Genomic DNA, 121896 nt, shown 5'->3' on the forward strand with positions numbered 1-121896 from the left:
CAGGCTATAGTGGACTGAAACAACAAGAAATCTGCTATATTCTGCATTCTGATCATTTACATGCATGAGAGAAGTTCAAGCAGGCAGACAAAATCTGCCTGGCAAACCAAACCCTGCTGGTTCCCCAATGCTTCTTTTGAGAAGTTAAACTCTGCCTGACAAAACAAAGTGAGGAAACTTTAGACTTTCCCTTCCAAAACTGAAAAAATGTTATGTCAAATCATTCTTTTGGAACAATCCATACAAGTTAAAAACATCCATTGACCAAAATAATGGATCAGATCTTCAGCTGTTGTAAGTCAGTATAGTCCCATTGGGTATAATACTGATAGACTGAGTTACATCATCTGAGGACCTTACTCAAACTTTGCTTTCATGCATGCTAGAATTAGAAGTTCAGTTCTCCATACCTTGCTTTAGAGTATCACAGAAATCAGAGATGGAAAAGACATTTTAAGTCAGCCTATTGTGGTGTAAGTCTTAGCATTTAACAATAAAAAGACATCTTGTGTACATGCATGTGTGTGTGCGTGTGTGCGTGTGGCTGTGTACAAACATTCAGAGAGGTTGTGGAGCGTTATAGCACATTAAAAATGGCCACCTGATCTAATTTAGTTCACTCAGATCCTTACACTTGGATCTCTAGTTAAGTGTATCTAATTGCAACCTGTACAAAAGTCCCAAGAAGGTTAGATCAGTATAAAAATGGCTGACAAGATCAAAGTTAACCCTATTGCGAGCTACAGTAAACTTTGATTGGGTTGGCCATTTTTTAGACTGATCTAACTGTCCAGAACTTCGGTACATTTCCCAGTGCAGCCCTGGGGCTGGAAAAGCCCAGCTGATCACCCCAGCACTGCCTGCCTCCTTGACATCAGGCCCCTCCCTGGCCCTCACCCAACCCCCAAATGAACAACCGTCCCATACAGACCTGCCAGCCCACCAAACAATCCATCCCTCAAACTGCTTCTGGTGCCGGTTTTGCCAAGCATGAAAGTCAGGGTGAGGGAAAAGGCAGGAGGGATGAGGGGGTAGGTTCACCAGGGTGGGAGTTGTCTGTCTCGGCAGGGGGGGGTGCTCAGGGGACCTAAAAATAGCCCCTGGTCACTGGGGATGGGGAGAGAGTCCTTCATCCCTCCAACCCCCTCCACAGACTATAAGAACCCTCCCTGATCCCACCAAACCCTCCTGTACCCCAGCAACACCCCCCAAAGATGCTGCCTGCCCCACCAATCCCCCCCCAAATCTCTCTGTGGACTCTACCTGCCCTCCTGATTCCCCTAATCCCTCCTGCAGACTCTGGTTGACCTAGTCCCTCCCACAGACTTCTCCTGTACCTCTGATTCCTCCAGTTCCCCAGAGGATCCTGCTTTCTCCTCCAATCCTACCAGTCACCCCTTGGACCCTGCCTGCCATCCCAGTGCCCCGGTGAACCTCCCAATTTCCCCCCACCCCAGAGCCTGCTTGCTCCTTTTCAATTTCCCAACCCCTCTCTCTGCTAGCCCTCCCAATTCCTATTTACCTTTGATCGGGTGGCTATTTTTAATTTGATCTAACCTACCCTACACTCCCCAAGTGTCTGTATGAAGCCCATGTATGTATATATACATACACATATACAGAAACCATAAAAATTGTAAAGTCTTGCTACCTAATGGCATGAGCCTGCAATGAGAAATGCACACATATATAGGTGGATATAAATGAATAAGTTACTAAAAGAAAATACCATATTTTCTTGCACACAACATGCACCTTTTTCCCAAAAACTAGATGCTGGAAATTGGACTGTGCATTAAAATAAAAAAGACTGTGCAAATATAAAAAATACATTAAGTGCAATTTCTGCTGCTTATTGGACAAGCTTGAAAGTAAAGTCTGCATGTGATCCACAGGGAGCAGACAATGAGCAGGCTCTGCTCCCTAGATGCTGCTACTCAGTTACTTGTTACAAGGAAAGATCTCTTTACCTTCCTTCTCTCTTTCAAAAACAAGGTGCATGTCTTATTCTAGGGTACATTGCATATGAGAAAATACAGTAAACCTTAAACTAGCTAAATATTTCAGTTATTCCAGATAAGAAAGGAAAGCATATTTGATTGTTTAAATAATTTCGGTCTTAACACCTAACAAAGAACTTCCAGAAGTGATTTTTTTATTCTGACAATATTATATTACATTTGTATTTCAGCGGTTTTTTCATTATCATTGATGCTTAGGGATCTACTTAAAGCACATGGAAGCAAAGTAAAAATCTCAAGCCACTCACAGTGCCTGCCACCATTTTGAGGGTCTTCTCACAGCAGTGAGCCCCCTCTGCCACTGATTGGCCAAGGGGCCCCTGCAGCCCCACCCCTTGCCACTGACTGGCTTAGGGGGCTGCCTTTCATGTGGCCCTACCCCTTGTCGCTGACTGACAGAGATGGCTGCCCTACATGCAGCCCCACCCCTTGTCACTGATTGCTTGAGAGGGGTAGGGCAGCACATAAAGCATCCCTCCTAGCCAATCAGTGGTGGAGGGAGGTGGCTGCCATCTAGGCTGCTCGCCTTTGTGCCAGCAGATCCCTCCCCTCAGCAGGTTGCAAGACTGGGTCACAGTGGCCACTGACTCCCACTGGACAGCCAGCATTTTATTTTTAGTAAGTTTTCTCAGTGATTCTGTTCAAAATTGCAGGGAACGCCAGTCTTCTCAGTGATCCCAGGAATCGCCTTTTTGTGCAGTTTTCACGAAAATCGTGAAATTGCGAATTGGGAAGATCTCTATTTATGCTATATGAGAGATCTAAGATTTTCACAGAAGACTCCTGATTGCGCATTTCTTATTATCATTGAAATGTTGAAGTTGTTATGTTAGTAGATCATAGGCAGGATTGCCTTTTCCACGGAAAGGACACAGAAGGGAGAAAATAAGAACAAACCAGAGCTAATTTGGCCACCAGTTAGCAAGTGAACCCAGGTCTGTCAAATTATTTTTTAAAAAGTCATACTGAACTGGCAACATCGTACTATGGTTCAAGAGGGTTTGGGCAGGAGGTGGTAAGAGAGGCAGCTAAGCAGCCATGTTCCTTCAAAATGGATAAATTTTGTGGCATCCATAAGGGACTAAAGTGGCATCTATCCTTCCTCCCTGCTCAGAAAGAATGAATTAAAGCACAGCCACAGGCTAGACACCTAGTTTAAGGCCTTCAAGATGACTGGAGGGGGTCCCTTTCTAAAGAGGCTACCTAAGATCTGTTGAAGCTATCCCCCCCTGTCCACCCCCCAGTGGTTAGGAGGTCAGCCACTAACTCATCTGGCCTACTGGGTGCACTGATGAGAATTCAAAGTTCTTCAGCTCGTGTAGAGTTAAGCCAATAGCTCTTTGGAATAAAACTGAGGTCAAACCACAGACCTGGAAATTATGTTTTGGACCCCAACTTCCCAAAGTTCAGGGATGTTCAGAGTCTAAGCGGGGTATTGGGGGTTCGAACCATATCTATTATAGAATTAATGCAGTTTAATGTGTTTAACAATAAAGTATATACAGAACAAGATTTTCCAAACTGACTTAGGAATTGTGTCATTTTCAAAAGTGACTTCAGACTCCAGATTTCATTAAAAGTCAATGGAATTTCAGGCTTAAGTTACCTTTGAAAAAGGACTTAGACTTCTGTATTACATGGGTGGTTTTAATTTTAACTATATAACAGACTTGATTCATTAGCTGTCTATTCAGTTACCAGTCTCAACTGAAAATCTATTTTTTCCTTTACTTTGCATTATCCTTCTTCTGCTGTTACAACTCTGTAATTGCTTTCATTTCACTCTGAAAATCATTTCACAGAAATGATGCATTACTCAATAAAACCACATTGTGTTGCATCACTAGCAGAATTTCAAAGCATTTCCTGAAGAGTGCCTGATTTCTGAATAGATTATATGGGCCAAACACTAGCATACTTACACAAGCAATATGACTGTTGGTGTCACTAGAAGTGTCCCCCTGTTTTTATTGGCGGAAACTTGGCAGCAGGGGAATGGTGGCAGCGTTAACTGTGTTAATTGCTGCTCCCCCACTCCCGAATTATTGGATCCTGCAGGCTGGATAACATGGCCTGTGCACTAGGTAAGGCCAGCATGCAGTTGAGCTAGGCCAACAAGTAGCCAGATCTGCCACACAGGATCAGATCAGCAAAATGGATTGCATACGTGGACATGAGGGACCAACCTTGTGCCACTCATCCGGCCCACGGGGCAGGGAAGTTGGACACACTGGATGAGGGTGAGGTCTTTGATGGTTTTCACAAGCATGACTCATCACATCATGACTTTTGAGCCCTTTTTATTTTTCATAGTTCCTCTGCATCTCACAGCAGTGTAAGCATCTGCATTCTGGAAAGGTAAGAAAAGCGGGTAATTACATATACTTTTTGTGTAAACAATAGGGGAAAAAGTAGAGAAAGAGAAATATAAACACACCTTCTCATTTTTCGCCTAAAGATTGGAATGGTTACAGTAGCTTAATTATGTATTTTAATTATGAGCACATTTGGGGAAAAAATCTATTTATAGACTTTTGTCTTTAAGAAAAGAACAGAAGGGCAGCATTGCTGGTTTTTGCAGCTGCCTGAGTCTCAAACCAGAGGTGTTTAGAAGTCCCTAGTTCCTTTTCTTTTTCTGGGGTAGAACTTTTGTATTGATTTCAGTTTACATACTGATCAGATGATCAGTAGTGAATTGTGCAGAATCCAGAAGTAAACAAAACAAGCAAAAACCAGCAATTAAGTAGCATGTTCTCCACAACCTGTTGTAAGGGTGAATGGGTAAGTCCTAAAAAAGGGAATATCTTGAGCTTAGGGGATGTATTCTCTAAGCCAGCATTTCTCAGTCTGTGGGTTGTGACCCAAAAGTGGGGGGGTCACAAGAATATATGAAAGGGTTCTGAACAAACTTTAAAAATGGATCAACAAACTTTAAAAATGGATTTTCCTTTAAAAGAGAAAAATGTGGGAAACTGTGGCTTTTCCCTTGCAGACTGGCTGATTTCCAGCCTGCAAGGGGCTGCTTGGGCCCCCTATATCCCACACACTGCCCTTCCCCTTTCCCCATACACTGAGGGGGTGAGGTCTGGGAGAGGGAGGCAGAGGGCCAGGGGTGAGAGGCACTGGATTGGGGCTAGCCATTGAAATTACAAATGCGTCCTGGTACAAAAAAGGTTAAGAACCACTGCTTTAAACCCCCATTCCTCATATCTGCAGTCTAGTGGAAATTCCAGTTGCAAAATGTCATGTGGCTGCTATCATTCTCAGGCTATAACTAAGTTTTGGAATAGAGAGAGAGATCTACTGGGCCTGTGACCTTCTGCTTTCAAGAGCTACTGATCTTTCAGTAGAAACCAACTGTTAAAGAATGTTCATGGTGTTTCCAAAAATGTACTAAGATTTATCAGAGTGAAATCACTGTACAAATTAAAGCTTCTTTAGTGTTTTAAAACAGATACAGCAGGAGTTTGATTCATCATTATAGAATCAGGCTATATGAATTTGAGTGGAGCTACACCAGTTGAAGACTGGTAACACAATGATGACCAGGGATTCGGCTTTTCCATTTGCCATGAAAAATCACAGTAAAACCTGGATTTTCTCTTCTTAAGGAGAAAAACGTGGGAAACGGTGGGTTTCCCCTTGCAGGCTGCAAGGGGCTGGGAGGAGCAGGAAGAGGGCATTCAAGCAGGGGGCACATGCACATAGCCACCAGGCAGCCTGGAGAGCAGCCCTCATAGGCAAGTCTGGGAGGCTGGACTACTGAGGCCCCCATAATGAAGGAGGGAACGAGTTAGGCAGGGCTGGAGATGGAGCTACTGCTGCTGCCCGGCCCGGGTGGTAAGTAGGAGTTGGGGCCCAGGGCCAGGACAGGAAAGTGGGGCTCAAGGGCCTGGGCCGGGAGTGGGACGGAGCCATGGGCAGCTCATTCAGGGGTCAGCAGGGGGGGCTGGCTCTCCACCACTGCACGCGTCCCGGGGGGGGCACATGAGGGGCACGTTCCCCCCAGAGTTGTGTGCAGGGTGTGTGTCAGCTGCCTGTTGTGGGCTCAGGCCTCACCACCCTGCTGCCCTCCCCCCAGAGCCTCCGCAGCCCAGCAGGCGAGACCTGGCACGCTAGGGCAGGGCAGGGTTACATGGGGAAGCTCAGTGCCACCACTGCAAGTCCCACGCTGCCATGGCAATGTGTCCCCTGGTTACCCAGTGGCAGCAGGAGGCAAAACTCTGCACCACCACCCCCAATGCTGCCAGGTGGGCAAGGGGCACTTTGCCATGGTGGCACTTGGCTAATAGCAGCAGTATTGATCTTCTCTGCCCAGCTGCACTCTGCCCTGCCAGTCTGGGTCTCCCCTGCTAGGCTGTGGAGGCAGGAGGGCAGGGATCTGCACCCTCCCCACACACACAGGCTCCACTGGCTGTGCCACCCATGCAGGAGGGGCTGTAGACAATACTCTGCGGCAGCAACTGCTGCCTCCCGTGGGTGGCAGCCAGGGCTCGGGCACTGCTGGGGGCAGTCAGGGGACTGTAGACCGGGGGACTGTGGCTGGGGACTAAGGGGACCAGCAGGGGTGGAGGGTGCTGCTGGTGGGGAGTGACAGATTTCGGGGGTTTTAATCAGAAAATTTGCAATTTTTATCAGAGATTTTGCTATTTTTAAACACAGAAAACCAGGATCCCTAGTATTGACCCAGGAGTTGACTACTTTTTAGTTTCATTTACACAGTGGCAAATAAAGGAGAAACTCAGTTAAATTGTTCCAGATATTTACAAATATACCTACAATCTGAATCTGATTTGGCATGCATCTACGTATGCACACACACGTACACACAGGGTGAGGGAGAGAGAGACACAGAGCAGAGACAGAAAAAGAGACGGAGAAAACACAGTTCATATTTTCGCCAGTAGACAACAATTTTAAACTAAAAAAAATTTTAAGAGCACTGTGTATATTTTTTAAGTTATTTTAATTGCTTGCTACTTTATGGGTAGATACAGTTATCATTATACTATAATTGCTTTCCACCCCATTTTCATTAGCTTTGATGTGTCCTGATGATACCTGTGTTTTCTGCCTTAATCATTGCTGTGTCTTGCCAATTCCACATGAAAATATTAAAATGGTCTTTACTTGCACTGAAGATATTTTAGCATCTAAATCCAAAAAACACCTACATTTAGACATGTCTCAGCTGTGTGCAGAAAAGGAAATGGGTAAGATGGTGCATCTCTATGTAGCATACTTGTTTCTTGTTCAGTAGTGCACTGAAAAGTAGAACCAGACCTGCATTTTTCTGCACTGGCCTTCACCCCAAAGGTATGAACCAAATAAACACATAAGCACTGGCGTGGCTTTGAACAAAGGGTAGTATCATGATAAAACCTATAGGGAAAGGAAGAGAAACACAATAGGGTCCATTTTTTCCCAATAAAAAAATATTTTTAAAATTAGGAGCTATATAAAGTGGTGTTTGTTTGATCCTATCTTGCATAAAGTAATTTTTAGAAAATGTACTGCAGGGAACAATCCTGTATTGATAGTGGATGGACAATATGAACAAATAGATCTTTGCCATCACTAACATGTGTTTTCTTCCAGGAGAGAATAGTCTGTCATCTGTCAGAAAATGGAATACATGTTGTCATTCAGTAACTAAAGGTCAGTGTTTAGCTGAGCTAGGAGAATAATTCAGAGCAAATCAACTATTATATAAATGTTCCTCCTTTTTCTTACAAGTTGCAAATAGCTCAGAGTTTTTTCAAGTATATTAATTATTCAGAATTATTTCCTGAACAATTTCTGCTCTTAGTTATTGGTTTATTCAGACACTTTCAATATGACTATTCAATTTTCAAGTTATTTTAAGTGGTCATATGGATCGTGATATGTTTCTATTTCTTAACTGGATAAAGGTAAGGTTTGCAATCCACATTCTGATCTCAAGTCTAATTATGAATTTGAAGGTCAGTTTCTACAAATACTCTGTAATATCCTCAACATGCATTTATCTTGTCCATCAGGAACTCACTGGACCAGAGTCTGATCTCATTTGCATTTATGTAAAATGGGAGTAAATCTACTGAACTCAATAAAGCTATATTTAGATAAACACAGTGAGAATCAGGCCCTTGAAAAATTACATTTGCTTTATAACAATATGTTCCTTATTACCATAACACTAAGGGATAAATCTTTTAAAGAGCTTCTAGAAAAAAATAATTAGTTTTAATTTTTTGTCATCATTCTAAGTTTACAAACTGCTGTTTTAATCACATACTAGACCTTGAATCTTATGGGCTTTATTTGGACTTCACAATATCTTAAATCAATAGGTGGAACTCCTTTCACTTTAATAGGGTTCTTCTTGATTGATACCAGTATCCATGGACATCGACATCCAGCCCAAATGCTTGGCAAATACAGCAACAAATAGTCCACAAATATTCGTTTAGATTTTGAATGTATTTGATTTGCTGGTGTCTGTTGCCTTTGTATTGACTTTCCGCTAATCTTCTAACAAAAGAGCCCAATTCTGATCTTTCACTCACACCAGTGGATATGAGGAATACTTATGTTGAACTCAGTGAAGTTACATAGAGGTATAAAAAGGTAACATCTGGGAACAGAATCAATCCATATCGGGGAAGGGAAACACATATTGAAATAAGAAATGTACAAAACTACAAAAAATAAAAAAAATGTCCTTTGGATGAATTTTTCCATTGTTGGGTTCTTCTCAAATGTGATTTACTTGGCATTTTGGAAATTATAGGCAACATAAACGTTAACCCGATTTAGTTGTCAAAGAGCCAAATTCTGATTTCATTTACATTGGTTTTACATGGTATCACCATTAAAATAATTTATTCTACTGCCATGAACCAGGAAAGCACTTGAGCATATGCATAATTTGATATTAACAGAGTTTAAGGCCAGAAGTGTTCATGAGCTCCTCAAGCCTGAACTCCTGTAGAGCACAGTCTATTTGTTATGATCCAGCACCCCTGTATTGAGCCCAATAACTGGTGTCTAATTTAGGACTTGAGTATCCTTGTTAGAGTTAGTGAGATTACTTACTTGTTTAAAACTGTGCCTGCTTATGTGGCTCTCAGAATCAGGGCCTAAGAGCAATTAAAATTTGCCCCCCAAAGTCCCACCATTTCTTTTTCTTTCAGTTACTTCCATTCAGGATGGTGGATTCTGTGCAGCTGAAATCTCACCATCCTCATAATATCTCCAAACTGGGCATGTCTACATGAGAAACTTACTGTGCAGTAGCCTAATAACAATGTGCAATAGCATGCCAGTCAAAAACCATGCTAATACACAACTGCACAGTGTTATTAGGCTACTGCACAGTGAGCATCACAAAAAATCATGCACCAGAGCTACTGCACATTAACTATAATTACTACACATTTAGTTAGCACTTCATTAAACAAGTAGTAAACTAAACGTGCAGTAACTACTGCATATGAATAACATGTAGAGGTGCTCATTGAGCCTCATTCTCCTTTTCAGATTCACACACACACGTTTTCCCATGAATTTGGTAGGAAGACAGGGTGTGTATCAACAGTTAAATATTGGGGTGGCAGAATATCAGTGTTAAAGCATACTCTTTGGGCCAAGTTCTACTCCCAGCTAATTCAGTAATATTCCTCCATATTTACATAAGCAAAATTGAGTGACCTTTGAACAAAGCACTGAAGCAAACTTAAACCCATGTGACTGCTAGCATGCTTAAAATTAAGCATGTGCTGAAGTACTTTGCTGGACAGGGATCTGAGAGTAGAGTTCAGCTCAATGTCTTCAGAAAAAAAACCCTAGAAACAATCATCTTTATAATATTAAAGCTCTTTGTTATGAAGCATCTTGCATATTTAAAGTATTGCTCCAGTTTGCACTACCTAAGGCTCAAATTCAAGAAGCCATTTAATCATATCCTTAACTTTAAGCATGTACTTAAGTCTCTTAGCCTTATTGGGATTTTAGCACATGCTTAATAGTAAGCAAATGTTTATGAATCCATCTTAAATAGGAAGCCTTTTCCAAATCAAGGCTGAACTGAATCAATAGGAGAATAGCCTATAAGTCTTGTAAACCATATTGATCCTTCAGGCTTTCAGTCCCCCCAAATTTAAAATAAACAGGAAAGACAAGATTTGGAGATCAAGTCAAATGTCCAATTTATTTTTATAACTTGAAACTGGAACAAACGTTGTTTTGAACGAGCGTACAAATGAAATGGTAGACACATGCTGAACTCAACATTGTGACAATAAGGGAAAAAAGAGGCCAAAAATCTTGTACAGAGAATAAAAGGAACAATAAATATTTCACTAAGCCATATTGAAATGACCTCCAGCCATCTCAACATTTTATCCATAATAAAAAAAAAGTGCTCGTTTTTTAAACAGAGCACAAATACCAAGCAATAATAAATAGTTCCAAACTTGTAGTAAAAGACAAAACCTCCAAGTAAACAACAAAAAGCTCATACAATAAGTAATAGAAAAAGGTAATAAAAATATTTTGCCTTGCCGGTACAAATGCAAACAACTTAAATCAACGTTACTTTGCTTTGCAGTTCTAAAATACAAAGAGCACCATAAAAATGAGTTTGCCTGTGATAAACAAAACCTTGGACTGTCTTTTACTCAGGACTGGGATGAAATGCTGATTTTTGACCCTCTTCTATAATAGCAGTATTCCCATTTCTTGGGTGAGATGATGGGCCCAGTCTTTCTGCCATGGAAGCCAGTTCAAGTTTTGACTTCAATGGCAGCCAGATTTGACACACTGGAATTTCAACTTAATATTTCTTTTAACTGGGAAAATAAATATGGCAGCATAATTATATGTCTATGTTACATTGTGCTTATGGCCTAATAAAGTATGTTCTTCTGAGCAGAAAGAAGGGGGTTATTCCATCATCATTAGTCTGTAGTAACACAATCCTTGTGCTTTTTGGGCAACTTACTGTTAGTTTGTCAGTGATTTATATCATGTGACTAGACAATTGCTGGTGTTAACTGCTGGTTAATTAAAAACAATAGGGCTATTGGTGCTCCCAAGCAATTTGCTTTAAAATGAAAGGTGAACTCTATCTTTCAAGGAAGTGGTCTGAAAACGGAGGGTTAAATTGATCTTGATTGCCCCAGTGTATACTCAGTGAATTCCATGAAATTGCTCTAGATTCACACAAGTGTAAAAGCAACAAGAATTTTCACTAAGAAATAGAATATGCCTTTCAGGGACCTTAGTCCGATCTCAATTACACTGGAGTAAATCAGGAAGAAATCAGATGAACCCCTTCTGACTGATTTACACCAGAATACCTGAGCTCAAACCTTTGCCAAAAAATCTTAGGGTAGAGTCGAGCAAGGAGGTGTTTGCAAGACAGCTGAACCAAATTCTGCTTTCATCTACGCACATGCCACCTTAATGGCTTTAGCAGTACTGCACAGACAAAAGTGAAGGAAAAATTTGGCATGGTGTTTCTTACCACCTTTTCCTGAAACCACGTTAACCGTTTTCTTCTGCTTCGCCACTTTAAAATGTAAAACAGACTGTCATAATTGTCATAAAGAGGATGGCAGTTCTCTGTGTCCAGAGAAGTCAGGACAAAATGTCATGGTCTTAATTTGCAATACAGAAGATTTAGGCTGAATATGAGGACAAGATTTTTAACTCTGAGAGTGGTTAAATGCTGGAACAGATTATGTACAGAGGTTGTGGAATCTCCATCACTGGACGTTTTTCATAAAGGTTAGACGGATGTTTTTTGAGGACAAGATAGAGAGGTGATTCTGCCTTGCACAGAAGGCTAGACTAGATGACCTCTGGAGGTCCTGTCCAGCCCAAATTTCCTACGATTTTATGACTATCACTTCTGCTATTTGTCCTTCCCCTTCCAACCAAAAAGAGAGAGACGGCGAGAACTGAAAAGAGAAAAATCAAAAGGTACAGAATTTCATCCCAGTCTTCAAACATTCAGAAATTTATGGAATGTACAATTAAAAGTGAACAGCAGCAAAGCAGATAATAACATGGACTGGCAAGACCTGTACATGGAATAGGTCCTGTTCTGACAGGGAAAAGGAAGGCTGTGCCTGGACCAATTTTATTTCAATCCAATTAAAACTGTACCAACAGCAGATCACTTGACTTGTGTCAAAATGGATGCAACTGCTCTCACTTTTTAAGAGAAAAATCACCTTACTCTAGAGGCCACTGACTCAGGGAGGAAGTGAGTGGGAGGTGGTGATATGATATAAGATGCTCTAAACATCTTATCATTTGTAATGCGGGGAATCTCCTCTCATTCTCTCTCTCTCTCTCTCTTGAAGGGGAAATCTGTGGAATGTTATTTCTAACATTTTTAAAGAAACTGGATTTCATGTAACATAAATAGGCAATAACCAACCAGCCTGGTTCAACCATACCTGATAAAGCCTTGAGGCAAAGGGTCCAGGCAACATCAAAATTATTAGAGCCCTGTGGGAACAGCACTTTTTTGTAGGCTATTTCTGACAAAAAAAATATATACAACGAAAATTATTTGTGAACAAAAAAAAAAATGAAAAACAAAAGAAAATTAAAAAGCACTTAATTCTTTTGTTTTGTTTCTTTTACTCAAAGGTCGTCTAACAACCCCTTTTCTTCCTGTACAATAAGGACTTCACATACAAATTTTTTTTTATTTTTGCAATATTTTATCCTGCCAAATTAAAAAAATATATTATGGCAGCCTGTTTGTTTTGTTTTTATTTTTATTTCCAAATTCACTAACAAAAAGGTACATTAAATCCCTTTAAAAGGACAAGCGTACAGTTAAAAAATTACAAGCTTCAGTAAAAATACAGCAAGTGCCTACATCATATGAATCAACCAATATCAATATCCATTCCAGAAGGGGGGGGGGAAAAAAAGAGAAAAATAGGTACAGGTCAGAAACGTGATTTTTTTTCTGCAAAGCAATAACAATATTAAGCACTTTTTTCTACATACTTTTTCTACATGGTGTAGCAATCACCTTTTAATCCCCAAATACAAGTTTCTATACATTTTTTGAAATAAAAATTCAACACCCAAGGCAGAAAAAAATTTACTAAAACTCAAGACTTTACAGTTACAGTGACAAGAACAAATTTATAGACCCACCATTTAAATTTTACTGCAACATTTTCAAGGAAAAAAGAAAAGTTTTTTTTTTTCTTTCTGGTTTTGTAAAATGCCCAGGCATTCTCCATTATTACAAATACTGGTCCACTTTTACAGTAATCAAGAAATTTTAATATATATAATATATACTAAAACCCCGTCACCAAAAGAAAACAATATACACATGGCCATTATGGCATTTTTAATAACCTATTAAGCAAACTTTGAAAAAAAAAAAAGATTGCTCAAACACACATACACACAATTTTTTTACCCTTGTATGTATTCAATACTGTAAACGTATTTTAAGACAGAGTGCACTAAATTTAACTTTAAAAAAAAATTAGCCGTTGTTCCTGAATTGTTTTTTCTCATTCAATGATAACAACTTGTAATTTGTGTCATTTGAGTTTTAATTCAGCAGTAAATCATTTCCATTCCGTTTCCTAAGCAGCGTTGTCCTGAAAAAAAAAAAAAGGCTGAGAATAATTCAGCTAATGGATGTCCGAAGTTGTGCTGGGTATACATCTTCATTTGATTGGGTCTTATGGCATTTTCATGTCCACTATCTTCAACCAGTAATTTTTAAGTAAATGTGGCTCTTTTTTTCTAAAGAATGTACTTTTCTTGTTTTTACTTTTTTTTTAAAGTCTTTTCATTTCACAAAAATGTTTTGCATTTGTCTCAAGAGACTCAAATAGGAAGATCAGTTTTCAAGGCACTCACGTCAAATTGAATGGCAGTAGAAAAACTGTCCAATAAATTATTTTTATTTTATTTTTCTTTATAGTGCCAGTATTGTGAATGCCATGCTTAGCAACACTGACACTTAATCTCAGCTGTTCCCTTACAGTTTAACCCACCTTTGGGCCAAGTAGAAGATTCTGAGGTAATTTCTTGTTGAGAAGCCATTTTCTCTTAAACACAAACATAAACTTTAAAGTGCGGGTCAACATAATTCAAATATCTAACCTTAATTGTCCACTGTTTGTTATTATTAGTCCTAATAGGCTAAAACATAAAATAATTGGAAAAAAAGAGCAGGTATGGTTTTTTGTTTTTGTATTTTCTTCGCTATAATATGTGGGGCTCCATCCTGTTCCCACCTGAATCAACGGGGAAACGCTCACTGACTTCACTGGGAACAGAATCAGGCCAATGCAGGAACCTGACTATATTTTTCTCTTCCTTACAATAATATTATTGTACATTATAGGAGATATTCCTAATACTTTATATTCACTACCCAAATACCTGACAGACTCTAGTTTCTTGGACTGAGAAAGTACCACTTCACTCTTGCGATCGTTGCCTTAACAACAGCAATTCTAGTAGCGATGGGCTACTTGGCTAAGTAAGAGATATTTACAGATGTCCTGAACTCAATTAGACTTTTGAATGTGTGGTAAACAAAAAGGTTGGCATTTATTTCATCCAAGGTCTGAAAAAAATATCACGATACCTTTAAAGTATTATTACAGCCTGTGGGGGTGGATCGTTCAGATATCTTAATTACTGATCCTAAAACAAGTGACAAAATGGTGGCTTATCCTTAACAACCAGAGGAAACTATCTCCTAATAATGCACAATTAATACAATAGGTTTTCTTATGTAGCTGCCTTCAGAAAATCCCTGCATCCATGTCTTTTAAGTTGACATAACTTTAATGGTGAAATCTACATAGAAAAGGCCTCTATCTTTAGCGACATCGTCAGTGCTACATATCAGATCCAATTCCAAAAGAAAGTGCTAATTTTAAAGATTGTTATTCGCTGTACAATTTTATTTTCCCTAATCTCCAAGGTTGTTTAAAAAGAAGAAGAAAGGAAAAAAAAAGACAGAGCTCAGTTAAAACATTGGCTTCTTCACAAGAAATTACACATGCTTAGCTTAAATTTCAACAAAGCAGCGGCCCAAAAATTATAATTTAAAAAGATATGTTTCTCTCCTACAATGCAAGTAATCTCAGGCTACTACAGGGTAAAATTAAAAAGGGATACCCAACAAAATTTTAAAAGAAATTTAAACAGAAAGAATAAAAAAAAGTACCTGCACATGCCAAAAAATTACAAAAACCCAATAAATACAGAAATTATTGCACAGTTAAAAGGCTCCACAATTTTTACTGCCTTAATCAACCCTCGTGTTTAATAGAACTTTGTAGACACAGGTTATATTTAAGTGCCAAGGTCTGGCACCTACCTTAGTTATGCTAAGTTATGTTTATGGAGGCAAGTTAGGTCAGCTTTTCTCAGTTGGCAAATAGTTAAACTGTACAAATTAAATGTTACCTAGACCCCTGATTTAACCTAATGGGGGCCTTAGCTTCTTTCTGCCTGCTCAATTTTGACGTCATTTGTCAGCAAATGTTCTCCGTGCCACTTTTTCATGTGTTTCTCCAGGGTGCTGTAAACACTGAAGGGCATCTGGCAAATGTCGCAGCGGTAGACCTCTTTCCCTATCTGGCCATGCGTTTTCATATGGCGCGTCAGCTTACTGCTCTGGGCACATGCATAGTTGCAGAGCTCGCATTTGTAAGGCCGCTCTCCAGTGTGGCTCCGACGATGCACTGTTAAATTGCTGCAGTTCTTAAAGACCTTGCCACAGTACTCACATGTATCACTCCGCCGCCCTTCCTTTGAACTGGGTCGACCGGGACCGGGTCCGCTGATGTGGGGAGTGCTGCCTCCGCTTGCTGTCCCACTGCGCCCTGAGAGACCCCCATCCAGCATGTCCCCTGGCGGCGTGGAGAAACGCAGGCTTCCGTTCTCTGAAGAGTGTTCAGAAGAAGTTGCAAAGGGGGATTGTCGGGAGTCTGTGAATCCTAGAAACGGATCCTTCATGAAGTGCCTTGATGCTGCATACCCTACCAGCCACTGGGAGTAAACATTTTCAGAAGGTATTATCGTTGCTGGTGGTAAGTCCAAATCTTTCTCTACCTTTATTCTTTTAGACGAATTGTTTAAACTGGGGCTTGTAATAGGTGTTGGCTTGCGAGGGAACAAGCCTGGGAAGGGCTCGCCTGGGCCAAAGTTTCTTCCATTGACTGTCCCTTCCTCAGTGCGGTCAAGTTCTCCTGCCACTGAGTCTTCATCACCTGTATCTCTCTGACAGAGGTCTCGGGGACACAGATCTCGTTGGTCAGAAGACCTTTTCATGAAGCTACTACCCCTTTTCTGCTTTTCAGCTAGCATGTCATTGTATTGCTGGATGGCACCGAGACTTACATTCTCTATAACTTTTCCAAGGACAAGGGTTTTTTCATCTGGTAGCGACTTGGAACCATTCTCTCGGTTACGACTCAGTTCTGAGTCCATGCTGAAACTTGACTCTGGCCTGCTCTCATTTTCAAGCTCCTCTTCCTCCTCCTCTTCCTCCTCTTCCTCTTCATTGTCATGGCCCAAGGAGGGATCACTCTCATTCCTGAAATCTGTTTCACTGGATTTTAGCCCCTCTCCAGTGAGCTCACTTGTGCCTGGCTCAGGAGAACTTGTGGTGGACAGTCCATCATCTGACCTGCCTGTCATGGAACCAGCTTTGTGCATATGTGTTTTCATATGACGTTTTAGCTTGCTGGCTTGGGAGCAAGCATGGTCACAGAGTTGACATTTGTAGGGCTTCTCTCCTGTATGACTACGTCGGTGTACAATAAGATTACTCTGGAACTTGAATGTTTTTCCACAGAATTCACAGGACTTACTCTTAGCCTGAGGTTGGGGAGGCGTAGTGCTGCTCGGGGGCATTGGTGGTAATGGTGGGGTACTCAAAAAAGGTGATTTAGGGCTTGGCTGGAAAGGATTCAACAAGCGATGCATAGGGTTGGTGCGATTTGGTGAGACTGGAGGAGGAGTGGAATTATTTCCTGCCAGTTCTCGAAGCCTTCTGGAGAAATCCATCGCTGGGGATTCAATTGCCATGGGGTTTAAACGCATAACTCTGTCAAAGGCACTGGGATGCTGGGCGACTAACCCCATTTCTTCGGCACTAAGGCGATGTGGATCCAGATGATGACGAGGCGGTGGGCTGAACAGTGGCGGTGTGTTAGGGAGCCGACCCTCACCAAAGCCAGGATGATCACGCAGGATGGGTCCTGTCATCCTTAAAAGATTAAAAGGGTTGTTGTCTCCAAGGAAATTCATCAGCGGGGACTGTGCAACAGTCTCTGGTCCCAGAGGAGGAGGGATGGTGATGCGTGGAGTAAGGGAACTGTTTGAAGGGCTTGTTTCCAGGTAGATGCGGAATCCATGTGTGTTCTGGGCATGCTGAAGCAAGAACCAAGCGCTATTAAAAGGCTGCTTGCATGTTGTGCAAATATAGCTTGAAGGCTCATCTTTACCTATAAGAGAAAAAAAAGAGAGAACACTCAAAAAACAATACAGTGGAGAATGTTTAAATACCATTAGCATGCACTTTATTTTGTTAATAGATTTACTCCTTGGCATTTCAGGAAGTGGGGGCTTAATTGCAACCTACTGACTAATACAAAATTGAACACTACAGCACATTTCTTCAGCCTGCTTATTCAGTTAACATGTATGATAAACATTACATGTGCACACGTATTTTCTCTATGTATACCTTTATATACTCTGATTATCATATGAAACATTTCGTGGCATATCAGGATCATGCTCCTTTCATATATTTGTTTCTAGGTATTTGTTTCAAAGGATTGAAAGCTATGTGTAAAATTGAAGTAAAATGTTATGCAGTAGGTAAATCTCTTTTCTAGTACCTGAATAAGCTTCAGTATCATTTCACTCTTTAATTTTATATTTTTATATACTTCACGCAGCAGTCTCCCCAGATCTTTGCCGTATTTAATTCATTCATGCTTCAGTCATGCTGTCCCTTACATTTTTCAAACAGTACGTGGGTATTTAGCTGCACAAGTCCCATTAAAGTCAACAGGAGCTTGGAAAACATACCCCTGAATAAACCATTTTTACATTCCCTTTGCCAAAACACCAAGAAGCCACTCAAATGAAATATCCGGTAATCAAAGCCAACAGCACAGTTGCAATTAACAGTAACAAATGCCGGGCAGCGCTTGAACTCAGTCCCAAGAATCTCTGAGCCTGAGCCTGCCCTCCAAAGCAGAAGTGGTAACCAGAGCCAAAAACATGGGCTTGTATTTGCATTTGTAGCCTATTTGAACAACTGTAGAAAGGTAGAAAGCATTCCTTTAACCTTGATTCAGCTTTACAAAAAAGACAGGTGTGGACAAGTCTGTATTACAGTCATAATTTTGCTAGCTAAAGAATTCCGACCCTGTACACAATATACATTATTTCTTAGCTTCATTTTTTTTTCTTATTAGTGGCTCTGTGCAAATCTATCCTTGATAAATTCATAAACACATTTCAGAACCAGGACCCTACCTCCTTTCTGGGCCCTATGTGTATAATGGACTGAACAAAAACCCAAATCCCCACTCTGCTGGGGTGCAGATCTGAAGCTGAACAACCTACCTCTAGTTGTTGGTACTGAGGTTTGCCAAAGCCTGTTGCTCAAGCATTATACTTGGAAACAAAGAGTTTATACATAAATAAACTGTACTATCAAAACTGTGTTTTTAAGGCTAAACAGCTCACAGGAACCAAGAAACCTGAAGTTAAAACAGCACAAAAAGAGTGCTGACTACAGATTTAATTCCACTTTTCTAGTTGCTTATAGAAGTTGCTTACAGCATGTGATGCAGTGAGCTTCACCCCATGCAAGCTTGTGCTATATATATATATGTATATATATATATAATATACTTTGGTTAGTCTGCAAAGTACAAATGTACCCTGCCTTCTATTTGACTTCAGATTAACGTAGCTGTCTACAGAAGTAGCTGCCACTGAAGAAACCTTAGACAGAAGGAAGATGGGAAATGATTAGACACAAATAGATGGGCAATACAGTGATGAGGCTCTCTAACTATCTACCTACCTACCATCATCACCATCATTTGTATATTTATAACGTTGTGTGCAGAAGCCCTCCCACTGATTTAACTGATCTAAGTAGATGTTGCAGAGTATCAGGCCCCTGACCAAAAGCAAAGCCTGAATGCAATGCAGCAAGCTCTTTTTGTTTGACTGACTTATTTTTATTGCATAGGCATGTATTTTGTGTTGTGAAGGGAGGCAACTAAATAGTATGCTCAACTTCTGTGATTAATCTCTAACTACAGCTATGGCAAAAAAAATGAGAAGCCATATTTTCATTGTAATGCCTATCCACTAATGACATTAAGGGACATACACACATACTGAATGGAGGAGGTACTGTATCCCTTAAAATCTACTTAGCACTGAGGCAGTTATTGGGGGTTTTTATTTCAGCTCTGAAACAGAAGCAATAGTAAATGCTCTCATTATTACTTCAAATATTTAAATTTCTGTTTCTTATAGAAATATGATGAAAATGTCTAGACCCTTAATTTTGCTTGCACAGTAACAAGCGCAGTATAAAAAGTGACAGAAATCACTGAAGCAGACTAAAGTATATAACATATTCTGTCAAAAGCTTTTTTTTAACAATATGTTTTACCTCAGCTCACCCTAGAATAGACTTTAATAAAGCCCCTTCTGAAGTATGATCTAATAGCAAATGAAGTGCAGCATCTTACAAGGTCATCTGTCTTCAAATTTGAGAGCGCTTGGCACCCTTCACCTTCATTTTATCCACTCTAATTAATCGATTTATTACCCATAGCTGTTTGATTTCTTCATTTTTAATTACAGCATGTCTTTTGCTATTTTCCCCTTTTTTGCCCAAATGTTTGCAGGGGTAGTCCCAGAAACCTGTTCACCTAGGTCAAAGCATGACCAAAAAAAACAGCTGTGGTTTAAAAAAAGGTTTACTTCAGAGAAGGCACATTCGTAAGAAAAAGAATCCCTGAGCCAGCTAAGGATGAAGACCAATCTAAAACTGAAATGGCTGATTAAAAAAATTAGCCTCAAAATGGCAGCTGGCTAGATGCTTGCTACTACATGTTCTATGAAAATCAGATGTTTTGCTTCATTCTCCAAAACTTCCCATCCACAATCTTCAGATGAGGAAAGTAAACCCCTTTCCCGTTTAGCTTTTTTTAAAGTAAAGAAAGTAAAACTCACCCCTGTTTAGTTTTCTTTTTTAAAAGCAAATTAGTATTTATTACTGACACAAAATTTACGAGCTATCACTCATAACAGGAACAGTATTCTCTCTCTTTTTGTTTTATTTAGCTTTTATGCCCCTAAAGTCTCCTGTTCAAGAGACCCTACACAATGGCAAAATTGACTGCAGGCTACTTGGCTACCAAGGCTCTGACAGCTTCATTTTTTTTTTTTATTTTTTTTTGCTTTCATAACCCTCAAAGACTCTCCCTAGACTCTCCTTTAAAAAAATAAAAAATAAAATAAAATGTTCATTTCCATATTATCACTTCATGGTTATCTTGCCTAGAAGTTGCCCTGAGCAGTGTAGATGCTCACTTTTAAGAACAGAACAATGTCAAAAAGTCTTTGAAGATCCACTCTGAACATTTTTATATTCTAAAACTTGCTAAATATTTTAAACTTGCCCAGAAACAGTCATGTATTGCTCAAAAATGATCCTTATATTTAATAATGCAGTGCACCTGTGCTATAAAACTCTTTGTTATAGGCCACTTTTGATATATAGCTACCATAATCCTTTGCCAGCCACGCAGAAGTCTAACCACTTTATAACAACTAGCTACAGTGGCTATGCCATGTATTCGTTACATAAGCATGTGCTTAACTTTAAGCATGTGAATAATCCCCCCTGAAGCTGGTGAAATTTAATCATGCACCGAAGTGCTTTACTGAACAGTGATGGGATTATTCATGTGCTTAAAAGTAAGCACATGCTGAGTCTTTGCTGAATGGGTTTCAAGTAAAGGATTTTTAAACTAGTTTGTATGAACCCTGGCAGGTTTAAAGAGGCAAAATGCTTGACTTCAATGGCTTCTTCAGGTTGGCGGTTTTATTGGCAGGTATTTATTTGTGTGTTCATTTAAAAGGTGAAACAAAAGTCCAAAATATTGGACTAGTACCTGTAAAATTTAGACTAAATGACAGACCTGGGACAGGTGTGCACAGGATAGATAGATAGATAGATAGATTCATGAATGAATGGATTTTTAAAGCCAAAAGAAACCATCATCACTATCCAGTCTGGCCCATGTACCACACAGGCTATAGATCTCACCCAGTAATTTTTACATCTAGTCCAAAAGCCTGTGGTTGAACTCACTTGCATCTTTTAGATATATACCCAATCTTCATTTAGAGACTCTTAGTGACAGAGAATCCACCTTGCCCCTTGTAGTCTGTTCCAATGGTTGATTATCCACGTTATTAAAAAATTGTGTCCTATTTCAAGTGTGAACTTTGCTGAGTTCAACTTCCAGCCACTGAATCTTGTTATGTCTCTGTCTGCTAGATTAAAGAGCTCCCTGGTATCAGATATCCTTTCCCTCCATAGGTAATTATAAACTGTGAATTTAGTGAACACTTCTGTCTCTTCTGCATATTGTAACAAAAGGTGGTCTTTTCCAGAAATATTAACATTTGCTCCCACTACTGCTATTTGACTGATTATGTTTCATTCTAAATGTCAAAACAATAATAAGCTTTTTTTCTGTTTTAGTAGCTGGTACAAAACACAGCTAAATTCAGCCCTCCCTATTAATTTTGGCTTTATACTGGGGACAAAGCAAGAACAGGTAGGTAAATTCCACCAGCTTCTGCCCAGTACCCAACTCAAACCAAAATTAATTTGGCTTTGTGGCTATTCCTGGCTATTCCACTACATGTCCATAATCATAGATCCCCTGACCTGACTCCTAAAGGCTTGTTTATAGCAATTCTGTGAGTCTGAACCCCTCCCAACTGCAGTCAACCCACACCCTTTCTATATAGACCCACCCTTTGCATCGGGGACAAATTTCCCCCTAAATATCTTAGGTTACTATATGAAATAAAACAGCAATTACAGTGTAATAAGAACTGTAAAAAATTCCCTATTATCTGTTTGGGAAGTGGTATAGTGATATTCTATGCCTTATGGATCCTCTGCTCAGCATGCCTGAATAATTCCATTAACTGTAACAGAGAATAAACTCCCTGCTTTTAATCACCCACCCATAACCCCCACACAGGACTGAAGTGTATACTCAGTTAGGGCCACATAACTTCTGCCATTCTTTACCTCTAGCAATACATTCCAGCTAATGTTTCTGGTTCACTTTACAGAATTACAACAGCCAGAATAAAAATGTAAGGAATTTTGCAGCATTAGAAGTTCAGGAAAAATAGAAACTTGCAAGCTTTAAAGAAAGGACATCTTTTATTGTAACACCCAAGAGCAGACATGTATCAGATTTCCACAATTTTTCCACCAAAGTTACCCCTCCCTCCCACCACCAGTTTTTTTTAATGAGCATTTAAATAATTACTCCTTCTTATTATGTTGGTTACTCTAATAATACCAATAAAGGTACCGTAGATGCTCAATAAAAAACACAACTTTAATTGAATTATTATTAAATTAAAATGCCATAATTGAGATCACTAGTTTAACAAGTCTCCTCATAAGACCAGCTGACATTAAAGAGAAGAGCATTAAATACAAGAAAGATTTAGTGTTTCACAGTGAACAAGATCTATGGGTGTATAGCGTTTTACAGGTCATCTAGACCAGGGCCAAATCATTCTCATGGGTCTGAAGTGTGACTAACCACGTGGCATTCAAAAGAAATATGCAAGATGGGTTGGTCCATTTTGCCCTTATTATCTTTCTACCAGAATGGTTTCAAAACCTGTGTTATCAATTAAAAAGAAACAAAAATATTATCTATTTGCTTTTATGGTCCATCACTATAGTGCTTAAGAAACTCACATGCATTATTAATTTTCTCCTCTCTATATCAGAGTAATGTGGGGAAACAGAGGTATCCCTGTCTCAGAGATGGGGAACTGAGGCACAAAGAAACTGAGCTTCGTGCTCATCGTTAGATGAGTGGCAATTAATAGAGCTTAACTTTGATCAATGCCAGCCTTGTTCTGAAAGGATATAGATCTCTAGTTATTAATAAATAATGCCATCTTCATACCTACACATATGTATGTGTTGAAAAATGGACTGAAACACCCAACTCATTTCATATATGCCACAAAGCAGCCACCAACTGGAAACAAAGTTGTTTTTTATGATCTGCTTGTTTGGCAAAGACTACTTCTTTGAACCATCCAGTTTTCCACTCACTCAGATAAATATCCTCTTCCTCTATTCCTTCTCTTATCCAACCCACTTGCTTTGCTGAAGTCCATCCTGGACTGCATCAGGTTTAACATTCTTCTGGACCAGCAAGCCCAGATCTTGTGAGCACTTGAAGTAGGAGGTGGAGTATATGTATGATAGGAAAGCTTCAACATTTGTGGGGCTTGAATACATCATCCCTCTATATGGTGAAAAGTACCTATTAGTGCGCTCACTCCATGACAAGTAGGGATTCAAACACACTGAGGTGCTTGCTGAAGGCCACAGAAAAGGAATGAGGGAAGGATTCTGAGAGCAAAATTCTGGGAAAGAAAGGGAAGAATGAGGCATGGGAATTGAAAGGATCAAATAGATTTTGAGAAGAGGAAGGGGACATAATACGGGTGGATGGAAAAAGAGAGGAGTGAGTAGAAATAGGCTGCAAATTTATCTCTCTCCTTTGCTTTCATAATTGCTTCCTCAACCTACATTCCTCATCTGCCCACTCATCCTCTTCTTCCCAGCCCTCTCCTCTCACCTCAATATCCCCTGTCCCTTCACCTACCTTCCTATTTTGCTTATTCCCCACTAAATAAATCAGACGAAGAACATGACCATGAAACCTGCATGCTGCCATCATGTTGTTCACATTGGTGGTTAGGTACACCTCCCTCATTGTGTGTCTGTCTTGCTTGAAAAGCTGTAAATTCCTCAGGGTAGAGACCATCCACTACTCCTTGCAACAGTGCCTGGCACAATAGGGCCCCATTCTTCGCAGATCCTTGGACATTACTGTAATAACCAGGATCGTTATTAATAATCAGTATTCTAATATGATTGGAAAAGATTCTGATTTTTTTTTAACCATAAGAATACACAGAAGATAATCTGCTTCTATCAAATGGGAACATTTATAAGAGCCCAAGCTGATTCTATGATGCCTTGTTTTAATTGTACTCTAATCAAATTTCAAATTTGTGCCCAAACCCAGTGCATATTCCAGCTTAATTTAGGCCATCTCATTGTGGCAGAAGGATTCTTTGAAGCATTTCAAAGGGACCAGTGATTTGGGGCTCCTCAGTTTTTGGGCACCCAACTTGTGGCAACTTAAAGAAGCTTGTAGTGTTCAGCACCTATAAGTCTAAGTAACATTCTTACCTTTTTAACATCATGAAAGAAATTAAAAATGCATGGAAAAAAGGGCAACTCGCCATACCAGCTTCTGAACCAGAAGCACTATATACAATAGAAGATGAAAGCCTGTTTGTCAACTCTGAACACATTTTTCTAATTGGTGTTAAACTGTAAAATACAAAGCAATTTATAAAAAAGAGAAAGGAAGAGGTGTGAAAGCTAAGGAGGGAACAGGAAAATCAATATTAAAAGATCAATAGTGAATGAGTTAACTTTTAAATTAGCCCTTTGTGATACAACAGTTTCAACTGACTCCACGTTTAGCATCTCAGTTCTATGAACCTTATGTGCCAGTTAACAGAAGGTGTACGGATGCTTCAGAAATATGGCCTATAAAATAGGCAAAAATCATCAGTAAAAATGGGGACTTAATAGTGGATGGAAAAAATGTACCCATTAGTGAGATGAAAAAGTCATAGGACTACCGATGGTTGGTGGGTTTATATATAGTATCCCATTTATAGCATTCATTGAAAACCACTGTACTTTTCAAGGACATTTTTAGGCCTTTTCTTTGCATAAGGCATTCAAATGCATTTGAAATAATGTCAGTCTTTTCTACAACATATGGAATATGCCAGCAGCTTCCCTTTAAATCTGTTTCCCATACACTAGATTTGTTTGAAAACTGGCAAGTGCTTTTTTTCCAGCAGACTTTTCTGAGGTGCTATTTTCTGATCTTACAGACAGGAACCGTGAGGCCAGTAATCTGAACAGGAACTTTAAGGGGGAGACATAAAGGAAATTGTCCATGTCATTTAATGGAAAAATAAAGAGTAAATTAGAGAACAATAAAAAAAGCCAAAGGGTAAAAACAAATTTTACGTTATTTTTTTTCCTTAGCTACTTCTGCCTGTTTTATTGCATCTATTTCTTGAGGGTATTAGGTGTCTATTCATAGCTAGTAAATGAAATAGCATTTTTGTTTTAATTCATTACTTCTTTAACGAATGCTAACTCCCGTCTCTGCTTCTTTAAATCCACAAAATCTCCACGTTCAAGCCTAAGAAGTATTATAAAGGCTGTAAATCTTGTTTTAATGGAATGTACATTTAGCTATGAGGAGATAATTGACGTTATGGAGGGCCTAGATGCTGAATTATATAGGTTATCTAATACAAAGGGGACTCATTACTGAAGCACTACAAACAAGTAGTAATATATGTATATTGTTCTGAGTGGCGTTATAGCAAAAGTGTTCAGGTCTGCAGGGATTTATAAAACACAAGAAAACAGCAGACATGCACTTGTAAATTTGTCTCATTTGTCTCTGAAGTTAAAGGTTATTCCCTTGATCTGAATTTGTAATAAAAACATGCTAGACTAAGGTTTGTAGAGAATGTTTGAATATGTAAATTGTGTATAATGATAGGCAATTATAGGGTAAAAACTGGACCTTATGAATGTTACAGAATTGCATGGAGCATCAAAGTATTTTCCTTCAGATGAAATATTTATCTTTTATGCATGTTATAAGCACTTTTTCAAAGGTATTCAGCAACCTATTTGAGTGGAGAGTTGACAAAAATCAAACCATTACAACAGAGTAAGACTGTGGGCTTAAGTACAGGAGAAGCTGTGGCTTTTACAAAATATACATAATAAATCTCTTGAACTAATGGTTCCGGAGATGGATCTTCAAGGACAAGTTCCACTGATTTTTCACTCCCTTAGATGAAAGCTGGTCAGATATATCTAGATTTTTTTAGGAGTATGTATATGTATGTGGGGAGGATGGGGGAGGCTGGGAAATAACTAGGTGAGAATTTGAATTTCCTTGGACTGACTCCTCATTTCTTCAGAATGGCTGCTGTATTTTTAAATTTATCCACAAAAAAAAAGATACTGCAACAAGATAAGAAAAAGTAAAGCCAGGAGATGATATTGTAGTTTATGCTGCTGAAGATAACGTTTTCTCCTTCTCTGAGCACGACAGTCTGTTCAGGTTAACCAACTGCAGTGTTAGAATAACTCCAGCCGACTTGTCACAGAGTACAAAAGTCATCAGCAACTGAATGTTCTTTTCTGCACCGCAATTAAGACGAATCAATACGACGTGCCACAAATGGTATTTTACTCTCAATAAGAACTCGGGCTGAGTTTATTCAGAATATTTTAGCGCTTCCCCAGGGGATTTTGGTCCGACGCAGATGGCAAATAAAGTACTCAGCCTAGGGCTAGAGCACATTATGCTAATTCTAATGTCAGATGTACTTTAATATACAGCTCTATTTAATCACCCCATTATTTCACATTTCCATATGAAAAACCTGCGGCACTTCTGCAGAGCTTTCACTCTGCGACAATGCCAGCTTCCTTCAACTAGCTCACTGCAAAACAGAAAAGAAGACTGGTCATTCTCGCTAGTCAAAATGTTACAGTTTCAAAGTTTCAGTATTCCTGAATTTAAAGTGGATCTTCCAGTGTAATTAGCAAATCACTCTGGTAGGATGCTGATATGTACAAAATGCTAAAAAGGTGCTATTTAAAAAAAAAAAAAAACCTCTGTCTACCCCCATCCACATGCATGCACACACACACACAAACACGCTCACCATACTTTTTTGCAAAAGAATAATGATAATACTGTCATAGTACAATTCAAACAATATTCACAACACTGTCACCAACAAAAACACTAACGTTCTCAGCTGCACATCCTCTGTCACTTAAAAAATTGACAAGGCTGGCACAGCGGCCAACCTTACAGATATCAATATTTTTTGCCTATATTAGATTGCCTTTATTGGGATCAGAAGCCACATACCTTCAGCACAGCTCCTTGGCCTAATTCTCCTGTAAAATACTCCAATGACTTAAATGGAGGTATACCTGGGTTCCTAAGAATCTGGTTTTGAAGCTGAAGCAGGTAACTGAAGTCTCTGGATTTACACTGGACAGGATTAGTGCAAACCTTTCTTAAAAGGGTAATTTTTTTTCCAGGTAAAATAGGAATTAGTTCTGTAGGTGGAGAAAATGGGAGGTATAATCCCAGTATCCATCACTCTACTGGAGTACACCAATGCCCATTCCTCCACGCTCAGGTTTTGCCTCCACTGGGACCCTCTCCATGAATGACACACAATTCCACTATGGTTACAAGTGAAATGAGTTTTCTGGTCTCAGCTGTCAACCTCCATCTCTCAGTTAGGCATAACTGGGGCTGTATGCATAAGAGAAACCCAGTACTGGGAAGAGCAGGGCTGGCTGCATCAGGACTGAACTGTACTGACCATCTGCTGGAGAATGCACAATGCTTGCCTCCTTCAGCTTCCTATTGTTGTATTAAACATGTATTTTTTTTCTTTGCTCTTACAACCACCCAATCTGCATGCCTTGAAAATTGTTCAGTAATGCATGCAAAAGCCAGCACCTGAGGCCAGACCTCACCTGGTTTCACTGTTATGAGTCAACGTTTAAAGATGCAGAACACTATAGCTGTGACTTGATATGGCATATGTCACACAAATTAAATGTTCTAATTTGAACGGAGTGGGTTGTATATTCAAGGGTGAAACGATTACTTTTACAAAGCATTTGTATACCTTTATTCTGCTCACGGTAAACAGGGCTGTGCACATAGCAATACCCCTGCAGGAAGGAGTCTGAAAAATTGAGGCACTGGATGGGTACCTCTGTAACCTTCCCCATTATTCTTTCAAATGCAGATTTTGAGCCTGTGGGTTCTGATTCTGTAGTCTAAACTATGCCCATTCACTCCCAAAGAAGTTTTGCCTGTGTAAGGAGCACGGGATCAAGCTGTCTGATTGAGAAGGTTTATTTTATGAGTTTGGATAAACTGACGTTTGTTACAAATACAAAGTAGTGCACTGAATTTATGGAGTTAAATGCAGAGATTAAAAAAATGCAGTGGTCTGATCTCAGGATATCAAAGCCAATGAGAGATTTTCCATTTACCTCTGAAGATTTTGGATTGGGATGTTGTTTCACATTGGGGATTTTTTGGTACCAAGGCCATTGATTTAAATGAAAGGATTTGACCCACTTTATAGGGTCAGAGTATAGGATCCTATTCATCCCTGTTATAAACTGTAGTTATATTAAGGGTTAATTTGGGCCATCTCTGGGAAGTCCTTTTTCTGTCTTCAGTAAATACACAAAGAGAGCTGCAGGGAATGCAATAGCTGAAATTAGTCCTTAACAATTTTGCTCTTTTCTTAATACAATATCAGGTTGTTTTATAGAAAGGGGTGGGGAGAGACGCTTTGCAGATCTATCTTATTTCTCTCTCCCAGTCTAGTTAACTGACTGTATTCTTAAGCTCTATTATTAAGGCTTCTTTGTAGGAACTGTAGCTGAGACTAGCAGAACAGTTTTAAAAAAAAAAGAACACATACATTATTTATTTTTGGCAATAAACAAACTTGTGGAATCCCAGTCAATTTTCATCATTATGGAAATTTTTTGAATGCCAGAATGCCTAGAGTCACATCTTATAGTTAAGTGACTCCTACAGGACTCTGAGTCCTGTAAGGGAAAATCCCAAAGTGAGTGAAAAAAGAAGAAGAATGAGCAGAAATATTAAAAGTGTAATTATTAAGGGAAACATACTATCACAATGCTACAAATTACACAAAAGGTTTAGCTACAGAGGCAAGGATCTCAGGGCTGCTCTAGATTAAGCAGTTAAGATGTGATCTATGCAAGTGCAGCTGCAGAAGATTAATACACAAATATATTTCCTGAAGTGCAAAGATAAAAATACAATTTCTGCTCCTTAAATATAGTGTTTTATGCAGCTATAAGACTGCAGAAAATAATGCCAACATGGGCTAAAAAAAAAGCCCCTGCAAATTTCATATTTTATTTCTATACAATCCAGATTGATCACCTACGAGAAGCATAATTAAGGAATGCTAAGCATCCCAATCCCTTTGAGAATGCGCTGCCTAAAAATATTTTTAGAACAATCACTGTAGTAATTCTTCTTAGTTGTAGAAACACTCCAAATCAGAAAGTCAATTTTTCCTCTATTTGCAGAAGTGTGCTGGTTTTCACTGGAAAGGCGCCTGTGTTTTGTTTGGCTGCTGTTCATATACTGCCTTGGCAGGAATTCCTTGGATAGCTTACAGTGAATATTGCTCTTGCATACAGTAGCACTCCCATTTTAACCATCCCAGCCACACGTTTTCTAATAACACACGGAGAGCTGCAAAATCCCTGTCAGTGCAGGCTCTTTAAAGCAGCAGCAGGGAGGGGGCTGTTCTACCCCTTCAAAACTGTGAGCTGCAAACGGAGGATGGACCTTTTACTAATAACCAATGCGAAATATGTTTGCACAGCAGCTTTCCAAGGGAAAAAAGAGGGTGGGGGAGAGAGAAGTCAGTCAGTAGGCCTGATTCTGCTGATTCACTTAAGTCAACAGAACTGAATGAGCTCAGCATTTCACAGGATCAGGTCCTAAGAACAACGGATTTTTTATTTTTGTTTCTTTCTGGTTCTGAATCCTGAGATGAGATAATGGTACCTAGTCTTCCCTAACCTGTTACCGAGCTGAATCCTCATTCTGCCTTCCTTGCACATCCAGATTTTCCACAACGTCATTGGGAGATCCGAGCGCATTGAGAGAACTCAGCTGCTGAAATCGAACAGGCATGCAACATAAAAGTTGGAGGAATTTGTATCACTGAAATATTAGCAAGACACGTGAGCATAGCTTTTTTACCTTAGATGGAGATAAGGAGATAAACAAAATACTTATTCATGATGTGCTTTGCAAATAGCACTGACTTGATATTGGACAGCTGCAGCCCTGCACCCCCCTGACATTCTCACTTGCTGTCTCTGACTCCCTGCTTTTGGAGATTAACAGCACTTTGCGTCACCCTGCACTCTTTTTTGGTTAGGTTTGTTAGTTGATGAATTTGGGCAAGGGAAGTTATCATTACACAACAAATTTCCAGGTACAAATTTGTGTGACATCTAGGCACTAATGTTATTTCTGCCTTTAAAAACTCCCTCAGCATCAGCACTGTCTCCACTTCACACCTCTCTACCCCTTTCTCTATCCCTCCCTCTTTCTCTCTCTCTCACTCTTTCTCTCCATTGTTTACAAAGGTTTCATTATGTTTTCAACTAATCAGAAAGGCCTGCTAATACACAATTAACATGTGATTATAAAAAAAAATAAAATAGCTTCCAGAAGAAGCAAAAGTAATTAAGTAAAGAATGCTTTTCAATAAGTGCTCGCTTTAACCCATTGTCAGAACACAGTCTAGGTTAGTCCACAATGGATGGAACAGATGCCAAGGGCAAAATGTTAAAAGCAAATAAAAAAGGACATTATTTTCTTTGGGAATAATAACCATCAACTCCACAAAAACGAACATCAGATTGCAGTTGTTTTTATCTGACCTCCTCCTCTTTCCTCCACTTTTCTAAAGTGTCTTTTTTGTTCCATTAAATTAAATAAAAATAAAGGAATTATTTAGCATACCTTGACTTCCAAGGTGACAGAAAACTAAATAACCATCATTGCCATCAAAAGGGCTTAATACACTAGGTTTTTAAAATACATGAGAATTAAAAGATTTAAGCTTAATCCCTGCCCGTTTTTTCACAAGCCAAACTCTCAAAAAAGTCAATGAGTATTTTGTTGCATGAGGACAGGGGGACTGGACCCTCAGTACCTTGTGCGGCATTATAGCAACATCTGCAGTAGTAATGCAATTAAAATGTCTACAGTACAATATTTCTGTTGCTAACCTTGCTTTGCATCTGTCTTCAATGTCCTTAGCTCAAGACATTCCACACAGGTTGACGGCCCTGAGCTACTTTAAAAACATATATATTGAAAAAAATATCTAAATAGGTTCAGCCATTTTTGATCTAGGAATTGTCAAAACATATCTAAATGTGTCCTGTGTTCTTGATGCTTTTTGCCAACCTCCACAGCAAAAATTGTTCCCTTTGGAAAAATATAAATTCCTCTAGATGTTTGTCCTTGAAGTAGAGTATCTGGGGTACTTTTCAGTTCTTCTTTTTCCGTCTCAATGGATTTTGAAATACATGAGAAACTTAATGGTGTCTTTTGAAGCCCAGGTTCTGTGTGCCATCGAGTGTCTCCTGCCTTGTGCTAACCACTCCTCAACTCCCACTGAAATCAAGGGTAACTTGAAGAGCATTCAGTACATCATAGGATCAGGCCCCTTCTTAAGTCACAATTGAATATGTAAAATAGCAACCCCTGTTCCTTAATTTTTTTGGGTGAATTTATATTCCAAACTATATGTCACATCCAGAGTATTTTTACTACCCAAAATCCCATTAGTTTCATTGGTATTTTAGGTAATAAAAGTTGCATGGTAAAAATTCCATTTATATTAGATCAGGTCCATAGGACTCACCAGCCTGATGTGATTGTCAGTGGAAGGGGAAGATCTGGGGGGTTGTCACAATTATAACCAGTTTCATTCACCTGGTTTATCTTACCTAGTGCAAACACTATTTATATTAGCTTAAAATTGTTACATCAGTAGTTTACCCTGTAAATTTACAGGGGGGAAGTTAAGCTAATGAAAGATAGGTTTTTGTCAGTTTTAAGAGGACTCACAGACAAAGCTGCACTGAATTAATGGAACAGGTTGACAATGTCTGTTAATTAAACTGGTACAACGTAATGTATAGGCCAGACCTAAGTGCTTCATCCACTTCCACTGACAGAGCCAAAAAGAATTAAATAGCGTCGTGGAGTCAAATCCTCAGGTCCCTCTCAACACCAGGCTGATATCAATGAGACTTTCACCAGCCTGACCCTTCCCTCCTTGCACACACAGCAGTTTACTACTCACCAACTAAGTTAAGATAGCATAATCAGGTCCACAACAAAAGTCTACCCAGTGTATAGGTGTCAGAATTAGGGTCTCTGTTTTTACCAAGACCTATTCATTCAGAATTCCTGTTGATTATATGGGAGTTTTCTTCAAGTAAGAGCTGACAAAGGACTTAAAGATTTGTCCTATGAAAATTTAATATCGGTGAAAAAAATGCTATATAGGTTGTTCTGTCCAGCCCTTTGGCTGTGAAAGCTACTACATTTCCTAGTCTTTTTTCAAATATCTCAAGCACTGAGGCTTTCATCACTATCTGCTAAAAGTCTTGAAGATAAGATCCTTCTTCACCAGAAGAAAAGGTTGGAATTTGAAACTGTTTGGCCAGGCCTACTTCAGACATTTCTACACAGCAGAGTAAGTTTGGGCTGGGGGTGGAAGAGCAGAGCACCAGTCCCAGCTGATGATTCAGAGAGGGAAACCAGAATGGTAGTCATCAGGGAGCCTACACTGGCACTGTCATAGCAGCAGCCCACGCTTGGGGGCTTGTGCTGAGTCAGCAATATCTCACACCATCACCACAACTGCAGTAGCCCCTGCACAAGAAGGTAAGTACTTGCTCACCCCACCCCCTCTGTGCCACCCAAGGCATCAAGGGTTCCTGTAGATGTGCAGGACGCATACTCCGATGTGCTGGAATTACAGTGCGTTGGAGAGGGCTTAATGAGCCGGGTCTGCTGGAGCATGCTAATTAGCATGATCCAGCAGCCTCAGTGTCTCGTGTATTCAGCATCCCCGCACTTCAAAATGGTGGCAGGGACACTTTAACCACGGTTGAATTACAGGGGAGCTTGGGGAGGCTGAGCCCCACCATAAGAGACAAGCGCCCCCCTATAAGATTTGAAAATCATAACCTGGGGCATCCTCCAATTTTATTAGGGCATCATGATGGGCAGCCTAATTTTTTTTTACAGACCCCCGCCAAAAGTCAAAGTGTAATTTGAACCCTGGTTTTAACTAAAGCTTGTCAAACAAGCTTTAGTTAAAGCAACGTTGCCACCATTTTGAAGCGTGCAACACTGAATACATGAGACGCTGTGCATGCTTTAAATAGAGCAGTTCCCAAGAGCCATTCTAATTAAAGCATTCCCCTCCCTCCCCCCACCCCATGCCTGGAGCATGTGTAAAGATGCCCCAAAATTTTAAGTTATGCCTCTGTTCCTACTACCTATATTTACTCCTGGACTTCAAGCTTTTCTTAACATTCAGCCCAAACTTCCCCTTTCTGAATTATATCCAATTTTTCATCATTAGGGCCTCCATTCACTAAATCTTATTGACACATACATCATTTTAAGCATGTGCTTCAGTCACTCTCATTTCAAATTCCCTCCCTAACAGGGTTGCTTTTCTGAATGGGAGCTTTAGCCCTGATGTACCACCCTCAAATATTCCTTTACTAAAAGATATTTACAGAACAGATCTCAAAGACTTGTATCACATTCATGTCTACCCTCTCCTTAGTCATTTTATAGTGAAGTTTATACACACATAGGTTTTTTTATCTTCCTAGTGAAACAAACCCTCAATTTTTGTTGTTCTTCTTTAAATTACCTCCATTTGCCAACATCTTTCTAATAGCAAGGTGCCCAGAATTATACACTATGCTGGATTATTATTATTTTTTTAAGCTTGAATTAAACAAAACCCAAAGGAAATTAAATGCAGGAAGTAATGTTTAAAGTACCACCGTGGATCAAATTCTGGTCTCAGCAACACCTGAATGAAATGAATTTACAGTGATATAACTGAGAGTAGAATCTGGCTCAAAGTGTATAACTAAAGCTGAAAGAAGCATGTAAACCCCGTTGTTCTAGGATGAAGCAGAGTCCAAGAGCACTCGCTGATTTAAGATCCTTGGAGCAGATAGACGAAACAGGCTGAAGAAAAGATTAAGTGGCAGCTTTGACTCTGGGTCATCTTGCTTTGTCCATCTGAGCCAGTTACTTAGCTAAGAACACATTTTCTCTCTTAATACACTGTAACATACCAGTTTTGCAAAGATAAAACTCAAGTTGGTGGCAGATAGTAGCAAGAAAAACACATTTAAACACAAAAGAAGGCCAAAGTGTGGAATGCCTCTTTTGGACTGCAGAGCTGAGCTGGACAATGAGTGCAGGAGCAATATAAGTGTTTACAAGTGTCTGATGTGTATAGGTAGCAAGGACAGCAATTGGGCCTGTGACAATTGACAAATTTTCCTGATCAACAGAAAAAGTTCCTAACACTAGGCCATGTCTACACAAGATACTGACCACACAGTCATTAAGCACTTGTATAAACAAGTACTAAATGACTGCGCAGTAACTGGAGTTACTGCACAGTCATGTCGAGAAACAGCTCTTTTGTGATGCTGTCTGAGCAGTAGGTTGTGACTACTGCACAGTAGCGTTGCGTCATGCTTCCTAACACACAACACTACTGCACACTAATCACGGGCTACTGTGTAGTCAGTGTCTTGTGTAGGCACAGCCCAAGATTCATAAATCTCCCAAGGGATTTAATGGGAACCCTGCCAATGCACTGTATCATCTGAAAGTGTGTTTATACGTTACCATAAACCATTCTAGCTTAGCAGAGTGTAAGCAGCATAGCTGAATAGGTATCTTCCATTTTTCTTACTCATGGTCCCGATTCACAAAGTTATAAAAGCATGTGCCCAAATAAAGCATAAGAGTCATTTAGATCCTTTGGACTAGGTACAGAGATTCAAAAAGCCTGAGGCACAATAGATCTAAGTAACACAGTTTTCTGTAAGTGGTGTAGTTTAGATTGGTAGCAGGCAGAACGCATATTCACCCTCTGATGTGGGGAGGGGGAATCCTAAACCGGGTTCTGCCATTTTTAAATCAGTCTCTTTGTGCAGAACTTCTCTTCTGTTATGGGTATAGATCAGTTTTGTGTGCTGAACATCTGTTCTGTTACAGCTATAGACCAGTTTCCAATCACTTATACTGCTAAAACTGTAATTTCTGTACCTCACCTTGGAGTCACTGGACCTGCTCATAGACTTACAGTTAGGCTTAAGTACTTCACTGATCTTAGATCACTATGAGCAACAAAGTGCCTTTAAAAAAGCCCAGAGGAAAAGGAAAGCAGAGTCACTTTGCCTTGCAGGGGGATCTCTGAGGTGAAATCCTGACTTCATTTAATCAATGGAAGTTTTGCTTTTGACTTCAACAGAGCCAAGGTTGCACAGCAGCCTTTATGGTGCACAATAGATGATTGTTATCAGTAATAAGCAGTAGGCACTAGGGACATAAATGAAAATAATATATCCTTCTTCTATACTATACCTCTCTTCTCTCCAGAACACACATATGGATACACTGTTTGGATGTTTGGACAATATTTTTTTTTAAACAAAAAAAATCAAATAAACTTTTTCACATCCACTGATTTTCATTAAAAAATCTGAAAATATACCTCCTTATAAGACATAACTAGTTTCACTAAACAACTAGGGGAAATAAGTGTGTGTGTGTGTGTGTGTGTGTGTGTGTGTGTGTAAATCTCCTGATAAATGTTTTTCTCAGGGCAAATGATCTATAACTCAGAGATTTACTGAATTAATTGTACATTCAATTTCATCCCTACAGGCAATGTAATTCCTTACCTGCAACTATGATGCTTTTGATTCATTCATAATGGAGTGGGTAGGGAGAAAAGGGGCAGGAGGAAGGGAAAGGGGGCAGAGGAAGTAAGACACTTGTTCACAAGGCCAAAATTTATCCAGGTATAATTTCACCAGGAGAAATGATGAATGTGTCTGAATGAATCCGGTTCACCATCTACATCTGCTGATCTTTGCACCACTGACTGCTCTGTGCAGTGACTCCATTCTAAATCACTTAAAAGACATATTCTAGCTCCTTCAAGGGCCTGGCCAATGTCAATGAAGATAATGCCATTGACACTTTTACCAGTTCAATAAGCTTTAGAGTGGGCTCCCAATATATAAGGAAATCCAGATTTACAGATAAACTATTACATTTTTGTGTGAAAAATATGAGCTAATATCTGCAGGAAGAAGCAGCATTATTCAACATGCCTAAGGGACAAACACTAAACAAGTTAGGAGTAAAGAACTAAATTACAGGTTGGAAAACACCTTCCTATGAAACCAAGTTCTCTGGCCAAGAAGTGGTCACAATCACCCAGGCTTTTATCCTAAAAAGATAGAAAATCTTGCTGACCTTGTAGGCCTCTTCATGCATGTACAAATAATCTCATTTATACTCAGATCCTCATATTTCAGAGAGGATAACTAGCATCACACAGAAAATGATTTTGTCTTCCTGAAAATTATTGCAGACAATAGCATTAATGATCTCCTAGTTCCCCAGCCCTCAAAGCAGGGATGAAACATGTCTTTTAATTGCTCAAATCAAAGACCACTAAACTCGAAGTGGTCATTCCTGCTTCTGTCAACTGACATGACCTCCCTTCAAGATTCTTGGACTCTTGTCACATTTCTTCCAACGTACTAAGTGCTCTGAAGCATAAAGATCCAACCATTGAAAACGAAAGCTGCATTTCACACAGTTCCATTTCTGCAGATATTTGTCCCTGAGCTGTACTGAGCTGTTGTCCCGACTATTCCAAAATCTGGAGCCAAAAGCTGGTGAAACCAACAAAGTTCTTTTGCATTCTTGCCAAAGAAGACTTTAGTCTATGATGTTCCTTTAGAGGAAGAAAGCTGGGCTGATATGATGTTAAATCACAGCAGCATGGAGAAAAGCCAAGAAATGGTATGAAAATTGTGAAATGTGGCTGGCTGGTTTTGCCTGAGTGTGAAACTAACCACAGGGTGATTAGTGAATCCAAAAGACATGAGGAAAAGATTTTGAAGTTACTCAGGGGAGCTGAACACCAGATTCCCAGTTAAACTAATAGGAGTATAGATCCAAATTTCTCCCAGAATCTATAATAATCACATTCTGTTCAGAGCTTCCTATTGCTTCCAACATCATTTTAAAGAAAAATGCTATTCCCTCCTTTATTTTACCTTCTGTAATCAGGTTCCATCCAGACACTTTTTGTTTATCTTGCTCCCACTGAAGTAGATGTCATGAATACAATGGACCACATTCAGCCCTGATATAAACCCACAATAGGTTTATACTAGAGTAAATTTAGCCTTACTTTTACAATGGGATTTGCAAAACAGTGGCAAAAAGAAAGAATAGTTTTTGATTACAGAAAGGATGCAGATGGCAGAGTTATATGGTAGTTATTATATATTCCACCCCCTTGTTATGGGCAAGCAAAAGTCAAACTTGTGTACTTTAAGTAATAAAAGGTTTACAAATGGGCCTTTTCCACTAATGTAAATAGTCTTCTCTATTTTTAAAGATGTATCTATTGTACAGTGTGCTAAGCTAACAAGAAATCAGCAGTTGCCACCTCGTGTGTCTGTATTGCATAGTACAATTCTTGCTAGATAAATATCCGGAAAGAAGCAGGAAAACAATTAAAACTAGAAGGTAATAAATGATGAAGAAGCCTATGAACAGGGTTCTGGCCCAGTTCCCAGTCTTCATTCATGCATCAAAAAATCCCATAGCTCTGAGTCTTTGAGAGGGCAGCTGGGCAGTAGGGATGTCCACAGTAATATAAATGGGAATTAGATATGATCGAATGTGCTCACTGCATTTTCAAAAGCACATGTAATCTTCTCCCCCACACACACCTCTCGCCCTTCTACCAGAATACATGACAAATGATCCTGTAACCAAGCAACCGGACAGATGAAGAGTTTCAAAGTTCCAGTACATGATAGCTTAGCTTATGATCATTTGGGTGATCAGCATCTGCCTGGAGGGGCCATACCTATTTTCTGAGTTAAATATCCTCCCACATACAAAGCCCCAACTGTTTCTTTCAACCAAATTCTACACTGATAACTTCAAATGGGATGTAAAAGTAGAATTTTGTCCTCTGTCCTTAACACTTATTCATTATCTTTGCTGTACTCAGATATATTCAGAAAACTAACATCCTTTAGAGCTGTGTCCACCTAATAGCCATTAAGGCAGAAATGAATCACACCTTAGAATGGAATCATGCCCTGATGAAATTCCACCAAACAAATTTTACTTCCAGACAGTAGACTCTCATACAGTAAGTCTATTGGATGTTTTGAGTATTTAGCAAAGCATAGTCCTACCACCACCACAATATTTCTTTGTACAGTATATCAACTTTATAAGGATTAAGTCACTTAACGCATTTTTTAATTATTACATCTTTTTCCATGGGTCTATTCTAAATACCTCTTATAACTAGGGGACTGACTGTGAGATAACTAAACTCGATGCCACTGAGTGTGTCCTTGTATTCAGCTGAGGATGCATAACTCACCTGAAGGTCAATTTTCTCCAAGTACAGTCCCCAGTGGGAGGGTCTATTGCTTGAAGAGATCCTATGCTAGTGAAAGTACATAGCTATCATGCATCGTATGTATGTATAACATTTTATTATTGATAAGTTATATATATATAATATATATAGCTATAAAAATATTAACCCCTGAATTTGTTTGTACGCACTGATTTTGTATGTCTACTTCTCTATATTGGTATATCTATGACGCTCATCACTATACTATCTATGTATACCTTTGAAGAGAAATTTAAAACAGGTATTTTTAGCTTCAGTTCTTAAAATAATACAGACATGTCTGATAACCATACAGGATACATCCTTTACTAATCTGGATCAACAAAGCCAGGGTGACAGAATTACTTTTGAAAACAATTACAGTCCAGGGTCTGTTCAACATTTTGAATTCTGAGTTATTTTAAGCATTTAAAAATCCTTATCTACCCATCAAATATTGAGCCAGAAATAACATATTATTTTTAATAGTTAATTGGCCACTGCAGTAGAAAAATGCTAATAACAAAACTAGAGACCGTGAGGTCGAAATTAAGTGAAATTCTGTGGCTGATCAGTGAAAAGCATGGGGATGTCTACTGAATATCTCTAACAATAAGGAACCAACTGTTATCCTAAAGCAAGTCATTCTTCTAGACAAAGGCAACTGGAGTGCCCACATAAAACCTGACAGACTCTTTCAGCTCATAGATCCAAAACCCAAGCTAGTGTTAATGACCCCACTACAGTCTCTAGGCTGCATTTTTTGGTAGTGCACACATTCCATATCAAATAGTCTGGGGATAAAGTGGTTGTAAGTGGCATTTTTTCCTAACAAGCTGGCATTATAGGTTGTGCAAAAGAAGTGCATCTTACAAGTCCACTGCAAAAACAGCAGAGAAAGCAGCTAACTGGAAGATGTCAAATAAATCAGTGCTTTCCTAATATAAGAACTGTATCTTATACCACATTCTCAGTTGCTTTTCCATCTGAGGAGTCTTCTGATCTCCTCTGTGTTTAAATTGCCCCCATTTCTGGCCCCAGTGAATATCAAAACACTTCAGTTATATTATTTTCACTTATGCTCACACTAGGTACTTGCTATCTCACATCCAAAGGAATATCACATCAGAAGGTGGCCCACAGCATTGTAGTAAGAGCATGCCAAATTCCAGCTGCAGTGTAGTCAATTTTAGATTTGGCACTGACTTCAGTAGGCCCAGGACATGGCTCATACTGAAGACAATGATAGAAACTGGGGAAATTATATTGGGAATGCGCATTGCTTGATGTTCTTAAAGCAAATTCACATCCGTCTTTCATTTAAGGGTCAGAATATAACCTCAGTAATATTTCATTAAAGATATATAATAAAAAATGTTAGCACAGCTGAGTTTTAACATGCTGCCTAGAATGGGTTTCATGACCACACTTAGACTGATACAATACCAGTAGTATCTGGCAATCATTGTCTCCTGAATGCCAATTCATTCTTTAAAATATTACCATCCATGTCTGTGGGCATAATTAGTATTAATATTATTAAAATCAGCCTCTCCAGCCACAGGCTGGAGACAGTTCCACTGTTTATCAGCTCTTCAAATAGTGGTCACCCCTGCTATACCTCACTAGCCAATTACACCTCATCATAGCAATTAAACAGATCTTTTTTTAAGTGCAGCAAGCCAGTTCCTTGTGGGCTCTGATTGGATTAATAGCAATGGTAAGAAAACAAACATGACAAGCAAGGTGCTCAGAATTTGCAGGAGCAAACAGAATGTCAACCACACTGCAATTGACAAAATTGTGTCAGTTTTCTTCTCTGCCAAGAATAAAGCCTAGGACAATTTGCTACAATATAGGGCAGGATTTAATGAAACATTATTGCCAGAAGGGATGACATGAGTAGGATGCCCAGTAGATTATGCACATAGCTTTTAGGCTCAGTAAAGGGCAATGTGTAGGCTCCAAAGTGGGGGAGACGGCTAATTTACATTATCACTTTCCACCGCATAGAATAGTTTTCACTCCCACGCACAGCAAGACCTGACCTGTGCCCATAAGAAGCAGAGCTATAACTTCACCTACTCCCTGCTCTCTCCCCACCTCTCCCCACCTAGTAGCTCCCTGGGAAAGCCTTTGAGCTCCCCAAAGCCACTGTAGCTTAGGTAATGTGAACAAAGTAGACAAGAGAGGGTGGAGTCCTTACTGTATCAGCTGAGTACTCAATCAACCCATACATGACCAATTCTTACACTTCAACTGATGCTAAATAATAGTTTACCCCACAAGCAGGCCCACTGATATTATTAATATAACTGTTCACAAAGCAAAATGCTGCTTAACAGGTGCTAAGGTGATGGGATCAGGCCCTACAGGAATTACTCAACATGAATTGCTCAGACTTGTCATACGATAAATTATGTTTAAAAAACTCCCATCTTAGTTTTGCATATATGCAACTTACTCATCTTGTGTTTACTGTTACTTTTCCTGCTCAATTTACAAACAACTCTGTCTCCCTAAGTGTACCATAAAGTCCTGTGCACTGCATACTGAACACTGGCCCATCAATTTAGCATGACACAAATTCTGACAGTGGAATGTCATGCACTGGGCTTTTGTCCACAAACCATTATTTGATGAAAAACAAACAAAAGGAGAACACTGGAGATACTTTTACATGTTACTTTCCTGGTTCCTGAAAATGTAAGATAATGAATAAAAATGTTCATTACAGAATTATTCACTTTTCTCCATGATTCACGTCCTGGTAATTACCGTGACCAGCCTAATAAAAACTGCTACAAAACGAAGGTCAACTAGCAGTTAGAAGTGTTCATTTTCATTTCAATGTATTCATCTCTGGCTCCTAATGGCCTCATTTTCTCCTATGCTCTTTAATAAATACCACTGAATTACAGGTTAAATAGCTAAATTAAATTATTGCAATTACAGCGTGCAGAGCACTGAAACTGGTTTACCTTTCCCAGTTCAATTAGAGGGGTAGTTTCAACAGCCTGAGAATCCTGATTGCTGTCAATATCCTGAATTGGTTGGAATCTACACTAAAGCATGAGATATTTGGTTACGCACCCAGTATTTCTTACAGCCCCCTCCTGCATTTAGAGGAATGACTTGAGCGCTCTCAACTGAAACAAAATCAGACAATCAAAGTGTTTTTTGGAAAGCAACCACAAAGCATAATTGATTCTTTTTGATTGAAAAGAAGGAAGCCTTGAAGTGACTCAGACTGGTTCAGCATATAAGAAAAGACAATCTTCTTCTACGGGGGAAGGAAAGTACATTTTAATAAATATGAATGCTTAACCTGCCATCGGCCTGCAATTATTTTACATGTACAAATTAAAGAAGTTCTTCATTATTTAAATATATTCCAGCATTTGTTGATGTTGCCCCCTCTACAGACTTAATTATTTAACATCTCTTATAAGAATGAATATCTTAATAATAAGGGCTGGTGGAATAGAAATAAAAAAGGTTTTGTTTCCAAAAGATCCCATGGCATGCAGCTATATTTGTTGTGGAACAGCTCCCCCTTACTTCTTCACTCTTGTTTTGAAAAAGCACCAAAAAATATCTCAAGGATGGGGGATCCTTTTTTTGCAGTAACAAAAACACATTTACACTCAAATATAATTAGATCGATGCTGGAATATTGTGACTTCTCAGCACTGCTGTCATTTTAAACACCAGGGGAGAGCGAGTGTTCACCTTGCCCTGAGCCTATCCGAGAGCCAAAATGTTCTGGATTTCACTTTAATGGAGAAATGGGAAAACTATGGAAATGGGCCTCATTGCTCAGTCCCTCACAGCTTTTTGTCGTTCGGTTTCTGATGCCTAAAGTAAGGAAGAGGAAAGTTACTTGTACCATGTTAAAGTGACCCTAAAACCAGAGTGAAAATCATTCCTTGGGGTCCTTGAGAGTGTATACCAAATTCTGGTCTTTTTTTTCTCTCCATCATAATAGAGGTCTCAGTGCAGATGTAAGAAATGGCAGGATATGGCTTCTAGTGTGCAACTGAGTTAAGATTTAATATCTTGCAAGCAGAGGAAACTGGTGAAAGTATAATTGTGGGGCATGTTCCAAGGCAGTGAAAAACGAACAAAATTCTGCATTTCCTGAGACAGAGAGAGAGAGAGAGAGAGAGAGAGAGTGCATGTGTGTAACATCAGAATGATTAACTGATCAAAAAACTGTCACCTATAGACTGTGCTTTAGTTCATTATAGTGCAATTCTTGCTCACTTCCTTTTTATTTTTTCCCATAAATTATTAAATACACCTCCTTCTCATGTGACAGACAGATAGACCAGCCAGCTACCTGTACCCCCCCTCCAAACACAGCAAATCCTGAATTAGGAATCCTAGGGCTCAGTGAGGGACAACCAAAGGGGAAGAAGAGGTCTTAAGATCTATATTTATCAGACTCAAACCTCTAAGCAAACTTGAAGGGTTTGGTTTGCCATCAACCCTCATGAACCTGAGAGCAGGGTTCAGTTCACGAATAGAACAGAGATCTGAACCCTGCAGGGTTTGAACAGTTCTAACCAAAAGTGCAGCAAGAGAAATAAAAGGAGAGTGTATTTTGCGAGAGCTGACAAATTAAGTTACAGCTCTCCAACTGTGAAGTGCATTCACTATAGAAGGTATGTTTCTACTATTTCCCTCCCAGGTCTAAGAGGGCATCTTTAACAGCTCAGGGCTGAATGACCAATGTTCTGGACTTTCAGATCCTATTTGGAATATGACTGGAATATGGAGAAGGTAGGGGAAGTAAATGCCATGTTTTTCTTATTTTCATCATACTAAATAAAAGGTATTTCATGGCAGTTGTGTCACCCAGGTAATATAGTCTGTACAGAATTCTACCTTCTATTATGTTCTATTTTACATGAAAATTTTAACTATATTCAAACTATATGACTTTATTTAAAGGTGAGTCTGAAAGACCCTGTAGACAGAACTAGTTAGAACATTTTTTAACAAAGTTTTGCCTATAGCCAAAACATTACAAGATGTAGCAGTTTTAATGAACTTCTCACCAGGAAGGATTTGTAAGAGACTCTACTGCCTGTGGTTAGATTACCAGTCTGGGATATTAGAGACATGGGTTCCAACTCCTGTGTGGCCTGATTAAGAATAATCTGGGAGAAAAAGCTCTATGCTGAATCAGGTAGAGCAAGGTCTTGAAATGAAGACTTCCACATCCCCAGCCAGGGTCTTACCCATTACATCCTCCCGCCCCCTCTAATTTCTCTGCTGAATCAACATGTTTGGATTTCTATCCAAAAATGGACTTTTTGATGCAATTCCATTTTCACAAAAATGTCTGGTAAATTTTAGTTTAATTTCAAACCAGAATTTTAAAAAACCCTCAAGATTGCAACAAACCAAAACTGTCAATTTCCAGTCCACTCTACTTCTTACCTTTTAGGGCTGAAGTTCCTTAGGCTAGGGACAGAAATTACACATAAACCTGTATAAATGATCAGAAACCAGCTCAAATCTGTAACACAACAAAAATTCAGTGCATATAAACTGCTCTACTGAAGTCAATGAAAAGTCTGTCATTGACTGCAGATAGGCCAGAATTTCACTTCAAACTTCCATGTTTTTCTTGCACATTCAACAACACCTGAAAAAAGTGTGGGAAACTGAATTCCTGCTATACATATTGGGTATGTCTACACATGCATTTAAGTGCACCTAAATTTAATAAATTAATTCACACTGAACAGGTTTAGACAGACATCTGCACATGCAGGCATTAAAGCTCATTAACACTGTGTGTGGACTGACTTGGGACTAAAATTAGTTCCAAGTCAGTCCACACATACAACATTAATGCGCTTTAACGTGTCTACACATTCGTTAATGTGCTTTAATTATTCAGACCTAAATTTCATACCTGTATTTGTGGGTATCAAATTTAGGCATGAATAGCCTAAATTTGCCATTTTTAAAGCACACTAAGAGTGCACACATGTAGATGTGCACCCTAATGTACCTTAAATTTAGGCTAACATGCTATAAAGCATCTTGTGTAAATGCACCCATTGGGAGTAACTACTGCAGCAAGATAAAAGGCAGAACAGACTAAGACCTTAGAGACAAACTAGTTCAAAAATGCAAAAGCTTTTCTAGGCAACAGTCTAGTTTGTCAGCATCTGGCTGTTGCCTACAAAAGCTAATGCATTTTTGAACAAGTTAGTTTCCAAGGTACCACTCTGCCCTGTGATTTGCCTGACTTCAGACTAGCACAGCTAACTATCTCTCTCTACTGCTAGAAGAGAAACACTAAACCTTGAACTCAGGCTTTGTCAAAGAAGGAAGATAGGAAATATATAGCAAATACTTTGCTTTAAAATTTATTTCTTGTTCAGGTCTTCAGCTATCATGTTAATTTATTTAAATAAAAAAAACCTATAAAAAAAAAGAACTTGGATCACCCTTGATTATTTATTTGACAGTACTGAGGATGAAAATAATGAAAGGAACTATTTCTTTTGCTTAAATCACTATTAATGTCTTTATTAGCAGTTACACATGAATTACTTGGGGCAAAATAACTACCACAAGATTTAAAGATCTCAAATGATCAATCAAAGTTCCCTGCCAGTGTCACATAGGTTACAGGGGCCACTATCTATATGCTTTATTTTATTATTGAACAAAGAAATTAACAATCTGTCAAGAGTTATAATGGATTTAAAGAGCTAAAGTCCTGAATTTGGGAATTAAAAATAGCTCCCTGCAACAGTAATGTACTGAAAGAAAAATTCTGATCTCAGATACACTAGAACAGTCCTGCTTGAGTGAACAGAGTAGCTACCACATACTTGGGATTGGCAGAGTAGCTACCACATACTTAGGAACAGAGTAGCTACCGCAGACTTAGGATACTCAGAATTCAATTTTTATTTTTTTATCATTTCAATGGATGTTATAGATGTTTATTTTTAAGCATTTCTTTTTATTTTTATCAATTTAAATTTTCAGAATTGCACAAAATTAGGTGTGTGGGGCAGACAATTTATTAATGATAAACGTAACTACTGTAGGACTGTCACCAGCTGAGCAGCAGAGCTGCCAGTAGTCCCAGCTCCACTCTTCCATAGCTCTCTTGTCTGATTTGTTACTTCCTCTTCCTTTGTTCCCAGTCTGCTGGGGTTTCAGGGAGTTGCAGTCCAAACTACAGTCAGAACAGTTCTATAGGACTGCTTCCCCCCATCATCGCATACTCCATCAGCCATCATTTTTCTTACATCCCCTTTCGATTATTAGCTATGGAAGCATTTTTTCATTAGTCTGAGAGTGTAAGGTGAGATCGACATTTACCAACTTTTACCAATAAAAAAATTAATCCTGGCAAGCATACACATACTGGAAACAGAATTTTGGTCTCATATAACCAAGCCCCAATATTTGTATTAGTACAGGATATGGCTATTTAGGACAGATGAACATCAGGCCTGGAATGCCTGAGGCCACACAGATCCTGATTAGTCCGAGTCAGCCCTTCCTGTTCTAGAAAATAATTTAATTTCAATATCAACTGCACTCATAGGAGATCCCTAGCACTTCTCACAAGGGATGGGGCATGCCCAGATGCCATTACTGAAATTTTTATCTCCTTTTATTACGGTATCAGTGCTGTCGGAGACATTTGCATCTACCCTCCACCCCAGCAGTGACTTTATTTTAGTAGCATGCAATATCTATTTGTTAAAATGTCTTGGAGTAAAGATGCACTGAAAAGATAAATATCACTTTTGTTAATGTATCTTCAAAATGCCAAGATTGAGAACAAGGACTCATTTTTAGGAGCAATTTGCTGCTGTTCTTGTCATTGTGTTTAGAGAGCAAAACTGATTATGATGATGATGATGACAGTTATGATGAGGATAGTAATAACAATAGTAATAATAACAACAAGAACACCTAGGACTTATGTAGCAATTGTCCTCATTAGATCTCAAATGGCTGTTAACCTTTCTTTCTTTGTGCTGAATAAAAAAATGTTCTTCTAACACTTGGATACTGTTGATGAGTTTCATTTTGTTTCTCTATTGCAGTTTTCAGTGAATAAGGTTAAGCAATTATGAATTGTTAAATCACATTGGGTAAAACAAAAGGTGGCAGGAATCTTTACCCAAAACTTTGACTGAAACCTTTTCTTAGGCTAAAATGATTTTTTCTAAACCTCATCAATTCCAGAGTTTGGCCAAGGTGAGAGATAAAAATGTTGAGATTTTGTGAGAGAGAGAAATACCTGATGTTTGGTTGGTACCAGGAGACACGGGGAAGCTCACCTATGATATCTAGCTCAATTTTGCAGAGTTTAGAGTTCAGAAAGTTTGGATAAACGTTATTTGTAAACAGCTCTGTCTTCCTCATGCTGCTTGAACAATGCTCGACACAATGTGGCCCTCACTCTGACAAGGGCCTCTGACTAAAGAAAAAAGCTTTGTGAACTTCTCCAAACTGAACTGTTTTTCTTAGTCATTTGAAGATTTCCCACCATTAAAATGTCCAAGTTCCCTCAGCTGCAAGTCAGGTTGAGGGAATAACAGTACATTAGTGAAAATACATGGTAAAAGGGGGAAAATACCAGTATTTCTAACATTCTGAGAATCTTTCTCATTATAAAGCAGAGCAGCATGAACAGCTTGAAACAACCGCATATGAACCAATGCTAACTTCTCTTATTTCGTTATTATTTTTCTTGGAGCATGGCGTACCCTGCTCCAACCTATTGCTCTCCTGATACTTCTCAATGCAAAGACATCACTATGAGAAATCATTCCTTGCCACTGAGAAATGCTGGGACTCAGTTTAAGGTAAAGGAACTACCTGGACCTAGCTAATGTAATCAAGGTAAATAGTTTTCTCGTACCATCACCACACCACTAGGGATGGTAGCATCCTGTGGAGTGACGGTAGTATCATATCCAGATACCTTTGATTCCACAAACAAAATGGTGAGGTAGCCATTTGTAGCTGGAACAATGTAGCACTGTCTTGACATAAAGCCAGGGCAAGGCTTATATCCACATGTTGGAACTTGGAACTTCCCATATCCTGGGAACTTGTCCCTTCCAGTCCAAAAACACTTAAATCACTTTGTGTTCACACACCTGTGGCTGAATAGTCACTCCCTGTTTTTCAGGACAACAAGAGCAGACAGTCTCAGCAGGCTACAAACCATCCCCTAAGGTAGGGAGAGGGTGAATATTACCTGCACTGCCTGAAGGAGAGGGTGTGATGAAGGCTGGACAGCACCCAAGCTAAATGCCGCATTAGGGCAGTTAGATGCAATCCTAGGTTGGACACACCATGGAAATGAGTGATAGTGACTCGGTCATCGGACCTGAGTGAAGCAAACCTAAATATTAGGACCACAAAGTCAATGGCTAGATTACTAAAGGTGCACAATACACAAAGGGACTGATTCTGCAACTGTTACATGAGACAAGTAACACTTACTCATGCTGACTTCAATGGATTTAATTGCATGAGAAAGTGCTACTCATCATTAGGAAATGTTGTAGAACAGAGTGCTATTTTTTTCCCTCAAAATGGGTGCAGAAATAAAGAGAAAACATATGAAGCAACATACCTAAGTCTATGATTTCTTAAAAATCCTTGGGATTCTTACTCTGGATCTATGCCACGGAGAGAACTTCCCAGCAAACAGAAGATCACAAGTTCTCAACCTCAGCAAAGTAAAATTTGTTCCATTTAACCTTTCATGGCCCTTTTTCTGGTTCTTTATTTTGTGAGTTAGAATCCTGGATCTACGGACTGGAACGGATGACCTTTGAAGTCCCTATGATTCTATGAATCTAAGAAAATTTAAACAGATCCCATGTTTTGATGAGAAAACCAGAACTGGACTTGGAAACAGAACAGATCTAGAAGTTAGGTTATTATTTGTCTTAACCCCTTTAAGTAGAAATGGTTGTGTCCCACACATGCAAGGATATAAGACCTGCCATACTGACCCAGACCAAGGTCTAGCTATCCCAGCATGCTCTCTCTGATGGGGGCAAGTAGTGGATGCTTCTGAGAATAAGAAAAGGGCACATGTACAGTGAACCATTCCCCCTTCATACCCTCCCAGGTACCAGCAGTCAGGGTTAGGATACCTGAGGTTACCTGACTGATTGTTATGGACAATAGCCCCCAGTGGACTAAACCTCCATAAATGTTTCTAATCCCTAATAATAACCGCATCACTGCTGTATATTTGTCATGTTTCATTTACTGCACAGAGAAAGCTGATCTGAGCAGAGGCCTCAGACCTGGGAACTTGTCCCTTCCAGTCCTAAAAATCAGTTTAATTTTTAAGTCTGTGCCTACAAACAGGTCACACATCTCTATGCCTCACCTTCCCCACCTGCAAAATGACAATAAAACTACTTACCCATCTCATTGGGGTGCTGTGAAGTTTGATTATGTTGAATCTACAAAGATGACCCTTGCTGTATATTTTTTATGGATGCCGCAAGGGTTTTAAAGATATATGATCCAATTTCTAACCATTCATTTTAAAGATGAGAAGAAATTTTTAAAAATGAGCACAAACTCATCACCCCAATGTCTTTAACCGCAAAGGATTCCACATACCAACATGATGACTAGTTTTATTAATAATAAACAAGTCCAATGTATCCTTGTGTTTTCCAATCAAACAAAACTGGATCACACATTGCCAAACATAATTACTAATGAAATGACTAAGAATGGGTGAATTAAGAACAGTGACTACGAAAGAGATGCTGCAACACTGGGAAGGATTATTCCTGTCAGAAAGCTTGAAATAGTTTCCCCTGTTTCACTGGGAATTCAAAGCCAATCTACTCCGGTAATTTTATTGCTTGGGAGGGCAATTGCTCCTTGAAGCAGTAACCTCCTCAAAGAGAAGGTATCAAAAGTATAGAAACACCAGCAGTGGAGAAGGAGGAATTTACAACAAGTTTGTATGACCAGGCCTAATGTATGCATTAGAAATTGTGGCAACCAACAGTGCTATAGAAGAGCCCTCTCCTCCTCACTGCTCATGACAGCTCTTACAGACAGAGATGGAAGGGAGAGGTAGGAGAGAGCTATGGTGGGGGAGGTAGAAGCTGAAACGATACCACTCAATTTCTCCTGCTACTCTTGCTGATAAAAAGCAGAAATTTCCTGAAATACAAATTGGCAAAGGCCAACCTGCAAATAGATTAGGGGCCTGATCCAAATACCTGTGAAGTAAAGGACAACTTTTCTGATGACTTTCAGAAGCTTTGGATCAGCCCCCAAAAGTTACTTTATTTCATCAACTGCCTTTCAATAATTTCTTTAATTTTATACCAGTCCTTAACAACAACTGTTTTTTCTCCCAGCAGAGGATCTCAAATGAACTCTACTTTCTTCTGTTCTTTTCCACATAGGTTCTAGTATGGTTTTCATTGTCATGGCACCTGAATTCATTGAACTTAGCCTCACAACTCCCTCTAGGAAACCAATGCTATTACTCCACATTCTTCTCCCCTCCCTCCCACCAAACCTTCCCCTTCAACACAGATGTACAAACTGAGGAACACAGAGATTAAATGACTTAGCGAGGTTCACAGAGAGTCTGTGGCAGAGACTGGAAAAGAACCTGGTTGCCCACGATTCTGTTTTGTATTTCAGCAACAAAACTCTTTCCCATAATGACTTATTCAGGATTCTTGTTTACATGCACTTCAAATGGAAAGTGCTCTGGGTTCCTCAGGGTGAAAAGTGCTAAGTAAATGCAAATTGCTGTTATTATTATTCCTATTGTTATCATTGTTATGATCATTCACAAATAGAAATGTCAAGGTACTTTCAGAACAAGTTCTGGGTGACTGACATTGCTGAGGCTCACACGTCTTCCAGGCATCTGTCCATGCTGTTATATAGCATTAAGGTGTGGATAGGGAAAACCATGTACCTAGTCAGCACTGTGTTTAAGTGGCCTGCCAATTCCAGCTAATCACCAAGTTATTTACTTGCAGTTTATTAGGCCGAAACTGCCACTAGCCGTTGGCAGTCTCTAATATTTACACCTTACTTTCCTGGGGTCTCTTGAAGCACTGCTGTAATAAAAAAGCCATTTCTTTCAGGTTTAGAAGCTAGAATTAACAAAGAAAGCCCCACACAATGCCAAGACAAATTCTGATCTCAGTTACAAACATGCAACCCCATTGATTTCCAATGGGCCTCATTTGCAGTGGTCGTGCACTACCGTTCCTAAGAGCAGAATTTGATATACTGTTTTCACAGTTAGGAATAATAGCTATAATTCACTTTTGCTTGTGAATATTTAGAATGGTAACAGTAGGATAAATATCAATCCCTATCAGTCTTATTGGCAACCATCAGTCTCATTCCTATCACTTCCAATAAAGCCCAGGAAGAGCAGTTTCTCAAAAAATAAATTCTGAAGTATTTATGCAGTTGCAATGCCATAGCATCTGACTACTGCACAATCTTTGCCATATTTATACACAGAAAACCCTGTGGCAAAGTAAGTGCTATCAGCCTGTCACTGCTAACATTTTACAGCTGTGAAACCATTGGACAGAGAAGCCAGTGACTTGCACAACGTTACACAGGAAGTCTGTGGAAGAATGAGGAGTTGAACCCTGGTCTCACATGTTAGAAACCAATTAAAGCTTAAAACAAAATTCACAAGCCACAATGATAACTCTTGACTTGGATATTATACCCTGACTACTGCTATCATTAGGGTCTAAACAGAAGAGTTTGCCTTCCTCTCAGATATAAGCTCTTGTCTGCTTATTCTGCTTCTCATAGATTGGGTCCTCAAGTGTAGTGTTTTTCTCCATGTCAGGTCTCATAGTCATCCTCTATGCCATTCTCAAATACCTGAGGAAAGAACGTCAAAGCCATGATCCAACACAGAGAGATGAGAACAGAAATTTGAACTTAGCCAGCCCGCACTGTAGATGTAAGCTATCTGGCGATGGGCTGCTAATTCTGCTTCAGATGTGGACACTATATACAGTCCATGATCCCAACACACTAATTTCACCAATATCTGGGTGGAGTTTCCCCATTCCCTGAGCGACATACATCATGTCTGTTCATAGGAAACCTTCAAGTTTAGTAAAAGAGATGGACCAAACAGACACTGATTCAGAACTTGTCTACCCATGCAGCTAACCACATTTAATACCTGTCTCTAAACTAGACATAGCCCTACCACTGTAAAATCCACATGCAAATTTGCACTTTGGAAGCCTCAAAGATCAGTGTCATTTGAATCTGAGAATCTGGTTTTGTCCATGAAAATGGTGAGCAGACACAAATTCAAAAAATATAATTTCTGTACTCAAACTTTAATTTCCTTAATCTGGCTTCTGAACCATAACTTTGAAACAACTACTTTTTGCTAGGGAAAGAGCTAGCGTACATTTAAATCCACTTTAAATGTTACAGTCACTTTATAAGAGATGTTGGTGTGGACAGCTGAGGTTTTAACAGTCATGTGGAAACAGGCTGGGTAAAATGGGCAGGGACAAACTAAAAAGATGAGTTATGTCTAGCTCAACAGAGAGGATAAAGCCATCCTTTCCTGGGTTGCTCAACTGAGCTTCTCAATTCGTTACCAACTAAAACAGAGTTTTGAAAAGATTTTTTTTAAATAATTAATATGGATTAGTAACATTGCTGTTACAACAGAAACCAGGAAAATCCAATTAAATGAAAAATAAAACCCTCCACTTCTCTCATACACCTGAAGCAAGAGCAGCATGTACCTACAGAGCAGGTAACAGGAAAGTGGAAAATAATGATCTTTGTTGGAACTTGCATGCTGCTGCAGCTAGGATGAGTTAAACTTCATCCTCACACAACTTTCCCATACAGCTTTTGAATGTTCTCTGTCTTTCTTCTCTCATATATTTTCTTCTCCCTCACTTCCATATGCATATATCAGCCTCACTTCATTTTTGTTGATTTGTGAACTATCTTTCCATCAAAATGCTGATTTAAATGTTGATTTAATATGAAATGCAAGTGTAAAGACAATTCATAAAATAAATTGCAAATGGCTGCTAATTTATTAAATTGTTAAAACTTTTTTGCAGCAATACTGTAGGACAGTTTGACAGCACATCATCTATATCTTGTATAGGACCTCAAAAAGCAAGTCTTATCTGTGCTTTGCGTACACTGACAATCCTACAGCAGTCATTAAACTTTTTTCTTGGTGAAAGATTCTCCTCCCATCTGGTGAAATTTATTGTACCATTCACATGGCCAGAACTTCAGAGGTGGTTATATTTAAATGGTAAAGAGAAGCCTTGCTTGTCTGAAGCTTATAAAGCACCAAGGGATGATCTAAAACAACAAGTACTACATAAAAGGTACTATTTGTAGTTTCTGCCCTATGAAACCTGTTTCTCTTTCTGTGCATATGTGTGTGTGTCAAGATGGGTGGGTATTGTAAAAACAGATTCTGGAGTATTCAAGGAGATTTTTACCAAGCTTATCTTTTGCCTCTTTTCTGTTCATTCTTCACAATCTCGCATGTATTGAATTTTATTAGGAAATTTCAGAGTGAAAGTCATATTCATTTGCAGAAACCAACTTTGAAATGTGCTTGTGTGCTCCTGCTGGAAGTGCTTGCATTCTTCTTCCATCCACAAATAGAAAAAAATTAAAAAAAAAAAAGAACATGAGCCTAATTTTCAAAAATATTATGTTCCTTCAGATCACAAATAACTCAGCTTGAGGACTGGATCCTTGACACCTCTGAAAGTCAGGCTTCCTGTTACTTACCTAACCTTTGACATCGAACCAATATTATTCAATTAGTCAGTATTGAGGATCAAACCCTCTGAGAGAACTGTTTGCAATCAATCCAAAGAGGTGTTTTTTTTCCAGATAGAAATTAAGTTTGCAAAGTTCTTCAAGATGACAGTTTTATGGCATCATTGTCTGCTCAAAGATATTCCATGAACAGAAATAAATGTTAAATTCCTTGGATAAATTATTTGTTAACTGTTCAGTTAGCCCTTAATGTGTGTGTGACTCTGAACTGTATTTGGCATCCTACATCTACCTATTGGTAGATAGTGATATCTCAGCAGCCTGCTCTATGAGCCACTGCTGACAAGGAAAGGGGTGCACGCTTTCATCAGACTAACAACTGTTTTCAATTCTCATTGATAGATGTGGAATCCTTTCAACTGGACATTAATCATTCTCAACAGCAGCAATTAGATACTCGAGACGTATCAGTACAAATCAAATTAGCCCTATTTATTTAAAAAAATTCTAAGTAGTAAATAAAAAAGGCATTAGACTATCCTGTGTGTAGCAACATAAAAAGAAAATTAAGACACTGAATCTCAGGAGTCTGAAAACTTTCAGGTGCTATTTTCAAAGCCTAACTATAATCAAATAGCAGAGGGGTTCTATTGCAGAATGCCTAGTGGATTATTTTAGCAATACAGTATAATTGAAAGGATTAACATGAATGTAATGTTTCCCTTCCAAAAATTCCAGGAACGCTGAAATGACTCTCATCTGTACTAGTATGACTCATGATTTTAATACTAAAACTTAATTTTCACTTCTGAGGAATTCAGGCTCAGGGAAACATTGCCACAGAAATACTCATTCAACTCACAAAGGAAAATCCTCTCTCTTTTTCAGTGTGGTTAAGCTGTAGAAGTCACATCTTTAAAGAATTTGGCTTGGCTCAGATTTGGGCAATGGTCATAGTGTACACCAACAAGAGATGATCTTCTGTTGGAGTGGAAAGAATAAGCAGGATAGACCAGTGTAATTAACTGTTATTTTCAAACTGTTGTTTACAGAACATAGAATACAACTTCCTGTTACTGGGTTTGTCCTGCCTGACATGGCAGATTGCGGTCGGCAACTATCCTCAGATACACCATCTTCTTCTCTTTGAAATCAATTAAAAGTTTTCTGTACATTAACAGTAGCCCAATCTTGATCCACTCTCATTCAAGTGATTTATCAAAAATGAGGTGTATACAGAACTTAATTGTTTAACTAAGAAAAATACAACAGAACCATTTATACAGAAAAATCACTGAACAAAAGAAATGTCTTTTTAAGCTAAGCAACTGTCCTGAGCTCATGTTAACTGGGCTAATATATACATCAGCAGCTTTACAATGGAAGCCAAACCTTGTGCAGGTGATCCACAATGGGAATCCATATGAGCACTGCAAGCAGAGGGCAACAAAAATGATGAGGGGGTGGGGGACATGACTTATGATGAAAGACCAGGGGAACTGGACGTATTTAGTCTAGAGAAGAGAAGACCGATGGGGGGTTTAATAGCAGCCTTCAACTACTTCAAGGGGGGTTCAAAAGAGGTTGAAGCTAGACTCAGTGGTGTTCTCAGTAGGGGCAAGTGACAGAACGAGGAGCAACGGTCTCATGTTGCAGCAAGGGAAGTTTAGGTTAGATATTAGAAGAATTTTCTCCCTAGGAGGATAGTAAAACACGGGAACAGGTTACCCAGAGAGGTGGTGGAAGCTCTATCTTTGGAGGTTTTCAATCCCCAGCTAGACAAAGCTTTGGCTGGGATGATATAGTTGGTGATGATCGTGCTTTGAGCAGGGGGTTGTGCTAGATGACCTGCTGAAATCCCTTCCAATCCAAATTTTCTATGATTTTATGATTCTATGTACCAGTATTTGGAAAGTTCCAGTCAAAGAATAGGACTAGAGGAAATCCCATCTGCCATGAAAATCTGAGAACAAAATTCTGCCCTGTACTATAAAGGAATTTACCAACATTGACATCTTTCTTTCCTAGTGCCTGCACAGAACTCTCATTAGTGGGACTTGGGCTTCCTCCAAGAGAGGAGACTACACCACTACCAGCCAGCCAGTTCTCCACCTTCTCCTCAAGTATTCATAGTCTCTCCATCTCTCTCATATCAGTCTCTGCTTCTGCTTTCTCAGCTTTTCAGACACCTGATTGTAATGACACACAGGTATAAATCTGGAGTGAGTTTATCTTACACCTTTGGTCATTTCTTTGTAAATATAAATAACTGATACTTGTGCACAGATAAGTTCATCGTAGCTCCTGAGGCTGTTAAGCGCCAAACTGAAAACGATGAAAATAATCAAAGTAATGTAGTCCAAAAGCCAGCAACTGAGCAAAGCTAGCTATGGGATAACCATTGCAATGTACAGAATGCATTTATGGTTTTATATTTAAAATTTCCTGGCTCAGAGGCACTCTGCTAGCTAGTCACATGCAGCTATAAATAGAATTGCCTGCTGACATTAATCACAATAATTTGGCAACGTGGCTACTACTGAAATTATGAAAAGGACAGGTATCTTGCAAAGCAGAGCCCCATTCCAACCCAATCATTCAACAGCCAAGGGAAAAAGGTTTCGCCCCTGTACTCTGATCTCACGCAAGCATGCAGTACTAGAATCTGTATTTTTTTCTTTTTAGTTCAATGTGACTTTAAGAAATATCAATCTGCTCCTTCGTTTAATTTCATCTGTACCACTAGCCAAGAGAAATACATTAATTTATAAGTTGAAGCAAGCCTTGAGATAATGTCACCCACCATTCATCCAAATTTGTCACTAGCATCCCATTAAAGCCGTAATTATTTTTTAATTAAAACTAAGGAAACTGGCATGCGTGTGCCTACTTTATACATCTGTTATGGGTTAAAATAGCTTTTAAAAAATGTTTTTTTAGATCACAGTCTTTTGTGGCCGTGGCCTATGCCAAAGAAAACGCAAGCTTGCTTATTTTCTCCATGGGGCGCAACAGCGCCTGTGTGTGCCTGAACAGATTCGACTGGCCGTGAAAAGAATTCTAAATAAAACACAAACATGGAATTTGGCAATGCCACAGAAGCAAGCTTAAGACTAATTCCAGCATGCGGACGGCTCTCACACAGCAAGTCTGGCTCCACTATAAATGAAACCAGGCTCTGTAAAATATCCAGTAAAGTTGGAGTTCAGATTTAAAGGGACAGTGCTCCTATTCCAAGGGGTGGGGGGGGAGTGTTCGTTTGTTTTGGGTTTTTTAATCTTTTATTACAGAAATCCATGCTAGCTCAGTAAATCTACATGCTGCAAGCTGCATTTACATTTGGCAGGTATTTCCATTTAAAACATTTAAATGAAAACAATTGTACTTTGGCCTTGGCTTCTGCAAGGAGGTTCAGAAAAAAATAAAGTATTTGTTACTGCCACTATGCAGGAGAGGATGAATAAAGAAGTAGACATTTCCCTAATATAAAAGAGAAAGTGGAGAAAATTAGTTTTAAAAATATTTTGAAATTAGGCTCTAAAAATGAAAGCCTATGAAAAAATAAGTTAATGTACTGAGTGTGAGGGAGAGTCACTATAATCGTGCCTGCCACTGACAAAACAGCTTGTTTTAATCAGCTAAAGAAGCATCCAGGATGTTGACTCACTATGGATTGTCAGGGTGTGTGTACATACATGTGTGTGCATGCATGAGTGTGTGTGTATACATGCCGTATAGTCCAGCATTCCCAAGACAGTTACAGAGGAGCCAGGAGAGAATAGTGAACACCGGGGGAATATAATCACATGACAGCCTTCCTCTGACAATCTCAAGAGGCAAGAATGTTTAACCAGACATAACAGAGGAATCCATGAAGAAACAGTGTTAGTAGGGGAAAAGGCAACCGCTAGCAGAATCTTCCAGGGACAACAGCTTTGCTAAATTTTGCCTAGTCCAGAATAATAAAAATAAATAAATCTTGAGCTGGTATCTAAGAGGGATGATCCTGGCAGACTTAATGGAGGAGGACAGGGAGAAAATTATACAAGACAGTCTCCAACCCCAAATTAAACAGCAACAGTATTTTGTTCCATGCATCTTTATTTTCTCTCATAGGTCTGGATGATGTTATATCATAGAATTATATAATCATGAAAATTACCCTCCAACTGCCCATTCTCAGCCCTGACCATCCATTTTTTCCTTGAAATGGGAAAAGCACAGCAGCAGACTGGCTAGCCAGCGGCTCCTGAATGTTTGAAAACTGTATACATTTAAGAGTATATTCACTTCTTCCAGTGACCTATGACAATAATAGTAAAGAGCAGGATCAGCAGATCTCTAAAGCTTCACATTATGATGGCAGCTTGAATAGACAAGGCCCATCAAATATGTTTTGTGGAAACCAATAGGCCTCTAAGAAATGTAATTTTACTTTTAAATGATTCTAGCCACCTATTGACTATAACAGAAATCATAACCTTTCCAGAAGATTTAGATGTTTTAACCATCTTGTGGTATTTTAGAGTGAAGACATAGGAACAGGTTTTAGTTGCAACCTACTGAATGGGTTTACTTTCAATTAAAGTCTCAAACATTTTGCATGTTGATAAAGTTGCTCACTTTAATTTCATCTTCGCTACACACAAAACCACAAAAGTAGTATCCCCAGTTTAATCAGCAGTTCACATATTTTATAGAGGATTTGGATGAATTAATCCATAAACCCTTAGACCTATTTTTTGGGCACCCTTTAAATTTCAACCCAGGCTGTGTCATAATAAGTGCACTTACATGTTCCCTGTTTTATTGGTAGGGAATGATTATATGCAAGTAGGCTTACTGCTATTTTAAGAACTGCTATTCAGTTCTGTTAATTTTTATTTCATACATTGTTCATTGCTGATCTTTTTAAATGACAGCTCCTTCCTAACAATACAGCAGTTCTCATCTAAAGCTATGCACTTTTCTGTGCTCCACAGGCCAAATTCACAGCTTGTGTAAGTAGGTGCAACTCCACTAACGGCAACAAAATCAGACAGCAAAAAAGGTGCCTCTCAAGAACACATTCAGCTTTCTAGAAGACTATGTACTGCTGCTGTCAAGAAAAATCCTTCGCCTGGACTGATGGCAACCTAAAATCTTGGTTCTATGGCTCCTACTGGAAGGCTAAGGGAGGATACCATATGGTCCAGTCCGAAGACAGGAGATGGTGTATCCAGAATCCTCACAAAACTGACTCATTTCAATGTGTGTGACTAGTGCTTGAATCCTTGGAATAAAGCAAAGAGCAGGGGCATGTCTGGACCATTTCAGAAAGGAATGTAACAACACAGAGGAAAAAGAAAGCAAACTTCATATGTAATCATCCAAGTCAACCATACATACAGATGGAATGGGCCTGAATGGGAGAAAGACAAAGAGCCCAATCTGCTCACTTTTACATTTGACTGAATGTCAAAATAATATATATAGAATTTGGCCCCTACCAATGATGTGATGCTTAAACAAACCTAAAGGGTTACGCTGGTGTGTTGTGTAAAGTTGCTTCTTTCCCTTAAAGATGCTTATGCTCTTATTAGCAAAGACACTAATTTCCAAAGTACCATTTTATGGAAAGATTCCAAATGCCCGTGTCTTCTCAGAGACTCACTCAGTGCTTGCATTAACCTCATTCCATAAGTCCCAGGACCTCTGGCTCTTACAGCTGAATTCATAAAAAATGTAAGCCTTCTCTATGTGGGATTTTTGCCTGTTTCTTTCCAAGTTCACATTTTACTGATTCATTAGACCTTTCTTCCCTACTCTAGCTACAGCAAATGGCCCTTGCTATAGTACAAACTCAAGAAAGTTGTTTTTAAAAAAAATGGAGAAACAAAGAGGATTACCAAGAGGATATGCTACACTCCAATGCACTAGATACATGTATATATTAGAAAGACGCATAGAAAAACCTGACCAGTGAAAAAACAGCAGCCAACAAAAATGTGTGTTCAAATATGTACACCGCTGCTTACTATACTGCTAAACAAAAAGGAAGTCCCATAGTATTTCAAAGCTACTCCATAATATTCAGGATGTAAGGGAGAGAAACAAAAGTGTCAGATGTGGAGCAGGGAGAGAGCATTAATTCCAATTCCTTTCTGGCCATTGGTCCATTTTACGGTGGCCCTTGTTCTTAAATCTTTTGTAAAACCCAGTGGGCACACCAACATTATGGTGCCTTTTGCTTCATTCCCAGGGTTCAGATGCCATCCACCTGCTTTAACATTAGTCAGCTACAGAAGCATTCTTGATAATTGCTTTTTGTCTACCCACTCACCTGCCCTAACACTAAACCACACAGGCAGAGAATCTGGCCCAAATCCTCTGAAAAAAAAACAAAAAAACAGGTTCACTGAAACACATCCACTTAATCACCATCACCAATGCTCCTTCACACTGGTTTGTGGGCCAAATTGAAACAGCCTAATTATACTTATCTAAATGATATTTCATGGCTTAGACTGCTTGCTTTTGATTGTGGGAGATACAGTTTACATAGAGCATATGAATCCTCCTTGCTGAGTCTGAAAATCCTCATATATTTTCTGGCATGTGCACACACACACACACACACACACACACACACACACGCCTATGGTGTTAAAAAAGCCAAAATAGTTTATGACAAATTCATTGCTGGAAGGACAGAAAAAACTCAATGTTACACATGCCCAGTGAAGCCATGCGGGCAAATAGCTTGGCATATGCTACATACCTATGAATAGAATTGTACTGAAGGAAATGAAGAATTGCTAACATCTGTGTGTGTGTGTGCGCGCGTACGCATGCACATGCACACATGAGCATGTGTGTGTGTGCACATGTGCACATACATGTGTGCGCATGTGCATGTAAAAAGTCTTAGTGCTAAAAAAACTGAGCAGTGCACAAACAAAAGGCGAGTTCACTGAGTACAAACAAGGCATTTCCTAGTTTGGTGCCTTACTTCCTAATCAGTGTATTATTTCTCACAAGCCCTACTCCTAGTCATGTGTTTAATATTTTTTAATGAAGTGTTTGCTAAGAGACATTCAGATGGCCAGGAAAGAAGAGAGCAATAGCTGTGTGTGCAGTAGCATGACAATGTGGCAGATCCTACTGCACAAATAATGAACCACAGCTACCTTGTTGCCCTGATCAAAAAGGGGATTCCTGTTCCTTTGCTGAATAAGGATATGTGCAATGTGTCACCTTGGAAAACATGTCTGCTCCTCCTGCTGGCAGCTGAAATATTTCCTGAGGTGACTTCCATATGCAGCTATGTAATCAACTAAGCTCCACCTACATGCCCATTGCCATGAGAATCATTATTTTGGTGTCTCCTGAAAAATATGGCAAAAGTTTCCATTTGCTTTGGAAAAAACATAATGCAAATCAATTTGTTCTCAAGTGGGTGAGATGTTACCTTATCAATGGTGTCCCTTCTAAATCCTGCTACTTACTCACACTTATATAGGTGCTCCTCACAAATATGCAATTATTTGAGAAGCAAAATTTGGGATTGATTTTTCATTGGACTGATGAAAGACCACAAGGACCCTCCTTAAAAAAATAAAATAAACTTGTTGAAAAGGACCTCTAATCCTGCTTCTTTCATTTCTTTTAATCCCACACCTCACTTTGCCTTTTCCAACAGGTTTTCTGCTCAAAATGACAAGATTGATCATAATTTTACAAATATCAGTGACTGCAAAAAATAAAATCTACCCACTTTGCTGCTTAGTCCAGTGGTGTTTACTTGCCCTGAACACACTTATCCCTAAACAAACCATCATTTAGCAAACTCTAAGCCCCTCAATAACAAGAGATAAATTCATCCATTCCAATAAGTAAATTAAAAAAACACCTCCCTCCATCTTGTTCCAATAATTTTAAATGTGACTGTGGCCAGACAACTGCTGGTTGATAGCCCTCCCCCACTCACACATATGCTGTTTAAAAATGCAAAATCTAGCCCGCTTTTTTAATATTTCTGATGTCAGTGACCGGTGTAGGCTCTCCCCATACAGTAACTGCTTTAAAGCGCTGCATACAGCACTGCATTAAAAATTAATTACACATGCTATTTTATTGATAGTGCATAATGTAATGAGCACCAGCTGTGCTAAACATCCAAACTCCTTTTTAAGACAGCAATAAAAAAAGAAAGAAACTGCACTTCCAAATGCTTCTCCTGTCAGAGGAGAAAAACAGCAACATCTTGTATGGATTTGAAACAGAATTCTTTGATTTAGCTCTACATTTGGAACGTTTGAAGAGTTCAGACTCTCGGGCTCAGCACAGTGGTAGGAAATCCAGTTAACTCTCTAAATGTTGGAGCCATTGTCTCTACTGTAGGCAATATTTCCTTGAACTCTTTTGTCTTGAGACTACTAGATGCTGTTCTACCCGTTAATATTGCAATTAAGAGCCTTTCTTTTTCCTTGGAAGTCTGGAAATTGCAGCCATCCACTTTTAAGCACCTTTAAATATCCCTGTTGCCCCTGCTGGTTCTTAACTTTACATAATTAGGACTTACTAAGTTATACTGATAGGGTGTCTTCCTAGAACAAAGCCTAAGCCACACTTAAATTGCCAGCACCACTGCCCTGCAAAGCATCCTAATTTTAGCTGCCTCGGTGCTGTTTGATTCCTGATAAACATACCATGTATTAAAAATAAGTTTGTGATTAGGTATATCTAGTTTGTGGTTGTATCTGATTTTCAGAATTAGATAGATAGATAGAGATTCCTTACAGTTTTTAATGTATACATTTTAACGTCTCTGTGCACGTTTTAAATGCCGTGTATGAAGTCACTTTTTCTTCAGCATGCTCCTTGCATGCTCCTTGCATGCTGAAGAAAAAGTGACTTCATACACAGCACTTAAAATGTGACTATTTGGCTAAAATAAATAAATAACAGCAGCCCTGACTAATAGGGACCTCCCACCTGAATTTTAGCTATTACAACCCATGCATAAATCATTTTTTCACTACAATGAGAAGATATATTTGTAAATGACCTCACTGTTGTGGTAGTTGTCTGCATTCACATACATTCACGCTGCCCAACTCCTCTTTCTCCTCATAAAAAAAGGACATAAAGAACAAACTATATCCTCTGGGTTGGATAGATTTTTTTTTCTTTTATTTTTTTTTTAAATTCTACTCAGCAAGAAGCAAGGAGCAACATATCAACAATTGTCCTGGAACTTGATGAGTTAGGAGGTTTTTTTGCTGGAGGAGTTTGTATTCTCTGCTTTGATTATTGTTTTGTTTTCCATTGATCCTCCAGTGTTAATAAAGCCTGGTCTGGAATGAAACAAAAGCTTGCTTTTTGTTATATTATGAAATGTGCCGAATACATACCATATCATTAACATAAAAGTTTTTTAAATAATGCTGCTTTCTAGACAGACTGTATTAATTGCATCAGGCTTTCTACAGCAAGGGTGGTCTAATCTAGTGCGATTTCCATTGGCTGAGTCCAGTTATAAAACCAACACAAAATGAATACTCTGATATAATTGAAGGAGGAGAAAATACTCAGCTGTTAAAACCTATTATTTACTTCCAGGTATTTCTTTTATCTTTATTGTCACCTTACCCTGTGCCAAAAAAACACCAGACTAGTTAAATAATACAGTAAGTAGAATTTCAGTAGCAAAGTAAATTGATGTTAACTTTACAAGATTACCATGTGATTTTTAGACTGTCCTAATGACTAATACAGCTGATTCCTTGAATTAAAGGGAGAGTGTTCAATTTTCTCTGAGCTAGGGTCCTATGTCTTCCTCTGTGTTAGACCTTGAACTTCAGAGCCCTGTCCATTAATCATTGCTGTCAATGCCCACTTGCTGTTTTTGAATATGCAACCAAGTATCACAATCACTTTCCACCTCCTTATCTCACTGCCTGTGTGGGAAGAAAACTGTTTCACTGGTTGACTAGCTAGCTATATGTGTATTAGACATTTAATTATCTTTATATATGTATATAAAACCCATGCTTATGGAACCAACTCCAAAGGCTTTGGATCAGGCCCATATGAACACCAGTATAACAGATAAATGATTATTACGTTCTGCCAATTGCAATTCATTTATAGTGTTTCTACACTTCGAGATCTTTGGGGCAGTGATATTTTTTGTTTGTACAGCATACTTTAAAGTGCTGAGTACTCTGGAGCTGAAATTTTCAAAGCCCAGCTCCTATTAACTTTAATAGGAATTGGGCATCCAAACCTCTTAGGTAGCTTTGAAAATTTCAGCCTAAATGAACACTATTAATGAATCTGCAACATAAAAAGGAGCCTGTATTTATAGCAAAGATGTATCATGAAAAAACAGCCTTACAAAAAGTTTTGCAATGTTTATATATGTACACAGTTATACACTGTTTTACATATAATAATCTGTTAATAATCACTGCCTCTGTTATAGAAAAAAGTCTGTGTTTTATAGTTAATTTATGTAACCCTTATTAATGAAACAAAAAATGAAATTAAAAAAGCACCCTTATCTGGCAAGGGGCAAAGCGACATGAGTGCTGTACACATTTATATTTTAGATGCAAGCTACATAACACTGTGAATTTCATGATTCTATTCCAAGTTCTAATTAAATAGGCACTAAAAACATTTAAGCAAGAGAACCCAATTCAATTGATGGAGGCCCCTGGGGCAAAAAAAAAAAGACAATGTAGCAGTGATATTTGTATATATTAAAAATATATATTTAAAACGTGGACTCTCACTTACAGACTCTCCATTCTGCATTGACTTGCACACAAAATTAGCCATGTATAACAGAAAATAAACAATAATACCTAGGACCATATTTTAAGCATCAGCTTTTGCACGTGAGCACCCAACATTCCACATATAGCCAACCGCTCAGATTCACAAGCTCAAACTGCATGGATTCCTAAACACCCGATTTGTGAGTGCCAATCAAAGACCATGGTTAATCACAAATGCACATGCAGCTCCAGCTCTCAGACTGGAAAACTAGAGGCTACTCCGAAAAATTTCAGGTTAACGTTACTGAATGTTAAATAAGCAAGAGATGAAGAACATTACTGAATGTTAAATAAGCAAGAGATGATGAACAGAATAAAGGTAAGAAAGGAAGGAGCAGAAAAGGAGGGAAATGTCAATGGCTTTTGTTCAAAGAATGAAACAATTCCTCAGAAACGGGAACAAGGCTGACAGAATAAAAAGCTAATCAAGTCAGAGAGACAAGCAGATCCCTAAAGCTGGAGCGAGTAACTCTCTAGTGTACATGGCTACAAGAAGAGGAAAGAACAACGCCAAGATCACTGCTGGCATGATTATACAGTCAACACGGAGGAAAACTTATTTTTGTTTCTTTTGTGCAAATCATTTTGGGCGCAAGAAAGACCCTGCTTCACTGCTCTGTGCATTGAACGATGCCCAAACTCATCAGCTGTGAACACAGAAGAAGATAAGAAAGGGTTAAATAGATATAAGCCTCCTTTCCAAGGGGAGAAAATGTTTCTTTCAAGCAGAACTTGACCAACTCCTGTCATAAACACTTAGCGTGTGCTTTGATATAACCTATTCTCTAAGTGCCATAGACTGCAGCAGTAATTATAGGAAGCCATGATAACAGGTCTATCTCCCCACAAAGCTGGCATCGCTCTTTTAGCAAACAGATCATTCCAAAAACTAACAGTGCACAACTTGAAGTAAGGACTGAAAGTGTGTAAAGTACAAAAACCCTGAGTTCCAACGTGCTTTAATGAGTTAGTCCTGCCTTCCCTTTCTATTTTTAGTTTTACTTTCTCCTGTCTCCATTAAATATCTGCATTAGAAGCAATAGGGAACCCAGGTTTCAGTTTATTGTCACAACTACCTACTTAGGAAAGGTACTCATGCCTACCTACACTACACCTAGGAATACAACAAAACAGAAAATAAGAGTTCCCATCTGGTTTGTTTTACTAGTTACAGGAGGAAATAAATCTGTCCTTTAGACATTCTGCATCATGCATGAGGACCCAATTCTATACCCTGGTATATTATTTTTATGCCACTGTCAATCCAGTGGAGTCAACAAAGCAAAACCAGATTAATATAGTGGAGAATCAGCCCTACAGAAATTACAACCAGCTCGCAGTGAACCTGTAAGGAGTGTAACAACTCGGATAGTAAAGCAGACAGAGCAGCCCACATTGTCTGAATGCTCTTTAATGAATATCATATAATCCTGGTTACGTGAAAATGTTCTGAGAAAACTGACTCCACCACCCACTGAAGTCAAAGGCAGCTTTTCTGTTGACTTTAATGAGCTTTGGATTCAGTTCTAAAAGAAGGTGCTGATGTGTGGTTTTAAACCTCCTCCCGAAAACACTACATCCTTCAAGACTCAAGGTTCCTGATGAACCATTTAAAGTATGGGACTTGCAAACCTTCTACTCTTGGTTCAATACATGAAATTTCCTAACTATCCCACTCCATACTAGCATTCCCCAGTGAAAGACAAGTGGTATTTAAGGAAATATGACCAGGTAGTATCCAAAGAATCTGAATCAAGCTTATCTCAATACAGTCACTGCTGTAACTGCTGTAGTTATAACTGTAACACATTTGAGCAAAAAGCTTATGTGACGAAGCTTATGCTGCCCTGGCAGTAGGCCAGCAGGGGTCAACTCCTGAAGGCATTACTCACTTCTTACACTGGATCCTTACTAAAGGTTTAAACCCTATGATCCTTTGCAGTATTTACGCAGCATTATTCTGTGGCATGCCTGTCAATCATGAGCATAGACTTCAGAATTTGGCCCAGCGGGCATTTTGCAGAGCAGAGGAAGCGCATCAGGATTTTGTCTCAGCTAACTTCTCTTCCAAAGCCTTTCCCATATTCACCTCAACTCACCACAGGTCCAATCTTACAATCAACTGAGCCTGTCTCAAAACACCTGCTGCTTTCATGAGGTCGCATGTCAGTCTCCTCCCTAGACTGGTCTGGTCTGCTGACCTCCACATCACCTTCCCCACATGGCAATGACAGAAGTCAGGGTTTGAAACACCACCCAAAAAAAATCAGCGAGGAGAGTTTTCTCAACATCAAGGGGAGTGCAAAAGTGCATGGAGTGCTTGCATCCTGAGGAAAGCCTTTAACAGAAATGATTAGGGAAAAGCAAAGGATCTCAGATGTTTAAAGTTATCCAATTAAGCTTAAAATAAACAGACCAAAAAGATGAAATGTTGATACCAGGGTATTGCATTATGTGAGGATTTGCAGACATTTGTTCACAATGTGGCATAAACAGACCAGCGGCAGCTGATGGTGACATCTGAAAGTGAGTAGATGTGGGGGGGAGAAAGGAATGGAGTCGCACCCCCTTTTCCAGCTCCCATCCTCTGCGATGGTGGGCAGGGGATGGTTAGGGCATTTTCACTGCCTTCCCAACACAACCCAATGAAGGCGGCTCTCCCACAGTAAAGACGACATCACGTGGCAGCACTACTGACCTTCAGATAGCAACAAAAAAAAATGTTTCTATTACCTGACAACTGACAATGACATCCAAATGTGCCTGAAGTCTCAGTCTGAGTCTCAGTCTGAGTCCCGCCAACTGAGACTGCACGTGCACCACAGCAGGGCAGGCTAAGGCAGGGCGGGAGAGAGGCCAGTGCGCGGAGAGGTGACGTGATCACTGATGTGTGAGGGTGGGAGGAGGCAGCTAGGGGAGCCCCCGGCAGGTTTGCAGGCCTGGACGGCCCTGGAGAAAAAACAATAGAAAAAACTGTCAGTCGGATCTAAGTTTGAAGGGACAGAGGAGGCATCATAGGGAAAACAGGAGAGGCGGCGGTGGATTCTGCCTAGCTCACTCCCTACTTTTAGTTAACTAATTTATATGTCAGGCTGAGACCGGGGAGGCTGACTGGAAGGTCAGGGAGGAGAAGCCTGACTGGGGGAGAAGCAAAATGAGACCTAGAGTGCTATGAAACCTCAGCTTGCTACAGGCAGATTTCTGGAAGCAAATTCTGACTGGAGGGGCCCATGGGAAGGGGACAAGGAAAGGAGATGAGGTGGCCAGGGAAGGGAGCTAGAAAAAGGTGGAGATGGTGTAGATGAGAACTGGAGGCGGTTACCAGAGCCACCAGCACATGCTTAGGGACCAAATCAAAAGGAGGATTATTGTTTTATGGCTGTGTTAATGTATTTAACTGACACAAAACTGGGTAGGCTTTCTGCCGAGCTGCTGCTGAAACAGGCTCGACACACCAGCACAGACAAAGTGCAGCGACTTACAGCTCAAATGGCTTCATAGAAGTGCCAGGAATCAAGCTCCCAGAATAAAGCATTCGTGGGCTGCTGTGCTTGCTTCCCATTTGAGCTGCAGCCAGTTATGCATTTTGCATGCCCCGTTTATGTATTCTGTTTCCCTACCAAGGCTATAAAGAATGTAGCAACCTTTTTCCCTAATAGCTGAAAAATTATATTGTATCCTCAAACTGTATTCTTTAGCCTTAATGCATCTAGAAATCATCTACTACTTAAAGCTGTACTTAGAATCCTCTCCTGCTCCACTAGAAACACTCTTTCTCATTGGCATTAGTCTGAAAGGAGCCCTACAGCTTAAAAAATTAAAATACAAACCTGAAGACATGTAAACATACACAAATATAGACATACAGGCATACAGAAACACAAAAGTGCATGTGTGTGTGTGCACATACATGCATACACACGCAAATAGACCCGATGTACAAACCAAAGCCTCACCTAGTGTAAATCAGCACAGATCCATCTGAAATTAGTTGAATTACAAAGATTTATCCCAGGTTATAATTTGGATTTACGTGTTTATTTAAAACCATGACTTCCATTTAAATTACTAAATAAAATGTAGTTACTAATGCAGGGCCAGTTCTCAAATAAAGGTATGTGGTGCAGTGGTCGCCACTAAAAATTTGGCATTTGCCAACAATTACCACATGGTGGTAAGTCAGAAACCACATTTTCTCCCTATATTTAGATCAGGAAATAAATGTGTTAATTGTCAGGTATTTTTTGGCATGCAGTGGGTTTTTTAATGATCACAACTACGTGTGTGTGTGCATGTGTGTGTATGCACACATGCACACATATGCATAAATACACATACACATAGGAATAGTGAAAAGAAATATTTTGCCATAAGTCTTACAACATTAGAAAGAAGCATTTTATAATGTATCCTCTCCACCTCGAGAGTCCCACTTCGAAAACTATGCCTACATGTTGATCTGACAGCTACACATGTGAGGCAAAGAGGGATACTTCATCCTTGGCACAGCATCCAGCACTCTAGTCTGCAAGGACTGCATTTGATTTTGTCGTTTATCTTAAATGGCTAAGAGACCACCAGTGCAAAACATTTGTGTGAAGCTTTTGCCAAAACCACAAGTGAAGAGTCTAAATTCCCTGTGTAAATACTTGAGCTTCAAGCATCAAGGATAAAAATTGTGCTCTTTTGTGAGGCTGTTTTTAAATAGAAGCCATCTCTCCAGCTCATGGGACGGATTTTTTTTTTTTTTGCAAGTGTTTGATCTCACTGGAAATGTTACAGAAACAGGTAAAGATAACCATTAACTGAGCTGTATCTATATTACATTCTGGATAAGACTGTGCCAGGCAAACAGAAACAGATGTCAGACATGAGATTTCTATATGTAGAGGAGTTGCTTCATTGTAATTTAAAGCACAGTAATAATGGCAGAATTTTCATAAAGCAGGAAAAAGCTACAAACAGGATGAAGTACCCCCAAATTATTGTGACTGCAGTTCTATTGTTAACAGATAATGCAACTAAATAAGGTTGGCCCTTGTCTGTTTTGATCACATCGTTACCTGGGAACCTGCCTATTGCCAGGAAAGTTATGAGCTTCAAATATGAGTCTTTTTGGATACTCGGCTATTATATTCTAAATGATACTGCAACCAGTGTCAGATCACTACACACCCAGGAGTGAAAGCACAGTCTTTGTACCATAATGTACGTAAGAGCTAGACTATGACAGACAAGGAATTCAGGTCACACCTGTGCATTTTGACAACCCACTGCTATACTGAAACTTTCCAGGGATGTCCAGGGGTGGCCAAAATGTTGTCTATGGACCAAATGAGGCCCACGGACATCTTTACTACTAGAGACTTCACTTATTTTTAATAGAGAGGTTCAACCTGCAAACAGCACAGGTTCTAGCATGCCAAAATACCCAGTGGTTTGGATCAAAACGGAGCAGTTTTTCAAACAGTCTCAAGGCCACACCTTTCCATTAAAGACAAGGCTAGATGCAATCTGCTCCATTTAGTCACAGCCCTCAGGCTCCTGAGAAGATGGCCCTCAAATGGGAATAGTTAGGACATTCCTGTTCTCATCCAACATATCTTGTTCTAGTGAGGGAAGGAAACAAAGGTTCGTATTAGAAGGAGGTTTCTATCTATATCAGAGCCTTTCAGTTGGAGAAGTTGGGACAAGTAACCTGGCAATTTTTTTTAGATCACGCCTAATAACTTTACCCACAGGGGTTTTAAGGAACAGATGCCTGTGGTAGCAGGGACTAGACTCCTCAGTGACCCAGGAGAGCCCTTCTAGCCCCGGTTCTCTGTCTCCAAAAAAACACTAATCCTGAAGAAGAGGAAAGAATCATAAAACCTAATGCTGACAGATCTTAAATGCGTCCTACCACTCTGGGTGCTGTGCAAAAGGGAAAGTCCCATGGCACAAAGACCACAAAGCCAAATCTTCCTTTTCAGCAACTACAGACCAGGCAGTGCTTTTTCCCCCTCATTTCTTTTATCATATTTAATAGCTCAAAAATAAATGCAGAGTTTCTGAGACCTAAGGCAAGTGATAAACTGGCAAAAACAAAATGCCTTCAAAATACACACACAAAGAGGCCTCATTCACTGACAACAGGAAAAAGGGCAAAGGAAAAGGGGTTATTTTTGGAAATAAGAAAAATCTCTGTCTTGCTGTAAAAGTGGCACTGGTAGGGCTCAGAAGCAGCTCCAACAGGTATGTTAAAGAGGCAACTGGGTTTTGCCCTTTTCAGGGTGGTAAGTATATTCTCAGTTCAAAGACTTTACTTAAGGACAAAAACAAATGCAGGAGGTAAAACCTCATTGGCATAAATGCGTTAAGTGATGGACAAATACAAGAAAAAAAGATTTTTGCCCTTTTAAAGTGATGCTGTGAATTCTCAACTCAACCACAAGTTACGGAAGTAGATTCAGGAACAAATTGTATGGAATTCTATGAGTAGTGGAGAACTTAAAAATATGCTCTCCTAACTACATCAAATGATTCAAGAGCACTTTGTACTCATGGACGTATGGATCTAAGGAATAGTGGGGTAAAATTTTAGAGACTACTTTGGAAAATTGAAATAAACACTTTTAGCATATATGTTTATAAATCCATGCACCTACATATACACATACGCACACATATATAACTTAGGGGGCTGAGACAATTTCTCCTGTTGAATCAGCCCCAGGGTATCTATCACCTGCACTGCAGATCTCTATTCTGCATTCATTCTGCATGTGGAATTCCCATTGATATCAATAGGAGTTTTGCATGTACAATGAGTGTGAAACATGCATAGAGAGCTTTGCAGGCTAGATTAAAGATCTACATTGCTGACATAAGAGAAGATTTTTTTAAAAAGCCTTACATTGCATACAGATTGTATATACATATTAGTGTCTCCCAGATGTAGCTAAGAATAATTGTTGTTCCCCAACATTTTTAAACTTACTAAAAAGAAATTAAGGCAAATGCAATAGGCCCCTCCTGCCCAGCTCTAAAGGGAAATGAGTGTCAGAATTTGATTGAAAATAAAATAATCCTGAAACTTTACGATCAAGGCATAAGTGGATGCATCTACATGAGACGCTTTACTGCGCAGTAGAACTAATTACTGTGCAGTAAATCTCCAAGTGCACAGATGCAGATGCTTTCTGCACAGTAATTGGCTGTAAATGTGAGTAAATTTGCTACCTGCAAATGCAAATAGAAAATTTACTCATGATTAATACTTGTCCAGTATCACACATGTAGACACCTGACTGGGAGCAAATGGGCTCCTGGTCAACCAGGCAGCAGGAGATTGCTCCCTGCCCCCAGGAGCTGCCTGCTGCTGAGGCACCAGAGCCCAAGCAGGGACAATGTCCCCCTGCCCTAGCAGCAGGCAATTCCCAGAGACAGGGAGCAATGTCCCAGCCCCCACTAAGAGACAGTTGTCTCCTGGCCCCAGGACTAGAACCCAGGGGGAGCCTAGAGCTCTCCCTGGCTGCTATAGGGCCCAGTTGCAGGGCTGCAGGGAGTGGGAGCAGTCTGCTCCTAGAAGCAGCAAATCTGCTCCTGCATTCCTGCATGTGTAGACACATGCCCAGAAGAGTTTACTCTTGAGTAGTTTACTTGAGGGTAAACTGCTCATAGATTATATGCACATGTAGCTGAACCCAGTTGTAGGTCTATTTTACTAGGTCTAGGCATAGATGAACATACTGGACGTATCTACATGTATGGTTTAATGAGCAGTAGACTATTATATTTACCATGCATTAAAGCATCACATAAAAACTGTGACATTACACTTATGCACAATAAAATAGTCTATTGCGCATTAAGCATCACTTTAAAAGCATGCAAATGTGCTACTGAGCATTAGCGCAGCTTACTGTGCATTAGTTTAGTACCTTGGCATTTATACACATACATTTGTCTGCTCTGATATGCCAGAGATCTGATGCATTGGAGCAGACTCGATTAATCAAGTCTGCTCTGCACACAAGCTGAGATGCCTGGTGCTGTATTGTATGTATTTGTATAAATGGCGAAATGTGCGTCAGCACTGAGAAAATGGTGGTGGTGCACTTTTGAACTAAACACCTTTAATGTGTTTGAGTTCAAGAACATGCTGCCACCATTTTCTCAGCCCTGATGTGCATTTTGCCATTTATGCCTATGCATGCGCTGCAGCACTGAGGCATAAGCATATGTACAAATGCCTTCACATTGGATATACTAAGTTAATCTGCACTAGAAAAGGTGCATTAATGCATGTGTAGACATGCCCACTGCCTGGTACCTGTAAAACCCCACACTTGTCAGATACATCTATGTGTAGTATCTGACCCCCATTGAGTGATATAAAGATGGAGTTGGTGCCAGCATGTATACATCAGAGAGTTTAAGACAGACCCTTTGATCTACCTTTAGAGATCTTGTCTGAGGTATTGTTTTAAGTGCAATTTTTTATGTAGGTATGTGCCTATTTTTATTTTTCTTTCTCTATGCATCACATTTACCTGTGGATATGTGTGCACATTTGAAGAGGGCTCTCTGTTTTGTGTGTGCACCTATGTAGGTACGCTTGTGTATGCCGCTGTTCTCCTCTGGACAGATAGATGGACAATAAAAATCACTTCAAATAATGGTAGGTATCTGTTTTAAATAGTCCAGTACAAGAAATTCAGAGGCAGCCCCATTCTATGAACTTGGTACATCCAATAGTGCAATGAACATATATTAGCTAAACTCTCCAACAGATTTTAAAGCCTTCCCTAAAACAAGTTGTTTTGTTTGTGTTACACACGACAATATGGATCTTCTCCTCCTTATTTCTCTTAACTCTTAAGTATTGTTTGTCACATATTCAGGCAGACAACCCTAGGCACATACACACAGTGGCATGCACTCACACACACACACGTGCGCACACATACAGAGGTGGAGGCACATATATGTATACAGCAACAAGCCAGTACACACAGAGTACACACAGAGGGGTGCTAAGGCTTGAAGGCACACCTCCTTATAGTACCAATACCCATAGCAAAGCATAAGTGAGAGCATACACTGAGAGAGGCAAATGGAGATATAAACAAAGTGGCATATGCAGAAACACACACATGCTCATACACATTTATAATCATATGCAAGAATACGCACAGATCTGTGGGCACACACACCCCTTTTAGAATATTCAAACTCACACAATGTCTTGTGTTCTTTTAGAGCTAAACTTTACTTATCTGCCAGTGTGAAATGCAATGTTGTGGAGGGGGAATTGCTTGGGTTTTTTTCTGGCAAACAAGGATTCCCTTTGAATTGATACATTTCTTTATCCCAAGGATTCCAAGTGATAATGCATAAATGAGTCATAGATCAAGAACAGCGACGTTGTGAGCAAGGAGGAGAAGGAGTGTGAGTGAGGGACACTGGCACAGAAACTTGACAGTACCCTAACTCCCCCCCTTCCTCCCCCCATGCCAAGACATTAATTCTCACAAGTCGGAGAAAATTACTATGCATGAATGCAAAAAGCATGATCAGGAGTAATTAACATGGCTTCATATGCAAATTTTATTAATGCAGAAGTACAAAGTCATTATGCAAATGAAACTTACGTCAACTCTCTTGACAAATATTCATCTCTAAAGCTCAAGTTTCTCTCTTCTAATTTTTTATTTTATTTTTTTTTTTGGTGTAAAACAAAAAAGTGACGAGGACTGTTTGACAAGTTTGCAAAGTTGTTTTTCAACCAAAGAAATTTATTCTCGCATTGTTGATATTTTTTTTTTTGTTGTTGGCAGGTACACGACAGCTCATAGAGAAGAGAAGGGGAGGGGTGTGGGGGGAAGAGAAAGCTACCAGCAGCAGGCAGCCAATCAAAACGCCAGCGGCTGTAATGAGCGCGATTGATGACTGTTTGGCTTTACTGCAGGGTAATGAACTAGAATCCAGTCTGAGGAGGAAAAAATATGAATATTCATGAAGCTGTGCTCCTGCCTTTGATGATTAAAGAAATTTTTAATATTCAAATAAGCGCTTGCCAAGTGATTAACAAAGAACAAGCACGCAGGAATATGGAAATGGAGCTGTGGAAGATTTGGGAGTCACAGTCTGTGCAGGAAAGACAGCACAAAATTTCATAAACAAGATAGGCTGATAACCCAATTCAAATTTGAGCAAATAAAGGGGAAAAAAATCCCATTCCTTTTCATCAATTGAAGAATGTCCCAGTCACTTTGTCTTAAAAGTATAAGGGGAAAGAAAAAAACTATGTAGTAAGACTGGGGGGGAAAAAACAACCCTGTAATTAAATGTACTGCTTGCTTATAAAGAGAGAGTCTCTGGTTAGAAACTGATAGGAAAATGAGTAAATTGTCTGTGTGTTGCAGGGCATCTTAGGGGGATAATTCTGCATAGTGCTTACAACCTACAAAATAACTGAGAGGCATCAATTTGATGTGTATGATTTAGATAGGAGTCAAAGATGCACTATGCTATCCACATCAAGTCCATAGAGTGAGATCACCTTACGAGAGAGGACACCCTAGGATGGGGCCATAATCTGGAAACAAATATATATATATATAGAGAGAGAGAGAGAGAGAGAGATGAAATTGCATTCTTGGGAGGGAGCAGAAAAGGAGAGTGCATGACGGTCCCAGCCATCCTCCCAAATAATCAGTTGGTAGAAATGTGTACACTAGGTCCGAGTGAGGAAGTCGTCCCCACCCACAGGGTTTCTGAACAATGCTACAAAAATCCAGCAGCTTTACAGAATGTCTGGTAAGTTCAGGCTCTCACAGTTTAATAGCTCCACTAAGGATTCACATTGAAGCACATAATAACAGTATTAGATGCTAAAACGATTTTGCAGTTAAAATACATCTAATTAGTGGCCAGAAAAGTCCACTTTTTTGCAATTGCCTATAAGAGATAAGTTGAGTTCTACCTTAACTAAGTACCACATAGCTGAGCTCTAACTGCTGCTTAAGGGACAAAATACAGGTCTTTGAACTCTTACAGCAGTTGAAAACAGACTCACCTTCTTTGTTATTAGATCCCAGGGTAGCACGGGCCTGTTTGGCTTTTCCTGCAGATCTTTACAACCTCAGGTTAATAATGCTCTATTTTAAAATCTAAAAAAAGCATATTCTGGGTACCATTAAATAATTAGCTGATCTCTTCAGAATGTGACATTTCAATTCTGCTTTAAACAAAACAATGAGGATAGTCCTATAAGCTGCAGAAAATCACTATAGCTGAAACCTTTAAAGGGAGTTCCAGTAAATAAACACATTATGGACCTGATAGGGTTTTCTCTCAGGTCCCCTCCATTTATAGAGACCAAAAATATCTATTATTTATGAACCACAGGGGGAAAAAAGCCTAAATGTAAATAAAGATAAGGTTAAGCATCTTGCAAAGTTCCTACTGAGACACTGTCTTTCAAATGATGCCAAGAGCTCTCGAACATGCCCCATTGTATCTAGGTGTGTGTAGGAGGCTGAAGTGTTATGTTACATAACATATATGCTGCAGTGGTTAATCACAACCAAAACTGGTAAAAAAAAAGACTGACTAGGAGCCTCAGGTTTACGCTGCCTGGCTTTGGTTAGTTTGAGTCAGATCCTTAACCAAATATAAACACTGTCTTTTTGTCTACCCAATTTATACTAGGAACATTCTGAAAAACATGCCAGGGAAGCAACTAAAAGCTCGTCCAGTTAGTTCCACTGGCTCGTTCTTTATATAGATACATACAAGCTAAATATTTTCTTACACTTTCTTTAAAAGGCTCCCCATTTCCTCATTTCTAAATAGCAACCATACATTGGTGGGTTAGGTGAATATACATTTCAGTACATGGAGTCAATGTGAAAAGCATTAGGGTCACCAATCAGACTCTAAATTTAAGTGCCTCAAATTGTTCATGGGACTGTGGCTGCTGTCAGCAGTTAGATGCAGTGGTAGTAATAATAATAATAACAATAATAACAATAACCCTTTCATTTCTCTAGTGCCTTCCATCCAAAGGTCTGGAAGCACTTTACAAGCATAAATAAACTGAGGTTAAAACACCCCATGTGAGGTTAGTAAATGGCTAAGTATCTGTTCTGTGCATGCAGGTCTACATGTGTACAAATCTATGTTTCTAAACATCCAAATATTTGTGTATCCTATTATGTGTCCTCATATTAAAAGGATAGGTAAAAGATACTTTTACTTACCACACAGACCACGTGACTTTGCAGAAGTGGTCCCTGCTATGCCTGAAGACTGCTTTTGAAGTGCCAAAAACAATGTTTTAGGGCATGCTCATTTTAGTTATCTCACTATTTGGCACCAGATGATGTTATATTGCATATTTTGTATGACACTCGTCAGTGTCTGTACAAACACACCCTGGATCCCATACAGGGGCTTTTGTTACAATGTCAGAAGATCTGACTAGAGAACCAGGTCAAAAAACCAAAAGATATGAAAGGCTATACCTAAAGTCACAGCAGGGCCACTGAGCCAAACTTTGTTGATCTGTTTTAATCTCTCGCAATTAATAGTCAAAAAAGAAGGAAGAGGAAAAGGAAGAGAAAGAAGAAAGAAAAAATGCCCATTTTAATTTGCCTGTATTAAATATCAGAAGAATTACTCACCAAAACCCAAACAATTATGGGCCATATTACCACCACTCTTCCCCACACCATGACCTTTAAGCCAAGATGTTTTGTTTCAAGGGTATCTGTCTAAATTTCCTCGAACAGTGTTTTTTTTAACCATGGGGGGGAAAGGGAGGAAGATATGGTTAAATGGAAGGTAGATTTGGACCTAATATACCTGACATGAAAGAAAATAAAGGCAATACTATTTCCTAGCTGATACAGCATAGTCTACTAGAAAGGGAACTGATCTGGTATTCAGGCTGGAGGGTGGTCAGCTCTGAAACTGACTTCCTGTGTGACCTTGGACTTGTCACTTTACCCTTCCATTTCTCCTTCAATCCTTTGTCTGTCTAGTCTAGTCAGACTATAAACTCCTCAGAGAAGGGAACATCTTTTTACCCCGTGGGTGTGTAGTGCTTATTACAATGAAGCTCGGATCTCAGCTGGAGCATGTAGGAGCTACTGCAATAAAATAATAAGCAATAAGAATCACTCTGATTTGTGAAAGGTTTAAAAGAAATGCAGGATTACCAATAAACAGTGCCTCATTTTTTCCCCAACTTTATTCTCCAATTCTTATAATTAAGTCCTAGGGAGTTTCAATAGTACTAAAAATCCTTGTGGGGATTAAATTTTTTAGCCCTGTTTATACCACGAATATTTCTATAAGCCAGCAAATACAATGATACAATCATAATTAAAATATATAATCATCCCAATAAAGGACTGTAACAATTTAACAGACTCTAGCTTCAATGAAGGGGGGTTGGAGGATGGAAACAGGTGTTTAAAGGGCTGCTATGAGGGCCAAGAAGTCTATAGATATCAATATAACATAGATATAAATAATCTTAATAGCTGCTGCAGTTTTCAGATGCAAAATGAAGGGACTAGAGAGGAATCTGGGTTAATGAGGAGTCAGTTAGACTGACTATTTCACTTCTGAACTTGCCCATTTGGGATCAAATAATGTTAACAGCCACTCACATTTCACTATAGACAAGCATCCTCAGGCTGAATTTTGGCCCTTGGAGAGGAAGGCAGAGAGAATGTGCTACTTGTACAAGTTCCTCCAATCTGCTCCCTTCTGCTCTTCCTCTTTCCTCCTATGTCTCCCTTTTTCTGTCTCTGCTTTCCCTACCAAGAGAAAAACCCAGTGGCAAAATCAGACTGTTGTAGAGGCAAAGCCTCTCAAAAGCAGTTTTCTTACCATGGTGAACCTGAGGGGGCCTAAGGGACAAAATACATGGATAGTGAGGATCACAAAGCAGACAGGATAGAGATCAAGAACAGAGGATGGGAACAGAAGGGAAGGGGAAAGACAGAAGAAAGAAACAAAGAGAAAATAAAATGAACAGTTGAAGATAAGATGTTATGGGGTTTTTCTTTTCTCTTTTTTCCCCCCTCTCCCCTTTTTTAATTCCTTCTTTTTGGTGTTAAAAAAAAGCAAAGGAGATTTACTGGACGACACTATGCTGAGACCATGTTAAAGCTGAGAATGTCTCCACAGGAAATACAAATATAGGACACTCACAGCCAGAGGTGGAATTGGCCTACTTCAGGGAAAGAGAGCTGGTACTCAAGGTAGAACACCAGCTCGTACTCCAGAAAGTTTAGTCCAGTGGTTCTCAGCTTATTTTGACTCAAGGCTCCCTTCAGTGAACTCAGAGCACTCCTCCTAGGACTTGAGGCACTCCTCCATAACTCTTCAAAATGTGGGTGAATTGAGTAGCACCCAGTTTCAAAAACTAATTTATATATTATGGTGCTTACCCCCTTGCAGAGAGGCTGGGCAGTGGGGATGGGGGATTGGTTAGGTACTAGGGACAAGCTTGAGCCTGTGTTTATCTACTTAGCTTATCTGCTTATCAACTTACACCTCACTTATCTCCTCAAATACCGTGCAGCACCCTTCAAATGATCTGGTGGCCCCAGCACCCTAGTTGAGAACCATGGTACCCATCATTTTACTGAAATTTTACTCCCAGTTGGGAATGGCGTACCATTCGGTACAGACCTGTCTGGGATTACAGATACCCAGAAACATGGGCCCTGGGCAGGGACAACTGCTTCTATTAATTTAATCAGGATGTTCACTCTGAAGGCTAATAACAATAATTAGGCATTGCCTAACGGTGAGAGAGATGGCCTGCCACTCAGGAAACCTGTCTTCTTCGTGTCTTTGCCACTGGCCTGCACAGTGATCATGGGGCAAGTCAATTCACCTCTCTGTTTTCCCACCCAGAAAATGAAGATAATGACCCCAACTTTTCTTTGTGAAACAGCTGGAGATCTGCCAATACAAAGTGCTAGGTAAAATCTAAATATTACAGCATTGCTAACTGTTTCAAAGTATGTAAGAAAGTGGGAGAACCATCAGATGATTTCACTGTAGAACACACAGAAAAGAAAGGTGAAAACCACATTTTGAATCTACTTACTGTGAAGGGTAGCTTAAGTGGATAAAACTGAGTGTGGGGGCAGCGTTTGGGAGAGTACCATTACTTTATTTTTCCAGTTCACCCTCTGCTGATAGCATATTAAGCTACCCATATTAGAAACAGTGTATATTAAAGCATATATTTAACTGCCCATCTGCTAGTCACAAATTGTAGACGTGAACAGTATAGGTGAGTTAACTATGCTATGAGTAATTTTTCTTTTTATGAATAAATTGTAACTACAGTGTCTCCCCATGACACAAAATTGGAGCAAATATAGTAAAGAATGGCAACAGCTCATGGAAAAGGAATTCAATCTAGATTTTTAAAATGAGGATTAACTGTATATGAAACTCCTAAAGGGGAAATTTCATGAGTGAGGTTGTAAATGATCCCAAGTTCGATATCTTGATGGACAAATAAAGCAAGCAAGGTACCAAGTAGCAAATTTTAATGTGATCCCAGTCAGGAGCTTCACAGTGATTTTATACATCAGTAGCAGGTTCTCAAGCTTGATTCTTAATGTACTGAACAAGCATTATATCTGAGTAAGTAACAGAAACATATGAATAGTAATCTGCCTTAAATTATCTACACAAGTCTGACAGACAAACAAAAAAACCTAGGAAATCCAGTGAGTAGCCTATTACGCAGTTAACAGGTGATATAATCCAGGATTGAATTGACATTTTAGCTGTGAAAAGTATATTTCATCTCTTGAGCTCAATCTTGCTGCTATAAAAATAAAATATAGCTGGGCCCAAAAAACTTCTTTTCGAGTTAAATAATTTCTCCCTTGAAAAATGCTAACTAGACGAAATGTGGATGATTAGATCATAGCTGTGGAGGTAAAACAGTAGCTCAAACCCTGTGTTCCTTACAGCATAGACGCAGGAGCTGGAAAAGTGGCTGGCCCCAAGAAAGCAAGAGTCATTTGAATACAGGGTGTACCTTTGAAGTCAGCTTCACTTTGGACTTGATTCTCTGTTCACTTTTTCTGAGTAGGATCTTTAGCCCATGAGAAGTCCCTCTTGTGAGCAGAGCCAAACTGACCCCTTTGTTATCAAAGTGAAATAGATTTCTTAGCAAAGCATACTTAAAAAAATTAGGTGAGAAGTACTGTACTATGAGAGGTCAAGCGAAGATATCACTGTTAGTCATGTACAGCAAGAGAAAGCTCTATTCAATTCATCCGAGTTATCCTACCTGAATAATTGCCAGTGGATTTTTTGTTTTCTTTTTAATGAAAGTGTCTATACTCTGAACCTAGAGCTTATTGCTTTAAATCATCCTGTAACAAAATATTTGTGTAACCACTTGTGTTCCCAGCAAAGTCTCTGAAATGTCACTGATGAAAAAAGAGAGAGAGAGAGAAATTGAACTGGCCTGTAATTAGTTTCAACAAAGTAGTCCTTTTAACCCTAATTTTCTAGATGTAGATGGCATTTTAAAGGACAGGTGATAGCACACTGAGAAATCACAAATAGCATCCTGATATATTTCATTCTAAATGGCTTCTTTATTTTAATATAATTTACCAATTTTCAGCCTTTTAACAAGTGATAAGAGAAAATGTGCATACATATTAGAATGGGTAAAAAAGTAACACTTTGGATCCCTAATTTAATAAAGATTGTTATAACACGCTAATACTAGTATCATTATTCCTTCTGATTCAATATTCTAGTGACTAGCTGTAAGAGAGGTTTATGTTCTGCTGAGGTTTATACCACTATTTAATGTAATTAAACAAACTGGCAGCAAAAATCTCCATGGAAATATAATTTCTATGCAGACTATTCCCACCAGAAATCTGGAAGAATCATAACACACAAACTTTAATTCTGTTTTATTTTTTCCCTGATCTGAAACTGATCCTGTATTCCTTGAACTTTGCAAAGTAAAAGACTGAAGTCATTTGGCTTCCAAAGACATGGTGTTACAATAATAATCGGAAAAAAAATGACTCAGTGAAGGCGTAAAGGGCAATGCCCGAGTAATTCTGCTCGGCATGGGTTTGTGGCTGAGGCCAGGGCATGGAATTCTGCCACCTCCAACCCATGGACAGGGCCAAAGGTTACAATGTACCACGGTCCTGGCTTCTAAATCCAGCACGTATCAGGCTTCGCTCTACCCTGCACCAGACTATCCACTGGTAATATGAAGCGTGCATGGAAAGTCACAAGAGCCATTTGGTCCATGTTATCCCCCCACCAATCCCTAGTATAAGACCTCTGTGGAGCAGAGGGCCTTTTGTGAGGCCTTCTGTCTAGAGTGAGCCTTGTCATGATGGAATTTTAGGTACCCAGTAAGAATCTCTGTTTTGATCACGGGTCAGATCCCAGATCCACTTAAATCAAGGGTTGCCTTCAGAACAGGATCAAACCCTTATGCTGGGCTCAAAGAGTAGCCATATTCTGGGCTTTTGTAGAGAGGAAATTACTATTTTTTCTAGTTTTAAAATTAAATGGAAATAGTTCACATGGATTATGACCCCTACAAACTCCTGCTAATTTCAACAGTAACTTTGCCTGCATCAAGTCTCAGGATTAGGTTTTATAATTAAAAATCTGACACTGAAGGAAGGCTGCATATGCAGAATTGGGCCCACCAGGTGAAAATATAAGCAGGTGTATGTAGCCCCACTGACATTAATAGCTAGGCAATATACAGCTCTGTATGTCTTTATGCAGACGTCTGGCTTAGGTATCATTGTACAGTCCTTACCCAGGTGAAATCACTCCTGACATCAACAAAATTATCACTTCACTAAGAAGACTGAGCCCTCTGATGGATGTTTGGATTTGAAAAGGAAATAATATAGTAGCCACCCCTAATAGGCATGGTAACATAAAAGGGAAAAGAGCCAGCCTCATCTACAGCAGCAGAATAAATTAGTAGAGAACAGAGTCAAGATTCAGTTGAAATAAACGTTCAGTCACCTTTCACTTATGTCTGTGAGGGTCTCTGTTGGAGAAACCACACTGAAATTATACCCACACCCATTCAGATGGAGGACAGGGAATGATTAACTGAACAGAAAAAAGCCTGGTTCCTATTATTGCTATCGCCTGTTCTTTCACCTCCACAAACACAAATAGTCTTTTTAAAATAAGGCTTCTGTAATATAAATCCTAATTTCCTTAAGCTGGTCTCATAAATTGCCAGTATCTAGTTGCATTTTCCCATTCTGCAGCTTTTAATGCCCTTATTCTACATCCTAATTTCTTTGGGAGTGGGGGGGAGAGAGAGAGAGAGATGGGAGAAGAATCTCAGTGTCACTGAAAAAAAAGTCACTGGGTTTTGCAATCCAGCAGCTTACTTGGCAGGGAGAACTGCTGGTTGGCATTATCCACTCGTTTGACAAAACTACTATTTCTGGGCACACACTCAAAAACAGGTAGGAAGCAAATGCTGAGAAATAAGGAAGTAAAAACAGCCAACAGATTTTTCACTACCAAGAACGCCAAGAGTAAACATGATTTATTTAGCTGTGTTTAACGTGTCTCTTCTGCACTAGACTGCAGAAATCTGCTTGTATTTAGAGAAGGAGGAGGGGAAGGAGGAGGAGGTGGGGGGATAAAAAGGGAATCCATTACAGCGCTCCACTGGTACTTTCTGAATTGTTCAGTCACACAGTTTTACTGAGTACAAGTATTTTCTAACCCAAAATATATTCATGTGTCAGAAGAAAGCAGTGCTAATCTGCTGTTAATTAACATGCTGCTGCCAACAAAAGATGAAGGACCCAATTCATCCAAACAATATTTACGTGGGTGTCACATGATTTTACCCCAGATATTTTCTTTTCTGTACTCTCTTCCCCCTCAGCACATGAATTCTGGGGATCTCCAGGGAAGGAATCCGAGGCTTGCAGGTCCAGTGGAGGGGAGGCTTCCCAATGAAAGCAATGGCCAAACTCGCCATATTTTTCCAAAGGACTTTTCAATTTACAACACTTGGACGAGATAAAACCTTCCTTTTCCTTTGCCTGCAGAAGGGACCCATCACATGTTCACACATGAAATTTACTTAAATCCTTATTCAATTAAGAAGCAGCAGCCACCTTTTGGCATTGTGCCCACAGCAGCGGCACTGCTGAGGCACAAAAAAGTGGCATATCAAGCATACTACAGCACTCCATGTCTACAGAGTAACCTTGGCAAGGAGGGAAAGGAAATGGTAACTTTGCCTAAACAATCTCCTGACTGGGTCTTACGGTTAAAACACTCTCACACCGGCATCGCAGAAATGCTGCATATGCAGGATTGGGCCCACAGTCTGACAATACAGGCATGTTTGGGTCATACTCATCTCTAGGCTATTCTGGGCAAAATTCATCTCTCCACTGACATGAATGGCTCAGCAATCTTAGCCCTCAGCCTGGATGTCACATACGTGGGGCACATGCCATTTTGCTCAGGAGAAGGGGAGGAGGAATGTTTCATTTTCATAACAGCAGCACTAAAACAAGCAGGGATACTCTTGTTCAAAATGTAACACAGAGATCTAGCGATGTGAGCACAAAACTTGAGGCCAGGATTGCCTCAGCTCTACTCCTGTCACTGTCATCAACTCCCTTTCAAGACTTTGGGCATGTTGCTTAGTACCTAATCCTTAAAACAGGCCCTCAAAAGCAGCTCAGACTATGCGGTCTCATCTGCACAGCAGCAAAGCAAGATCCTTCTTATATGCCACGTACTCATGTCCGTGATTTATTTGTTGATATTTGTAGAATGACTGAAAGGAAGAAGCTTCACAAATGCTAATGCTGAGTAGGGTTCAGTAAAATTTACTACCTTTGCTCTAGTGATGGGAGCTATGTTAGGAGCATTGGTGCAGAAAAAGGGACAGTGGCCTTCAGTATTTTTAAGCACCAAGTCATGTAGTCCTGCTCCGAGGAGAGTCAAATGACACAAAGCTTAAACTCTACACTTGTGTACTTATCATTGCTACTATTGGTGGAGGCACAAGGGTAGCAGTAAATTGGCATATATATCTTAGTGCCTATAAGTGGTACGAAGAGGTATTCAAGCATGATTTTAAACAGAGCAAAGGTTCTTGCATAATTATCTCCTAGGAAAGGTGTTTCTGCCAAGAAGGTGCTTTGAATATCTGAGTTAGCATTTCACCCAGACGGGTCACATTGTTCCTTTCAATAAAAACCAATCTCTGCTGGGAAATATGTACATTCTGCCATGCTGACTCTACCTCTCACCCTAATCCCCAACCCTAAAACCCCCATTTGTCATTCTAAAATTCCTCATAGCTCAATCAGCACATCTTCCAGATGTCCTAGACACATCATGTTCTGAAGAAGCTCCTTCTGCTCTCTAGTTGTATGAGCTGGCGCTAGCCTTTGCAATATTACTGCTCCCTGTTCCTCCAGGTAGGCTTTCTACTGCCCAGTGTTGGGCTCTGCACAGACAGAAACCAACGAGGGTAAACTACATGGAACAAACATGTGAGCATGCTGTTGCACAAATCTGTCACTCTCTCTGAATACCCAGCGTTATCGGAGGGCAAACCATTTTTACTATTTCATCAAGGTAGTACAAACAAATCTAGAACAGTGTTTATAATGGAGGAGCAGGCTGGGTGCTCTTTCTCGTTCCACACATGAAATACAGATTTTTTTAAAAACTCAATATTTATTATTTTAAAGGCTAAGTCTTTACATTTTAAAGATTTTTGAAAGCACTAACTAGCCACTATAGTCTGATAGGGAAGCAGAGACAAACAAGCATTTACATCATGCATTCTCCCCCAAAATAATACAAGAGTCAAGGGCAGTAAGTATCCCACAAAAGACAATGCAAAAATGGAAGGTGACATGGTAAAATATCACCTACACAACTACTGCTGTCATTCTGGATCTCTCTGTGCGAAACGTTTAAGAGCTGTAGAAGCTTCAACCAGATTAGTGTCTAGCTGACAAACACAACTCCTTCCAAGACAAAAAGTATACCTTGACAACAATCTCTTAGACCATTTCTGCAAACATATTTTTCCATTAATGAATTGTTTTAGTGAATGTTAATGGTCAAATTAAGAGTTCTGGAGTCTGAAGTCCTAGCCTTGCCCACAGGGAAAATATAGCCAAGACAGCGCTAGTCCCAGGCATCATCAAAATGCCCTGCCAATGGAGTGTAATCTAGAGGGAACACTGCTAAATAATTTCTGGTGGTTGCATTGAATCATTGAAGTAAGTAAAGCAGATGCTAAACTGGCATTAGTTCCTACACAGTATCACTGAAGTACAGAGTGTATCTCTTTCAAGCAACAACCCCATACAATCAGGTGCGCTTCAACACCTAAAAGAAAGCATATTTCCTTAAATGATGAACTTTGCAATATGGGATTGCTTTGGGGGGGGGAAAGAAATTGTTATGAGTTGGGATTTTATTTTTTAGTTCAGTGTTTTATCTTTTTCTGCAAAGAAACCCTGTACTATAAACATTAATCAAACACTATATTGTATCTTTTAGTCTTGAACAATTATGAGTACAGTTTTGTGATCTTTAGCCATATTTACTGATATTCAAAGGCAGATTCTATCTTGTTAGATTGTTATAAATGGGACCCCAGGGAATCAACACACAGGCTGAGGCAGATGTGAAAGCTTTCTTACAGTCTGTGTGTTTGAGTTTCCAGTGCTGAAATTATAAATGTTTCTTTAAAAAAAAAGCCATCATCACAGATTTCTCTTCCAGATCATTACAGAGCTGTCCTCCGATTAGAAGAAACATTGCATTTTGCTGAACTTAAGATTTTTAAGGTTAACCATTTATTAATAAATTTCAAAGTTTGGTTTACACATGCTTGCCCTTTGTACACATAGAAGTTTTAAGAGACAGACACACAAAAAGTCTCCGGTTATTAAATATAAAAATAAAAAAAAGGAACCCACAAATTCTACCCTGTTCTCTCTTAGTTAAATGTATTGTGTTTGGTCCAGAGCTGGTTCATAAAACCATAAAATAGAGACATGCTTCCGACACCAGATTTGAGAAGCTGTCACATTAAAGGTAAACTTTTAATCTGCTATAGGCAAACAGTACACATTTTTATTTCCTGAATAACAGCTTTGGAGAAATGTTTAAACAAGAATTTACAAGCTCTGTGGTAAAGGCCCATCAGGCGATTCAGACAACTACTGGATTTTTTTGGTTCTTTAAGGACGTAGATTTGGGAAAAGAGAATAATAAAGAACTACAACAAGATGAACATCTCTGTTCAGAATTGTTTCTGGTTACTGTAAAAAGAAAAAAAAGAAAAACAGTATGAATTACCAACCGTTCGTCTTAGTCTTTTGTTTTCTTGGGAGTCACTGTCGCATACTTTTAAGGACTTAATTGTGTCACACTTAGTAACATGCTAGTCTGCCGATATTTTTAAATAGCAACCAAGGTTTTTGCCCAAGGCACTTAAAGATGGCAGTCCCACAACACTTTCCTTTTTTTAATGCCATGCATTTCGTTCCCTAAAAGCCTCGCACACACATTTCACTTGGTCTGAAAATACCAATGTAACTCTTAATCCTTCAAACACTTATGGACATGCTTAACTTTATGCACATGAGTAATCCCGTTGAATTCAATGGGACTACTCACATACATAAAGCTAAGAGCACACAGACAATGAGATTCTGGCTCCGATGAAGCTGATGGGAAAACTCCCATTGACTTCAGTGGGGCCCAGTTTTCACATTAAGTTTTTTCAGGATCAGGGCCACAAATATTTTACACTGACTTTCCAGTGCTATCCTAATTTTGCCACTGTCTTAACCTAGGCTCCCCTCTCCCACTTTTGGGGCTCCACCTTGAGACCACTTGACATCTTCTCTGGTTATAATCCTACTGTGACGGCGAAACCACTTACAGCAATGGGAAACATCCTCTGCAGGTAAAGCTGAAAGAGACTGTTTCCCCCTGCTGTGCGCGTTTGAGTAAACTAATTAAAACATGGGAACTTTGGGTCCAAATGCTGCCAAGAAACAATCGTTAATGGGAGCTGCAGTGATATGGGAAGCTCCAGACACTTGAGGTAGCAGTAGAAAAATCAGAAGAGGCAGAGTCATATTTTTTTTACTATAATTATTATTTTTTTCTATAAAGATGCCATCATGAACTTTAAGTCGTTAAGACAGTGAGGGGGGAACTGCTAAACTGCTGCTGAAAAGGGAGAGGAGGAGGGGAACAGCAGCAGCCTCCTTGCTGCCTAGGAAGCAATGCAGTGCTGTGAAAAAGAGGCAGAAGTGAGCAAACCAGCTGAACTGCTTGCAGAATTAATCAGTAACAAAGAGGCTGGATCTCTTGGCGGGCTTCAGCCCTTGAACCTGGACTCTGCTCTATAAATTTCAGCTTGGAATGGCTCTCTACTTGTTGAAAGACAAACTGGCAGTGGGCCAAGTCTAGCTACCACCATTGAAAAAAAAAAAGGCAACTTTTTGCCCAGGAAACTTCCCTTCAGATTCAAACTTTTTTTAGGAGCTAGTAACAGTAACAGGAGCTAGCACTCTGGAAAATGGGGAAGTCAGGGGGAAGAGTGAAAACATTAGCTGAGTTTTTTTAATAAATGAAATAAAACTATTAGGTGCTGAATTTCTAATCTGGATTTTGCCTGCAAGAATTAGCAGCAGCTGTAGTAGTAGATTTCAGGGTACCCAATCAAAAACTCAAACAGAGACTTTTACCGTTAAATTAGCTGGTTACAAGTTTGATACTGAAAATAATAAATGCCTTAAATGAAGAAGGGGACTGCCAAGCCTTCTCTGCACCCTTGCTTTATCCCCTCTCCCCCACCACCATTAAAAAGCATAAAGATCCAAATAAGTCATTTAGTAGATAGCATGAGTTGCTTATTTACAGGTTTGAAAGGAAAATAGAGAATATAAACCCTCGCTCTGCCATCCGCTTCTGTTCACTGCAGAGGCAGTTTTATTCACAAATACCTCTCCAATGTGGTGTTTATAGAATGAGAACAGACAGGGAGCAGGCTAGGGAGGAGTGCAGGGAGCAGGGGGGTGAAGGGGAGGGAGCTGTCAAAGTGGAAAGAAAGAAGGCAAACATCTATTCAGAGGCCAGACACACTGACCAAGGTCAGCTGCAGAGACAAGGCCCTGTGCAGCAGCTGTGCAATTATGCCCAAATTATGCATGGCACTGAGATTCCAAGAAGCTTGCATGGTGAGGCTGGACAGGAGACTCTAGGACACCACGAAGGAGGTGTGTAATGATTTTAATTACTCTGCGAGTTTCTAAAGGCTAGATTAGACACTCTCAAGCTAGGAAAGTGCCTGACGCTCCACAGTGTTTGCAAGAATAAATTCAGATAAAAGATCCTAATGAGAGAGTGGAGAGAGAGAGAGGTATGATAAGTGCCAGCTTTGATCAAAAGGTGAAAGACGGTATCAAAATAAAACACAGTATGCAGGAAGGAGAGGGAACTGAACTGGAGATGAGGAGGAAAGAAGACTATCTTCAGAAGAACTGGTTGATAAGGTAAAATTAGTTTAATTACCAAAAAATAATCTTCCTTTTTAATAAATGCACTCCTGCTAGTAGAAGCTGGCATACTATCCAAAAAGATCTATGGACAGATAAATGGATATCCTGTGTTTTCAAAGAAGCCTGGAATCTGTACATGGTAGATATTTTCTGTCTAACTTCCCTGACCTTGCTGAAAGACCGGTGAGCAAGATCTCCCTTTCTTGTTCAAGAAATGTGTTTAACGAATGCAAGAACAGAATATAGAGAGTTCAGAGCTGTTGAGCTCAACAGTGGTTTGTGCTGATCATGCTTGAATCTTTTGCAAAGGCATACATGTAAAAAGGGAAAAAACATCAACCACTGAGAAACCACTTCACATCTGCCATTAAGATTATTAAACATCTTACAAGCAGTGTCTACCCCCACCTCCTCCATACCTCCCGAGGCCTCCAACATGGCAACTGAGAGCCAAGAATGCTCTGCTACTGCTGCTGCTGCCGCAACCGCATTTATTCCTGTTAAGGGGTTAACGATTCGTTTCCACTACTTCTCCCGAGAAAACCTACAATGAAAACATTGGCTCACGAAAGCGTTCTCACTGCCAGAACGCCACAGCGCAAGTGAAAAGTCCGTTTTGTTTTCATTACATCTCTGGGATTTCCGGCTTAGCTCCTGAGCTTAGACACCAAATCCCTAGATACCCCACCCACTTTTTTTCTACCATTTATGCAGCACAGCCCACCAATTATCATTTTGAAGGTGGAAGGGGATAGGGAGAAGAATGACTCTGGAAATGATGCTTTTGCTGGACTTGATGCACACATCTCTCAAGCTGCAAAATATCCTGTTTCTCCAGGGCTCTGGGTTTCCATAGCTGTCAGTTAAGAATTGCTACTATACATATATACCTTTTTTAATTTTCATGTCTTGCCCTCCCCACTCACAACTCCCTACTTGTCCACAGGCTCACAATTCTCCACTGAAGTCAAAGCTGAAATTCAACCTGAAATCAATGCCCTCTGAGTTATATGACATGACAGAGAAATCTAAGCCTTTCTTGTACAAAAATGTATGATTACTTCATGATTTTTTAGCTATGATAGAAAAATGTTCCAATCTCAGAAACCCTGGAAAGGGGCAACCTTTGTGTCACAGCTTATTTGGTCACTGTGTGTTTATGCTGCAAAGGTTCAAATATGGGCCGAGAAATCAAAACAATCATACAAAGGATGTGATGGGAACCTACAACAGCAGGATAGCTAAGGCAAAGGACAATTTATTTGTTTTTATTTATTTATATATCATAAAGCAATAACACTGACTTGTATTGATCATATGCCAGTCTCAAATCATCAAATAATTTTCCTTTGAAAGCTGGCTTTTCTGTAATATAATGCATGCATGTTTCTGTGCCCTCCGAACAGCTTCCTGCAGTCTCAAATTCCTCTGTAAACTCTCACAGCTTTCCTTCTACAGTCCATTCTCCACCAGCCATGCATACTACTAATTATTATTATTGTTCTTATTGTTTTTATTTAACAGTTTTTCATTTTTTTAATTTACAGTCCATTAGAAGGCCATCAGGAAAATGACTAATGATGGGATGGCCCATCCTTGTTCATCTTTCACCATGATATTTTCATTAAAAATACATCAACCTATCAATAGTGATCATTTATCAGAGAATCACAAAAACTTAGGGTTGGAACAGAGCTCAGGAGGTCATCTAGTCCAACCCCCTACTCAAAGCAGGACCATCCCAAACTATATCATCCCAGCCAATGATCTGTCTACTCAGGCCTTAAAAACTTGTAAGGATGGGACAGACATATTTACTTGTTTCACCTCCCTTCCCCTGTGCAATTTCAGGAGGGATCCTAATACATTCAGTTAAACATGACCAATGAGTGAGATTTTGATCTTGCTTACTCCCAGGTAAGTCAGGAGTGAGTCAACACCTATTGCTTTTTAAAGAACATACATATTCTTACACCAGTGATTCAAGAGTTACCTGTAAAGTTTAAACCACTGTCAGAGAGAAAAGAATTTGGCCACGCGTACTGTATGACTTTCAATCTTCTCTCAACAACCTGAAAAACTGCACTTCTGTCCAAAAAGATTTTACCTAGCATTGCCACAAGTAAAATCTAAAATGACTATAACAGACAGAGAGCATAGAAAAATAATATTTGCCACTATTTTTCCAGTATTTTTACTTTGCGACAGCGTATTGGCCTTGAGTCACTACTCAGTTATCCCACTCAGTTCAGAGTAACGCTGCTGATTTAAATGGAGTTACACCCATGTGCATTGGGAGCATCATGCTTGTGAATTTTGCTCTTTGTGAGTAGTCATTTTCACTGTTTCTCCTAAAGTCACTTAGTCAGTTTCCCCTGTTGTTTGTACGGGCCTAGCGCAATGCAATAGGACAGAGAAGAACAGTTATGAAAAACAGGAAAATGTGATAGACCACAAAACTAGCGAAGAGAATCAGGGTCAAGTACCTTTCTAGTTCTTTTTTTATTTCATTTAACTAGATTTTAAGTTGATAAACAGCAACCCTTTAATATAGCATTTTGTTTCCTCCCAAAAATATCTAAGTAGGTAAATTTCAGTTACTTCCTTACAAATAAATCCTTCTCACCTTAATCATCAGCAGAGCAGGGAAATATGGTTTGGTCTATTTGTTTGCTTTGATAGGTTGGACTACTCAAAAAAACAAAAGACCGAAGTGCCACTGGGACCTCTGACATCAATTGAAATTCACAAAGGTGGAGGGTGTCTGGTTTTCCCAGAGGACAGCTGAACAAGACGTTAAAAAGAGTGTTGGAATGATGCCATATGGATACAGTGAAAATCAAATAAGGGAAAAAATGTTTTCATAATAAGCAAGTTTCTCACCTTTAGCTCTTTCTAAGATTACTATACTTACTCTATTATGCCTTTGTAGGATACTCTGTAAACTGGCAAATAAATACTGTGACTATATGTGCTGGAGCTCTTCGCGGATCCAGTTTGCATCTCCTCATAAAAATACCTTCCCAAGGCACCACATCTATGCTGAAGCTACACAGCAGCATATGTGCGGATAAGCGTGAGACTGTATGCACGTGCATAAGGATTAAGTGATATTTGCTAAATATTTTCCTTTTTCACCCAAGTTTTGCTGATTTCTGGCCCTGTGCTAATCAACTCTTTGCATCACTCTAACGCCCATTGTCTGACTGATTCCTTAACACAATTCATAATGCATAAGCACTACCAAGATTGTGGTTACCAGTAACACATCCATGCCACCACAAGCTATGGCAAACGAACTCTTCCACTTCAATAACAGAAAGTTGGTCAAGTAACAACTCTGTTCCTTCCCTGAAAACTTCCCTGTCCCATAAAGGGACAATTCCGCATAATGTTTAGAAGCAGAAACTCATCCACCAGGACATTATAACTCCTGACTCAGAAAACTGAACCAAGCAAAGGGTTTTTTTATTCTGAGGCTTAAAGTAACCAGTAAGAAATCTACGTCTAGAGACACAGATATAACCATGCTGGATCAGAGGCAAGAGTCATCTAATCCATAACAATAAGTATGGCAGTGGCCATCACCAGGGCAAGAATACCCGCAACAGGTTGCTGCGGGATATTTTTCCCTCCACAAAGGTCTCATTCTGGTCTCTAACAGGCTTAAACTTTTCACCCTTCATTATGTCACTGAAGTTTCTACAGCATCTCATTTTGAAATAGGTCCCCTCCCAAAAGTAGTAAGTAGATTTACAGCTCACTGAAGACAGGAATAATAATAATGAGTTACAGAGTAATGCAGGCAGGCACCATGCAATCTTCCTCACCTGACATCAAGGTACCTTAGTCCTGATTTGTTCTTATCATGCTGGTCTATCTGGAAGCCCCAACATCCCTTATTTTGCACACATTGTGTGATATGCATTAAGAGAGATAAGGGTGAGATCACTGACATTGTTTTAGTTGTTTTTCTCCTTGTGACCAAAGTCAGGACCTCAAACTACGTCTCCAGAGGGAAAAGTCTTGTTCATTAAACCACCGCACCACTGAAGTCTCAAATCTCACAGGGTTTGGGACAGAGAGGTGTTTTTTTCGGCCCCCACCACCCCCATTGGATACACAGATTTGCAAAATATATTGATAAACACCTAATCAAATCATAGATCTGGAGGCTTGTCTCAGAGCAAAGTGGATCAGGGGCAGCTCTACTGTCAACAGAGGAAAATCAATGAGGATGACAAGAGAATCAGGTCTGGCATGATTTCTTCAGAGAAGCCTAAGAAAAAAATGCTCCTAGTACCCTGAATTTTTTATGGCAGCTTGATATTTGGTTTTCTTTCCTTCCTATGCAGCACTGTCTTAAGACGTTGTTTCCTCACTCTGATAAATTACCCCTGTTTCAACTACTGGATTGAAAAGCTACTCATGTTGGGATCAGGTGCCACAGTCAGCTTCCTAAAGAAAAGCTCAGCCAATTGCTGACTGGTTCCCACTGCTGTGTACCAGCTCAGTCCTGCTCAGACCACCTGTTTCAAACCTGTCTGATAACATGGGCAATCAAACTAGGTTTTTCCAGTGCCTGTTTCCTTTGCCCTGCATGGTGAGGCATCGCAATGGCTGTCTTGAGTCCTACAGTTAATATGGGTGCATGAGTCCATAATGGTACATTGTAAGTGAATGTCTCAGAGTAGACAGCAATAATAATTAGCTGTCATGATTTGAAAAAAGGATAATCCATACCATTGAGTTAACAATCACTCACACAACACACATGGATTTAACTAATCTTAATTTGAGAAAAATAACAATTCCAAATATATCAAATAGCCTATTTCATGGCAACCTGCAGCAGTGTTTATCTCTGGCTTCCAGCACATGCGAGTTATTTAGTTTCTCTCACTAGCAGTTTTACCATTCAAAAGCCTGAAATGAACATTCATGGAGCAGGGGTTGCAGTTAAATCCTGCATTTGACAGGGAGTCTTTTTTCATGATCCGCATCTAGTTCGAGTACATAATGTATGGAGCCCAGAACTGGTGGCCTGAACTGGATGGATGAGGAATTCAGATCAACTCCCCCCTTCTAGCACTATCTTTGGAGAAATTGACTCTGCTGTCTTAATGAGTCTCTGCTGTCATCTTCATTTTACCACTCTCTGGAAATGTTTGCTCCCTGGTCTATAGTTGTGAACTACAGACAGAAAACCATGGAACCTATCCAGGGAAGGTAAGGCTAGAAACAAAATGCCATTTGTTATTCAGACCTGTTCCAGTTTAACTAACTTTTACAAAATATAAGCATTAGTGATAGACAATTCCTGACTAATTCATTGGCCTTGCTTCATTTGCTGTGGACGGACCTGATAAGTCTGTTAGTACCAGTCATTCAGTATAACAGTGAGAATAGTCAGATAATTTAAAATAAACTTTGCCGAACCTACTGCCCATATTCAAGTTGTCTTTACAGACGCCATGTAAACATACCAATACATGTCTTACAAGGAGAGATAACTGCAAGAGAACTCTTTGATCAGCTTTGATCAGCTAAACTTGGTTTTGCGAGTTACACATTAGGGGAAGACTCTACACTTCAGCATCAGCAGGCCTCTAAACCTAACACTGATTGAGGAGATAAAGTTGCTTCCTCCGCTACTACAGTATAGAAATATCAGTTATGAATCTACAATGGACATATAGGCATACACTCATGTACATTAAGGTTCATCTGCCTGCCTTTAGCTACACACAATACAGAAGGCCACCAGTAATATGACCGAGAGCGATTAACTGAGCACCCGAAGGGGAGTCACTCCTGGCTTAACTGAGGACTGTAAAGTTTCAGAGAAAGGAAGAATAAAAATCCATGGGCATATTAAAGAAAGATGGACTTGGATAAATCAGGGTGTATTAAAGAAAAGAATTCAGGGGTTTGGCATATAAGGCCAGGAATCCAGCTAAAAATGTGCAATATGGAAGCTTATTAACCCTATCATTTGAAAAGAAGAGAGAAAAGAAAAGAAATGTTCACAACTACAGAATCAAGATCCTGAACTAGGATTAATATTCCATGAGACCCTATGCCACAACCGTCGACAGGAAACACCCACACACCCAAAAAGTAAAAGAGTTCTGTGGCTCAGCCTAGCTCAGTGCTTGACTTACCTTAGCTACACTCAGCCACGGGGAGCTGTAACGTTTTGCAGCTTAGTCACAACAGGAAGGCCACACAAATCATTTCGACTGAATAAGAAGGTCTACAAAAATAACACAAGATCAAGGAGAGTAGCTGAAACCTATTTGAGGGCAGCAGCAGTGGCAGCGTATTTCAGGGAGCCGAAGTGGCGAGTGGGTGATTTCTGGTTTCCCTCTTCAAATATAAAGACTCAATTATCTTTGAACAGCTTGCTTTACACATGAATTGACACATTTATTTTACAATAAATAACTGAAAGTTATCTATGTTTCCTTTACTGTTAATCTACACAAAGAAATAATAAACAGAGCTTGTCTACAAAAATGCAACTACTGCAGTCCTCAGAATTCAATTAAGCTAAAATAATTAATGCTTCCAACATATTAAATTACTTTAGACATTTGAGCCACTGAAGTTTTTATTCTTTAATCTTTTTCTTTTTATTTAATAAAAAAGTTAGTTTCAAAGTGGGGGGGAGAGTTCCGAGAAAAAAAGGAGCATGATTTGCTGTTAAAATGTAATGGTCTCCTTTAGCTGACACAGCATGTAGAGTGTTTTGTGCCTTTGATTAAAATAACATTTTAAATGCTTTGAACAAACATATCTTGCCATACTTCTAAGGGATTATTTTACATATTTCTTGGTGGAATAAAGAAATTCATTCTTCCTGTCGCAGTTCAGAAAGGCTAAGAATATCTTTCGTCACATATAAAGTAAAAATACTGTAGGCTCTTGCATTATTACCAAAAAAAAGGGAGGGGGTGGTGGGGTGGGGGAAAGCTGCCTTAGAGATTAAGTTTCCCTTTTATGAAATCGTATTTAGTCTCTTTTTTTAACAAATCTAACAACAATGCTCTACAGCCTCTCACTGGGAAATACCTTTAATGTTAAATGCAGATTCTGATTTTCTTGGCTAATGCAGAAAGCCTTTCTATTGAAATATAAATAAGGGGCTTGGTATATCCCACTAAAGCCTTTCCAGTGAATGACTTCTGTGGGTTTTTCATGGCTACCCTCCATGGCTGTAATGTGAGGCTTTTATCCTACTATTGAAAACTATCCGCTCCTATTAAAAAAAATAGAAGGACACTGCACCTTTTTATCAAAGAGTTTGGTCCCTAATTGAGAAAGCATTATTATTGCAATATTTAATGGTTGTCCCTATCTGCATGCAGTGCTGAGAAAATTCCAATCAAATCATAAACCTTTTTAGTTTTTTAAATTCAAAATGTCTCATATACATTTTTATTTGATCTTCAGTTTTGTATGAGAGTAAGAGCTCCAGATTGGCTGTTCAATGCCTTTTCCAAATAGGAATGTTTTTCCCTCAACAGATCTTCAATGTGTTGATGCACTGCCTGCACGGAGTTTGGTCAAAATCAACTTGAAATAAGGCACCAGCTTTCAGGATAGGAAAGGCAATTGTTGTATTTAATTATGGATTGAATTTGGGTGTAGACTATTTTTGGATTAAACCTGGATACACATCTACAGAATAGGTCTTCAGAAACAATCCTGCTAAGCATTGGGCTCCCCCTTGATAGGTGCTGAAAGATGTGTCACACATGCTAAACACTTTGCAGGTGTCTGCAGCTAGCAGAATCAAGTCCCGAATGCATGCTTTGAGCTGTCTCCTGTTCCTATTGAAATCAGTGACTGAATGATAAAGGGAGTGTGTCCTGGCCTTTTCACAAGGTATTTGAACATATGGAATCACATGAAATTGGTGGGAGAACTGATGTACTTACAAAGATATTATGGATGCTGCCACTGCTGATGCCCCAAAAGCTACCACCCTCACATACAGACTCACATGTCTGGCTTCTATAGCCAATTAAAAATTTGGGGAGCTGGGTCAAAGGTAGGCTCCAACTAACCACATTCCAATATTTTAAGTAGCTGCTACTCAAGATCTAGCCCAGGAAGCCAGTGAATTAAATAAGGAGATGAGATGTGTGTTTGTTACAGTGCCAACCTACAAAGCCTGGTTCTGTAGGTTGCTGATAGAGACGCTGGAGCTTGGAGGCTCACTGATTCAGTCCCTACTATCAGCCAAAATGGCAGCTGTCACATGGAAAAAGCTACATTACATCTGAGTGACGTATCTACTTCCTCTTAATAGAGGATTCCCACCTGGAACACCTGAGACCCAAAACAGTTCAAATCCTGGACAAGTCCTGACTCCTGTGACATCTGATAGCAGAGTTATATCAGGGACCTCCACTGACACAGTAAAGATCTCTCTAACACTTGAATTAAAAAGCCAAACTCAGATCACGCACAGATGGGGGCCAGGGGTTACAAACTGCTCACTGCCAACGAAACCATCCCGGACCTGCGGATTTGATTCACTGCCGCCATTTCTACATTCTACATCAAAACGCTAAGAAACAAGGACTGCTTGCTTACAGTTTACAGTACTGGAGGGGCAAAGTAGACAAGATGACAAGTTTGACGCAAGTTACTGACATGCAGCATTACAGGAAACCCCAAAGTTATTATAGAGTGAGATTTTCCCTGCAACTATCATTAGCAAAGTGTCATTTAGTTATTGAGGAAAACTCAGGAGAATGGAAAGTACTGAGAAAAGGAAGATGCTTGTATACCTGATGCTAAGGAAAACCATTTTCATGCCATATATACTGCAGAAAATGTTTAAGAACAGGTCATCCAGGTGGATGCAATGCCCCTGTCAGTGAGATATGGGTGATCTGCCGAATAAGAGCTGGCTGCACATTTTGAAGCTGCCTTGGGGCAAGCTTTAAACTACACAACCAATTTCTACAAGATGTCCAAGCATTTCAGAAAAGAAAATGCCTATAATCTGCTCACCCAGGACAGCTCCCATGGGTGAACGTTCCATTCTCTGCTTTCAAAAGCCCCTGTTCAGACATGCATTTCAATGTCAGAGCTCCACTGCTCCCTATTTCTCAGTCTAAATCTATTCAAACCTAGGAGACACAGGACACAATTAAACACAGCCCTTTCAGTTGCTCACCTGGACTATGGGGCTGAAATTCACCCAAAACAGGCAGAGTCAGAAGCTCTTCTTCAAACCCCACGTTATCCCTCAGGGTCAAATTCTCCCGTTGAAGTCAATGAAATATCTGCCACTGACTTCAGTGGGATCGGGACTTGGCCTCTTCCACAAGGTTTACCAGGCTCCACCACTGGAATGAATTTACCAAACGTGCAGTATTCATTATCTTTCCTAGACTACCATCTGATTATGGACAATATGGAAATGGCCCCTCTGACCCTTAGTCAGTTGCTTTTGTGTGTGTGTGCAAACTACACCTGGGGCTACCCTGGAACAACTTCAAATGTAGAGGCTTTTTTCACTGCCAGCTGACCCTTCACCAAAAGGTATAACTGAATTCAAACTTGGTAAATATTACTGCTGCAGCTCTGGATAGTAGTGAGGTTCCTCCAGGCAGCTGGCTCCTATGAAGACCTGCTATTGAAGCCTTTGTTTCATAGCACTTTCTAGAGGGCTCTCTTTAAAAGATTACCTAGGCAGTTGATTGAGTGTAAAACATGCTGTACCTGCAATGTTCTCCTGCTTGGGGCAAATTCCTTTTGTAGGCGTGAGAAGACGGTCTTCTTCATCGGGTGTGACTTGGATCCCGATTTCCACTGGCTCTGACACTTTCCTGAGCTCGGAGCGTGATGAGGGGGGAGGGCTGCTCTTATCCAGGCTCTTTTCATAGCAGGCACCACCAGTGCCATTGCACTGTTTCTTCTTGTGCTCTATAAAAACCAAGATGTCTCCCAGGGGGAAGTTCATCTGACACTGTCCACAGGTTAACAAATCAGGGTCTGTCCCACCTGCGGCAATGCTGATGCCACCCGGCTCTGATATGGCCAGGCTCTCATCCTCATCGGTGATTGCCGTTTCCACATGGTCAGCCTCTGCTTTACATGGACAAGAAGAAAGAGGGGAAGGGGGAAGAGGAAAGAAAGAAATTGGTTTGAATGTTCACAGAATCTGAACGATGCACCCTGAGCAGCTTAGCCAAAAAAAAACCCTGATTGTATCTTTCTTTTCTTTTCCATTTCTTTCTTCCCTCCCCATAATAATTTCAATATATTTTGCAACCAAGTCTGTCTGAAACAAAATGATAGGCTGACCTGGCACAGCTTTCCTGACAGCTCCCTCTAACTGCTGCCAGCATTACAATAATACCAGCAAAAAGCCATTTTGCAATGTTCATTCCTCGACTTTCCTTCTGAAATGGTCATTTTTTGTCCCACCTTTTTATTCCTAACACGTGTCCCTGCAATCCAGCATGGGCCCCAGTTGCAATCTATTTACCCCCAAAACTGTTCCTTGATGTCAGTGGGGTTTTCTGGATGCCCTGAAAAATGCAGGATTGGGACCCCCACAGCACACACAAAAATTGCACTTAATTCATTTAATTACAAAGGCGGCAGAACTGTCAAATGGCAGCAAATTAGTATGCTATGGCAAAGTACTCACATGAGTAGAGTGAGCAAGATATGGCCTGTGACAGGGACTTTACAAAAGCATTTGCAGAGAGAGAGAGAAAAAGAAAGTGTCATTTATTTTGCAGGTAGAAATATGGGCTGGAATCTTCTGCTCATTACCCTAGTAACAAATGTCTGTATGGTTACTCTAGATAGTAAAAAAATCCTTATAAAGTTGATAGAGACTTGAAGCATATGGGTTCTATATCACTATCTGAAAAATCTTCAGACTCAGAAAACATTTCTTTATCAGATAACCCAAACCAGTTTCTAAAAAACATGTAATTTATAGATTCAAAACCTCTCTCTTAAGTGTTCTACATTTTAAATTAATGTTTTCAAGCTAATTAATACAGTATGAAATAATTGTAATTCACAATCCATTTCTAGGGCAAAACGGGTTTTTTGTTCTATGGCATAACTGACAAATTATACAAACCCTAGTCTTTACTCGGGCAAAATTTCCACTGACTTTTGCCTGAGGGGGTTTTGCCTAAGAAAAGACTATAGAACTTGCTCCAAACAATACACAGGAGCAAGCGGTATGTAAATAAGCAAGTTTAGAGACATCATAATCGAATCACAATTAGGAAACAGAAAATTTACCAATTTTCTGGAGAAGGGAAGACAGAGAAATGTCTCAAAGCAGTGGGCTGGGATAAATAGAAGCTCCTACTATAGAACTGAGTTCTCCACTCTCTGAAGTCTGTGGGAGTTTTGTACAACTATTTAGCAAACAACAGAAGAATATATCAAATAAAGGGCAGGGGCAGGGACTGAAACACAAATCCTGACTGAGAAGTTCCTGAATATTCTGTGCCTCAGTGAAGATAGCTTAGAGGATAATTCTCCCTCATCTACATCTTACAAAAAGAATCAACTGATTAGTAGTATATACATCAGCCATAGCACCTATGTAGCATGACCCTCTAACAGCCTACAATAGACGAAAAAACAAGACTATCGGAATTTAATGCTTTTTATATCAGCAATTAGAAGAACAGGACTGGGACGCCACATAAATGTATGAGCAAGAAACATCCTATTGGACAGAAGCTGGACACTGCAGGGCTTTGAATGTACTCCACTAACTTGTAACAAATAAATCTACAAAGGATACTATACGCTAAGCATAATACATGCGCTGAAAACCATTAATTGCTTTTTTCCCTTAATCAAAGTTTAAAAGGAGTTTGAAGACAATACTACGTAATTAATTTACCAATTTATTTTATGAAAAGATGCTGTGCCCTAGTGAAAATGTAATCATAACCCTGCACTGAACAGGGATTGCTGGGAAGAGAGTGAATTTCTGTGAACAGTGTGTCACAATGCAAAAGGTAATTATTTAGTGCTTCTGTTCCCTTTAATGATCTAACATTGAGCAATATTGTTTATATTGAAGAGAGCTTGCACCTTTAATTACCAATTACATATACATAATTTTAGAGCCAAAAGAAAAGGACTGTGAAAAGGGTCCCTTAGAAATGTGTGCACCATTTCTGGAAAGAATTCCTATTAAGTGGGAGCAGAGTGTCAAAATATTAAAACACACACACACACAAAAGGGAGATGGGACAAAGAGCTGGAAAAGACAACGAAAAAGCAAGAGTTGAATTAAACCAAGGATTACAGGAAAGGAAGGTGGCAGAAGAAGGAAAATACCTGTTCCCAGATTCCTATGACATGCTTGCTTAGTTTCCAGATTAACTGAGTCTCTCAAAATCCAAAGATCCAACTTTGGGATGTATAACCATAGCTAAAAAAGCACATGGTTCTAAACTTTATTATATTTTGATGGATATATTTTTTCCCCTGTTATTGTAGTTCTGACCATCAGAAAATGTAGTAAAGCTGCCGCATTTGAAAAAGGCCCTGACCATGCCTGTGTAAAAAACATGAGCAAGTTTGTAGCAGTTGAACTGTTCTAAATTCTGTCTTCTAATTTCTACTATTCATTTGAATACTAGTTAAGTCCAGATATGCCTATTCACTTATACATCCTCACACTTTCTTTCCAAGTATTCTGCAATGGCACTTTTTAAAATAACATCTGTTATTCTTTCACATTTTGGCAGTCTTCACATTGAAGAAAATCAGCTTTTAATTTTCTTGGTGCTCTAAGCCCTCACGATCAGTGATAACTGGGTTCCAAAGTATCAAAAGATTTCACTCTGCTGCATTTGAGTTTAGACTAATAAATTATCAAGCATGAAACCCATCTGATACCTTACAGTACAAAAGCTATATTTAAGACTGCTTATATGGGACATGGAAAATGGCCATAAAAGGAAAAAAAGGAAAAAAACTGAATATATCTTCAAATGTATTTTATCTGTGTCAATTTGCATATTCATTTTACGCAGTTGCAAAAGAAAAGGCTTCCCGTTTATGACTCAATTAAGCAACTAAAAATCTGCATTCCAATAACATTACCAAAGGCTTACATTTACAAAGGTAAGGCCAAAAAAGGCTGAAAGTCCACCCTTAACCTGCTGTTTTTCACTTGGATAATACAACAAGCAAGGTCCTCCAGTGTTTGAAGAGTCCTGCAATACCAATAGGGCATTTCAGACCCGAGACTCAATCCAAGCTCTGACTCTACAAGTGCTTGTGGGTTTAAATGAAACACTTCACGTTATTTCAACTTAGCTCTGCGGTTTCACTTCTGTTGCTGAGCTGCTGTTTTTTCTGTGTGTTTTTCCTAATTATTATTTATTTAAAATAGAATTTTAAAACAAAGAAAAAGTAAAGTCATAAAAAGAGAGGAAAGAATTAAAAGTGCCTTTTCTCCTCACATGGAAAAGGACTAAAATAAAATTAGTTGCCTCCAGCCAATGTTCGTGCCACAGTTCTTCAAGGTGCGCTAAGGTGTGCCCAGTACTCTCACAGTACCTCCAAGCCTTCCTCTCAGTGCTACGGCAATATTTGCCTACTGTGTACATAGAGATTCATGGCATAGCAATGGCATCAGAAGTGGATATCATCTAAAACCAATGTCACTCAACTGTTTTATGTTTTTAATGCATTTTGAGAATTTATATTATTTCTCCTACAGTAAAGAAAGCATTATATTTCCTTGCTGGACTCCTGGCATTATCCCCAAGCACCATTCTATCATGACAGTCTTCATTAAAAATAAAGTGGGTTTTTCATCCCAAACTCTACATAAAGCCTCCGCCACAATATCATTACCACTACCGTTAGCATGGTGCCTCCTTAGGTATGTTGCACACATACAAACACGCATACACACACATGCACAATATTAAAAGTACTACAGATGCAACAGATCTGGATTTTCAAATGTCTGGATCTAATACACGGATGCCAAAATAACTCAAGCCAGAACAAATTGGGCCTGATCCACAGACCATGGAACTCAGCAGAAAGATCTCAAGCATCTTCCATGGCTGAGTACATCGCTTATTACATTTCTTTTTCTTAAACTAGTTTAGTTGTAGTGCAAGGCCAGAAGTAAAAAAAAAAATCTGAAAGTGATAAACCACCTTCCTTCAAATTATCCTGCTAATGGAGTCACATAAAGCATAAAGAAAGAGGAGAAAAAATTGGTCTTTGGCCAATGTTTGGGTGTCAGATCTCTTGTCCATGTTCATTTTCTACAGCCAATTTGCAAACCAATAAAAGCAGCGGTCGAGAGAACCACTGCCACAGCCTTAACTATAGAGGCGCTAGTGGGTGCCCCTATTGCCATGGGTACTGTGAGATTGGTTACCATGTAAATCTTTCACAGACCCAGATGAGCAAAGCACAGATTAACCAGATCTGACTGCGTTTTGTAATGATGAACTGATGAATCGTGCGGCATTTGCCAGCTGCACCCTATCTACAGGGAAATTCTACCTTCAAGGATATGGTGCACACTTTCCTTCTGACACCCCCTGTACATGGAGCTACCAGCACGTGTGCTGCTGCATAATCCATGTAATATTCACTGCACTCAAATGTGGGCATCTCTCCTGTGCTTTGAAACCAAACCCTTATCTTAAAATCTTACTTGTAAGAAGCACAGAAAAATGACTGGTTCTTTAGGGTGTTGTCCACAAAGCAGACATAAAATGGTGTCCCTTTAGCAACACCTGCATGTCACACTTACTGCAAAATCAACGCATTTAACGGAAACAGCTCAGATCGCATGCACTGTGGCTCGGTTATCAAAGTGATCAGTGTCACAATTTTACCTGCTTAAGCCTAATACTTTCAAAAAGCACAGGCTTCAACTCCTCGCTGTGCAAAAGTTGACCAATAACCTGCTTACAGTTTCTTTTAATCTTCCCAGATGTGAGCTGCAGGGATTTAGATACTGCATTATATCTAGATTGCACTGACATTACATTCAACAGCACAGGATGCTTTTTAGCTGACATCAATTTTTAATTTTTCTGATCCACACAATTGAAAATCAATTCCTCATGAAAAGAAATCTGAGGGTGGATTAGTAAAGAAAAAAAGGCAACAGGGCATAAAGCCCTATTGATGGAAAGACTCCAATTTTTTGTATTATTTCAAAGTGACTCTCACACTTGTGCAAAGTGTGTGATGACAGCCCAATACACAGAAATTCTCCACTTATCCACAGGACAGGAACAGTACAGCAGCAGCTGTCTAAGTATCCCCAAACTGCCAACCTCCCTCAACCTTGACCTGTAGGGACTATCTCTGGGCGGAGAAGATAGTTCAGACTTTATGACCCGTTCAGTCAGCTGAAACTCTCTCACAAGCTTGCCGGTTTGTTCTAAATGTGGTTAAACAGAGTTTTTTGGTATGATGTGTACGCTGTCCACTAGGTACTGGACAGAGACAACTGCTTTGTATAGCCCACTGAATAGCCTTCAGATGTTAATGACTTTCGATCACTATAGACAGCAAAGGAGTTGGGGGGGGACGCCAACAACCCATCTAGCTCTAATGCATTAGCAAACAGAACACACAGCTGTGAGTTTGAGGGCTCTTCTGCAACACAGTACGTCAAACACCTTTTGCAGAAATATACTGAACCTCTCAGAGAGCAGTTTAACCCTCGGTTGCACCTGAGACAGAACAAACATCTCTAGAACCACAGAAACTGGGGGGAAAATATCATGCTCTAAAAAAAAAGGGAATGGGAAAGAAATAATAATAATGTATATACTGAACAAAACAAAAGGCAGGCATATCCAAAGGTATACTTGGATTCTGGGCATTCATCAGATGTTATTTAATCAGAAGCTACGCATATACAACGCTGCAGAAAGGGATGATATATGTGTTCTTAAATAAGCTAGACATTCAAGAAAAAAATAAAGATTTATTGCTATTGAGAGCCTAAAATGCAAAGGTTCTAATACAGACTGCAAATGCTGTAAATCTTCACGGATAAAACAGGGATCGTGATGATGTGATATAAAAGCATTCTTTGTTCCCAAGTGAATAGATTGGTTTTATTTGAATGAAAGAAAAAAGATACCAGATACACAAAAAGGAGTGGGGAAAAGCTGCATTTTGGCATAATTTTTTAACTGGATTGGAAAAAAAATCCCTGAGTTGCAAAAGCTTAGGCACAAAAAAATGAATGAATTAATTTCAAAGTATGATCAAATTAGGTATTTTGTTCCTAATGTCTATAATAAGTTTGAACTCTATTCTTTAAAAAAAATAGTTTCTGTGTTTCTGAATAGGTCATGAATCTCTGTTACTTGTATACAACTTTGTCGAGCCATTTTGTGACTTTCATTGAAGCATATTTTTTATAACGGTCAATGAATTTATGACTTATTCCAGTGGCTTAGTAAAAAGGGTCATAAAAAAGTTAAATAAACCAGTAATTTTCCCCTTTAACTTTGGATTTCCTTTTTATATTGTGCTGTCTAGTACTGAGCCACTGAAAAGTACCTTGGGCACATCCAGCACACACAAATTATCAGCTGCTTCCGAAAAAAAAATTGAATTTCTTGCATTGAGGCAACTACACAAAAGACTTGCATATGTCAAAAATACAGAACTAAGTCCCTGTGAATGCTGTACCATTAATCAAATCCCCGATCTGGTGTCACTTTTGCCAGTAAAATGATGATATTCTTCTAACCCCCCCTCCACTGGCGCGTGCCTGCAACGCGTGAAGTGTGTCCCTCTGCTTTAATTTGTTTTCGAATAGCCTGCTTTAGGCATTTTTTATATATTCCTTGGGAAAAGCTGATGCTTAAAGCTCTAGTGAGGGTATACAGTACAGACTAGGCAACAGCTTTTTTGGGAGGGAAGCTGTAAGCACATTTAACTGATGTTTAGAAGCTGTAAGTTACTGTGAATGCACAACTGCCTTTGAGGCTTGTAACCATGGGTGCAAAGGAACAGTGTGGAGCCTGCATAGCTACATTTTATGAAAGTAAATAAACATGAAAGAGGAAGGTCTTGTAGTAAGTACAGCTGAATGAATCATACATTTTATCAACACTGCACATTGTTATTGATGTCTTTTTCTCCCCCCTCATCCAAAAGATATGTAGAAATCTATCCGCATACAACGCCAACACGCACTTCGCAAGGGGCTTTTACACCAGTAGGAACTTCAGTATGTCTCACCCTCTAGCCCCCAACCACTGTTCATTTTTCCTCTCAGAGAAACCTAGAAAGACAGAATTCTAACGATAATTTCAGCTAGATGAGGTGCACACTACAAACCGGAGGGAACCACCTATCATGGGGCAGCAACCAGAAGAAGAAAACGATCTAGTGAGGAAGTGGTGTAGAGTGCTATTTTGGCGCAGTATGTCTCTTCAGTGAGACTTTTTAACATGCTTCAATCTCAGGGTGGGATCTACCTATTTAGTATATGCGAGTTGTTATTGTTTCTGTTAATAAAAGTTAACAGTTGAGAAATTTTAAAAAAGCTATTATCAGCAAAGTTTGAGGTATCGGGGAGGATGCGGAGAGGAAGATTTTCCCATAGCTTGAGAACATTAGCATCATCGATGTTTAAGACACTGTACTCTTTACATTACAGGTCTGTCAAATGAGCTGGCTGCTGTCTCTAAGCTTCCAACTTGTTCAATTCAAATATTAAATGAAGTAGAGAAATCATCAGATAAATTGCTGTCCCTCTATACTCAAGAGTGAAGGTTTTTTCTACAGTTGATGACAGCCCTGATCTTTTGTCTGACCTAATTTATTTCTCTTTCAGGTTAGAATAAAAACACTCTTTCCTGTCATGGGATAACCTCCATCGACATATTCTGCCCTAAAATAAGAATATGCTATTGCTAACAACTCCATAACTTGATGAATTCCTTGGATTGGGTGAAGCAAACATTATATCCTGACATCCAGTGATCAAAGCTTGCTATGCTATGCCACTAAATTATATGTTTGGGCAAGAAAGCGTCCCACTAAAGTCCATTGACAATGTACAGGCAGACTAAAGGGGAGAATGGACCAAACCCTGTATATTATAGCCCTAACACTTATTCAACAGAAAATTTTCCATGCTATAGGTGACACTTTCTTTAGGGAAATCCTTATTTTTATTTGTAGGAAATGCCAAGACATATGTCAAGGATCAAAAGTGATACCAGCTATTAAAAAAAACAGATACAATAAACTGCCATATACATGTAGCTTTCAGACATGTAAGCACATAAAATTGCATGTGCATGCACATTTTTATTGTACAAAACATTCTTTTGGAAACTCTATCTTGGTCTCTCTGTTTATATATACACTGGAGGCAGATAAATAGATGCATATGTATTTTTACAATGCACGCTAATTCACATACCTACGGCTATCATTAGCCTGATCACTATCTGACAACAACAAACTGAGAATTTAAAGATTATATGTTGACGATAAAAGGCATTGTTAAAAACTAATTTTAATTAAAGACTTCTGTCTGCAGGAGCCTGGTTAATCAGTCATGATTTGGCCAAAAATAGATTTATCTCCCTTGCAAATCCCTCTCATCCAGCACCATATAGATCTTTGCATGAAAATCAATACTACAACTTTACACTTAAAACATTTTGCAGCAACATAAACTGCCTCAGATACAGCTATTATTTCCTAACCTATTGTATCCCATCTACCAGTACTATGGTATGAGTTGAACTATAATCTACTATGATACAGGCTATGAGCTCCCCCTAGTTGTCAACACATGCCACTTAAAAGCAGTGGGCACAACCGAGACTTGCAATTCAACTAAATACCAGCAAAGTTTATTTTGAAAAGTATTTTATATCAACAAACAGTATACAGTGCAAGGCAAACTAGATTGGAAATCTGAAAGCGAAATAAATGCCTTCAAGAAGGCCTTTTTAAACTAAAAGATTTATGCTAAGAGCAAACTGAGAGGAGCAGAATAGGTGTCGATTGAAGTCAGTAATTGATATCTATAATTTGTACTATTTCACCTAGCACACACTCATCTAAGTCATAATTATTGTCAAATATGCTACAAGACAGCCCTTTGTTCAACAGAGCAAGATACATTTTGCACTAGACAAGGACTCAACAAACCATTACTATTAAATACAACCACACTGAAAAACTGTCGACTTGTGTTTGCTAAACGTTTAAATAAGCTTGACAAAATAGTCCCTTGTATTTGTCTACCAACAAAAAAACTTGAAATGATTTCTTAGCCATTTTACATCTATCTGAAACACCAAGCAAATCAAACAGAAAACAGTAAGCAATACAGACCCATAACCTACTACTACAGTATGTCAGTTTCTTTTAAAAACACAAATTTTTTTAGAAGCCTGGAAGCTTATGAAAACATAAAAGTTACGATTTTTTATCTCATGACTAAACTGTAAATATATTTAAATAAAATGGAACCCAGAGATTCAGAAAGAACAGATCTTGTTATTGTCCTATTTAAAAGCAAGATGCAGTGTCTTTTAAAAAACGTTAGGCTTCTGAATTCACAACTATGCAAGCATTTAGAAATTCGCAGCCATCTCCAAAAATCATTTCCTCTCTAAAACTTTAGCGGTATCTTGTATTCTTTGTGTATGATGCCAAATGAAATTGTTTCTCATGCTGATAAAAAAGATCATGAATTAAACCAAATCTACATCCATTTTAAGTGAAGTTTCCTGAACATAGAAGCAATCTGGAAAACCTTTACATGCTAAAAATGGCATTATTTTTTCTTACTTTGCATAAATATGCAGAGTAAATTATTAATCTTCCTGGGGAACCTGTTGACCAATTACTGAAGAAATCCTGTTTTGGGAAACCCTGTGCTCTATCTGGAATTGTATGATTTTGCTATGTGCTTCTTCCATATTTTCTATCATCTTATTGATTTTGCTTATTTTGCATTATTCTGCATAACCAGTAGCACCAGGCTTTTAAGATGGATTCTCCTTTCACACTTCCGTCTATTCTAAAAATATACTATTAGATGAAGAACATATCGCTCAAGTTTTAAAAAAATGTAAAAGTGGCAAACCAGCAGTTTGAACCAAACCAACCTAATCTATCTTTGCATGAAGCATGTCCAAGGCTCGCCATAAACTCTTTTGCATAATACCTCTTTTTCCACTGTCTAAAAATGTAGCCAGCTCAAGTACTAAGTTTTCTTTCTCCATCCTCACAAACAACAGGTCCTGAGCTGCTCTTTTTCAATGTCTTTCCCCCTTTTGCACTCTCCCTGTAAAAATTATCGTACGCAGATGTATGCTGAATGTAGGGAGGAGCAGTAGGCCACTCAATTTTTGCAGTTTTAACTAAATTCCAACTTTAGAGAAAAAATATATATTGCAGTCTACTTGCTTTTTTGGTTTCACATTCAAGATCTAAATGTTTCTCTGAGCAGCAATAGCATGAAAACCAATAAACTCCACTGGAGCAGGGTCAGAAAACTTTTTTTTTCTGTTTTTCCCTCTCCCCCCCCCCCTTTTTTTTTTTTTTTTTTGCCTGGCACAGGACTCCAAGTCATCCTGAAAGGCAATTCTCCTGACAGATGCCAAAAAGACAAAGCTAAACATCAAATGATACAGGTCTCAGAAGCCAATATCAAATTCATTCCTGGGTGTTGTTTTTTTTCATGATACTCTGCAAACTCCTCCATTCACAGGACAGCTCTTTAATGATGAATTAAACCTTCCTGAAAACTGGTAGAACTACTCCTGTCTGGCAAAGCACCCCACTGAAAGTCTGCAGCTCAGTCGCGGTGGATGTGTGCTAAAATGCCTGTATTTCCTGCTCCCCTCCTCCCCCCGGACTACTCCCACCCCCTCTTTCAATTGATACCTTTATTTTTTTCTGCCACTGTTCAGTATGCATCCTGATTTCTCCGCCAGCTTCCTCAGGATGGAGAGATAGAGAAACACAAGAGGGGAGGGGGGAAATTGCATGCAGCTTTGCCTTCCATTCCTCCCCTCCAAACCCATTGTGCAGCAGCTCCTTGGACCCCCGAGTTCACTGTTCCTCTGCCTCGTTATTTACTTCCGAGTAAGGCGATCAGGAAACGAGATCCAATGCAAGAACGAACCTACCTGGCTCCCCTCTCTCCCAAAAATGTTTCGCCCTTCTCAATACATTCAAATGTGTGCAACAAACACACACCCGCAAGCCCCTTTCCAAACCAAATCTCTTCTTGCAAACGAGACACGAAATTAGTGGGAGACATTGCCTTAGACGGTGCAGATGTTTTTTAAAAAATCAACCAAAAAAAAGGAAAACGCAATTTCCAAACAGGCTGGGTTTTCTTTTTCTAAAAAAAAATGCAATTAACAAAGAGATTTGGGGGAAGTATCCACCTTTTTAACGGGGAGGCAAATCTGGTTACAAAATAGCACTGAATGAAAAAACACCGCCCCCCTCCCCCCCGAAAGGTGCCAAATGCATCTTCATTTGTGTTGCACCAGCTGATGGCTGGGGGGGGGTGGGGGGAAGGGGGTAAAAAGGATAAAGTAACCAGAGAAGCAAAAATAAAATAAACAAAAAAGAAAAATGGAAATGGCAGAACCCGGACGCCACCCAAAATATCTAGCGGCAGGGGAAAAAAAAAGAAACAGAGAGATCACCATCACCATCCTCCTCCTCATCATCCTCTTTCCAACAAATTCTTACAAAACCCAGTTTTCTCCGCGGGAACAAAGGAGGAGAGATCGCAACCACCAAATGCTCCTGGCAGATGGCTTCTCTCCTCGCCTGTCCAGGGGAGGGAGGCTCGGGATATATTTATTTATTTATTTAAATTCTTTAAAATCGAACATAAATATTCGGATTCGCGGCGGCGCCGAGGCTCAGCCCCGCTCGCGCCGCGCGCCCGCTCCTCCGCCAACTTCGGCACCGCTCCGCCCGGCCCGGGGGGCTCTGCTCGGGCATCCCGCACTTGGGCTGGATTTGGTTTTGGCCCCCTCTTTACCTCTGAAGCTGAGGGGGCTGGGGGCGGGGGGGGAGGGAGTGCTTGCCACCTTCGTGGCACCTAAAGGACGGCTGGCTTCGCATTGCACTCAGACGGGTGCCAGGCGAAGGAAGGGAAATAAAGGGCTAAAAATGAGAAAAAGCGGGGATGTGCGGGGGGGAGGGAAGGTGCCTGCTCTGCACGCGTGCACACACGCATCTACACGCGCGCACACACACGCAGTGACCTGTCCCTCGGACCCAGCGTCCCCCCCAAAGGTTTTTTCCCTGCTCCCCCCCGCCCCCCTGTTCCGGTGGGAGCTTTGGCGGAGCGCAGCCTCCCCCCGCCTCCCATCCCATCCCATCCCGGGCCGGCTCTCCGGGCTCCCCCGCCCCCCGGCGCTGCGCTCCCCACCCACCACTCGCGCGGGGCCGGCGGCGGCGGCGGCGGGCGCCACGCGGGGCCCCGGGGCCGGCGGCACCTGCGCGCGGAGCGGCCACCTGCAGCCCCGGCTGCGCCGCCACCTCGGCCTGCCCCGCACGCCCGCACGGGCAGGGCAGCCGCTCGCCAACTTTTCCCCGCGCTCGCTCCCGCCCTGCGCCGGCTCCCGGCTCTGCAAACTTTGCTTCCCCTGCCTCCCTCTCGTCTCCCACCCCTCTCCTCTCCTTTCTCCGGCTCCGGCTCCGGCTCCCCCCACCCCGCCGCCGCGCGCGCGCGCCCTCCCCCTCCATTCCCGGCCCCTCTCCCTGCCTGGCTCCCGCTCCGCGCTGCCCGCCCGGCCCCTGCCTCCGCGCCGGCTCCTGCAAACTTACGTGTGATAATCTCTCTTTGTGACAAGTGCTGCGGGTTCCCCTGCTTGCGACGGGACATTGCCCTGGCATTTACACTGGCATCGCCCGGAGAGCTGCACTGGGTTGGGGGGACGCGCGTGGGGGGCGGGGGGGCGGCCGATCCTCCTTCTCCTCCTCCTCTGGATGTGTCTGTCTTCTTCTCCTGCCTTCTCCGGGATGGATTTTTGCTGCTGCTGCTGCTGCTTCTTCTTCAGAAAAAGAAAAAAAAATGAAGACAAGCGGCCCCCTCTTTGTTGTGGCGGCGGCGGTGCACGGGCTGGGATTCCCCCTCAATTAAAAATCAGCATCACGAGGAAAGAAAGGGGGAAAAAAAGAAAAAGAAAGGGGGAAAAAAAGCTCTTTCTGGTGCCTCGCGCTGTCCCTCACACACGCTCTGCCTCGGGTTTTTGTTTTGGTTTGGTTTTTTTTTTTTTTTTTTTTTTTTTTTGCTCTCTCCTCCACCGCTCGCACTTCCAAATCTCTTCGTGAACTTAGGAGGCTTTGCACCGAGAGTGACACTTTTTTCGCTCTGTCTCTCTCTCGCTCTCTGTCTCCAGAGTGCTGGGCCAATGGGCAAGTGCACTTCTTCCAGCAGAAGGGCAAAAAAAAAAGAAGAAAAAAAGTCTTTAAAAAAAAAAAAAGGAAAAAAAACACAAAAAAAAGTCGAGCTGGGGCTTGCCCACGCGCACCCCAGAAAAATGCCAAAAAAAAAAAATTTTTTTTTTGTCAGAAATGGACCCTTGGCTGGGCTGTTTTGTTAAAGGGGCAGCAGGACTGTGTCTCCTCTTTCCCAGTTCAGGTAGCACTGCTTTGCCCTAGTGCTTTTGCATTGCCAGTGCCTCTGCACCACTTGGCACTCACTGCTCCCCTCGCCTGGCACTGGGACTGGAAGGAAGGAAGCCCCTAGTGCAGCTGGGCTGGTGCTGGCTATTACTATTATATATTGCAATGTGAAGATGGCGGAGTCCTGGTTCTCTGGGAGCGCTCTGTCTCTCTATGGCTGGGGCTGCCTCTGTACAATGGGATAAAATTCAAGTTCAAGTGCGGACGTGACGTTTAATCTGCACTAGAGACAAAAAAAAAAAAAAAAAAGACCCAGAGAGTAGGAGCACTGGGGGCGACTAGCGGTGGCTTTTTAACATTGTACCCTGCAAGAGAACAAGCGGCGCACACACACACTCACTCACACGCGGAGACACAAACTACACATGCCTGCGCGGGAGCAGCGCCGGGCTTTGTGCGCTGCGGCTGCCCCGGCCCCCGGGAGCGCCCGCAGACCGGCGCCCGCGCGGGGCGACCGGGCTCTGCTGCCTCGGCTCCCACAGCTGGGGCCAGGGGGGTCGCCACCCCGCGGGGGCTGGCTCCGGCCACGTGGGTTTGGGTCCCTTCCTGCCCCGCGCCCAGGCCCCATGAGGTGCGGGGGGACCCCGGCGGGAGGGCGCTCCTCCCGTGGCCCGTCTTTCTCCTGCCCCCCTGCAAGCTCCGAGGCTTCTCCTGCTCCAGGCAGCGCGGCAGCCGCCGGGCATTTCTTCCCGACACTTTCCCAACAAGGCAGGAGCTGTGTGGGCTGGGGGGTCTCTCCCTCCGCGGCGCGCGGGGCTGCAGGGGCCCCGCTTCGCCCCCTCGCCTCCCCGAGCCGCGCGGGCGCCCCCGGGCGAGCGGGGGCAGCCGGGGCCGCGCAGCTGCCTGGGGGGGCGAGCCCCTGCTTGTACTTGCCACATCCTCCTCTTTCCCGCGCAGGTGAGCGCGCTCCTCGCTTCAGGACTCCTGGAGCCCAACTTTTGCTCCCTGCCCCGCTGCCCCGGCTTGCCTTGCCCCTCCTCCCGCGCTTTCAGCACCACGTCTGGACAGGGCGAGGGGCTGGGGGCTGGCAGGCAGCGGGAGCAAACCCGAGGGAGCGGCCGCCCCCGCGCGGGGGAAGGGGTCCCGCCCTCCTGCCACCTCCTCTCAGCCTGGCAGGAATGTGGGGGTGGCGGCGAGCGCCGGGGGGCGGGGGCGCATCGCGCTGCCCCGCGCAGACCTGGGCTGAGCAGCCTCGCTCGCCGCCGCCTCTCGCGAACTGCGGGGCAGACCGGCCGCTCGCAGCTGGGCCGCTGCGGGGCGCAGGCCCGCCCGGGGTGGGCCCGGAGCCGGCCTGGCCGTGCGCCGCTCTGCCCCGCACAGGGGCGGGCGCGGGGGAGGCGCGTCCCCGCGGGGTCCCGGGGCTCACAAAGGCGGGCAGCCGCAGCTGGGCGGGGAGGCTGCGCTCCGCTCCGCGCGGCCATTGCCCGCAGGTTGGCGGGGGCGGGCAGCTGGGGCTGGGGCCGCAGGGAGGGGGAAGCTGCCGGCGGAAGAGCCCGCGGGGCCTGCCCCGGGGCCGGGGGAGACGGTGCCTCGGCATCTTCCTGCCGGGGGATCCTTTTCAAAGCCGCCCTCTCCTGCAGCTCCAGCCCGGGTTACCTCCAGCTCGAGAAGGCACCAGCCCCACCTGGTGTCAGCATGATGGATGCCACTGGGGTCAGCGGAGCCCTTCCCGGAATGCGGCTGGGAGGCTCCCACCGCCAGGCAACGAAATGGCCACACAACCCAAACCGGCACCGCCTTGCCCCGGGCCGCACGCTCGGGGCAGGTGTCCGTAGCCCCCTCCTCCCGCCGTCCTCCCCAGCCCCCTCCCCCTTGATTCCCTCTCTTGCCCGCTCCCCTCCCCTCCCTCGCACCCTGCCGGCCTTGGCGAGCGGCTCGCGTGTGCGCCACGTGTGTCTCGGCCCGCGCGGGAAGTCCTCGCCGGCCAGGGGAGCGGGGCCGGGGCAGAGTCCAGCCTGCCGCGCCCGCTCCCAGAGCGGGGCAGGACGTTCAGCGGCAACCGTATCAGGCGGCTTCCTGGCCATCCTCTGTTGATTCAGTCCTGCCTTAACAGTGGGCATCAAATCAAAGATAAGGGCACAGCAATGACTGACCACGCCGGCCTCCTTCGTCCCCTCCAGTGGCAGCGCCTGGGGGGACGCGGGCACTCCTCATGCCACAGCCCAGGGCTCTAACACGGGGGTCTTTTTTAAAGCCTCGCTCCCTCCTCCTGCTCCTAAAATGTATCCCAATAGGGGGAAAAAAATTCCAGAGTGATTTCTCAGTCTCCTCTTTCCTCCCCTGTCTGGCACTTGTGATCATTAGCACTGAAAGCTGTTAATGTCTTGTCTCACAGCTCCCCCTTTAGTCTCTTTGCTTTCCCTGTCTCGCGTTCAAAGACAGATCAATAGCAGGCTCTTTCTAACCTTGACCTATCCCTCGACCCCGCCTCCATCTGCAGCTGGCCCACTGTTTTGTTTTCTCACTCCGTCGATATCCAAGTCCCAATCGGTGACAGCAGACAAACAAGAGGGGCTTGCTGCTCCCAGGGGGCTCGCTGGCCTGGCTCTGCCCACCCCTCCCCCAGGCCGCCAGCCACAATAGCGCTCTGGCCGGAGCATTTCTGTCCCACTGATTATCGCACTGCTTTGTCCAAGTCCCCTTTCTCCCTCTCCCCTTCGCAGCACCCGCCTGCAAGAAAAGCGGGCCGTGCAACTTCCACCTTGCGATCAGATGAGAAAGGCGAGCCTCACACGCACTCGCCGCCACCCTGCTTGGACACCTACCGAAACACACCTCCTGCCCCAAAGCCAGGAGAGGGTTCGTCGTCCTTCGAAGAACCCGGCTGAAAAGGACCGGGCGGGGGGCGGGGGGGGGTAAATAATAATACGCAACAAAACCAAGAGCCATTCAAAAGGCGATCAGCTTTAAATTAGCAGCAATGCAAAAATGGGGTGCCAATTTGCTGATCACATTTTTTCCAACCTGGATTTTAACGAGTCAAAGTCTCACCCCAGTCTATGCTCCTTGCTATCAGGAACAAGGAGCTAATGCAGCGTTAAATATGCCATTTCATTCTATGTACAACAAGGCGCGCTGAATAAAGAGCAGATATTTTAGCTTCTGGGATTCTTTTTTTTTCTTTCTGTTTTTTAATTATAAGATGTCTAAGTGCGGAAATTTGGCATGGCTAGTAATAGCAGGAACTTCGAGAGAGAGAGAGACAGAGAAACTCCCAATACTCTGGCAGGGTTGCAACCCTATACCACAGGACTGATCTGTCACCTGGCCCCATTTGGGCACATTTCCACCTTCCCCCCTTCTAGCCACAGAAGTTTTCAGGAAAATAAAGACTTCCGCCCCAGATCCTGCCTGTTGCGACTTTGGTTGCTGCGCAGTCTTTGCTCCAAAAGCTCGAGCTAAGTGAGAAGCAAGTAGGTCTGGAGAAGAGATGCAGGCGCGCGTGTGTGCGTGTGCGTGCGCGTGTGAGCAGCCTGGGCTCAGACCAGCCGGCTTGTTCCATATTCCTGGGGAATCTTTGCACGTTGTTTGTGGAAATCAGAATAAACACAGGGCACTGATCCGATCGCCTTACTTACCCGCTCCACCTTGCGAGGAGATACAGAAACACAGGATCTAACCAGATCATATTTACATACATATTAATAAAACTCCCGAGGTGGCAGTTCTGCCTTCGCATCCAGCGCAAGGATTTCTGTGAGTTCTCATAGCAGACCCATAAAAAAAAAGACAGAAAAAGAGGTCTTTGGGGCTTCCTGGAATATTTTTTTTCCTGCGATGATTTCATATAATTTCTCAAAATTACATAGTTAAGTAGCATCAAATTTCAGGGTGATATAATAACTCAAAATGTGTAAATTTTTTTCTTGCATCAAATCACTTAACTGCAGTAAACAGGGCTGCAAAACCTCAATCAGAGGAACTGTTTGGTGTGTTTCTTCAATTTATGGCGCACAACAAAATTGTTCTCGTTATCTGTTAAAATATATAGAAATTGCACCATTTATTCCCCTAATTTCCTTCCTCCTGAACGTGGAAAACACAGGAATATTTCAACGTGCATGTCAGCTGAAGGCTAAAGAGGATAACGCCTAGCCTCCTGCCCCACTCCCAGCCCTATTCCCACACCGCATGGGATGCAAAGCCCCCTCTTATCTTTCTCTAGATTTGGTTTCCTTCCAGTCTGCTTCATTTTCTCTATCTGTTGCTGACGCTTTTCGGGACTGGCTTTGGAAAGTAATATTCCAGCAACCTTCCCCTCTACAACCTTAGCTCATTTGGACTCTTCTGCCTTGTCCAGCTGAGCTCCTCGCTTTCATCATCTTTCCAAATGTGAAAAGCACCCATTCAGTGACAGCCCAAATACGGGGGCCTGATCCTGCCCTCCCTCATGCCAGTTGCACAAAATCCCAACCAAAAAAATGCAAGCACAAAAGCACACATCAGCTGGGGAAACAGAAGGGCGTGCTGGGAGCGTGAGGCAGGCAGGCTCACTCACTGCCCCTCTGCAGGAGCTGGAAGAGAGGCGAGCGACGTAAGTTGCACTGCCCTGCTGAAGCCCCGGCTCCGGCTCCCTCGTTAGTCCTTCCCTGCGCTGAAGTCACTGCCAAAACTTCCACTGACGTCAGTGGCAGCAGGATAGGGCCCTATAACTTGGAAGCATCTCTTTCTAATCCTTTCCTTAGAGTCAGTTTTGTATTTTCCCTCCCGTCCTCCCCCCACCCCCTCTCCCCAACTACTTCCCAGGGAAAAAAGAAATCTGGGACGAGCTGCAGGGTGTGTGTGTGTGCCTATAGGGAGCACTCTTCATCAGCATCCAAGGAGAAGGGGAGTCCATGAGTCATGCCTGAAAAGCAGAGTGTGCAACTGGTGTTCCTTTGTGATCACCACTGAAACCAGCAAGGGAGACAGACGTGGGCACAAGTTATTCACTGTTGGGGAAACTTTCTGAAATAGATCTGGGGCTGTTCTCTAATGAATTCACCGCAAGGGCTGTTTGTGCCTTTGGAAAATCCTGCCTAGAGCAGTAGTTCTCAGCTTTTCAGACTGGAGGCACCCCTGGATAGACTGGAGGAAACCCTGGATAAATTCAAGGCACCCATCTGAAAATGCCAGCTCTTCGTTTTCACTCTTTTTTTTACTACAGAAAAAGGGCAGTTTTTCTGTTGCAAAGAACTAAGACCACAACTATGGATTTCTATTTGAAATCTCTGGGTATAAACTGTGACTCATATTGCAAACCTAAAAGTGCTTAACATTGTGTGGTACCCCTGCTGCACCCCTGAAGGGTTTTCAAGCCATCCCAGGATGCTGTGGTACCCTGGTTGGGAATCACTGGCCTAGAAAGTGTCATCACTGCCTTGTGCCTTAAGCCAGGGCCCCACTGTGAGTTATGAGCTTGTGCTAATGCAACTGTACCAAAAGCTGAGCCCCACTTGGAGGGTGGGTGATATCTAATAGGCAGTAGTTTACATACATGTTCAGTGCTTTAAATCTGGAACTTTTTTCTATTTAGAGGGGCAGTAGAGACTCAGTTTTACATAAAGAATGAAAAAAAGATCTCCCCTCAGTTGTACACTGATAATCCTCAATATTTGAAGGATACAGGGATGCTCCTTTCCTCTGCTTTTTAATGTTACTCTCAATCAACTTCCCACCGTACATAATTTAATGGGATTTGAAATCTTTAATGGGGATTTGAAATCTTTGGGATTGTTTCAAGTAGCAAAGCCTCCTCAGATATGGATTGGCAATAAAATCCTTAGCTTGAACTCATGACAAAATCCTTTCAAGCCTGTCTCTCTCAGATCATGAAAATATGAATCTGGACATCACAAAAGAATTCATTTATCTTTGTTCCATTGTCTAAGATCCCCCTGCCTTGCAGTCTTTAAGTAGGGCAGATTTATGGTAACTCCTCTTTTTTTTTTAACTTGGACAACTCAACTCAAACTGGTAAATTCATCAGCCTCCAGATTCACTACAAGCATTTGCAGTTTCATTATTCCTATCAACAGTTACGGAATTTAGAAGTGAAGATGCCTGGCCTGGGAGTGATTATATATTGCACCCGAAGTGCACATTCTTATTTCTAAGGAAAGGAACAATGTATGAAGCACTTTAACATGGGGAATATAACTGTTTGTGTTTTTGGCAACTAATCACTTCTCAGTAGAAAATAATCAAATAATGGTATTACCTTTGACAGCCAGAAGCCACACATTTTTCGTGATAAAAGGAAGTAGTTATAACTTAGGAAAAATAAGGGGCAGTGTTTGGGATTGGCTGTCATCATTTTTCACAAGGGACTGAATTTTCATCACCTTTTACTGCAGTATTCTACCTGCATAACTCCCCTGGCTTCAATGGGGTCTCTTCTGACTTTAGGATCAGGCCTAGAGCTTTTGTGGTTCTGGTTTTACAGTGTCCCCACATGCATTGCTTCTGCCTCCCGCCTCTGATCTGCAGGTCAATGCCATAATGATAGATCAGTTGTTCCCCTCACCTCAGCTGACACTTTGAAATGTAATTTAGGATGATTAGGCAACCTCAGTGCCTGACGGACCAGAGGTATGATAATACCATGGTAAAAGGCCACAGTGATGCAAAGCTTTTACAGAACAGTAACTGAAGTCTTTTCTGAGCCAAGTGTTCCACCTGGACCCCACTACAAATTATTGTTTTCAATTACCACCTGTGTACTCCTTCCCATGCAACTTATTGATGTAAAATTACAACAACACTGGTATAAATAAGTTATGCTGCGGTTGTAAAATGGAAGAAATTTTGTTGTAGCAATTATGTTCAGCAAGATGACAAAATAAATTTCCAGTGCTGTGCTTGCAGTAACCTGGGGAATTTAAACCTCATAATTTCCATTCATTTCAGATAATTTGGAGTAATTTCTATATGTAATAACTTTGTAATGAAAAACACAGCGGTACTGAAGTGATTTCAAGTCTCCTTTTTTTTTTCCTATGGTATACATGGCACAAAATAAATAATAAAAATAATTCCTTTTTGTATGTGTTGAGTAATTCTTTCAGCAAAATCATAAACTAATACCAGGACTAAATCTCTGTCCATGAAATGAAAAATAAATTGAGTTAAAGAAAGTGAAAAAGTATGAAAGGCCTTCGATGTTTTATTGTGACTTTATTAAATTGTATCTTCTCTATGCTCTATTGTATCCCTAGGGGTTACTCTTCTAGGGAAGGGCATATAGATAGGTATATGTCCCTAGATCAAGAGAAGAGATGGTTGGAGCAAATACCTATGAAAATATTTAATTCAACACTTTAATTTTTAAAACAGAAACTGGAAATTTAAAAGAGAGAGAGAGGATGAAAGGGAGGTGCAAGTAAGTACAAGATAAAATAAATAAGTTGCTTTGGGGCATTGATTTTCATTAGTGTATTTGATGGTAAGTTACTTGGAGACTGTAAACATGTGCAATCATAGAGTATATTCCCCCACAAGGGAGTCCTATTTAATTAAAGACAAAAGAGACTACTGTATATTACAGAAGAGCAGGTTCTATGCCCTACCTATAGTCAGGGCACAAGACAATTATTACATAATAAACATGAACCCATCTGTGTTACTTTGTAGAAAATGCACAGTACTTTCCCTGGAAATAACAGTACTAATACATAATAACATTACTTTGCATTATATATCTTTTTCATCTCAAAGTGTTTTACAAATGCAGTTATACATTGAAATATTTTTTTTATGAGTGAGCAAAGTGAGGCAGAGAGGTGTTAAATAACCTGGGAAAGATCATATAACTAGCCTGTGAAAAAGTTAGGAAAAAACACATGACTGTTTAGGGCAAGTGCAAGTGCCCTGCTCACTGTAGCATTGTGGGTCCCCCCCCCCCCCCGCTTTTAAACCATTGCACTTGTATATGACATCTTGCATTGCTGTGTTACTGCCCAATATTATGCAATTAAGTTGTAGCTGTGCTATTCTGACACAATGAGGGATATTAAAAATGATTCAGGCAAGAACTTGGAATGTGTAAGCCAGCTTGTGCTTTAAATTTCAAACTGGGTGTGAAAGTGAATGGGAGCACCGTCAAGGATACAAGATGTCTCAAGTTCCATTAGGTTGTACATATATTGCACCCAAGACAGGTTTTTCCCTCAGCCTGTTTCTTTACCTTTGTTAGTATAGCAGCTGTCTTCGCACCTGTCCCAGTTTTTAGCCCTGAATGCCTTGGGCCCAAGGATATCCTTACACATACCGGACTCAAAGATTGCAGTCAGTTCCCTAGGCTCCACGGAAAACATTTTTCTTTTGAAAACCTTGAAGGGCATTTAGGTAACCAGAGAAATCAGGTCCGACTTTGAAAGAGACAGTAGTGAGTTAAAGAAGCAGGCAAGGATGAGTTTGGGGAACAGGAGAAATAGAAATAAAAGAAGTCTCGAGTCCAACTAATTGCTTCACACAGGAAACTCTTGTTATTTTCAGGGACAAGAAGAGAAACAAATTAGGGGCTAGATGGGGGAGCAGAATATGGACTGACTAGGAGTATGTAAGGAAGAAGCGCCTCATTTTTTGGCAAGGAGCACATCGTGTGTGAGACTAGGAGGAAGGAACGTAACTGCAAGAAGTTCAGCTCCAGGCATGAGGCTGGAGCAATCTCAGACAGAGGAAAACTTCAAGATTCAGATTCTTAGGTACTTCTATGGCCCTCATGCTGGTGTGTAAACACCTCAAAATCCTGTAAAGATTTATCCTTATAATACCACCCTGACACAGGGAAATACTATGATACCCATGTTACCAATGAGGTACAAAAAGTTAAGACTTAGAATTCCTATTAAAATCAATGGGAATTTGGTGCCTAAATACTGTACAAGAGCAGTAACTTAGATCTAGGCAACTTGCTTACAGCCACACAGGAAATCTCTGGAGCAGAGATTTGAACCCTGGTCTTACAAGTTCCCACTTCACTAGATACAAAGGTTCAAGACCCTGCTCTTCAGCTGGCTTTTAGGAGAATTCCAATCTGGAAACACTTACAAT

At 40.5% G+C, this 121896-nt stretch overlaps 1 protein-coding gene across 6 annotated transcripts; it reads right to left on the minus strand.

Moving 5' to 3' along the window:
* Window positions 1-10185: 10185 nt before the first annotated feature.
* On the minus strand, window positions 10186-113021 carry BCL11B (BCL11 transcription factor B). 6 transcript variants are annotated; one of them, XM_090033983.1, is made up of 4 exons: window positions 112003-113021; window positions 98893-99258; window positions 67259-67474; window positions 10186-17524 (listed from the first exon to the last, which is right to left on the minus strand). In XM_090033983.1, the coding sequence occupies exons 1-4, from the start codon at window positions 112058-112060 to the stop codon at window positions 15510-15512; spliced, it is 2655 nt and encodes an 884-aa protein (XP_089890109.1). In that variant the 5' UTR covers window positions 112061-113021; the 3' UTR covers window positions 10186-15509. The 6 variants fall into 6 exon arrangements, with proteins under 6 accessions (XP_089890109.1, XP_089890108.1, XP_089890110.1 ...); XM_090033982.1 differs by having other exon boundaries at window positions 98893-99261; XM_090033984.1 differs by lacking the exon at window positions 112003-113021 and adding an exon at window positions 110092-110812.
* Between the last annotated feature and the right edge of the window lie 8875 nt (window positions 113022-121896).

Source organism: Crocodylus siamensis, chromosome 2, assembly GCF_052110815.1.
Source record: "Crocodylus siamensis isolate JL-2025a chromosome 2, ASM5211081v1, whole genome shotgun sequence".
NCBI lineage: Eukaryota > Metazoa > Chordata > Crocodylia > Crocodylidae > Crocodylus > Crocodylus siamensis.

Coding starts and splice junctions, on each gene's coding strand:
- BCL11B (XM_090033982.1), bottom strand. CDS start 112,060: ATGTCCCGTCGCAAGCAGGGGAACCCGCAGCACTTGTCACAAAGAGAG. Junction 67,475..98,892: donor CAAGCAGGAGAACATTGCAG/GTACAGCATGTT, acceptor TTTTTTCTCCAG/GGCCGTCCAGGCCTGCAAAC. Junction 17,525..67,258: donor ATGTCATTGTCAGTTGTCAG/GTAATAGAAACA, acceptor TTTCTCTTATAG/GTAAAGATGAGCCTTCAAGC.